This window comes from Chionomys nivalis, chromosome 18 (assembly GCF_950005125.1).
Source record: "Chionomys nivalis chromosome 18, mChiNiv1.1, whole genome shotgun sequence".
Lineage (NCBI taxonomy): Eukaryota > Metazoa > Chordata > Mammalia > Rodentia > Cricetidae > Chionomys > Chionomys nivalis.
Genome location: NC_080103.1, coordinates 8,213,716 through 8,357,894, shown reverse-complemented (window position 1 = coordinate 8,357,894; position 144,179 = coordinate 8,213,716). Strand labels below are relative to the sequence as shown.

Here is a 144,179-nt window from a genome sequence, read left to right as displayed (position 1 = left end):
ACAACAGTATTAAAGCTTGTCTCAGCACATTCATTGTAAATGCTCCACATACCCCATAGTCTACCCGGTAGCAGCATTGGTAGCAGCACTGGCTGCTGCCTCTGGGATACACAGGTAGCTCACAGTTGATAGGGTTCTAGGTTTGCTTCAGGCCTTTGAGGGGAGACTCCAGTAAAGAACATTGAGGAGAAGCAATGGCGCTGTATGCTTCAGCCTCCAAGTAGGGGTATAAATCCACCATTGTCTTCCAACTAGAGGTCTCAGAGACCTCAGAAGCATGAGCTGTAATGAAATCCAGGGCCCAAGTTTTCAATTGCCGTGTGCTATGGAGGTCAGCCAGGAAGAGAGTGTGGGCAGCATTCTCCACAGAGAGGTCCCTGCAGAGGGCCCTCTCACACAGGATCTTCAAACCCTCCAGGCCGTACATGTCAGCAGCTGCCAGCACAGTGTCTGCCATGTTGTGGAGATCTGGTTCCTTCCCGGTGTAAATGAAGTCCATCATTGCCTTGAAGACTTCTGGTTCTAGGTCACGAATTTCAATGCGATTTGTTCTTCTCTCCTCCATGTCATGTTCAAACATGGCTCTGAAAACTGGAGAGCGAGCAGCTAAGATGGCCTTGTGAGCCCGGAATTCCTGGCCAGCTACCACCAGGCAGCAGTCTGTGAAGTGGGAATTCTCCCAGAGATCTCCTAGCTCATCTGCCAGCGTGCACCTTGGAGCCTCGATCTCTGGGTTTGTGCTTTCCTCAGAGATTTTGTGGGAGTCTGGGTACAGGATTCCTCTGCAGAAGAGGGTGAGTTTGTCTTCAGGGAGAAGCCAATACTCATGGTCCAAGAGAAAATCTTTAAGGACGAACATTTTGTAACCCCCTTCATAGCCTGGCAGGAACCTAAAGGATTTTGGACTTGTGATAGTTTCTGTTTTTTCTCCTTTGACATTGATGATCCAGAGCTGAAACTGTGCAATAATGGCACTCTTTGGAGAGCTGAGCAGCTTTAGGTTAACTGACAGGTAATCTGAGCTTTCTTCATCGACCCCGTTCGGGTGAACTCTCAAACACCAGTTGTCATTGTCTCCTGTTGAGAAAATTGGACTTATAATGCTGCCCTGCTCTTCCTCTAAAATAAAATGGAAGTTGTCTATTGTCCACTGGCAGTAGAAATTAGGGACACTGAATACTTTGTAGTTCCAGCTCTGGGCTATGATGTCTTTTGACATTTATCCTGGAGATAGTTTGAAGGCTAAAATGGATACAAATGAAGAATTAGGATTTGTTTTCTCTTCACCATGTGGGAGACAACAATAGACAGTATTTAGATTTTTAGTGTCTGTTTCTCTCCTGTTTACTTTTATATGGGTTGGGACCTTGAGTCTCTGAAGTCATCCAGAGACTACAGTAGCTTCAGTGTAGCTAGTTTAGATTACCAGGGGCTGCTCTGTCAGTTCATTTTTTCTAGATAGAATCTCAAGTCAATAGGTAGCTAATATTTAATTGAAAATTTGGAACATTTCATACACTCATATCAAAAATGTTGTGCTAAAGTTCTCTGGAGTAACAGAACATAGACAAAGACTTTCTCTTTGTCCGAACAAAGGGGATTCATTAGAATGCTTTAGGGCTGCAGTCCTGCAAATCCCACATTGTCTAACTGTGAAGGGAGAGTCCAAGAATCCAGTACTTACTCAGTCCAGGAGGTTAGATGTGCCGATCGGTCCTCAGTCTATGCTGGAATTCTCTAATGTCAGTGAAGGGATGAACTTGCTGCAAGGTGAGGGCAAACAAGCAAAAAGTAATAGCTTCCTTCTTCCACGTTCTTTTATATGCTTCCAGCAGAAGGTGTGGTCCAGTTTATGGAGTGTCTCCACCTTCTAGATTAAAGGTGTATGTCTTCAAGTCTTGGGAAGTAGATTAGATGTTAGTGTCTTTCTGCCTCTGAAATCTGCACTAATAGTTAATCTGCAGGCATGTCCTCATACCAGAAAAAGCCACTGTTCATTGCACGAAAACAAAACTGAGAGAAACACATAGAAAGACATACAGACAAACACACCCAAATGCAAACACTCACACAGAGACTAAAGAGTCAAAGAGCGAGAGAGAGGCAGAGAGACAGAGATGAGAAAGAGAGAAAAATGAGATACAGCTTGAACATGGATCTAAACCAATGGAAACTACATGAGTGTGTTTGGGATTCCAGAACAGCAACTAGACTTTCTCAGAGTGAGCTTTAATGCACAAAAACCAGATTCTGGGTCAACACACTTCAGCTAACAATAACAGTGAGCCAGAACTGGCAGCACAGAATCAATATGTTACTGTGTGCTTTGAGAAATATTTAGAGATATTCCATGAGCTAAGAACTTTGGTGGATTAGGCCTCTGATTTAGTTGTGGTAGGCATTTCTGTTTTTTAGAACAAGTGCTGGGTTTTACACTTTCCACGGTGCTTCCCTTAAAGGGACAGTTGTGCTTATGTATGGTGGTCTGCTAATGTTTGATCTTGTTACACAGGTGGGTGAGTGGGGTTCCCCTCTGTATGCTGTGAATGTCTTTTATTACCATTGGTTAACAAAGAAGCTACTGTGGCCTATGGTAGGGCAGAATATAGGTAGGTGGGAAAACTACACTGAATGCAGGGACAAAGAAGGCAGTCAGATAGATGCTATATAGCTGCTGAAGGAGAAAGACTCCAGAACATTATCGGTAATCCACAGCATCATGGCAATACACAGATTAATATAAATGGGCTAGTTTAAGATATAAGAGCTAGCTAGGGATATGCCTAAGTCATTGACCAAACAGTGTTGTAATTAACATAGTTTTTGTGTGATTATTAGAGTCTGGGCAGCCAGAAAACAAAGTGCAGTCTCTACTACCTGCAGGTGGGCCTGTGCAACATGAGTCTATTGTGCCCTCAGAGGCCAGAAGAGGCTATTGGATCCTCTGGATAACAGGATACCTGGATTTTCCACTGTTGTCAGCTCTCCTATGAACACAGAAAATTAGATTCCAGTCTTCTGGAAAGGCATCCAGCACATTTTACTGCTGAACCATTTCTCGATTCTCTCACAGTTACTTTCTTACAGATGATGAAACAGCTCTGCAAGACTAGTTCATTCTCTAAAGTTTGGCAGTCTGAAATATTTTAGCAGAAATTCAAGAGGAAATCATAATTTTTTCATTCTCTCTCCCTCTTTTCTTTCTTTCATTCCTTATTTCCTTTATTTCTTTCCTTCCTTCTTTCTTTCTTTCTTTCTTTTCTTCTTTTTGATACATTATCTGTAACATGAACGGGCCGGCTTATTTGTGTTTTCTGTCCTCCCACCAGGTCCCCCACAACTGTTTTGCCCCAAATAAAATCACACATAGGTCTCCATAAATTATAAGCTGATTGACCCATTAGCTCTAGCTTCTCACTGGCTAACTCTCACATCTTGATTAACCCATTTTTCTGATCTATGTTAGCCATGTGGCTCAATACCTTTTTTCAGTGAGGTAGATCACATCCTGCTGCTTCTGTGGTCTGGGCAGGAGTGGGAGGAATCAACTTCCTCCTTCCCAGAATTCTCCTGTTCTCATTACATCATTTCTACTTCCTGTCTGGTTTTCCTGCCTATATTTCCTGCCTGGCCAATCAGCGTTTATTTATAACATGATTGACAGATTACAGACCATTCTCCCACACCACTTTCCCCTCTTTTTTTAAAAAAAAAGCCAAAAAACAAACAAACAAACAAAGGAAAATATCCATAGTCCATTTTTTGGTAATGTGGGCATAGTATTTTAGGCTACTTCCTGCTGGTTGGGGGTGCTGATAATCTTATGGGGACCTAAAGAAAGTTTAGAAATATCATCAAGTCCTGACTGAAGTATCCTGTGAGTCTTGATCATCTCAGGCAGCAGTCTTGAATCTGTTCTGGATTAAGAACTCAGACGTCTGGGCCATCTATTCCTGGTGGAGACTTCTCTGGTGGTCTTCCTTGATCAAACTGGATTTTTCTTAACTCTGAATAAATCCACAGCCTCTCATTTTCTGTGGAAACAAAAGCAAAATCTCTTCTTCAAAGTAACATACCTTTTGACTTCAATTTTGAAGCCAAGGCATTTTCAAAATACCTATCTTGGATTAATTCGGCAGCATTTATAAGCAAGCATCTTTTAGTAGCTGTTGCTCCTTCCTCAGCATTTAAACAATTCAAAGAGAGCATAATAACATACAGTATCAAGATTCTCTATGTATTTTCCATCTTTACACGGCTTTATTTTAACCTCTATTTCTTTTATTTTTACTTTTAACTTTTGGCTTTTTGAGACAGGTTCTCTGTATATCTTTGTCCTGAAATTCCCTCTGTAAACCAGGCTATGCTTGAACTCACAAAGATCCGTCTGGTCTGTCTCTGCCTCTCAGGCTACTCTCTTTCTTTCTTTCTTTCTTTCTTTCTTTCTTTCTTTCTTTCTTTCTTTCTTTCTTCTTTTTTTTTTGAGAACTTTAATCTTTAGCCTGTATATATTTTTAACACACTGTAAACCATTTAGAGGTTTTCTTCCTCTTTGAATCTCTTTTTACTGTATATCTCTCTTTTTTTGACCACATGAGTCTTAAATTTGCTAATATTATGGATAAGTTTTTTGCCACAACTCTATGGTGTTTTAAGGTCCTTGACAGGAAGCAAGCTGCTACAGTGTGTAAACAACACTGAAAAGCTCCTACGGCATTTCAAGGTTCTTGCCAGGAAGCAAGCTGCAACATTGTGTCCATAGCTCCATAGTCTGGACTGCCTGCTTGAAAGAGTCAGAGTTTTTACTGGCAGGACAGCCAAGAAAGCCTGCATTTTAAAACAGCTCCTGCTAAGGCTGAAAACTGAAATGCTTTAGTCTACTCTTTTTCAAGCTTTCTCAGGCTTTATGTGGATGCAGTTATCCACGTAGGGTACCATTCTATAACATAAGCGGTCAGGCCTGCTTGTTTGTTGTTGGGGTTTTGCCCAGTACCCCCAGCTGTTTTGCTTCAAATAAAATCACACATAGGTCTCCATAAATTATAAGCTGATTGGCCCATTAGCTCTAGCCGCTCACTGGCTAACTCTCACATCTTGATTAACCCATTTTTCTGATCCATGTTAGTCATGTGGCTCAGTACCTTTTTTCAGTGAGGCAGATCACATCCTGCTGCTTCTGTGGTCTGGGCAGGAGTGGGAGGAATCAACTTCCTCCTTCCCAGAATTCTCCTGTTCTCATTACATCATTTCTACTTCCTGTCTGGTTTTCCTGCCTATAATTGTCTTTCTGCATGTCTGCTCTGCTAGAAGTTGCTCTATGAACCAAGTTAGCCTCAGAGTCAGAGTTGAGTGAGTCAGCCTCTGTCTTCAGGCTACTTTGTTCAAAGCCAGAGACTTCCACATCATGCCTGGTTTATGAATTTCTGTTTAATTACCATTTTAATTAAGAAGTATATCATTTCAGAATGTACATTTTTAACAAAATATCCACTAATTTGATACAGTGCATTCCTTCATCCAACAGTGCTAAGATTCCTGTAGGAAATCTTGCAGCCAGTAGCCTTTAAGTTACCCACCTGTAGTAGAAGGGAGCAACAGGCTGTGTTCCTAGTGCCCAGCTGCTTAATCCCGGAAATAACCACATGGAGATCTGTATTAATTAAATTGCTGCCTGGCCCATTATCTCCAGCCCCTTATTGGCTAACTCTCACATATTGATCTAACCCATTTTTTTTTTCGAGACAGGGTTTCCCTGTGGTTTTGGAGCCTGTCCTGGAACTAGCTCTTGTAGACCAGGCTGGTCTTGAACTCACAGAGATCTGCCTACCTCTGCCCCCCAAGTGCTGGGATTAAAGGCATGCACCACCACTGCCCAGCAATCTAACCCATTTCTAATAATCTGTATTGCCACTTGACTGTGGCTTACCGGCATGAGTCTAACCAGCATCTGTCTCAGAGAGGAGAGCCATGGCATCTGCCACACTGCCTTCTTCCTCCCAGAATTCTGTTCTGTCTACTCCACCCACCTAAGGGCTGGCCTATCAAAAGGCCAAGGCAGCTTCTTTATTTAACCAATGAGAGTAACACATAGACAGAAGACCCTCCTACACCATTTCCCCTTTTTCTGTTTAAATAAAAAAGAAAGGCTTTAACTTTAACATAGTAAAATTACACATAGCAAAACAGTTATAAAGCAGGAATTACAGTTACAATATTTATATCTATTTTATCTTTAATCATAACAATGGAAAACTATAGCTAACAATTCTTCAACTACATCAAAGAAGTAAGAAACTTCCAAAACTCTAGAAATGACAGAGACATCTCACTGCCGGACAGTCACCCAAAGTTCTTTTGTACCTTTGGGGTATCCATCTTCAGCCTATAGGCCCATAGTATCCAGCAGACATTTCCATGAAGCAGGAAATTTCAAAGACAGTTCAGTCACTTTCTTTTGTATCCTGCAGAATGTCTCGCAGACTCTTTCATAAATCAGGAACCCCAAAAGACCATCTCATCTTTAGGCAAGTTCGGCAGTCCTCTCTCTGTGGGTTCTTCATGTCCAGTTTATGCAACAGTCCAGGCAAGAGCAGTTTCTTGCCCAAATGGCTAACCAACTCCATAAGGAGCCTCTTTAATGCCCATCTTCCTCTTGAAGTAGATTGGTGCTGCCAGGAGCAGATGTGTCTCACTGTGATGAAAAGCCCTAAGTTATTAAAACATTTAAAATGTCATATTCTGTAGTCTTTGAAAGATATGAAGAATGTCTTTCTAACTGAAATATATCTCTATATATCTAGAAAATCTAACTAACATCACTACAAGCTTGACTATTATCGATGATTATCCACTAACAACCTATATATCCTAATTATACATTACATTTTAAAAATGAACTACACAATCACAATACCTTAATCAATATCAGAAATACATATACATATAACAAAATTGACCTTAAATTTCTATCAATAAGGCAAAATTTATACCAATGCAAATTATTCATATCTATATCATATCCTCCTTTACATGTAAAAGAACATTTATAAACAATATTTAGGAATATGGGCACAATTTTTTCTCTCCAAACTGCTTCCTGCTGTATGAGGGTACTGTTATTCAGGTCTTTCATGGTGTAACCTGTCTGCTAAGTTCATCTCAGTCGGCAGTTGGGTGAAGTAATTTTCTGAAGGTGTCCATGGTGATCTTTCAGGAGGGTGTGGTCTATCATACTATATTGGGATAGAAGCAATCCACAGGGTCTCATTCTCTGTGAAAACAAAAGAAGAACCTCTTTTCCAAAGCATCATATCCTTAGACCCAAATTCTGAAGTCATAATACCCTTATGATATCCATTCTGGTTTAGCTTGGCAGCCCATATAATGAAATGTCTCTCTGTACTTAGCTCCTTTATAGTAAAAAAAACTTAAAGAAAATACAGTAATACAAAGAATCCAGACTCTCTGTGAATTTTCCATTTTTACATGGCTTATTTTTACTCTATCACTTTACTTTATTCTGTCTCTTTAAAGACTTTACCCGTTTTAAAGCATTAACTTTACTTTATGATTTTTAATATTCTTTTCCTTCTCTCTCCCAAGCCTACATATGTCTATCCAACACTATGACCCATTTAGAGGTCTTTTTTCCCAAGCCAAACTGTATCCAGCTTTATTAAAGACTCTTTTCATAAATAATCATGGTTTTCTAGGCAGAACATGGGCAGACAATCAGTAACAGTATAGCAGAACTTCCAAACTACCTTCTTGTATCAACTACCAAAATCAGAAAGCCACTATAAAACCTGGTGAGTCTTCATTGGATGCTCTGAAAAGGGGGAGGAGTTTAGAGTGAGGGCTGACATTTCACATCGAGGATGTTGTTCCACAACTCTTCACAAGCCAACCCTGACTTTCAGTAAATGAAATGAAAATGACAGAATTATCAATATGCAGATCCACAATCTTCTATCAAGATTTTGGGGCACTCAATGATATCACTGCAAAGTCCAGATTGATGGAGGTGGGTCTTGTATTAATCTGTTGCTTTCATTGGTTAATTAATAAAGAAACTGCCTAGGCTCATTTGATAGGCCAACCCTTAGGTGGGTGGAGTAAACAGAAGAGAATGCTGGGAGAAAGAAGCCGAGTGAGGAGTCGCCATGATTCTCCCACTCCAGACAGACGCAGGTTAAGATCTTTCCTGGTAAGCCAGCTCGTGGTACTAAACAGAATATTAGAAATGGGTTAGATCAATATGTAAGAGCTAGCCAATAAGAGGCCGGAACTAATGGGCCAGGCAGCGATTAAAAGAATACAGTTTCCGTGTAATTATGTTGGGGCATAAGCCAGCCATGTGGGCGGCTGGGTGCCGGGGACGCAGCCCAGCCGCAGATATTACAACACCAGATTGCCCAACAGACTAGAAAAACCAATTTTGGGGATCAGGTTCCAACAGGTCTCTGGTCTTAAGGGAGTTAAGTCTATGTTGATGGTACAGGGGGAGAAGGATATAAAAATGAACTGAGTTTTCCCACACAAGGCATGTTGTGCCATGGTGGCCACATATGTCAACATGTCCCCAGGACGTCTCTCCTGGGAGCCAAGGGGAGTCTTTCAAAATTATCAGGGAAAGATGTTTTCCATCATGAACCATCATCCATCTAGCTTGGGAGACACTGCTAGTGACACATGCTCCTTCCCCTCCAAATGAAGTGTTCTGTGTACTAACAACATAGCTTTTAAAAAAAAGGTAAAACAAAATTCTGCATTTTTATAAAACTTGATAAAAAATAGTATTTCAAACTGCGCAGTCACCAGAAGTACACAGTTATCAAAAACGCACTCATTTCACTTGGCGTCTCCAGCACCTTCAGCTTTTGGTGCCTGGTCTGCTTTGGCGCCTCCATTCTCTGTAGGATTATTGGCATCCTTAACAGCATCAGCCTTCCCCTTCTTCCCCTTGGGTACCTTCTCTCCCTTCTTTACGGGGGCCTTTTAAAGCTTGGGCTCTGGCTTTGGAGGAGCAGGTTTAGTGGACAACCTTGCTGATCTTCTTTGTGGCTCGTCCTTCACCTTGGCTTTATCTCCTTTAGTATCCCCTTCAGCCTTTTGGGCATGGCAGCGGTGGGGAGGGGAATGTCGGTGCTGAATGCAGGGCTGCAGCGGTGCCCAGATTGGGTCCATCCGGAGGTCTTTCTCGCTGCTTCTTCACACTGCTCCATTTAGAGGTCTTTTATGTCTGAATCTGTCCTACTGTGAATCTGTAATTCTTTACTATTCAGGAGCACTTCTTAAAATGCTAAGTACTTCTTAAAAACTTAAGTTGCGCCATGTAGAGGTAATATGGTACCACCTGTTTTCTGCCCAGTCTAAACCTTAACTGTGCTTTTATTATGATAATTATGGTAGTTCCTGCCTGAGATCAGCACAGTTCAGTATGGTGGAGCCACTCCTGCGTCAGAGCCATTTGGTGCCCCTGAGCCACGCACAGTTCCAGGCACACAGCAGTCCACAATGCCATCAAGCAAGCTGTAGCATTTTACTTACAAAACCCCATCCAAATTCTCTGTCTCCTGCAAGAGACAGAGGTCATGCTAGTAGCAGAGACCAGAAGGTCACATTTTAAAACTGCATGGCTTTTATTTCCACCTCCAGGTAGGAGCCACACTCAGCATTTTAACTCTGAGAATGAGCTTTTTATCTGAGTTACATCCAAATCTGCCATGCAGAGTACTGAGCAGCCTGGAAACATCTCTGTGTATGGTGGCAGGAATCTGCCATGCTCTCTTGCCTGCCCAAGCCTGATCCTGCTGTCGGCCCAGGCAGGAAGAACTGAGCCAAGGGCAAGGTCTCAGATACTTTCCTCCTGATCCCAAGCAGACACACAAACACCCAGGCCCACAAATGCACCATAGAACCTGTGCCACTGCGGAGCTTACTGCGCGAGGCGACTTTGAAATTTCCTAAGTGCATGCAAGCCCCTGCCCCCACTACCGCGTTCCCTGGCACAGTTCCTTGCCATGTGATGACTTGTGCAACTGCCAGTTTGTGCTCCCTGCCTGTGAGTTCTGGGTTTCTTGCTCCGTGTATGGAATTAATTTAATTGCTTTTAATTTGTCAAGCAAAGTATATTTTTCAGTATTTAACCAGTACCAAGGCAGGAAACTAAAGTGGCTCAGGACCATTCCTGTTGCCCCCCAGTTGCATCTCTGCTAGTCACGACTTTTCAACCATAATACCTGCTGGACAATAAAGATTATTACACCTAAAACAATTTACTGGATCTCATAACAGGTAATCAATAAATCAATATGGCAAATTACATTAATATTGAAATTTTAGTAACTTTTTTGCTAATACTATGGATTGTGGTCTGCAAGGCTTATATGGTTATGATGATACTTCCATTTATTGGACATTGGGACTCAGTTTCTTTTCTTCATATATTCTATCCTTAAGAAAGAACGTGGAGCCGGGCGGTGGTGGCGCACGCCTTTAATCCCAGCACTTGGGAGGCAGAGGCAGGTGGATCTCTGTGAGTTCGAGACCAGCCTGGTCTACAAAGGGAGTTCCAGGACAGGCTCCAAAGCTACAGAGAAACTCTGTCTCGAAAAACAAAAACAAAAACAAAAAAAAAGAAAAAAAAAGAAAGAAAAAAAAAAGAACGTGGCACTTTTAGGAATAATACTGTCTTTACAGATTAATAATGAACAGCCAGTTGACAGTATTAATACCATTGAAAGTCAAAAGTTACTGGACAAAAATTAATACTATTGAAAAGGGTAACAATTTGGCAGACAAAATTGAATTCATATTTAAGGGTACTGAAAAATTATCTGAAAGAATTACTACTGTTCAATTTTACAGTCATGTGGTCATTAGCAGGACCTTGGTGCTGACTGGCAAGTGGGAAGCCCTCTATGACGAGATCAGCCAGTTTCGAAAGGCCTGCGGGGAGGCTCATCTCAAAACCATCCTAGCCACAGGAGAGCTCGGCTCTCTCACCAACATCTACAAAGCCAGCCTAGTAGCAATGATGCCAGGGTCAGATTTTATTAAGACTTCTACTGGAAAAGAAACGGTAAATGCCACCTTCCCGGTAGCCATCGTAATGTTACGGGCCATTAGAGATTTCTTCTGGAAGACTGGAAAGAAGGTAGGCTTTAAACCTGCAGGAGGCATCCAGACTGCGAAGGAGTCCCTAGCATGGTTCTCTCTTGTAAAGGAAGAGCTGGGGGACGAGTGGCTGACCCCGGACCTCTTCGGGATAGGGGCCAGTTCTCTGCTCTTAGACATTGAGAAGCAGATATACTACTATGTGATTGGACAATATCCAGCTTATTGCGATCTTCCAATGTCTTAGATCAGCAGCTAGCCCAGAAAAGCATCTCGCAACAAGTTAAAAAAGATGTCTTTTGCATAATTGCCAAGGTTATGTAATTTAAGAATACGTAACTGACTTTTCCCCATTAAAATCTTCCCTGAAATTAACTCAAAAATAAGAGAAACAAATCAATTGAATCTGTATGTGGAACTTAGATTAAGTAAGGCTGAATGCTCTTAATTATTAGGAGGTCCACATTTATTAATTTTATGAAGGTTTTCTCTAAAAACCTCTGAATAAAGTGTTCCTAATAGCCAATATTGCCACAATTTCTGAGGATAAAATGAAGTTAAATTTCCCTTGACTTGAGATTCTAGGGCAGGCAAGAGGGCTTGGCACAAAATGTGCTTGCTACAAAACCTGACCACCAGTTCACTTCTGAGTAACTGCTTGGGGGGAGAAGAGGGCAGGCTTCCGGAAGTTGTCTTCTGATGTCCACATATGCCCTGCCCCCTACCACGGACATATAGTAAATAATTCAAATGTAATAAAAATGAAAATGTGTCACTCAGCTTCCCTCTGCTGCCTGGGGAAGAGGGGGGGGCCCTTCTGGATGTCCACCTGAATTTCAGCTCTGGATGGAACTCTTTCATTGATTGTTTTGTAATGAGATCCTGATGTTGTTATAAGAAAATGTGAATACCACTGAATTTTTAAACATACAAAAAAATTAAGTCTGTACAAATAGGAGTAACAGACCCAGATGCTAGATGAGTACTCATTGAATCTCTGGCTTTTGAAAATGCCAGTTTAGAATGCAAAAAGATACTTGGGCCTTTAAAGGTTAGATCACCTATGGATGAATGGATCTTGCATACAATGAACATCGAGACATTTGAATATAGTACTAAATCTAGGGTAAGAGAAGCAATTTCCAAAGGAATTGGGAGACATCAAAATGCCAAATGTTTTAATTATGTTAGAATAAGACATTCAAGAAGGAATTGTAGACAAGGAATTCTTAGGAATAATATCTCCTCTGGGAATGGCAAGAATAGGAGGACTCGGCCTTCAGGTATAAGAGAAGGTGTGGCAAATGCTGACATTGGACCAATGAATGCAGATCAACAAAAGACAGACAAGGCAACCTGATACCATTGGGAAACTCCTTGAGCGGCCTCTCTCAGGCCCCCAAGCCAACAGTGGCCCAGTCATTCCCAGTAACTGTGGAGGACATATCTCACCAGGAAAATTAAAAAATCCAGAGCCTTCTGTAAATGACGATACTGTTCTAGATGATGGCATAAATATGGAGGATAAAAAATTCTGATAGTAAATAGGAAATATATATTCTGGCAGACTTCTATAAATGATCAAAGACCAAAGCAAAGAGTGTGTATAAATGGCACTGTAATTGTTGGTTTGATAGACAGAGTTGTGAATGTGAATATCATTACTCTAGAATCTTGGCATCCAAATTGGCCTCTTCAAGAGGCAGATGTTCAGTTCCTAGGAATTGGAACTATATCTCAAGTTAAACAAAGCAGGAGATGGGTTGACTACATAGGGCTAGAAGGTCAGAGAGAGAAACTGAGGCCATACGTAGCTAATATTGCAGTAAATTTATGGGTTCATGACCTGCTGCAGCCATGGAATACACAGATTAACATTCCTGAAGTCTCACAAACATAATTCTGGACAGGATATTATAAGGTACTATATACAAAGGTCACTGGCCATTCAGGCTGTGCAAGAACACAAAACAACTAACAAACCTTTAGAGGTACCAACAGCCCTACCTTTAAAATGGTTAACTGAGAAACCAATATGGGTGAAACAGTGGCTTCTAGCTGAAGAAAAGCTGCAGGCTTTAGAACAGCTGGTGAAAGAACAACTAGATGCTCGCCATATTGAAGAATCACCCAGCCCTTGGAATTCTCCTGTATTTGTTGTTAAAAAGAAATCTGGTAAATGGAGAATGGTGACAGATCTAAGAGCTGTCATTAAGGTAATTCAATCTATGGGACCTTTACAATATGGAATTCCTCTGCTTTCTCTATTACTAAAAGGAAGACCTCTTATTGTTATTAATTTGAAAGATTGTTTCTTCACTATAACTTTACAAGAAAAAGAATAGAGAAAAATTTGCCTTTACAATGCCTACTTATAATAATTTTCAGCCTACTAGGAGATATCAATGGACTATTCTCCCAGAAGGAATTCTCAAAACCTCCACTCTGTGCCAATACTTTGTAAGTCAGCCATTGGAAATAATACATAAGCAATTTCCTAAGTCTATAATTTACCATTACATGGATGACATTTTGCTATCTGATTCAAATATAGATACTTTAGAAAGAATGTTTGAAGAAGTAAAGAAAGTTTTGCCAAAATGGGGATTACAAATTGCTCCTGAAAAAATACAGAGAGGAGATTCTGTCAATTACCTAGGTCACAAAATAGGTTTACAGAAAATTAGAACACAAAAAGCACAAATTAGGAGAGACTGGTTGTGGACTCTTAATGACTTTCAAAGATTGTTAGGAGACATTTCTTCTACAACCAGTTGTTGGGAGAATACCTGATATAATAATTCATTTAAACAAAACCTTAGATGGTGATAAAGACTTGAATAGTCCCAGGGACTTAACAGCTAAAGCAGAAAAAAATTAACAGTCATTGAAGAAAAATTACAGGCACATGCAAATAGGGTGAATCCAAATCTTAATTGTATTCTAGTCATCTTGCCTTTCAAAATTTCCCCTATAGGAGTTTTAATGCAAAGGGAAGATATTATCTTAGAATGGATCTTTTTACCACATAAACCATGTAAAAAATTAAAAACTTATGAGGAAAAATTCTCTGAATTAATTATAAAAGGAAAATTAAGACTTCATCAATTAACAGGTATAGACCAAACAGAGATTATTGTACCTTCTACTATTGATGAAATAAAAAAGTTATGGGAAGACAATGAACCATGTTAAAGAGCTTGTGATAATTTTTGGGAGAAATTAATAGCAATTATCCCAAAAGCGATAGACTTAACTTTATAAAGAGAACTTCTTGGATTCTTCCCCAAATTGTACATGATGCTTCAATAACTAGAGCCTATACATTTAATACTGATGAAAATAAATCAGGGATGGCAGGTTACAAATCGAAAGAATCAAGTAAGGTGGAACAAAGCCCATATAATTTTGTTCAGAAGGAAGACTTATATGCTCTTCTCATGGTGCTAAGGGATTTTAAAGAACCTCTTAATATAGTTACCGATTCACAATATGCAGAAAGAGTTGTCTTGCATGTTGAAACTACTGAATTTATAGTCAGATGATACTGAATTGACTTTGTCCTATATACATAACACACATCCGTTCCCATACAGGTTTGCCAGGTCCTCTAGCACAAGGTAATGTAGAAATTGATCAATTATTGATTGGAAGCATGTTACAGGCCTCAGAATTTCATAAAAATCATCATGTCAATAGCAAAGGTTTAAAGTGTTTTCTATTACATGGCAACAAATAAAGACAGATAATGGTTCAGCATATTTCTCTAAGAAAATGAAACAGTTTTTTTGTTTATTACAATATTAAGTATATTACAGGTATACCACACAATCCTACAGATCAGGCAGTTATAGAAAAATCAAGTTGAACTACAAAGGATATGTTAAGCAAACAGAAAGGTATGGAAAATACCACCAGAAATAGATTACATAATGCTCTATTGATCTTGAATTTTCTTAATGCTAATGAGAAGGGAACAGCAGCAGGGATACATTGGATAATAGAAATGTCTTCCGAATTAAATCAGCCGGTTTATTTCAAGGATGTGTTGACCTTACAATGGAAGCCAAGAAATGTGCTGTGTTGGGGAAGGGGTTTTGCTCTTGTTTCCACAGGAGAAGAAAAACTATGGATACCATCAAAATGAATAAAGATTCAGTTAAAAAAGAGAAATGACAGCTTGTCCACAATGATGGCAATCACACAGGTGGTAAGAAAAGCATATAGGGTTGGGGCAGAGTTCTCCTCTTATCTTTACAGGAAAATACACATCTTCAAAAATTCAAGAGACCCTGGATGTTTGAATGCTGATAGATGGAAAAATAAGTACCCACTAAGTATCATTAGGAGAAAGGAATACGATTTATGAGATCAGGTAACTGATACACATACATTTAAGTATATATTTAAACATTTACATATATATCTATATATTTATGAATATATAGAGTTGGCTTTGGAGTTGGACAATGGCTCTGTCCTCTAAATTCAAGCATGTCTTTAAAATAAAAATTCAGAGTTTCTGTCTTATGTCAGAAGCCGTGATATGGGACAAAAAGAAAAAAATTAGAAAAAATTACTTTTCTTCATACCTATTTTTGTCTCTATCATACCTTTCATTGAATATATATGTATTTATATGTTTATATAAATAATATTTAAGTTTTTCACAATGAACAATGAATTTTCCTGTAGTAATCTTTGAAGTTTCCAGGAAGAAGATGGGGCCTTACAACAAATCTACCTGGTTGATATGATGTTACGATGCTGATAGCACTACTATAAGACCTGTTTTAGGTATCAGCTGCTGAAGATGGTTCCAACTTGGTTAGCTGAAATGCTGCAATTTTGTTATAACATTCTGGCCAGAACTCCAAATAGGGACCTCAGAAAAACCCTACAGAATACTCAGAGGCTATTTGCAATTTTACCAGACAGTAATCTTGAAACTTAACCATCATTTTACTTTCACAGGATTCCGTAGAAAGAATGTCACCCCCATAACAGCTGGAAGTAATTCTAGAAGATGACATCCCCTCTTCCAACAAAGTTTGTCCTCAGGGTTAGGGACATCATTTAGGTATTGGTTGAAATTGATGTAGGGTTGGGGGTTGGGAGAAGATTGTGTAGGATCAGGGATCTCTTTGAAAAAAAAAAGGGGGGATTTGATGGGATAATAGATTAGTGTGAGCTTACTTACACTAATAATAATAGTGAGTAATAGAGCAAATATTTGTGAACTATTATTTATAGGCAATTTACATTGGTCTAGATTCTTGTATATTGATACGAACTTAAATTATATTTAATATGTTTCTATTTTCTTCTGTAATATTTGTACACCTAGGCAATGTTATTTTGTCATATTGTATGCATGCATGCTTCTATCTCTGCTTAAAACACTTTTCTAGAAGAGGCTCTGCTTCCGTGCTGAGCAGATCCGGAGAGGTAAGTGAGTGGCTGCCTCCAATTACCTAAGCTTTTTTGGCCTTCCAGTGGGGTGTCTTCCTGGCTGCTAGCTTTTTTTTAAAACCACATTTCACCCTGCCCCCACATACTCCTTTTCATCTGCAAGGTCCTTGGATCCCCCAACTCAGCCTGTTCAGGGCTGAGGGGTCCAGGGAGCCAGTGGGGAGTATTTCTGCCATGGGAGTATCCCTGCCTCCCAAGCCCACCTTTTTGTCTGTGAGGTCCTTGGAGCCCTGCCAGAGGCTCTGCTCCCATGCTGAACAGATCCAGAGAGGTGAGTGAGTGGCCCTGCGGCCTGATAGTCCCTGGGAACTGTGTCCAGGACCCCTTCAATTCCCTAAGCTTTTCTGGCTGTCCAGCGGGGTGTGTTCCCAGCTGCTGGCCTTTTTTATCCAATTTCATCCTGCCCCCAAGCACTCCTTTTCATCTACGGGGTCCTTGGATCCCCCGGTACAGCCTGCTTCAGGGTACAGGGGATCTAAGAACCTGCTCCAGTGCTGAGGGGACCTAAGAGAGGGCAGACCAAGAAAAAACTCCCAAGTACACAGTCAGCCACAACAAAGATTGGACCAAGACGCCAAGACTCTGATGGCCTCATTTGAAGGAAGACATGGGCAGGTGCCAATGCAAGGATTCCTTCAACATCCTGGGAAGCAACATGATAACACCAGAATCCAGCGAACATGCAACAAGAAGACTTGAACATCCTAACCCAGAAGAAGTAGAAGAATTTGACTTTAAACATAACCTTATGAAAATTATGGAGACCCTTAAACAAGAAATGAAAAACTCCTTTAAAGAAATGGAAGAGAAGACAAAACAAAAAGTTTGAAGAAATTAATAAATCCCTCAAATATACCCAAGAAAACCAAGAAAAAGCAATCAAACAGGTAAAGGAAACAGTTGAAGACTTGAAGACCCAAGAGGTAATAAAGAAAACACAAACCGAGGGATGGCTGGATATGGAAAATCTGGGAACAGGAACTACAGAGACAAGTATAACCAACAGAATACAAGAGATAGAAGAAAGAATATAAGATTCTGAAGATACTATAGAGGAAATAGACTCATTAATAAAAGAAAACAGCAAATCTAACAAATTTTTTAACACAAAACATCTAGGAAATCTAGGATACCATGAAAAGACCAAACCTAAGAATAATAAGGGTAGAAGAAGAAGAATTCCAGCTCAAAGGTCCAGAAAATATATTAAACAAAATTATAGAATAAAACTTTCCCAACCTAAAGAAGGATATTCCTATGAAGGTACAAGAAGTTTACAGAATACCAAATATACTAGATAAAAAATTCCCCTCGCCATATAATAATCAAAACATAAAATATACAGAATAAATAAAGAATATTAAGAGCTGCAAAGGAAAATGGTCAAGTAACATATAAAGGTAAACCTGTCAGAATTACACATGACTTCTCAATGGAAGCCATGAAAGCCAGAAGGTCTTAGATAAATGTGCTGCATACACTAATAGACCATGGATGTAAGCCCAGACTACTATACCCAGCAAAGCTTTCTTTCACAATCGATGGAGAAAACAAGATATTCCATGACAAAAACAGATTTAAAGAATCAGTATCCACAAACCCAGCCTTACAGAAAGTGCTAGAAGGAAAACTTCAACCCAAGGAAGCCAACAACACCCACAATAGCACAGACATCTGACAAACCTCCACCAACACAACTCAAAGAAGGGAAACACACAAACACTATAACCAAAAAAAAAATAATCAGAGTTAACAACCATTGGTCATTAATATTGCTTAATATCAATGGACTCAATTCACCTATAAGAAGGCACAGGCTAAGAGAATCGATACAAAAACAAGATCCAACATTCTGCTATTTACAATAAATACATCTTAACCTCAAAGACAGACACTATTGGCGCACACCGGTAGGATTTGCTGAAGGAGGCAGAAGCAGGAGGATCACAAGTAAGTTCAAGGCCAGCCCCACAACAGAATGGCCCCCAACGTGTGGACAACTGAGTCCACAGAAAGCCTGAGAAAGCTTGGGAAAGAATAAAGCATGTTTTCTTGATAGCAGCAATTTCTTGGGTCTGCTCTGCTTGCTTGAGGAAAACAAGCGCTCTCATCTAAGAGAGGCTTCCTCGCTCAGCTTTAACTGCAAAACCCTGCAGCTCATTAAGAGGTCCTGCCACGAAACACTTAAATGGTATTGATAAAAGCTGGCTGCATGCTTGTTTGTTTTCAGCTGTAGCAGGAAAAAAGTTGTGCTGTTTTAAAAATGCCAGCTTTGTGGGCCATCCTGCCAGGGCAAACTCTGACTCTGAGGTAGGAGGTCACCTACAGAGAGAGCATTTGAGTGTTGTAGCTTGTTTGCTGGCAAGGACCTTGAAACGCCAGAGTTGTGGTGATAAACATGGCTACAGCCAGTACCTCAGCCATGAGGCTGGAAAGCTAAGGAATGGGTTGGATCCAGCCATCAAAGCCACAGCTTTAATCTTACCCATATTCCTCAGTAATTTAAAGGCTTGTGTGGTCAGAAAAAGAGAGATATACAGTAAAAAGAGATTCAAAGACAAAGAAAACCTTTAAATGATTTACAGTGCGTTTAAAAATATATGCAGGCTAAAAGTTAAAGTTTTTAAAAGTAAGAAAAAGGAAGAAAGAGAGTAGTTGGGTGTGGTAGGACACACCTTTAATCCCAACACTTGGGAGGCAGAGGGAGATTGACCTCTGTGACTTCAAGGTGTGGTAGCATATGCCTTTAATCCCAGTGCCTAAAAGGCAGAGACAAACAGACCTCTGTGAGTTCAAGGTGTAGTAGCATACACCTTTAATCCCAATGCCTGGGAGGCAGAGACAGGTGGATCTCTGAGAGGTCAAAGACAGCCTGGTCTACAGAGTTATTCCAGGTCAAAGATACAGAGAACCTGTCTTAAAAAGCAAAAAATAAAAGTAAAAATAAACAAAATAGAGGTTAAAATAAAGCACACCAAGATGGAAAATACACAGAGAATTTTGATACTGTATGCTATTATGCTCTGTTTGAATTGTTTGAATGCTGAGAAAGGAGCAACAGCTGCTAAAAGATATTTGTTTATAAATGCTGCTGAACTAATCCAACATAGATATTTTGAAAATACCTTGACTTCAGAATTTGGATCTAAGGATATGATACTTTGGAAAAGAGTTTCTTCTTTTGTTTTAACAGAGAATGAGACTCTATGGATTGCTTCTTCGATCCCAATATGGTATGATAGACCACGCCCTCCTGAAGGGTTGCTGTGAACATCCTTAAAAATTGCTTCGCTCAACTGCCAACTGAGATGAAACTAGCAGACAGGTTATACCATGAAAGACCTGATTAACAGTGCCCCCATTCAGCAGGAAGCAGTTTGGAGAGAAAAAACTGTGCCCATGTTCCCAAATATTGTTTATAAACGTTCTTTTACATTTAAAGGGGGAGATGATATAAATGTGAATAATTTGCATTGATATGAATCTTGGCTTACTGATATTAATTTAAGGTCAATTTTATTATATGTATATGTATTTCTGATATTGGTTAAGGTTTTGTGATTGTGTAGTTCACTTAAAAATGTAATGTATATAGGTTGTTAATGGATAATTATCAATAATAGTCAAGCTTGCAGTCATGTTAGTTAGATTTTCTAGATGTGCATAGATATATTTTAAATAGACATTCTTCATATCTTTCAAAGACTACAGAATAAGACATTTAATGTTTTAATAACTTAGGGTTTTTCATGACAATGAGACACTCTGCTCCTGGCAGCACCAATCTACTTCAAGCAGAAGATGGGCATTGAAGAGGCACCTTATGGAGTTTGATACCCATTTGGGCAAGAAACTGCTCTTGCCTGGACTATTGCATAAACTGGACACAAAGAACCCACAGAGAGAGGACTACTAAACTTGCCTAAAGGTGAGATGATCTTTCGGGGTTCCTGATTCATGAAAGAGTCTGCGAAACATTCTGCAGGATACAGCAGATAATGACTGAACTGCCTTTGAAATTTCCTGCTTCATGGAAATGTCTCTGGATACCACGGGCCTTTAGGCCGAAGATGGATGCCCCGACGGTATAGAGGAACTTTGGGTGACTGTCCAGGCAGCAAGATGTCTCTGTGATTTCTAGAGTTTTGTAAGTTGCTTACGTCTCATTTACTTAGGTAATATTATATCCTTCTGGAGTCTTTGATGGAGTTGAAGAATAGATAGATAGTTATAGCTGTTTTCCTTAGTTATGATAAAGATAAAATAGATGTAAATATTGTAATTCTTACTTGATAACTGTTTTGCTATATGTAATTTTGCTATGTTAAAGTTAAAGCCTTCCTTTTTTGTTTAAACAGAAAAAGGGGAAATGATGGAGGAAGGTCATTGGTTAAATAATAAAGAAACTGCTTGGCCCTCATAGGTTAGAACATAGGTGGGTGGAGTAAACAGAACAGAATGCGGGGAGGAAGAGGAAGTGAGCTCAGATGCCATTTCCTCTCTTCTCTGGGGCAGATGCGATGCCACTCTTCTCCAGAGCAGACACGATGAAGCAAGTCGCCAGGTCAGACATGCTGAATCTTTCCCAGTAAGACTGGTGCTACACAGATTATTAGAGATGGGTTGATTGGGATATGAGAATTAGCCAGTAAGGGCTAGAGCTAATGGGCCAAGCAGTGTTTAAAAGAATACAGTTTGTGTGTTGTTATTTTGGGGCATAAGCTAGCCAGGTGGCCCAGGAGCTGGGGCGGCAGGAATGCAGCCCGCAGCTCCCTACAACACACTATTTCAGAGTAAAGGGTTGGGAAAAGATTTTCCAAGCAAACGGACCCAAGAAATAAGTGGGTGTGGCTATACTAATATCTAACAAAATTGATTCCAAATTAAAATCAGTAAGAAGAGATGGAGAAGGACACTTTATAGTCATAACAGGAACAATTCATACGATGAAGTCTCAATCCTGAATATATATGCCCCTAATGTAAAAACACCCACATAGGTAAAAGAAACATTACTAGAACTCAAATCACACATCAAACCCCACACACTAATAGTAGGAGATTTCAACACACCTCTCTCACTAATGGGCAGCTCAACCAAACAGAAACATAACAGAGAAAAAGAGAACTAACAGAGGTAATGAATCAAATGGACTTAACAGACATATATAGAACATTCCACCCAAACAGGAAAGAACATACCGTCTTCTCAGCATCTCATGGAACCTTCTCAAAAACTGATCACATACCCAGTAACAAAGCAAACATCCACATATACAAAAAATTGGCGTAACCACCTATGTCTTATTGGATCACCATGGAGTAAAGTTAGAATTTAACAACAACTGCACCCCCAGATAGCCTACAAGCTCATAAAAACTGAATAGTCAATTACTGAACTACCCCTGGGTCAATTAAGAAATAAAGAAAGAAATTAAAGTCTTCCTTGAATTCAGGAAAATGAAGACACAACATGCAAACCTATGGGACACAATGAAAGCAGTGCTAAGAGGAAAGTTCATAGCATTAAGTGCCCACATTAAAAAAAACAGAGAAAGCTCACATTAGAGACTTAACAGCACACCTGAAAGCTCTAGAAAAAAAAGAAGCAGACTCATGCAGGAGGAGTAGAAGGCTGGAAATAATCAAACCGAGTGCTGAAATCAACTAAATAGAAACACAGAAAACAATCCAAAGAATCAATGAAACAAAGAGCTGGTTCCTTAAGAAAATCAACAAAATTGACAAACCCCTATCCAAACTAATCAAAAGACAGAGAGAGAACCCTCAAATTAACAAGATCAGAAATGAAAAGAGGGATATAACAACAGACACTGAGGAAATTCAGAGAATCATTAGGTCTTACTACAAAAGAATGTCTTCCACAAGATTGGAAAATGTAAAAGAAATAGACTTTTTTTGTAGATAAATATCATATACCAAAATTAAATCAAGACCAGGTGAACAATTTAAATAGACCTATAAGTCACAAGGAAATAGAAGCTGTTGTCAAAAACCTCCCAACCAAAAAAACCCAGGACCAGATGGTTTTAGTGCAGAATTCTACCAGAACTTCCAAGAAGAGCTACTACCTATACTCCTTAATGTGTTTCACATAATAGAAACACAAGAGTCATTGCCAAACTCTTTTTATGATGCTACAGTTACCCTGATACCAAAACCACACAAAGATTCAATGAGGAAAGAGAATTACAGACCAATCTTACTCACGAACATCAATACAAAAATTCTCAATAAAATACTGGCAAACCGAATCCAAGAACACATAAAAGAAATCATCCATTTGAACTTTTGGCCATTGAGCATTGCATATCACCATAGAACCTTCATCTAGCGATGGATGGAGATAGAGACAGAGACCCACACTGGAGCACCGGACTGAACTCCCAAGGTCCTAATGAGGAGCAGAAGGAGGGAAAACATGAACAAGGAAGTCAGGACCCTGAGGGGTGCACCCACCCACTGAGACAGTGGGGCCAATCTATTGGGAGCTCACCAAGGCCAGCTGGACTGTGACTGAAAAAGCATGGGATAAAACCGGACTCTCTGAACATGGCGGAGAATGAGAACTGACGAGAGGCCAAGGACAATGGCAAGGGGTTTTGATCCTAATTCATTTTCTGGCTTTGTGGGAGCCTAGACAGTTTGGATGTTCACCTTCCTAGACCTGGATGGAGGGGGGAGGACCTTGGATTTTCCACAGGGCAGGGAACCCTGACTGCTCTTGGGACTGGAGAGGAGGAGAAGAGGAGTAGGGGGAGGGGGAGAGGGACAGGAGGAGGGGGAGGGAAATGGGAGGCGGGGAGGAAGAGGAAATTTTTTTTTCAATAAAATAATGTTAAAAAAACAAAAAAACCCAAACAAACAAAACAAAACAAAACAAAAAAAAGAAATCATCCATTATGATCAAGTAGGTTTCAGACCAGAGATGCAGGACTGGTCCAACATACAAAAATTCTATCAATGTAATCTATCATATAAAGAAACTGAAAGAAATAAACCATATGGTTATTTCATTAGATAATGAAAAAGCATTTGACAAAATTCACCACCCCTTTATGATAAAGGTCTTGGAGAAATTAGGGATACAAGAATCATATCAAAGTAGAATAAAAGCAAAATACAGAAAGCCGAAGCCAACATCAAATTAAGTGGAGAGAAACTCAAAGCCATTCCACTAAAATCAGGAACAAGACAAGGTTGTCCACTCTCTCCATATCTCTTCAATATAGTGCTTGAGTTCTAGCAATAACAATAGCAATAAGACAACATAAGAAGATCAAGGGATTCGAATTGGAAAGGAAAAAGTCAAACTTTCGTTATTTGCAGACACTATGATAGTGTACATAAGTGACCTCATAAACTCCACCAGAGAACTCCTACAGCTGATAAATACCTTCAGTAATGTGGCAGGATACAAGATCAACTAAAAAAAATGGTAGCCCTCCTATACACAAAGGATAAAGAAGCAGAGATGGAAATCAGAGAAACATCACCCTTCACAATAGCCACAAATAGCATAAAGTATCTTGGGGTAACACTAACCAAGGAAGTGAAAGATCTATTTGACAAGAACTTTAAGTCTTTGAAGAAAGAAATTGAAGAAGATACCAGAAAATGGAAGTATCTCCCATGCTCTTGGATTTGTAGGATCAACATAGGAAAAATTGCAATTCTACCAAAGGCAATCTATAGGTTCAATGCAATCCCCATCAAAATCCCATAAAAATTCTTCACAGACCTTGAGAGAACAATAATCAAGTTCATATGGAAAAACAAAACAAAACAAAAAACCCAGGATAGCAAAAACAGTCCTATACAATAAACAAACTTCCAGAAGCATTCCCATCTCTGACATCAAACTCTATTACAGAGCCACAGTAATGAAAACAGCTTGGTACTGGCATAAAAACAGAGATGTTGACCAATGGAATCGAATAGAAGACCCAGATACTAATCCACAAACCCATGAACACCTGATTTTTGACAAAGAAGCTAAAATTATACAATGGAAAAAAGAAAGCATCTTTAACAAGTGGTGCTGGAATAACCAAATGTCAACCTGTAGAAGAATGAAAATCGATCCATGTCTATCACCATGCACAAAAATCAAGTTCAAGTGGATTAAAGACTCAATATAAATCCTACCACACTGAACCTGATAGAAGAGAAAGTGAGAAGTAGCCTGCAATACATGGGCACAGGTGACAACTTCCTATGTATAACCCCAGTAGCACAGACAATAAGAGCAACAATAAATAAATGGGACCTCCTGAAACTGAGACGCATCTGTAAAGCAAAGGATACTGTCATTAAGACAAAAAGATAACCTACTGAATGGGAGAATATCTTAACCAACCCAATATCAGGCAAAGGTTTGATCTCCAAAATATAAAAAGAACTCACGAAACTAGACATTAAAATTCTAAATAATCTAATTAAAAGATGGGGTACTGAACTGAACAGAGAATTCTCAGCAGAAGAATTTCAAATGCCCAAAAGATACTTAAGAACATGTTCACTTCCTTAGTTATCAGGGAAATGCAAATCAAAACAACTTTGAGATACCATCTTACACTGGTCAGAATGGCTAATATCAAAAACACCAATGATAACCTATGCTGGAGAGGATGTGGAGTAAGGGGAACACTCATCCATTGCTGGTGGGAATGCAAACTTGTGCAACCACTTTGGAAATCAGTGTGGCAGTTTCTCAGAAAATTGGGAGTCAACCTACCTCAGGATACAGCAATACCACTCTTGGGAATATACCCAAGAGATGCCCAATCATACTACAAAAGCATTTGTTAAACTATGTTCATAGCAGCATTATTTGTAATAGCCAGAAACTGAAAACAACCTTGATGCCCCTCAATGGAAGAATGGATAAAGAAAGTGTGGCACATCTACACATTAGAGTACTACTCAGCGGTAAAAACCAATGATATCTTTAATTTCTCATTAAAATGGATGGAAATAGAAAACACTATCCTGAGTGAGATAACTCAGACCCAAAAAGATGAATATGGTATCTACTTAGTCTTTAATAAATTCTATCTATAAATAAAGGACATTGAGCCTATAGTTCATGATCTTAGAGAAGCTAAGTAATAAAGTGAACTCATAGAAAAACATATATAGATCCTCCTGGAAATTGGAAGCAGACACGATTGCCAGGCAAAAGTTGGGAGCATGGGGGTTAGGGTGGGGGTAGGGTGGGGGGAAGGGGAGAGTGGGAGAGAGAAGGGAGAAGGGGAGGGTTGGGAAGAGCTTGGGGGAGTGGGATGATTGAGATGAAGGAAGGATGGATATGGGAGCAGGAAAGAAGATACATTAATTAAGGGAGCCATTTTGGGGTTGGCAAGAGGCTTCACTCTATAGGGGTTCCCAGGTGTCCACGGGGATGTCCCCAGCTAGGACCCTGGGCAGTAGAGGAGAGGGTGCCTGAATTGGCCTTGTCCCATAGTCACACTGATGACTATCTTGAATATCACCATAGAACCTTTGTCCAGCAACAGATGGAGATAGATACAGAGACCCAGAGAAGCACTGGACTGAGATCCCAAGGTCCAGTTGAAGAGCAGAAGAAGGGAGAATATGAGCATGAAAGTCAGGACCATGAGGGGTTGATCTACCCATTGAGACAGTGTGCCTGATCTAATGGGAGCTCACCAAAGCCAGCTTGACTGGGACTGAATGAGCATGGGAACAAACTGACAATTGCGGCAGACTGAGAAGTCAGTGATAATGGCACTGGGATTTGTCTCTACTGCATGTACTGTCTTTTCAGGATCCTATTCTATTTGGATGCATACCTTCCTAAGCCTGGATGGAGGGTGGAGGTCCTTGAACTTCCCACAGGGCAGGGTACCCTGCCCTCTCTTAGGACTGGAGGGTGAATGGGGAGGGTGAGTGGGGGAGCAGGAGGGAAGTGGGAGGAAGGGTGAAAGTGAAAATTTTGAATGGTATTATTTATAAAGTAATAAAATAAATAAATAAAAACACTTTTCTATATTGATACAATTTTAGGATATATTTATCATATTGCAATGTACATTTCTACCTGTCATCAAGATACTTAAATATTCTTTACATTTTGAGGTCATTGTCCTCATTTGTTGCACAGTTGTTTATTGTATAATCTTTTAATGAACTCTTAGTCTTTAAGTTATATAGGTATTAAAAATTACAGATCAATAGTCATCTATGTTTGTCATAGTTAGACCAATCATGTTTTTTGGATACATAGAGCTTGCATTCTGCATAGATAGGTAATCTTCAACCACTTCAAAGAATTGTAGAATGTGGCATTTAAATAACTTAGGGTTCTGTTGAAATGAGACATGATTGCTCCTTGCAGCACCGATCTATTCCTGAGAGAATGTTGAGCACCAAAAATGCTCCACTTGGAGCTTGTTTTCTTCTTGGCAAAAATGGCCTTTGGTCAAGGAACTGCCCATGCCTCAACCACTGACAAGGTACATGGTATCCAGGGATGGATAATAAGGACACAAGGAAAAAGACTGTTAAATCTTGCCCAGACAGGATAAGACAGTTTTGAAAAATCTCCTACCTCTGAAAATGGTCTGTCAGTTACTCTAGGTCTTAGCCAAAGTTGTTTGCTTCAACATTGTAAATGAGACTTTGGGGTGATCGCCCAGGTAGCCAGTTGTTTCTATTATTTGTTGTACATTTTTGGAAGTTGCTTGATTGTACTTACTGATTACTCAAGTAATATTATTTCCCTTCTTGGATCTTTGATGGGGTTGAAGACTAGATAGTTGTAGTTACTTTCCTCTCATGACTAGGTCAAGTTATTTATTATACAAGACTTTAGGATAGCATAATTATTGAATATATTTGTTTTTATTGTATATAATTTTGTATTAGGCTTAGAACTCTCTTATTTTAAAAAAAGGAGGAGGTGCTATAGGAAATTCTACAGCCAGTAGCCTTTAAGTTACCCATCCACTTGGGCGTGGCCTCTTATACTATTTATGCCAACGTAAAGCACACATCTGGCCTCTTTTCTGGCTGTGGGAGTTGGTTGCTGTTCCCCATTCCAGCAGAGGATGTTGATCTGTGAGTCTACCCCTAAATAAATAACCCTCTATTATTTTCAATTCTGAGCTAGTGTGGGATTTCTTTTAAGGGTCCTTCTTCACTGAGACTGCCTTAGTGCTGAAGTTCTTCAACTTGGACTTGCACCAAGATCCTTGAGGGCTCACTAGGTAAAACACATACTGTAAACTTGATCTCTTGGATTAAGTGTGTCTGGATAAGTCTAGTAAGTAACTTGTATTTTTCCTTCCTTTTTTATTACTTAATTGAAATTTTACACACCAATCACTCCTTTCCTTCCTCCTGCTCCATCTGCCTTCCACCCACCATACCCCCATCCACTCTTCAGAGAGGGTAAGGCTTCCCATGGGGAGTCAACAAAGTCTAGCACATTGCTTTGAGGCGGGACCAAGGCCCTCCCCCCTATATCTAGGCTGAGCAAGGTATCCCTCCAATGAAAATGGGCTCCAAAAAGACAGTTCAAGCAGTAGGAATAAAGTCTGACTCCACCACCAGTCCTACAACTGTCATGCATATTCAGAGGGCTTAGATTGGTTCTTTTCAGGATACCTCACTGTTGTCAGTCCTCAGTCTGGAGTCAGTGAGCTCCAGTTAGCTCGGGTAAGCTGTTTCAGTGGGTATTTCCATCATGGTCTTGACCCATTATCACTCCACACTCTCTTCAACTGGACTTTGGGAGCTCAGTCCAGTGCTTTGCTGTGGATCTCTGCAGTTGCTCCCATCATTTGCTGACATTTGATGACATTTGATGACAGCTAAGTTAGTCATCATGCTGACTACAGGGCAAGGTCAGTTCAGGCACCTTCTCCTGTATTACTTAGGGTTTTAGCTGGGGTCATTATTGTGAATTCCTGGGAATTTTCATAGTGCCAGGTTTCTTAGTAGCCCTGTAGTGACTCCCTTGATCAAGATACCTCTTTCCCTGCTCTCCCTCTATGTCCTTCCCCCATCTCAGCCATGCCATTCCTTCATACTCTCTTCTACCCTCTCCTTCTCCCTTCCTCCTTCATTTCAGCCCTGCCTTTTACCTCCACTCCCAATTTTCTCAGGAGATCTTGTCTATTTCCCTTTCCCAGGGTATCTGTGTATGTTTCTGCCAGGGTCCTTCTTGATACCTAGCTTCTCTGGGGTCATAGACTATATATAGGCTGGCTATCCTTTACTTTACATGTAATATCTACTTATGAGTTAGTACATACTTTGTCTTTTCAGGTCTGGGTTACCTCACTCAGCATGTTTTTTTCTTGTTCCATCTATTTGCATGCAAATTTCAAGATGTCATTGTTTTTTACCCTAAGTAGTACTCCATTATGTACTACATAATGTACCACATTTCTTTATCCATTCTTCAGCTGAGGGTTATCTAGGCTGTTTCCAGGTTCTGGTTATTACAAATAATGCTGCTATGATGATAGTTGAGCAAATGTCCTTGTGGTATGAGTGAGCATCTTTTAAGTATAGGCCCAAGAGTGGTATTGTTGGATCATTGGTCTTGATTCCTAATTTTTTTTGAGAAACCATCATACTGATTTCCAAAGTGGCTCTACAAATTTGCACTCCCCTTGAGCAATGGAGGAGTGTTCCCCTTACTTTGCAGCCACTCCAACATTAGCTATCATTGATGCTTTTGATCTTAGCCATCATGACTGGTGTAAAATGGTATCTCAGAATCATTTTGATTTGCATTTCCCTGATGGCTAAGGATGTTGAGCTGTTTATTAAGTGTCTCTCAGCAATTTGAGATTTCTCTGTTTAGATCTATACTCCATTTTTAAATTGGAATATTTGGTATTTTGATGTCTAGTTTCTTGAATTCTTTATTGTTTTGGAGATTAGTCCTTTGTCTGATGTCAGGTTGTTGAAGATCTTTTCCCATTACATAGGTTGCCCTTTGTTTTGTTGACTATGTCCTTTGCCTTGCAGAAGTTTTCAGTTTCAGGAAGTCCCATTCCATTATTGTTGCTCTCAGTGTTTGTGCTACTGATGTTATATTAAGAAAGTGGTCTCCTGTCCCCATGTGTTGAAGGCTACTTCCCACTTTCTCTTTTATGAGGATCAGTGTTGCTGCATTTATGTTGAGGTCTTTAATCCATTTGGATTTGAGATTTGTGCAAATATGTATAGATAAGAATCTCTTTCCATTCTTCTACATGTTGATATCCAGTTATGCCAGCACCATTTGTTGGAGATGCTTTTTTTTCTGTTGAATAATTTTGGCTTCTGTGTAAAAAATCAGATGTTCAAAGATATGTGAATTAATATCAGAGTCTTATTTGATTTGATTCCATGGGTCCTTGTGTCTATTTTTATGTCAATTCCAAGCTATTTTCATTACTGTAACTCTATGATAGAGCTTGATGTCATGGATGGTGATTCCTTCAGATGTACAATAAAGCAATCTTTATTGTATCAGATTGCTTTTGCTGTCTTGGAGTTTTTATTTTTCCATATGAACTTGAGCATTATTATTTTGAGTCTTGTGAAAAATTATGTTGGGATTTTGATGGGAGATTGCACTGAATCTGTAAATTGCTTTTTGTAGGATTACTATTTTTATTATGTTGATTCCACCTGTCCAGGAGAATGACAGATATTCCCATTTTCTGATATCTTCCTCAATTTCTTTCTTCAAAGACGTAAAGTTCTTGTCATACAGGTCTTTCACTTCTTTGGTTAGAGTTGTCCCAAGATATTTTTTTTTATTTGTGACTATTGTAAATTGTGATGTTTCTCTTTTTTATTAGCTCCTTTATTATTTGTATATAATAGGAGGGCTACTGATTTTTTTGAGTAGATTTTATATTCTCTATGTTTTGTGTTTTGATTACTATAAGGCAAGGGTTTTTTTTTTGGTCCAGTCTATTTAGTGTTCTGTAAGCTTCTTGTACCTTCATAGGGATATCCTCCTTTAGGTTGGAAAGTTTTCTTATATGATTTTGTTGAATATATTTTCTGTGCCTTTGAGCTGGAATTCTTCTCTTTCTTCTATCCCTATTATTCTAAGTTTTGGTCTTTTCATGGTATCCCAGATTTCTTGAATGTTTTGTGTTAAGAATTGTTGAATTTAATGTTTTCTTTGACCAATGAATCTATTTTCTCTATAATATCTTCAGCCTCTGAGATTCTTTCTTCCATATCTTATATTTTGTTGGTTATTCTTGCCTCTGTAGTTCCAATTTGTTTACCCCAATTTTTTATATCCAAAATTCCCTCCATTTGTGTTTTCCTTATTGTCTCTCTTTTAGGCTTCAAGACTTGAACTGTTTGCTTCACCTGTTTGATTGTTTTTTTCTTGTTTTTTGACTTCTTTGAGAGATCTATCAATTTCTTCCAAGTTTTTATTTGTCTTTTCCTCCATTTCTTTAAGGGAATTTTTCATTTCCTCTTTAAAGGTGTCCATCATCTTCATAAAGTTACGTTCATAATCGTTTTCTTCTGGGTTATGATAATCAAGTCTTCCTGTTGTACGACCACGGGGTTCTGGTGTTACCATGTTGCTTTTTAGGCTGTTGGATGAGTTCTTGCACTGGTGCCTACCCATCTCTTCTTTCAATTGATGCCGACAGTGTCTTTGCATCTTGTTCCAATTCTTACAGTGGCTGTCTGTGTCTGAGGAATTGTTCTTGGTCTTCTCTGTACTGTCACTGTCTGTGTCTCAGGGGTTTTGGAGCAGCCTAACTTCAGGAAACTCTCATGCTAACTTGCTTGAGAAGCCGGGGCAGGTGGGGAGAGTCCCAGGGCCTTGTCCCAGTATGGAGTGCCTAGAGATTGGGGTGTCCCATTGGGTGGCTGGCCATTCACCTTTTGGTCCTCATTGTGCAGTAGCAGCCTGTGTTTCAAAGGTCTATTGAGGTTGCAAGGGGATAGGAGAGTTTGAGGGCAGGGTGGGACTTGTAGCTTGCACGGTCTCATGGCTGGGATGGGGGTAATGGAGCAGCCTACCTCTCAGTCCTCTCTGTGTAGTATCATCCTGTGTTTCCATCTTTACACTACCCATTTTGGCTCTCTATTTGGAGTTGTGATATGTATCTTCATTTCTGGTGTGTCTGTACCTTTTGTCCTCTGTCTGGAGTAAGGTGTGGCAGTCTCCCATCATCTTTAGTCATTGGACAGTGTGGCACCAAGATAGCTCTATAAGATTTCCTACCCAACAACCATAATCTTTCTTTCCTTTATTGTGGAGACTCAATCCAAATTTCTGATGGTTATCTTGATCAATCACCCCTCCTAACCCTGTTATTTCCTTCTTAGCCTATTGTATTAAGAATATCAGAAGCTCAAAATTGAAGGGTCCAATAATAAGAATATAAAAATATAGATTCCAAAAATAAGAATGGAAAATAAAGAAATATAAAGTTGTAAGCCTAGGAGAATGAGAACAGACTGTTAACAGCTTTCTCAGCAGCTTGAGAAACTATTAACAGTGGGTTATTCCGCTTTACAACCCATAGCTCCATTTACAAGGCTGAAGCATCTCTCTGCAAACTGAGAGCCTAACACCCCCAGCCATCCTTGATTAACACAGATGCGAGATGAGTTAACTTTTACACATTTTCCCTGCTATGTGAAACTGGCAGTATCTAAGGAGGGAGCGCAGGACTTCAGTAAACACTACCTGGAAGTACCAAGAAGGATAATAGATTTAGTACAAACACTAGTTTAATTAAAAAAACTCTGTTAATGGAGATTGTAAAGTAAGGCAATCTGCATCTGAGTTTTACCTCGAGATTATAAAAATTCCTTTATTCAGTCTGGATGCTTGTTGCCTCTACTATAAAAACGTTAGTGAGTTCAGAAACTGGCCTTTGCCACAGCCTTCCAAAATCCATCTCTGGCTGTGGTCTCAGCTAGCTGATAAGGTTTTTGTGCCCCATGGAGAATTTTTTAATTTATTTTTATTTTTTCCTGGATTCTGGTTTCTGGAATGAAGTTTGCTTCTGGTTTATTAGACTTTGGTGGTTTGTCCCATTTTCACGTGACCACCCCAGGACCCAACAAACATGGCTTGGGAGAAGTTTGAGCTTCCATTCAATAGAATGTTGTGGCTCCAGACAGGAGCAGGGCCCCACAAAATGGAACCCTGGAACCAAAATGTCCCGACAAGAAGAACCCAAGGTCATGGGAATAGTAAGCAAAGTTTTCCCCAGGAGTCACTAGGGGTGATAGTGAGAGGAGCTATTAACTTTTCTACCTCTTAATGCCTGGACCAATGGACATGGGTTAAGGAGAAAGCTGCCTCCTGCAGAATCCTGACCCAGTACTAGAGACTGATGGTACTTCTTTAATCTTTCCTTTTGTCTTGAAATGTCCAGTCCATCTTTCTGTCCTGACAGCTGCTTCAGGAAGTTGGTGAACACGGGAATATCAACTGAACACATCATAATGAGATGCAATAAGCATAGGCACAAACTCTCATATCAAGGCTGGGGGAGTCAACCAGAAGGAAGAAAAGGTTCCCAAGATCAGATAAACAGGTCAGAGACTCCCCACACTCCCATTGTTAGGAGTCCCACAAGAACCCCAGAACTAAACAACCACAGTATACAGAGGACATACTGCTGACCCATGCATCTGTGTGATTGCCTCTTCAGTCCCTGTGAGCCCCTATGATCTCCATTTATCTGACTCTGTGAACACTTTACTACCATCAGCTGCTGGAGAAAGCCTAACTGATGACAGCTGGGCTGGGCACCAGTCTCTGAGTACAGCAATTTCATTAGGTCTCATTTCATTAACATTTGTGTGTGTGTGTGACTGTGAGGACCCTGCACAAACTTCCGAAGCTGAGCAGGGCTGGGCTTCTTCTAACAGAAACCCCACAAAGTGATTCTACAATTTTTATTCCTTTTATATTTTAGTGTATTGGGGTAAAATTTTGTCTACATAACTGAAGAAGGGTGCTCTGCAAGAGGAACAATTGCTTTTGCCCACTGAGTCATCCCTCCTTTTTCCAAAAACTGAGTTTGGAGGGAAAATGTCTTAATTTTCTACTTCTTCTCTTGTAAGAAAATATTCACATTTGTTTTCTCCTTTGCTCTGAGCCCTTGATCATATGTTCTGCAAAGTCTAATCCAGACAGGTTTCTTTGAAGAAACCCTGTTGGGATGTGCTGGGGCCATAAGCTAAACTGAATCCCAGTTTCCAAATCACTGGATGAAAATCAAACCAATACAGCAACAGGGAAGAGGTTGCATAGAGTCCATCAGAGTTCATCACTGTTCCTCTCCCACGCTGCCATTCTGTAGCACCAAAAATAAAAACCTAGAGATAGATATTGGGGTTCAAACTGACAACCAGAAAAGCAAAGCAGCCAAGCCACTAGAGATGTCTTTCCTGTATCAAGGCTGGGTGACTGTAGAATAAACAAACTAAGCTTCTCTCTTTCTCCTCCCATTTTACATTACCTCAATTGCTGGGATTCCCTAGGACTGGGATTTAAGGTGTGAACCACCACCACCTGGATTTATTACTGCACTGATCTTGTTTAGACCAGGGTGTCCTTAAACTCACAGAGATCCATGTGACACTGTCAAAAAAAATCCTAGGATTAAAGGTGTGTGTCACCATTGTCTGACCTCTAGTGGCTTGAGCTTTGTCTCTGATCTTCAGGCAAGATTTATTTATCAAAATACAAATAATAAACCACTACAATATTCAACTCATTAAGAGATGTATTAAATAAAGCCTGACTAACCATGATGTCTTTACCCAGAGTTGCTGTAAATGCTCCACATACCCCATTGTCTACCTAGGAGTCATTGGTAGCAGCACTGGCCACTGTTTCTGGGTATATACTATAATTATATTATCATCAACATTATCATCATCATCATTATTATCAATTTGTGACATAATCTCACTAGGTTGTTTTGGCCCTCCTGGAATTCCTGATGTAGACCAGGTTGTTCCTTGGTCTTACACTCTGGGGGTGCTGAGATTGGAGATCTGACCTCCACTCCCTGATACAACAAAGCATGAGTCATCCACCTCAGAGTCACAGTGAGAAGTGCTCTGTGTCCTGATGGACCCAATTCTTTGTGGGACAGCCTGAGGAGCCTAAAGAAAGGAAGACATGAGGGAGGACAGCCTGAGGAGACTAAAGAAAGGAAGAAATAAGGGGAGGCCAGAGAAGGATAAGAGAGTGAAAATGTAGCTTAGTAGTAGGTAACTTGCCTAACAAGTTAGAGAGTGCTGATTCTCTCTCTTGCAACACACACAGATGCAGCTGCCCACAGATGACTGCATGCATATGGGCAATACCACAGAGAGAAGAATGCTGCCTGGAGATCAAGCAGAGGATGTCAGAGGCTATCGAAGGAATGGCGGGCTGCTTTCCTGCCGCCAGGCTCCCAGCTGCCTGGCTAGCTTATGCCCCGAAATAACAACACACAAATGGTATTCGTTTAAACACTGCCTGGCCCATTAGTTCTAGCCTCTTACTGGCTAATTCTCACATCTTGGTTAACCCATTCCACTTAATGTGTGTAGCACCATGAGGTGGAGGCTTATCAGGAAAGATTCAGCATGTCTGACCTGGCGGCTGCTTCCATGGCGTCTGCCTCACTGTATTCTTCCTCCCGGCATTCTGTTCTGTCTTTCCCACCTAACTATGTTCTGACCTATCAGGCCAAGCAGTTTTCTTTATTAATTAACCAATGAAACAACAGATAGAAGACCCACCTACATAATTTCCCCTTTTTCTGTTTTTAAAAAAGAAAGGCTTTGTCTTTAACATAGTAAAATTACATATAACAAAACACTTATCAAACAAGAATTACAGTTACAATATTTATATCTACTTTATCTTTTATCATAACTTAAGGAAAACAATAACTATCTATATATTATTCAACTCCATCAAAGACTCCAGAAGGATATAATATTACCTAAGTAAACAAGAAATAAGCAACTTCCAAAACTCTAGAAATGACAGAGACATCTCACTGCCTGGACAGTCACCCAAAGTTCTTTTGTACCATTGGGGCATCCATCTTCACCCTACAGGCCCATAGTATCTAGCAGACATTTCCATGAAGCAGGAAAATTGAAAGACAGTTCAGTCACTTTCTGCTGTGTCCTGCAGAATGTCTTGCAGAATCTTTCATGAATCAGAAACCCCGAAATACCATCTCACCTTTAGGCAAGTTCAGCAGTCCTCTCTCTGCAGGTTCTTTGTGTCCAGTTTATGCATCAGTACAGGCAAGATCAGTTTCTTGCCCAAATGGCTATCAAACTCCATACGTAGCCTCTTCCATGCCCATCTTCCTCTTGAAGTAAATTGGTGCTGCTAGGAGCAGACGTGTCCCATTATCATGAAAAGCCCTAAGTTATTAAAACATTTAAAATGCCATATTCTGTGGTCTTTGAAAGATATGAAGAATGCCTATCTGAAATATATTGATGCACATCTAGAAAATCTAACTAACCACTACAAGCTTGACTATTATCAATGATTATCCATTAACAACCTATATTTCCTAATTATACATTACATTTTTGAAATGAATTGTACAATCACGATACCTTAATCAATATCAAAAATACATATACATATAACAAAATTGACCGTAAAATCCATACCAATGCAAATTATTCATATCTATATCATATCCCCCTTTAAATGTAAAAGAACATTTATAAACAATATTTGGGAATATGGACGTAGTTATTTTTCTCCCAACTTTTTCCTGCTATATAGGGGCGCTGTTAATTAGGTCTTTCATGGTATAACCTGTGTGCCAGGTTTATCTCAGTCCGCAGTTGAGTGAAGTAATTTTTTGAGGGTGTTTACAGCAACCTTTCAGGAGGGTGTGGTCTATCATACCATATTGGGATAGAAGCAATCCACAGGGTCTCATCCTCTGAGAAAACAAAAGACAGATTTTTCCAAAGCATCATAATCTTAGATCCAAATTTTAAAATCATTGTATTTTCAAAATATATATCTTGGATTAGTTCAGCAGCATTTATAAACAAATATCTTTTAGCATCTGTTGCTCCTTCCTCAGCATTCAAACAATTCAAAGAGAGCATAATAGCATACAGTATCAAGATTCTCTGTGTATATTCCATCTTTGTATGGCTTTATTTTACCTCTATTTTGTTTATTTTTACTTTTATTTTTTTGAGACCAGTTCTCTGTTTATCTTTGTCCTGGAATAACTCTGTAGACCAGGCTGTCCTTGAACTCACAGAGGTCTGTCTGTCTCTGCCTCCTCAGTGTTGAGATTAAAGGTGTATGCTACCACACCTTGAACTTACAGAGATATGTCTGTCTCTGCCTCCCAGTCACTGGGATTAAAGGCATGTGCTACCACACTTTGAAGTCACAGAGGTCAATCTATCTCTTCCCCTTGAAGTCTCAGAGGTCAATCTACCTCTGCCTCCCAAGTGTTGTGATTAAAGGTGTATACTACCACACCCAACTACTCTTTTTCTTTCTTTACTTTAAAAACTTTAACGTTTTTCTTTCAAGCCTGCATATATTTTTAAACACACTGTAAACCATTTAGAGGTTTCTCACAAGTGTGGTAGTTATTCTTGATTCCCAATTTAGCTAAACTTGGAATTAACAAAAATCTAATATGGACATCACACTTGTGAGAAATTTTTTTCTTAAGTTGAGTAGGTACATCCCCTTCCAATATGATTTTGAAGGTTGAAAAATAGAAGGAATTTTTAATCTGGAATTGATGCTAGAAGACACACACCTCACCTTAAATCCAGATCGCAAGGCGGGAAGATACACCCTACACTGCGCCACACCCTCTGCTGTTAGCATAAAAGGAGAGGGAAGAAGGAAACTGCTGCTCTTTGCTGTTTGCCCCTGCCTTTCAGCAAGTCCTTTTCTTCACTGCCAGTAGAGAATCATCTTTGGAATTCCAGCATAGACTGAGGAATAGCTAACACATCAGACCTCTGGGACTGAGTAAGTACTAGGTTTTTGTACTTTCCCTTCACAGGTAGCCTTTGTGGGATTAGCAGGACTGCAGCTCTAAGTCATTCTAATGAATCACTCTCCTTCATACAGAGAGATCCATTCTATGTGTTCTGTTCCTTTAGAGAACCCTAGTACAACACTTTTTGTTATAAGAGTATATATAATGTTCCAAATTATCAAAAGTTGTGTATAATTGTCAAAACTAATCACATTCTTACTTAATATTCAATCTAGAAAAAAATGGAGTGATATAAGAAAGAGTGCCTAGTACTCTAGACTGTTTTCTTTGAATCTCATAGTGCAATCTGGATAGAATTTCAGACAGACTCAAGTTTCTTGCCTCATAGAAGAGGGAACAGATGGGAAAACAGAAACTAAAAAAATCTAAAAAATACTTGTAATTGTGACACCCAGGTTGAAGAAAAAAAAAACAATCATATTCTTCTTTGGCTCCAGGTAAACCTTCACACTCCCAGCAGCAGACATGTCAGGGGACCTGGCAGCTGAGAGCAGTGGCAACACACAGATCAGAGTCAAGAAATTCTCCTACAGATGGACCATTAGCAACTTCTCTTTATGCTTGGAGGGAAACTTGGGGAAAGGTATTAAAAGTCCCACTTTCTCACCAGGAGGCAATGACAAGCAGAAATGGTATATGAATGTACACCTAAATGGGATGGATGAGGAAAGCAGAGGTTACCTGTCAGTTTTCCTAGGGTTGCTCAGCTCTCCAAAGAGCCCCGTGTGGGCAAAGGTCCAGTTTGGGATCATAAATGCCAAAGGAGAGGAATCTCAAATCATGAACAGTCAAAGAGTCGTCAGATTCGACCAAAACCAACACTGGGGCTTCAAAAAGTTCTTCCTTCGAGACTTCCTTTTTTCCACTCCATGTTTGCTTCTCCCAGATGACAAACTCACACTCTGCTGTGAGGTGAGCATGGTTCAGGACTGCATCAGCATCTCTGAGCAGAACACGCAACCAGGAATTGAGATTCCAAGGTGCACACTGGTAGACGATCTAGGAGACCTGTGGGAAAATTCCCGCTTCACAGACTGCTGCCTGGTGGTAGCAGGCCAGGAATTCCAGGCTCACAAGGCCATCTTAGCTGCTCGCTCTCCAGTTTTCAGAGCCATGTTTGAACATGACATGGAAGAGAGCAGAAAGAATCGCATTGAGATTCATGACCTAGAACCTGAAGTTTTTAAGGCAATGATGGACTTCATTTACACCGGGAAGGAACCAGTCCTCCACAGCATGGCAGACGCTGTGCTTGCAGCTGCTGACAAGTATGGCCTGGAGCGTTTGAAAGTGATGTGCGAGAGTGCCCTCTGCAGCGACCTCTCTGTGGAGAATGCTGCACACATTCTCTTCCTGGCTGATCTCCACAGCTCAGTGCAATTGAAAACTCGGGCAATGGATTTCATTACAGCTCATGCTTCCGAGGTTTTTGAGACCTTGAGCTGGAAGACAGTGGTCGACTCCTATCCCCACTTGGTGGCTGAAGTATGTGTCTCCCTGGTTTCTGCACATGGTCTTTTCCTGGAGCCCTCCACTCAAACACCTGAAGCGATCTGAGGACCCTGTGGGATGTGACCTACGTGTGTCTTCCAGAAGAAGCAGTCAGTATTGTTACTAATGACACCTGTTTAGACTGTGGGCTCTGAGGCACATTTACAATGAATTTGGGGAAACACACCTGCCGGGCCTGGCTTCAACACATCTGTAAATGAGTGAAGGGCAGGTAGGGGGAGGAGCAGCACTGGACTCTGGTATGCTCTATGCAACTTCTATCCTGTTTTTAGACTGCTTTGATTTTTTTTCTCATCAGATGGAAACTGGGATTCAAGGTTCTGCTGATCCCAATCTCATTCCAGTAAGGTTTCTTTGCAGAAAACTGTCTGCATTGGATGAGCAGACCATATGATCAAGGGCTCAGAATAAAGTGAAAAATAAACTTGAATGTTTATTTACAAGAAAAAGCAAGAGAAAGAAGACATTTTTCCTCCAAACTTAGCATGTGTAAACTGGAGAGATGATGACTCAGTTGACAAAAGCAATAATTATTTCTGCAGGGGACCCTTGATCACTTCCCAGCACACATGGGGGGGCTTTTCAACCATCTCTAACTGGGGCTACAGAAGATCTGAGTTCCTACTCCATGGGCACAGCTGTCTCTGTAGACAAAACCCTACCCAAATAAAATATAAAATGAGTAAAATATTTAAAATCAGTTTGTGCGTTCTTGTAGTGTTCCTGTTTGGTGAAGCCCATTTTAGTCCCTCCAACTCTGCTGAGCTGTGGAGGCTTGGCCCAGTCCTCATTGCCACATAGGACCACAAGCCCTCAGTCCTCTTTCTTGGCACTGACAGTGGCTGAGTTGATAACAACCCATCATGCTCTTGTAAAAAGTGAGACATGGAAACCTAAGGGGAAAAAGAAAACTGCGCTCAGCATTGTGTTGATTGACTCGGCTTTGAAAACCAACATTTATTGGTTCTGAAAACGGAGAAGGGGATTGATTCATTAAGAATTCAAACTTTCTCTTCCTGACCTGTGGTTCTGTCATTAGATATTGGGAATATGATTCTTTATTCTCCTCTGATTTCTCTCACCTTCTATAGTGGTATATTATTTGTATTTTTTTTTTTTTTTGGTTTTTCGAGACAGGGTTTCTCTGTGGTTTTGGAGCCTGTCCTGGAACTAGCTCTTGTAGACCAGGCTGGTCTTGAACTCACAGAGATCCGCCTGCCTCTGCCTCCCAAGTGCTGGGATTAAAGGCGTGCGCCACCACCGCCCGGCTATTATTTGTATTTTAATAAAGAAAGTTTACCTGAAGTTCAGAGGGCAAAGCAACCATACTATTCCGTTATACAATCCAGGGAGTGGTGGCACACACCTTTAATCCTAGCACTCGAGAGACAGAGCCAGACAGATCTTTGTGAGTTTAAAGTCATCCTGGGCTACTTGAGATTGAATCTGTCTTAAAGGAGAAACAAAGCTCAGACAAAGGTGATCCTGAAAGACTCTTAATGCATTCCTAAGCCCCCTCAATCCTAAGACATTTTTCCAAAACCTTACACTCACTCTCTCTTGGAAATGAGACAGTTGCCCACCCCCACCTGCTGGACTGTTTATCTTCCTGTATCATTGTGAATAATCTTCAAACATAACTCCATTCTGAAAATTGAGGCAAGGACATCCCCCAGATGTTGACTCAGTTCCTGATGTATTGATTTAGTCCCTAGAACAAGGTCAGGATGGACCACAGATGCTCTCCCTTATCACCTGACCACGCAGATATTCTCCTGCCCTGGAATAGACCAATCACTGCTAGTAACCCTTTGAATAAGCCAATCCAATAAGTTGGAAAACAACCTACAGTTTCCCCCCTTGTGTCTGTGGCTTTTTGCTTTAAAAGATGGACTGTAACAGCTATCGGATGTCCTTCATATCCCAAACCTGAAGGGCCCTGTCACGACAGTATAAAAATTCTCTTGCTTTTGCATCAATTGAGGCTGTGTGAGTGGTGTCTGGAGCAGCTCCTCCCTGATGTTCGGGCATCTATCTAGTCCAACATTTTGGTGCATGGGCCGGGAAATGATTTGCTTCTAGACCCATTCCTGGCCCTGTTGGAAGTAAGACCGAGCACTCTTATCATCTTTGTCTGTCTGTCTGCTTTGTTTCTGTGATTATTGTAGTTCGTGTTCATTGGTATTCTGAGAAATTGTACCTATGTAGAGCTGGTATCTGTAGGACACTCTAGTAATCTGAAATCTGGAAGACACTCCAGTGTCTGAAAGGGACTAGGATTTACCAGGTCACTCCTGTAGTTCCCAGGAGGCACAGCTATTTGTCGCTCACCTCCATCTGTAGTGCTGCACAGCTTCTGATTTTGAGTTTGGTTTTGGCTTTTCGTGTCTTTGGTTTTATGTTGTGATTTTTATGTTTTTTGTATATCTTTTTTGTACTCGAGTCTAAATCTGGTACCATGGGGCAGTAAGTAACCTCCTCTCTGACTAACTCTAACTTTAGAGAAAAGCTGCAGACTGAGCTGTGGAAATCTGAAAGAAATGCTGGCAAGCGGTCTGCTTCCTGGAATGGCCCACCTTTGAAGTGGGCTGGCCACAGGGTGGGACATTCAATCTAGATACTATTTTGCAGGTTAAAGAAAGTCTTCCAGCCTGAGCCTTAATGCCACCTGGACCAGGTTCCTTATATTGTCACCTGGGAGAGCTTGTCCAGATTAATGGAGATGAGGTAATTTAGGATATAAGATCAAGCTAGAAATATTCTTAAGCTATATAGTTTCAGAGTGATTATTTCAGCTCTAAGCAGCCAGGAACAAATGAGAGCCTCCCTTAGATTGACGTGCAAATATAGAGCTGACTACATCTACAGAAAGTCTGGGAAAGCTTGGAAAGGAACCCTAGACACAAAAGAACAGAGTTAAGCATGGCTTTTTGGTAGCAGTATTTTCTCCAGGGGCTCTGTTTGGTAGAAGCAAGCAGAGGCATTATTTCTTTTTTTAATTTTTTTTTATTGATTTTCATTTAGCTCTACATTTTTCTCTGCTCCCCTCTGTGCCTCTCTCCTTCCCCCTTCAGACCTCCACCAAGGTCCCCATACTCCCAAACTGTCTCCAGGAGAAATGTTGCAGGACATCATAGACCAGACCTGGAACTATAAACTGGGACTATAAACATGCAGCATTTCTCTTGCAGGTGAACCATCCACAACTTCCCTTTTATTCTGGAGGAAACGAGGGACAGTATTAGAAGCCCAACTTTCTCAACAGGAGACGATAACAAATGGTGTTTGAGAGTTCACCCTAAGGTGGTTGATGAAGAAAGCTCAGATTACCTGTCAGTTAACATAGAGTTGCTCAGCTGTCCAAAGAGTCCCATTATCGCACAGTTCAAGTTTTGGGTCATAAATGCCAAAGGAGAAAAAAAGAACATAAGACTAGCCTGAAATACTTTAGTTTCGTACCAGGCTACCAAAGGGGTTACAAACTGTTCATCCTTCGAGATTTCCTCTTGGACCATTCTAATGGATTTCTCCCTGAAGACCAGTTCACTCTCCACTGCACAGGGATCTTGATCCCGTACTCCTACAGTAATCCTGATGACAGCACAGAACCGAGAATCCAGGTTCCCAAAGGCCCATTAGGAGATGATCTAGGAGAGCTGTGGAAGAATTCGAGCTTCACAGACTGCTGCCTGGTGGTAGCTGGCCAGCAATTCCGGGCTCACAAGGCCATCTTAGCTGCTCGCTCTCCAGTTTTCAGAGCCATGTTTGAACTTGACATGGAGGAGACCAGAACAAATCACTTTGAGATTCCTGACCTGAAACCTGAAGTCTTCAAGGCAATGATGGACTTCATTTACACCGGGAAGGAACCAGTCCTCTACAACATTGCAGATGCTGTGCTGGCAGCTGCTGACAAGTATGGCCTGGAGCGTTTGAAGGTCATGTGTGAGTGCCCTCTGCAGGGACCTCTCTGTGGAGAATACTGCCCACATTCTCTTCCTGGCTGACCATCACAGCACAAGGCAGCTGACAACACAGGTGCTGAATTTTATTACAGCTCATGCTTCTGAGTTCTGTCAGACCGCTAGCTAGAAGTTAATGGTGGATTCGCGCCCCCACTTGGTGGCTGAAGTATACAGCTCCCTGGCTTCTGCTCAATGCAATCTACTGGAGACCCCCTCAAACATCTGAATCAATCCCAGGAACCTGTCACCTGTACCCTACATGTGTATCCCAGAAGCAGAGGTCAGTATTGATACCGATGACTCTTGGGTAGACTATGGGGTACATGGAGCAATTACCGCAACTCTGGGGAAAAACATCACGGTTAGTAGTGCTTTAATACATTGATTAACGACTTGAATATTGTAGTGGTGTATTATTTGTATTTTGATAAATAAATCTTGCCTGAAGACGAGAAGTAAAGCTAAAGCCACTGTAACAGGTCAAGCAATGGTGACACACACCTTTAATCCCAGGATTTGTTAGACAGAGTAACATGGATCTCTATGAGTTTAAAGGCACCTTAATCTAAACAAGATCAATGCAGTAACAAGTCCAGGTGGTGATGGCTCACACCTTTCATCCTAGCCTAGGGAATCCGAGCATTAGAAGTAATATAAAATGGGATGAGAGAGGCTTAATAATCTGCTTCTTCTACAGTCACCCAACCTTAATAAAGGAAAGACGTCTCTAGTGGCTTGGCTGCTTTGCTTTTCTGGTTGTCGGTTTGAACCCCAATATCTATCTCTAGGTTTTTATTTTTGGTGCTACAGAATGGCAGGGTTGGGAAGAACCGGGATGAACTCTGATGGACTCTATGCAACCTCTCCTCTGTTGCTGTACTGGTTTGATTTTTGTCCAGTGTTTTGGAAACTGGGATTCAGTTTAGTTAAAGCCCCCAGCACATCCCAACATGGTTTCTTTGGAGAAACCTGTGTGGATAGGACTGTGCAGAACATATGATCAAGGGCTCAGAAGAAAGGAGAAAACAAATGTGAATGTTTTCTTATGAGAGAAGGGGAAAAGAATGAAGACATTTTTCCTCCAAACTCAGTTTGTGGAGACTGGAGAGATGACTCAGTAGGCAAAAGCAATTGTTCCTCTTGCAGAGGACCCTTGTTCAGTTATGTAGACAAAATTTTACCCAAATTCTATACAATATCAAAGGAATAAAATTTGTAGAATCACTTTGTGGATTCCAATGGTGTTTCTGTTAGAAGAAGCCCAGTCCTGCTCAGCATCGGAAGTTTGTGCAGGGTCCTCACAGTCACACACACAAATGTTAGTGAATTGATACCTAAGAAATTGCTGTACTCAGAGACTGGTTCCTAGCCCAGCTGTCATCAGTTAGGTATTCTCCAGCAGCTGATGGCAGTAAAGGGTTCACAGAATCAGGTAAACAGGCATTATAGGGGCTCACAGGCACTGGAGAGGGAATCACACAGTCTGCATGGGTCAACACTATGTCCTCTGTATGCATACTGTGGTTGCTTAGTTCGGAGTTTTTTTTTTTTGTTTTGTTTTTGTTTTTTTTTTTTTTGTTTTTTTCCTTTTTATTTATTTTTTATTCTTTTTTAATTAAAATTTCCACCTGCTCCCCGTTTCCCATTTCCCTCCCCTCCTCCCAAATATTGCCCCCTCCCCCCACTCCCCTCCCCCTATCCCCACTCCTCTTCTCCTCCCCCCACACCATTCCCCCTCCCTCTCGATACTGAAGAGCAGTCCAAATTCTCTGCCCTGCGGGAAGACGAAGGTCTTCTATCTACGTCCAGGAAGGTGAGCGTCTAAACAGGCTAAGCTCCCACAAAGCCAGTTCATGTATTAGGATCGAAGCCTAGTGCCATTGTCCTTGGCTTCTCATCTGCCTTCATTGTCCGCCATGCTCAGAGAGTCCAGAATCAACCCATGCTTATTCAGTCCCAGACCAGCTGGCCTTGGTGGGCTCCCAATAGATCAGTTCCACTGTCACAGTGGGTGGGTGCAACCCTCGTGGTCCTGATTTCCTTGCTCATCTTCTCCCTCCTTCTGCTCCTCATTTGGACCTTAAGGCTCAGACCGTTGCTCCAAATTGAGACTCTGTCTCTACCTCGATCCATCGCCAGATGAAGGTTCTAAGGTGATATGCAAGATATTCATCAGTATATGATAGGGTCATTTCAGGTTCCCTCTCCTTAGTTGCCCAAGGTACCAGCTGGGAACATATTCCTGGACACCTGCGAACCCCTCAAGAGTCAAGTCTCTTGCCAACCCTAAGATGGCTCCCTTAGATAGGATATATACTTCGCTGCTCCCGTATCCTCCCTTCCTATATCCCAACCATCCCAGTCCCCCGAGCTCCTCCCATCCTCCCCTTCTCATGTTTCTCATCCTATTTCCCCTTTGCCCCATGCCATCTCACCCGCAAGTTCCCAGTTTTTGCCCTGCAATCTTGTCTACTTCCCCTCTCCATGCGGATGACTATATGATTTTCTTTGGGTTCACTTTCTTATTTAACTTCTCTAGGATCACAAATTATATGCTTAATGTCTTTTATTTATGGCTAGAAACCGATTATGAGTGAGTACATCCCATGTTCCTCTTTTTGGGTCTGGGATACCTCACTCAGGATAGTGTTTTCTATTTCCATCAATTTGCACGCAAAATTCGAGAAGTCATTGTTTTTTACTGCTGAGTAGTACTCTAATATGTATATATTCCACATTTTCTTCATCCATTCCTCCATTGAAGGGCATCTAGGTTGTTTCCAGGTTTTGGCTATTACAAACAATGCTGCTATGAACATAGTTGAACAGATACTTTTGTCATTTGATGGGGTATCTCTTGGGTATATTCCCAATAGTGGTATTACTGGATCATGGGGTAGGTTGATCCCAAATTTCCTGAGAAATCGCCACACTGATTTCCAAAGTGGTTGCACAAGTTTGCATTCCCACCAGCAATGAATGAGTGTGCCCCTTTCTCCACAACCTCTCCAGCAAAGGCTATCATTGGTGTTTTTGATTTTAGCCATTCTGACAGGTGTAAGATGGTATCTCAAAGTTGTTTTAATTTGCATTTCCCTTATCGCTAAGGAGGTTGAGCATGACCTTAAGTGTCTTTTGGCCATTTGAATTTCTTCTGTTGAGAATTCTCTGTTCAGATCAGTGCCCCATTTTTTTATTGGGTTCATTAGCATTTTAAAGTCTAGTTTCTTGAGTTCTTTATATATTTTGGAGATCAGACCTTTGTCTGTTGCAGGGTTGGTGAAGATCTTCTCCCAGTCAGTGGGTTGCCTTTTTGTCTTAGTGACAGTGTCCTTTGCTTTACAGAAGCTACTCAGTTTCAGGAGGTCCCATTTATTCAATGTTGTCCTTAATGTCTGTGCTGCTGGGGATAAACGTAGGAAGTGATCTCCTGTACCCATATGTTGTAGAGTACTTCCCACTTTTTCTTCTATCAGGTTCAGTGTGTGCAGACTAATATTGAGGTCTTTAATCCATTTGGACTTGAGTTTTGTGCATGGTGATAGATATGGATCTATTTTCATTCTTCTACACGTTGACAACCAGTTCTGCCAGCACCATTTGTTGAAGATGCTCTCTTTTTTCCATTGAATACTTTTAGCTCCTTTATCAAAAATTAGGTGTTCATAAGTTTGTGGGTTAAAATCAGGGTCTTCTACTCGGTTCCATTGATCGACTTCTCTGTTTTTATGCCAATACCAAGCTGTTTTCAATACTGAGGCTCTGTAATAGAGTTTGAGGTCAGGGATGGTAATGCCTCCAGACGATCCTTTATTATATAAGATTGTTTTGGCTATCCTGGGTTTTTTGTTTCTCCATATAAAGTTGATTATTGTCCTCTCAAGATCTGTGAAGAATTTTGATGGGATTTTAATGGGGATTGCATTGAATCTATAAATTGCCCTTGGTAGAATTGCCATTTTTGCTATGTTGATCCTCCCAATCCAAGAGCAAGGGAGATCCTTCCATTTTCTGGTATCCTCCTCAATTTCTTTCTTCATTGACTTAAAGTTCTTGTCAAACAGATCCTTTACTTCCTTGGTTAGAGTTACCCAAAGATATTTTATGCTATTTGTGGCTATCGTGAATGGTGATGCTTCTCTGATTTCCATCTCTGCTTCCTTATCCTTTGTGTATAGGAGGGCAACTGATTTTTTGGAATTGATCTTGTATCCTGCAACGCTACTAAAGGTGTTTATCAGCTGAAGGAGTTCTTTGCTGGAGTTTTTGGGGTCGCTTATGTACACTATCATATCGTCTGCAAATAATGAAAGTTTAACTTCTTCCTTTCCAATTTGAATCCCTTTGATCCCCTTATGTTGTCTTATTGCTACTGCTAGAATTTCAAGCACTATATTAAAGAGGTATGGAGAGAGTGGACAACCTTGTCGTGTTCCTGATTTTAGTGGAATAGCTTTGAGTTTCTCTCCATTTAATTTGATGTTAGCTGACGGCTTGCTATAAATAGCTTTTATTATATTTAGGAACGACCCTTGTATTCCTAATCTCTCTAAGACCTTTATCATAAAGGGATGTTGAATTTTGTCAAATGCTTTTTCCGCATCTAATGAAATAATCATATGGTTTTTTTCTTTCAGATTATTTATATGATGGATTACATTGATAGATTTTTGTATGTTGAACCAGCCCTGCATCTCTGGGATGAAGCCTACTTGATCATAATGGATAATTTTTCTAATGTGTTCTTGGATTCGGTTTGCCAGTATTTTATTGAGTATTTTTGCGTCGATGTTCATGAGTGAGATTGGCCTGTAGTTCTCTTTCTTGGTTGTGTCTTTGTGTGGTTTTGGTATCAGAGTAACTTCAGCTTCATAAAAGGAATTTGGCAATGACTTCTCTGTTTCAATATTGTGAAATACATTAAGGAGTATAGGTATTAGGTCTTCTTGGAAGTTCTGGTAGAATTCTGCATTAAAGCCGTCTGGACCTGGGCTTTTTTTGGTGGGGAGGTTTTTTATAACAACTTCTAATTCTTCGCGACTAACAGGTCTATTTAGATTGTTCACCTGGTCCTGGTTTAACTTTGGTATATGGTACTTATCTAAAAAAGTGTCCATTTCTTTTACATTTTCCAATTTTGTGGCATACAGGTTTTTGTAGTAAGATCTAATGATTCTCTGAATTTCCTCTGTGTCTGTGGTTATGTCTCCCTTTTCGTTTCTGATTTTGTTAATTTGCGTATTCTCTCTCCGCCGTTTGATTAGTTTGGATAGGGGTTTATCAATCTTATTGATTTTCTCCAAGAACCAGCTTTTTGTTTCATTGATTCTTTGGATTGTTTTCTGTGTTTCTATTTTGTTGATTTCAGCCCTCAATTTGATTATTTCCAGTCTTCTACTTCTCCTAGGTGAGTCTGCTTCTTTTCTTTCTAAAGCTTTAAGGTGGGCTATTAAGTCTCCGATGTGTGCTTTCTTCGTTTTCTTTAAGTGGGCACTTAATGCTATGAACTTTCCTCTTAGCACTGCCCATAGGTTTGAGTATGTTGAGTCTTCGTTTTCATTGAATTCAAGAAAGACTTTAATTTCTTTCTTTATTTCTTCCTTGATCCAGGTGTGGTTCAGTAGTTGACTGTCCAGTTTCCATGAGTTCATAGGCTTTCTGGGGATAGCATTGTTGTTGAATTCTAACTTTAATCCATGGTGATCTGATAAGACACAGGTGGTTACCGATATTTTTTTGTAGCTGTGTAAGTTTGCTTTGTTACCGAGTATGTGGTCTATTTTCAAGAAGGTTCCATGAGCTGCAGAGAAGAAGGTATATTCTTTCTTATTTGAGTGGAATGTTCTATAGATGTCTGTTAAGTCCGTTTTATTCATTACCTCCCTTAATCCTCTTATTTCTCTGTTAGGTTTCTGTCTGATTGACCTGTCCATTGGTGAGAGAGGAGTGTTGAAATCTCCTACTATTAGTGTGTGTGGTTTGATGACTGCCTTGAGTTTTAGTAACGTTTCTTTTACGTAAGTGGGTGCTTTTATATTAGGGGCATATATATTCAGGATTGAGACTTCATCCTGGTGAATTGTTCCTGTTATGAGTAAAAAATGTCCATCTCCATCTCTTTTGAGTGATTTTAGTTTGAAGTCAACTTTCTTAGAAATTAGTATGGCCACACCTGCTTGTTTCTTAGGTCCGTTTGCTTGATAAACCTTTTCCCAGCCCTTTACTCTGAGTAGATGTCTGTCTTTGTGGTTGAGGTGTGTTTCTTGTAAGCAGCAGAATGTTGGATCCTGTTTTCGTATCCAATCTCTTAGCCTGTGCCTCTTTATAGGTGAGTTGAGTCCATTGATATTAAGTGATATTAATGACCAGTGGTTGTTTACTCCGGTCATTTTTCCTTTCTTTTTTTCTTTCTTTTGGTAGTAGGGTTTGTGTGCTTCCCTTCTTCAAGTTGTGCTGGTGAAGGATCATTAGATGTCTGAGTTATTGTGGGCATTGTTGGACTCCTTGGTTTGTGATTTTCCTTCAATTACTTTCTGAAGGGCTGGATTTGTGGCTACGTATTGTTTAAAGTTGTTTTTATCCTGGAAAATTTTGTTTTCTCCATTTATAGTGAACGAAAGCGTGGCTGGGTATAGTAGTCTGGGCTTGCATCCATGGTCTCGTAGTTTCTGCAGTATATCTATCCAGGACCTTCTGGCTTTCATGGTTTCCATAGAGAAATCAGGTGTAAGTCTGATAGGTTTACCTTTATAGGTAACTTGACCTTTTTCCTTTGCAGCTCTTAATATTCTTTCTTTATTCTGTATGTTTTGTGTTTTGATTATTATATGACGAGGAGATGTTTTTTTTTGATCCAGTCGATTTGGTGTTCTGTATGCTTCTTGGACCTTCAAAGGAATATCTTTCTTAAGGTTGGGAAAGTTTTCTTCTATAATTTTATTAAATATATTTTCTGGACCATTGAGCTGTAGTTCTTCTCCTTCTTCTATCCCTATTATTCTTAGGTTTGGTCTTTTTATTGTGTCCCAGATTTCCTGAATGTTTTGTGATGAGAATTTGTTGGTTATGCTGTTTTCTTTGATGAGAGTGTTTATTTTCTCTATGGTATCTTCAGTGTCTGAGATTCTTTCTTCTATCTCTTGTAATCTGTTGGTGGTACTTGTCTCTGTAGTTCCTGTTCGTTTATTCAAATTTTCCATCTCCATCCTTCCCTCGGTTTGTGTTTTCTTTATTACTTCCACTTCATTCTTCAAGTCTTGAACCGTTTCCCTTACCTGTTTGATTACTTTTTCTTGTTTCTCTTGGTTTTCTTGGATATCTTTGAGAGATTTATTCATTTCCTCTACCTTTTTGTTTGTAATCTCTAATTGGTTGTGGCAGTTTTTCACCTCCTGTTTAAGGTCCTCTATTATTTTCATAAAATTCACTTTTGAGTCGAATTCTTCTAATTCTTCTGGATTAGGGTGTACACTTCTCATTTCGGGATTCCTGGCTCCTGGTGATGTCACGTTGCCTTTCAAGTTGTTGGGGGAATTCTTGCATTGGCGCCTGCCCATCTTTTCCCGTCCCGATGAAACTTCTCGGCACCTACACAGGAACTCCTGGATGCCCCAATGAGCCAGGCACTAAGGGAAGTAGGGCGCAGGCAGAGCAGGTCCAGGAGATCACAGCAGAGACTGCAGCCCCAGCAGCGGGGGCCCCGCTTTCCCTGGTGGGGACCTTGAGGCCTGCCCTCTAGTCAGGCCCTCACTACTCTGGGTTGGTAGCCTTAGTGAAAGGGCAGGAAACTGTTCCACAGTAAAGGACCTTGCAGACAAGGCAGGCTTGGGGGTGGGGGTGGGGGGCGGGTGTGTAGGAAAGAAAGCCTTGCAGCAGGAGCTGGGGGGGGGGCGTTTGTGCTCTCTACTGGGACAGTCCGCCCCAGGATAGCACACACTCACCCATCCAGATGGGACTTCTCAGCACCTATTCAGGGATTCCTGGTAGCCCCAATGAGCCAGGGACCAAGGGAAATAGGGGGCAGGGAGAGCAGGTCCAGGAGATCACAAGCAGAGACTGCAACCCCAGCAGCAGGGGCCTGCTTCCCCTGGTGGGGACCTTGAGGCCTGCCCTCTAGTCAGGCACTCACTGGTCTGGGTTGGTAGCCTTAGTGAAAGGGCAGGAAACTGTTCCACAGCTAAGGACCTTGCAGACAAGGTAGGTAGGCTTGGGGGTGGGGGTGGGGGCGCGTGTGTAGGAAAGAAAACCCTGCAGCAGGAGCTGGGGGAGGGGCGTTTGTGCTCTCTACCGGGACAGTCCGCCCCAGGATAGCACACACTCACCCGTCCCGATGAAACTTCTCGGCACCTACACAGGAACTCCTGGATGCCCCAATGAGCCAGGGACTAAGGGAAGTAGGGCGCAGGCAGAGCAGGTCCAGGAGATCACAGCAGAGACTGCAGCCCCAGCAGCGGGGGGGCCCCCGCTTTCCCTGGCGGGGACCTTGAGGCCTGCCCTCTAGTCAGGCCCTCACTACTCTGGGTTGGTAGCCTTAGTGAAAGGGCAGGAAACTGTTCCACAGTAAAGGACCTTGCAGACAAGGCAGGCTTGGGGGTGGGGGTGGGGGCGGGTGTGTAGGAAAGAAAGCCTTGCAGCAGGAGCTGGGGGGGGCGTTTGTGCTCTCTACTGGGACAGTCCGCCCCAGGATAGCACACACTCACCCATCCAGATGGGACTTCTCAGCACCTATGCAGGGATTCCTGGTAGCCCCAATGAGCCAGGGACCAAGGGAAATAGGGGGCAGGGAGAGCAGGTCCAGAAGATCACAAGCAGAGACTGCAACCCCAGCAGCAGGGGCCTGCTTCCCCTGGTGGGGACCTTGAGGCCTGCCCTCTAGTCAGGCACTCACTGGTCTGGGTTGGTAGCCTTAGTGAAAGGGCAGGAAACTCTAGTTCGGAGTTTTTTGTGGAACTTCTAAAGAGTGGGACTGTGGGGAGTCTCTTATCTGTTTGTCTGATCTTGGGAACCTTTTCTTCCTTCTGGTCGACTCCCCCAGCCTTGATATGAGAGTTTGTTCCTATGCTTATTGCATCTCATTATGATGTGTTCAGTTGATATTCCCGTGTTCACCAACTTCCTGAAACAGCTGTCAGGACAGAAAGTTGGACTGGACATTTCAAGACATAAGGACAGATTAAAGAAGTACCATCAGCCTCTAGTGATGGCTCAGGATTCTGCAGGAGTCAGCTTTCTCCTGAGTCCATGTCCAATGGTGCAGGCATTAAGAGGTAGAAAAGGGAAAATCTCCTCTCACTATCACCCCTACCGCCTCCTGGGGAAGAACTTTGCTTCCCATTCCCATGACCTTAGGCCCTTCTGATCTGGAAGTTTTGGTTCCAGGGTGAATGTTGGTGTGGGGGCCTTGCCTCTGTCTGGAGTCACAACAAATATTCCATGCAATGGAAGCTCAGACTTCTCTGAAGCCATTTTGAACTTCTGATATCCTTAAAACAACATGCTGAGAAGGAAATAACAGTGTTAGGAGGGCTGATTGATCAAGATCACCATCAGAAGTTTGAATTGAGTTTCCACAATAAAGGCAAGAAAGATTATGGTTGTTGGGCAGGAAATCCTATAGGGTATCTTGGTGCTGCATTGTCCAAAGATCAAAGATGATTGGAGACTGCAACGGCCTTCTCCAGGCAGATAACAAAAAATGTAGATGTACCAGGAATGAAAACACATTCCACAACTCTAAGTGAAGAACCAAGACCGGTTGTGTATTTGCACTGAAGGAGAATAAAGGCAACCATCCACATATGGTCAATTAGATTTTTTGAATTTTGTACATTGAACCATCCCTACATATATGGGACAAAGCATAGTTCATCATGGAAAAATCACAGAATATTATGGCTTTATGAGTATTTTTGCATCAGTGTTCACAATATTTTGGTCTGTGATTTAGCAATCATTGTAATTTTGGACTAATAAAATAAATTTGTTAATGATCCTTTGTTTCTACTTTTTGGAATAATTGGAGGAGTGTGTGCTTTTACTTTTCTTTGAATAGCAGGTAGGTCAATATGCCACAAGTGTCTGGTCCTGGGCTTTTTGGTGGGAAGACTTTTAGTGATTATGCTATTTTGCTAGGGTTTTTCTGTCTATTTAAAATACATGTCTTATCTTGGTTTCCTTTTACTATGAGAAACCCATTGTTTCCTATTTTGTTCATCTTTAATCCCTTTTGCTTTGATGGTATGTAGCGTCTTTACTTACTTCTTCGGATTAGGTTATAGTTGACGTCTATTTTGTTATCTATGAAAGCGAGTACAGCAGCTAACTTCCTAGGTCCTTTTGCTTGGAATGTCTATTTCCAAGGCTTTACTGTGAAGCAACCACTGCCCATTTTGTTAAGGTGGGTTTCTGGCTGCAGCTGAAGGATGAAACCTGCTTTATTATGTACTCTTATTAGTCTGTGACTTCTCCCTGGGGAATCAAGACCACTGATAATGAGAGATATCGCCACTTTTGTTTTCTGTTAATGAACAGTGGCTTTCTCAGGTAGGAGGACATCCCCCTCCTGGATAAAGACATGTGTGAATCACTTTTGGTTGTGACAGGTCACCCGGTGACGTCCCCACCAATGGGAAAAAAGAAAGCTCCCCCTGTGCCTTGCCATTAATGTGAAACTTCATGCATAAAGCCTAAGCCTGCTTCCCAGGGGCCCTCAGTTCCTCTGTGAGAAGTCACACCTGCCCTCCAGGAGCATTCCCATCGGAGCACAGGACTCACAGTTTAGAGTACCTTTCATGGAAACAAGGGGTGTTGAAGGGATCACTTACAAACCCTTCAAATGATAGATGAGAGTTAGGGGGTACCTACTACCCTGATCCTGAACACACCTGGTAAACAGTCACCCATGCTACTAGTTAGCCATATGCACAAAATCTACCAGAGGTATAAAAAAACCAAGGGATGAAAATTAAATGATTGAGTTATCCTATTTTGGCAGATAAGTAGTTTTGGACTCAGATTTACACAAACACCAGACTGGGAATGGCTGAGCTGATCAAATCAATGTACATATTTCTGTGTCCTCTAGGCTTAGAGAGTCTCTCCACAACAGGACTAACTAGAGAAAGATGACATGTAGGTAGAACATCACTCATCACACTACAGAGGGGGATCTATCCCCAACTCCTCCCACTCTGGTTCTGTGGAGTGTATTTTGCATCCCATGGAAATGAGAATAATCTCTCACTCTGAAGGACCAGTAAAATAAGCCTGCCACTTCCAAGGATTAATGCACAGAACCCACCAGTGGAGGATGTAGTATGTGGGCTATTGAGAAGGTGAATCTGGTCAATCAAAGTGATAGACTTGGAAAGGACTTAGGATATTTAGATGGATCTAGAAGACTGTGTCCAGGTAGGATTATCTGAAGGACAGGGGAAAGACCACCATTAAAGTTTGCTGGATTCATCCTGAGACTGTGGGTCTCAATGAAATCAAGGGAAATAAAGACAAAACACACTTGTGATGGCTATTCTTGGCTGTCAACCTGACTATATCTGGAATTAATTAAACCCCAAAATGGGGAACAAACCTGTACAAACTCATTGCTTAAGTCGCAGTAGTAGGTAGATCCACTTTAAATGAGGAATTTGAAGAATAAAATCTGGATAATGGGGATGGGTGATACAATTAAGATCAGGCCACTTCCTGCTATTAACAACTATGTCTTATTCATTAAATACATATTCTCATTAATGACAATGTCTCTGCTCAACCGTTGTTTTAAAAATTATGCTCATATGATGCTTTGTTTTCTTTCTTTCACTTAAGTTTTGTTTGTTTGGCTTTTAGAGATTAAGCAATTTAAGACAATCCGTCTCAACTCAAATGAAATAGTTTCCCAGGGTCCGCTTAAAATCCCTGTGTATTCCAGGCTGCCACTGCAGAATGCCTGTGCCTCCTGAATATAACTTTCAGGAGGACACCCCTGTTTCCAGCCTCAGAATATATCCTTTGTGGAAGGGGTAATATTTAATGGAGCGACCTTGGATCTGGGCCGTTATTGAGTTTGATTTAGTTTAGGGGACAAGATGTCATTTGGTATGCATGGACACACCAATCAAACTTCCAGCATTTCTGCTGCTTAAGTTTTCCAATGCAGGCCCATGTCAGGGAGGGCCATTTAGAATACCACATTTATTACATATAGAGAAAACATAGTTGTTGTGACATATTCCTAGATGGAACATTGAACTATTGTTTACAATGAACTTTCAGAATATAAACAATCCCCCTAAGCCAGTCTCAAGAATATCTTTAGTTGTAGGGTTAAACACCAGACATAAAATAAAAAACAACTTGAGGCACGCACCGGGTGGAGACAGACCGGTGGGCCGACGCACGCGGCGGAGACCGGCGCGCAGACACGGCAGAGACTGGCCGATGTGGGATAGTCCAAGCATGAAACAGTGAAGCCCACACTGAGAGCAGATCGTCCCACTACAATTAAATCAGGTAGGTTTCTTGGGGCCTAGCCTGCAGATTGGGAGGCCTTTTATTGGCGAGATCCACTGGCCTGTCCCTGAAGACTCTCCTGGGTGGGGAGAGTGTTCTTGGCCCACGACGGGCCACAGGAAACGGAGCAGCCGCATTCCCAGACCTCCTTGACCCCTCGGTTAGTCTGTGAGGGCTGGTCCCCTCTGCTGGTGCTGCTCCTCCTCTGCTGCGACCTCTCTCTTTCTGGCCCATCCCAGCTTGCGCCCAGGGGGCCCCCTTCACTCTCCCTCCCTTACACGGGGCCACGGGATCATCCAGTTTAGCCTGTTTGGGCTCTGGGTCAGGAGCTCGGGACAGAGGGCAGCGGGAGTTTCTCTGTTTTGGTGGCTGGCCCACAGAGTGGTAGGCCTTTTTTTGGCGGGATCCCTGGCGAACGGGGAGCCTGGCCCTGTTCCTGGAGACCCTTCTGAGTGGTGAGAAGGATCTTGGCCCACGGTGGGAGACAGGAAACGGAGTGAGGGCATCTTGTAAGCGAGGCCCCTGGCCCAGCAGGGAAACCTGATCCTGCTTTAAAAGACCCATTAGATAGCATCGATAGGAGGAGATGGGCAGGCGACAAGGCAAGAATTCACCTAACAATCTGAAAAACAACATGAAAACACCAGAACCCAATGATCTTACATCAGAAGGACTTGAACACCCTAACACAGAAGAAGTGGAAAAAATTGACTTTATGAAAGAAATAGAGTCCCTTAAACAACATGTAAAAAACGCCCTCATAGAAATGGATGAGAAAGGAGGGAGGCAGAAGAAAGAGAAAACTGGAGATATCATAGACAAGAAAGAAATTTGACTAGAAAAAAAAAAAAAAAGACCAGACTCAGACGGATAAGCAGCCTAGGTAACAGAAGATCAAAGACAAATGAAGACGGAGAGTGGCACCCCTTGGACAAAGGCCAATGTGCTTATGGCAAGAAAAAGGACATTAGATACCTCTATAGATTTTATAAGGGACACATGAACTGAGTACTCTGTGATAAAACAACCATTAAAAAAATTAAAGAATACAAACTGGACACCTTACTAAGTATAAATTTGGAAAAAGAACAAATAAATGATTCATTCCTCCCTGGTCACCCCTGAATGTATGATCAAAGCCTTTTGTTGACCAAACGAAGGACTTTGTTTTCCCTGCTGTTCTCAGTTCTGCAGGAGACGCAGGCTGCTTGTCTGCCTCTGCCTCTGCCATGCCCTCCTCACCAGAATGACCACCTCCCCCTGCCATCACCACTGGACAAATACTCATCTCCTAGCAACTGTCTTGGTGCTGTACTTGCCCTAAAGCTTGCATGAGCCCTGGCTGCTCACCCTGCAGTCTTGCTCCTCTCACCCATGTCAGATTGCGATAGAGCACTTTCAATGCTACCGCAGGTACCCTCCTGCACTGGGATGCTGCTCCTGTGCCCTGGTCACATTGATGGACTATGGATCCTACCAGCATCTGCAGAAAGGACAGGTGGCTGGCAGAACAGCAGGCTGAGCTGTGCCATGCAGAGCTAGAAATGATGGCGAAGCTTGCCTGGGGCACAAGACTGGGGGTCCGAGCTGAGCAGGTATACAAGACTGAAGGTAAGCAGAAGCCAGGGGCAGCATTGGTGGACAGGAAGCAAATGATCTGGGCCTATAGCCTCCCTGAAGGGATGTCGGCCCACCCAGAAAGCTGAACTTATGGCTTTGATACAAGCTCTATGGATGGAAGAGAAAACGTCTACACTGACAGCAGGTATGCTTTTGCCACCACTTATATACACAAAGCAATATACAGACAAAGAGGACAATTGATATCTGCGGAAATTTTGAGCCTCCAGGAGGCCACACATTTGCCAAAGAAGATAGCCATAATACATTGACCAGGACTGAGACATGTAATGGCTAAAAAGATCATAAAAGAAATCTTCCCAAGGTTTGGAATGCCCAAGGTAATCATGTCCAATAATAGACCTGCCTTTGTTGCCCAGGTAAGTCAGGGCGTGGCCAAGACACTGGGGATCAATTAAAGATTAAATTGTGCTTACCAACCCCAAAGATAAGGTCAGATAGATAGGATAAATAAAATTCTAAAAAAAAAAAATTCTGGCAAAATTGTCCCTAGAGACTGGCAAAAATGACTGGACAGACCTCCCTCCCTCTGTCCTGTTCTGGGTTTAAAACACCCCGGTTCGATTTAAACTCACTCCTTATGAGGTCCTATGTGAGCGCTGCCACCATTCACTAAGGCGGATTGTAGAAGACGCTGTGGGCCTGTTTTCCTCCCACCCAGCTCCCAGCTGCCTGGCTAGCTAATGCCCCAAAATAACAACACACAAATTGTATTCATTTAAACACTGCTTGGCCCATTATATCTAGCCTCTTCTTAGCTAACTCTCACACCTCGACTAACCCATTTCTAATAATCTGTGTAGCTCCAAGAGGCAGTAGCTTACCAGGAAGATTCTAGCCTATGTCTATCTTCGGTCGGAGATTCATCGCGTCTGACCCAGAGAGGAGAGGAATGGCATCTAGCTCACTTACCTTCTTCCCAGCATTCTGTTCTGTTTACTCTGCCTACCTAATTTTCTGACCTATAAGGCCAAGCTGTTTTCTTTATTAATTAACCAATGAAACAACAGATTGACAAATGACCTTCCCACATCAGTGGATGAGGTATATAATCCTGATGCTGTTCTTCTCAGACTGTTATCTGCCCACCTAAAGGCCCTCCCGATCATCCTAAGCCCAGGTGTGGAAGCCCCTGGCTGCTGCCTACCAGCCCGGACACACAGAAATTTCACATCTGTTGGTATTCAGAATACGTCCAGAGACATCAGTCCCAGAGCCTTAAACCTTCCTGGAAGGGAACCTACACCATGCTCCTAATGACAACCACCGCTCTCAAAGTAGGCGACATTGCAACGTGGATCCACACAACTCATATGAAGCCGGCACCTTCATAGAATGACTCAGGACCCTCCAGGTGAAAGCTTCAACACACTCAAAGCTAAACAAAGGACTCTTATAAAAATACCAAATGAACTCTCCGGGACTCTTATCCTGCATGTAGACATTGTGACTGACATATTTGTCTTGGGGGTGTGTGTAAGCAAACTTGACAAGGTTGGGGGCTGAAGTAGCCCCCTCCCTGCAGGGGTCCTAGGCAGCATACCAAGCCCTAAGGTACCACCATTTCCCATCTCCCTCCCTAAAAACCCCAACTAGATTCTTCCCAGTCCCAGGACTGCAGAAAATACGAACTCCTGACGTTCATTTGTGAATGACTCTGTATTACTCAAGTTTTAGTACTGACCCACCAATATCAGGCTCTCAAGAGAGACCTCAGAAAATCCCAAGATTGGGATTTGACAAAACAAGAGGAGGGAATGAAATACTCTAAATGCATTTGTAAGCCCCCTCAACCCTAAGACATTTTTCTAAAACCTTACACTCACTCTCTCTTGGAAACAGGACAGTTGCCCACACACACATATGCTGGACTGTTTATCCTCCTGTGTCTTTGTGAATAATCTTCAAACATAACTCCATTCTAGGAATTGAGGCAAAGACATCCCACAGATGTTGACTCAATTCCTGATGTATTGATTTAGTTACTAGAACAAGGTCAGGATGTACCACAGATGCTCTCCCTTTATCACCTGACCACACAGCTATTCTCCTGCCCTGGAATAGATCAATCACTGCTAGAAACCCTTTGAATAAGTCAATCCAATAAGTTGGAAAACAACCTACAGGTTTCCCCCTTGTGTCTGTGACTTTTTGCTTTAAAAGATGGACTGTAACAGCTATCGGATGTCCTTCATATCCCGAACCTGAAGGGCCCTGTCATGACAGAATAAAAATCCTCTTGCTTTTACATCAACTGAGGCTGTGTGAGTGGTGTCTGGAGCAACTCCTCCCTGATGTTCAGACATTTAGTCCAACAATCCCAATGCCTGGGAATCTTATATTTTGTCAGACTTCTATATATGATCAAAGACCAAAGCTAAGAGTGCATATAAATAGCATTTTAATTAAGGGATTGTTAGACATGGGTGCAGACATGAGTATCATTATTCCAGAATCATGGCATTCAGCTTGGCCTCTTCAAGAGGCAGATGCTAAATTTCTAGGAATTGAAACCCTTTCTTAAGTGAACCAAAGCATGGCATGGGTTGAATGTATAGGACCAGAGGTATGGAAAGAAGGGTGAGTCCATGTGTAGCTAATATTGCAGTGAATTTATGGGGTTATGACCTATTGCAGCAATGGAACACCCAGGTAACCATTCTTGCAGTTTCCAAAACTAATGTTTTTGGGAAGAATATTATAAACAAAGGTCACCAGCCTTCCCCAACATTGCACATCTCCTCATTTTCATTGTGAGGTCAACACATCCTTGAAATACACTGGCTGGTTTAATTCAGAAGTTTTTTTTCTATTATCCAAAATCTCTCTAATGCTGTTGTTCCTTTCCCATTAGCGTTAAGAATATTCAATGTTAATAAAGATTATGAAATCAGTTTCTGGGGGTAGTTTCCATTCTGGAAATTGGAAAAGAACAGGATGACTGCCAGGGTTGGGAGCATTGTAATGTGGGGAGAGGGGAGGGTAAGAGAAGAAGAGGAGGGAGGAGGGGGAGGGGAGAGGAAAATTTGAGGGAATGGGATAGTTGATATGGAGGAAAGACAGAGATGAGAGCAAGGAGAGAGATATCTTGATTAAGGGAGCCATTATAGGATTAGCTGAAACCTGGCTCTAGAGAAATTCCCAGGAATCCAAATCCCAGCCCTGCCTGTATTTTAAGGATGTATTGAACTCAAAATGAAAATGAGGAGATGTGCAATTTTGGGGAAGGGGTTTTGTTCTTGTTTCCACAGGAGGAGAAATGCATGGATACTGTCAAAACTAATAAAGAGTCAGTTTGGAAAAGGAAACCTTCTTGAGAAAGAGAAATGACAGCTCATTCATAGAGCTGACAATCACACAGGTGATAAGAAAATCTCATAAAGGTGGGGGCAGATTTTTCTCCTGTAAGTGTTCCTCCAACACTAATCATCAGTGTATATGGTTTAAATTAATCAATTGTTTTTAATCATTTGATTTTTGATTTATCTGGTAGGTAGACTTTGTGCAGATTGGTAGTTAGTAGCATGGGTAACTAACTATTCAAGGTATGTTCAGGGTCAGGGTGGTAGGTAACCCTTCCTCAAATATGTCCTTTGAATGATTTTAGGCAATGATTTCAATACCTATTGTTTCCAAGAAAGGTGCTCTAGATTGTGAGTGCAGTGCTCTGATGGGCATGCACCTGGAGGACAGGTGTGACTTGTCATGGAGGAACTGAGAAACCCTGGGAAGCAAGCTTAGGCTTTACTCATGAAGTTTCGCATTAATGGAGAGGCACGGGGGGGGGGTGAGGGGGAGGTTTTCTTTATTCCCATAGGTGGGGGCTTCACAGGGTGACCTGACAGACCAAAAAGAAGTTAGATCCCCATCAGGAAGTGGCATTGGTCTTAAACCTGGAGGTGGGTGTACTCCTACTTGGGGAAGCCACTATTCATTAAAGGAAAACAATGAAACACAGAGGCACAGTGAAACACAAAAGCACACACACTAAAGAACACAGGACTGTCTAGCACATATTCAAACAGCTGAACAGATGGGGGTCCAATGAAGTCTTGCACAAATTTAAACCATGGATAGTAGCCCAATGGCACACCTCTTTTATGTGTCCATACAGAAAGGGCCTTAAACAAGACTTTCCTCTAGAACCTAGAGAAGAAATGACTTTCTAGTCTGTTACCTTTTTGTTGTGAAGATTCAGATTCCTCGGACATTTAATACAGCAATTTGTCAATGGAGTTTTGCATGCCTAGAACTCAGGATGAACATACACTATGATCTCCTTGTACTCCATACCCATCTACATACCAAGGGTCTCTGAGTCCCCACTCTATCCATTACTGATCTCTGGAATCTCAGTGGAATCTTCAGAAATGTAGGTTTTAGGCCCCAGAGAAGACTGCTGGGACATGCATTTAAGAAAATAGAAAGTCTATATTGATGATTACATTGGGTGTTAGGGAATGCAGTGTACCATGGGGCCTTTCCAGGTTGAGTTTAAGCACAGATAACAAATTCTGGTTGTCACAATTCTCTTAACAAGAAGAGTGAGCCAGAATCAGAAATATTGAGGCCACACAGTATGGGGTAGAGCATTTAGAGTTTCCCCATCATTATGGACGTTCATGGTTTAGGACCTTGTTTTAGTGTTCTCATGTAGTGCTGTGTAGGTGATGAATTTTACAGCCTGAGTGGTAATTCCACCATGGAATCTGATAATATGCCACACACATTCTGGAAACTGAAGCGACTGGGCATGGCCAACTTCTCTTATGTGTCTAAACAGTACAAGTCAATCACATTCCAAATGCAGACACGATAGACTAGATGCAGGTGTCTGATTCCTCCAGAGCATTAGGCAGAGTCTGAATAGAGGGTGTTTGGTGACCAGGAATGCAGGCCATGCCGTTCCTAGAGTTCATTGACTACCACAGGCTTTTTCTCCATTTGCTCTGACAGCCCTGGTATCTCAAGGTCTGGCTTTTGGAATCTCAGTGGAAACTGTAAAACTGTCATGGAGAAGCCTGAGAATCTCAGGGAGTAAAGACATTTTAAAGCGAAAAGAGCCTACACAAATGTGCAGCAGATGAGACCACAAATGCAGACCCTCACTAGTATACCCAATCAAAATTTCAATTGTTAGAGACTTAAATATTAAAGCATTTCAAGAAAAAGCCAAATATAAGCAATATGTATGTACAAATCCAGTCTGACAGAAAGGTCTTGCAGAAAAACTTCAACCTAAGGATATTCATTAAATATTGAATAATAAAGGGAACAAATAATCTCAGAACAGTAGTAAAAGACACACACACACACACACACACACACACACACACACACACACACACACCGCCACCACCAAAACAATGACAACAAAATATTAGAAGTCTATCCCTATTGGTCATTGATAGCTCTCTTTAGTAGTGGTCTTGATTCCTCATGGAAAATCACATACTAACTAACAGATTGGATGTGAAAATAGATTCCATCCTTCTGCTGCAGGCAGAAATTGAACCTATCAAAATGGGTAGAGATTACATCACAGTAAAGCATTGGAAAAAGAAATCCCATGGAAAAGGACCTTGTAGGGTTGGCCCTGCCCATTTGGGGGCGTGTTCGCCTAGGGCTAATGTTTGCGTATAAATATGGCGAGCCCCGCTGCTCTCCTTTTTGTATTTCCTGCTCATCGCTGGATCTCTGGAGTTGTAAGCTATCCCTTCATTAAAATTTGCAGTTTCATATTAAGCTAGTCTGGTTATTACCTCGATACAGATTGGCGCCCAAGCAGTTTGGAGAGAAAAAACTGTGCCCATGTTCCCAAATATTCATTTTTTAAAAAAATATTTATTTATTTATTTATTTATTTATTTATTATGTATATAGTGTTTATTCTGTCTGCATGTATGCTTGCAGGCCAGAAGAGGGTATCAGGCCTCATTACAGATGGTTGTGAGCCACCATGTGGTTGCTGGGAATTAAGAGCAGGCAATGCTCTTAATCACTGAGCCATCTCTCCAGCCCCCCAAACATTCTTTATAAATGTTCTTTTACATTTAAAGGGGGATATGATATAGATATGAATAATTTGCATTGATATAGATTTAAAGGTCAATTTTGTTATATGTTTATGTATTTCTGATCTTGATTATGGTATTGTGACTGTGAAGTTCATTTTTAAAATGTAATGTATAATTAGGAAATATAGGTTGTTAGTAGATAATCATGGATAATAGTCAAGCTTGTAGTCATGTTAGTTAGATTTTCTAGATATATAGAGATATATTTCAATTAGATAGACATTCTTCATATCTTTCAAAGACTACAGAACATGGCATTTAATGTTTTAATAACTTAGGGCTTTTCATTACAATGAGACACATCTGCTCCTGGCAGCACCAATCTACTTTGAGAGGAAGATGGGCATTGAAGAGGATCCTTATGGAGTTGGTTAGCCATTTAGGCACGAAACTGCTTTTGCTTGGACTGATGCATGAACTGGACACAAAGAACCCGCAGAAAGAGGACTGCTAAACTTGCCTAAAGGTGAGATGATCTTTCGGGGTTCCTGACTCATGAAAGAGTCTGCGAGACATTCTGCAGGACACAGCAGAAAGTGACTGAACTGTCTTTGGAATTTTCCTGCTTCATGGAAATGTCTGCTGGAAACTATGGACCTGTAGGCCAAAGATGGATGCCCCAACAGTACAGAGGAACTTTGGGTGACTGTTCAGGCAGCTAGATGTCTCTGTCATTTCTAGAGTTTTGGACTTCTTGTTTGCTTAGGTAAGATTATATCCTTCTGGAGTCTTTGATGGAGTTGAAGAACAGTTAGTTATAGTTATAGTTTTTCTTAGTTATGATAAAAGATAAAGTAGATATAAATATTGCAACTGTAATTCTTGCTTGATAACTGTTTTGTTATATGTAATCTTACTATGTTAAAGTGAAAGCCTTTCTTTTTTGTTTAAACAGAAAAAGGGCAAATGATGGGCGAGAGTCTTCTGTTTTGTGTTAATTTCATTGGTTAAATAAAGAGACTGCTTTGGCCCTTTAATAGGACAAAAAATTAGGTAGGCGGAGTAGACAGAATAGAATGCTGGGAGAAAGAAGCCGAGTCAGGCAGTTGCCATGATTCTCCCACTCCAGACAGAGGCAGGTTAAGATCTTTCCTGGTAAGCCAGCTCGTGGTGCTACACAGAATATTAGAAATAGGTCAGATCAATATGTAAGAGCTAGCCAATAAGAGGCTAGAACTAATGGGCCAAGCAGTGTTTAAAAACAATACAATTTGTGTGTTGTTATTTCGGGTAAAGCTAGCCGTGCGGGAGCTGAACTTTTATGCCTAAGAAAATAGACTTCAACAAAAAGCTAATCAAAAGAAACAAATAAAAACACTATATACTCAACAAAGGTCAAGGGCACCAAGAAAAACCAAATCAGGAACAATAGGATCCACTTAGAAAAATGAAATCAAGATCAGATATGTATGTCGACAAGTTGATAAACCCTAGGAAAATAGCATTCTCTAAAAGTCTCCCAACAAACAAACAAAAAACGAAACAACAAAAAAACTTTGAGCAAGATAGTTTTGGCACAGAACTCTATCTGCTATTCAGGCAAGAGTTAATGCCCACCATCATCAAATTATTCCAGACATAGAAACAAAGAATTATTTCCTAATTTATTTTATGAGTACTAAATTACACTGGTACCTAAATCACTAAGCAATTCCCTTAAAAACCCTGATGCAGAAATTCTCATTAAACAATTGCAAACTGAATCTCAGAATATTCCAAGATAATTTACCATGTTGAAGTAGCCTTTTGTCCCAGATATGTAGGGATGGTTAAATACACAAAATCAAAAAATATAATTAAATATATAAATTCCTAAATGACAAAATCACAGAAAGACATGAACCACATAATGATATTATTAAATACATGAAGAACATTTTTCAAAATTCAATACCCCCTGATGATAAAAGCCAGTATGCACACAAGTAGAATACCTAAATAGAATAATGGCAGTAATATCAACTGAAATAGAGAGAAACTGTGTTTCCCCAAATTCATTGTAAATGTGCCTCAGAGCCCACAGTCTAAACAGTTGTCATTAGTAACAATAACGACCGTATCTTCTGGAAGACACACCTAGGTCACAGCCCACAGGGTCCTAAGATCGCTTCAGGCATTTGAGGGGGCGCTCCAGGAAAAGACCATGTGCAGGAAACAGAGAGGCAAATACTTCAGCCACCAAGTGGGGATAGGAGTCGACCACTGTCTTCCAGCTCGAGGTCTGAAAAACCTCGGAAGCATGAGCTGTAATGAAATTTATTGCCCGAGTTTTCAACTGCACTGAGCTGTGGAGATCAGCCAGGAAGAGAGTGTGGGCAGCATTCTCCACAGAGAGTTCCCTGCAGAGGGCGCTCTCACACATGACCTTCAAACGCTCCAGGCCATACTTGTCAGCAGCTGCCAGCACAGCATCTGCCATGCTGTGCAGATCTGGTTCTTTCCCGGTGTAAATGAAGTCCATCATTGCCTTGAAGACTTCAGGTTTCAGGTCATGAATCTCAATGCGATTCTTTCTGCTCTCCTCTGTGTCATGTTCAAACATGGCTCTGAAAACTGGAGAGCGAGCAGCTAAGATGGCCTTGTGAGCCTGGAATTCCTGGCCTGCTACCACCAGGCAGCAGTCTGTGAAGCGGGAATTCTCCCATAGGTCTCCTAGATCATCTACCAGTGTGCACCTTGGAACGTCAATTCCTGGCTGCATGTTCTGTTCAGAGATGCTGATGCAGTCCTGAACCACACTCACCTCACAGCAGAGTGTGAGTTTGTCATCTGGGAGAAGCAAACATCGAGTGCAAAAAAGGAAATCTCGAAGAATAAACTTTGTGACACCCCAGCCTTCGTTTTGGTCGAAACTGAAAACTCTTTGATTGTTCATGATTCGAAATTCTTCTCCTTTGGCATTTATGATCCCAAACTGGAACTTTGCCCACACGGGGCTCTTTGGAGAGCTGTGCAACACTAGGAAAACTGACAGGTAACCTCTGCTTTGCTCATTGTTCCCATTCAGGTATAATTTCATAAGCCATTTCTGTTTGTCATTGGCTCCTGACGAGAAAGTGGGGCTTGCAATGTGATTGCCCAAGTTTCCTTCCAAGCAAAAGGAGAAGTTGCTGATGGTCCATCTGTACGAGAATTTGTTGACTCTGATCTGTGTGTAGCCTCTGCTCTCAACTGCCAGGTCTCCCGACATATCTGCTGCTGGGAGTGTGAAGATTTACCTGGAGCCAAAAAAGAACAGGATTGTTTTCTTCTTCAACCTGGGGGTCACAATTACAGATTTATTTTAGATTTTTAGTTTCTGTTTTTTCATCTGTTCCCTCTTCTATGAGGTTAGAAACTTTGGCCTTTCTGAAATTCTATACATATTGCCCTATGAGATTCAATGAAGACAGTCTAGCGTACTAGGGATTCTTTCTTACATCACTCCATCTTTTCTAGATTAAATATTAAGTAAGAAGGTAATTAGTTTTGACAATTACACACTACTTTTGATAATTTGGAACATTGTATACACTCTTATATTGAAAAGTGTACTGTTATTCTCTAAAGGAACAGAACACATAGAATGGCTCTCTCTGTATGAAGGAGAGTGATTCAATTAGAATGACTTAGGGCTGCAGTCCTACTAATCCCACAAATGGTACCTGTGACAGAAAAGTAAAGAACCCAGTACTTACTCAGTCCCAGAGGTCTGACAGTCTATGCTGGAATTCCAAAGATGATTCTCTACTGCCAGGGAAGGAAAGGACTTGCTGCAAGGCAAGGGCAAGCAGCAAAGGGCAGCAGCTGCCTCCTTGCCTCTCCTTTTATGCTAACAGCAGAGGGTGTGGCACAGTTTAGGGTGTGTCTTCCTGCCTTGAGATCTGGATTAAAGGTGTGTGTCTTCTGGCACTAATTCCAGATTAAAAGTTTCACCCACACACTGAGGCAATGGGGATGTTCTATTGGGAACTCACCAAGGCCAGCTGGCCGGGGTCTGAAAAAGCATGGGACAAAACCGGTCTTGCTGAACATAATGGACAATGAGGACTACTGAGAACTGAAGAACAATGGCAATGGGTTCTTGATCCTACTGCACGTACTGGCTTTGTGGGAGCCCAGGTAGTTTGGATGCTCACCTTAATAGACCTGGATGGAGGTGGGTGGTCCTTGGACCTCCCACAGGGCAGAGAAACCTGCTTGCTCTTTGGGCTGAGGAGGAAGGAAGACAGATTGGGGGAGGGGGAGGGAATGGGAGGTGGTGGCGGGGAAGAGGCAGAAATCTTTAATAACTAAATAAATTAATTAATAAAAAAAAAGCTTGTATTTTTCAAAAGTGGGCCTGAGGAAGCAAGGTCTAAGGGAGCAGAAACCAGGAGGCAATCCAGTCCCTGGAGCCAGTCCAGTCCCAGGACACTGGCAGACCAGCATGGAGCCAGCAACCTGATAACCTGATTCTCTCTCTCTGTCTCTTTGTCTCTCTCTCTCTCTCTCTCTCTCTCTCTCTCTCTCTCTCTCTCTCTCTCTCTCTCTCTCTCTCTCAGAATGTGTGTTTGTATTTGTGTCTGTTTATATGCCTTTCTATTTGTTTCAGTCAGTTTGTTTTGCTCTAACGACCAAGACTTTCTCTGGAATGTGGACAATCCTGTTGATTAAGGCCCATGCCTCTTCCTGAATCCTTTTGGCTATGCCAGGTCCTCCAGAGAACCATCTACCTGAAATAAAAACCCCACCTGCCTCATTCTCAGAGTGATACTGTATGTGAACAAATACTCTACTTGAGCCCCAGTGGGGTCTAAGTTCCCTCATTGGAAGCTGCTCTCCTCTTCAGGAGCATACTCAGGAGAGCAATGAAATAGCAATGCAAAGCTTATGTTTTGCAAATGAGGAGTCCAGCAATGACTGTCTACCTTTGTTTCAAATGACACATTGGAGGAAAAGGGTACCTGCCTCCCTGTCCCTAAACCCATATACAGAAGGGTCACTGATGCTACTAAATAGCCACCTGGAAAAGGTTCCTATATAAAAAACCCAAAAATTCAGAGATCAAAACCAATTGATTGAATTATCCTGTCTTGAGGGATGAGCAGCATTGGAGGCTGATTTTCAGGAGAGCTGGACTGGCGATTACTGAGTGGATTGAATCACTGAAGATATGTTCATGTACTTGAGGCTTAGTGTGTCCATTCAGACATGTTAATCTGGAGAGAGATGATAGATGTAAGGAGCATTTTACAGTTCACAGTCTAAGGGGAACTGTCTCCAAACCCCTTCTTCAGTAACTGTTGAATATATTCTGCATCCTTTGGAAACCAGAATACTCTCTCATGTCTAAGGCCCAGCATAGTAAGCATGGAAGTTCAAAGTTTAAAGACAACAGCACACACCAGTGAGGATGAAAATTCGGAGGTATTGAGAAGCTGAGTCTTGGCATCTGCATGACGGAAAGGAGAAGTATTTAGTATTTTGTCAGAGCACACCCCTAAGTGGATCAGGAAGACTGTATAGGGAGGATTAACTGAGGAGGAGAGGAAAACCACCAATGAGATTTGGCAGAGCCATCCTGGGTCTGTGAGTCTGGATGGAATAAAAGGAAGGAAAGAAGACAGCCACACTCAGCGTCCTGTCTATATCTGCTTCCTGCCACCATATATAAATTCTTCCACCTGAACCTTCATGTTGTGAACACTGAGGCCACTGACAGAGCAAAAAACCCACCTCTACCTTAAGCATGTTTCTTGTTTTGGAAGAAATTCTTTTGCGTGTGTGTTTGAGGGGAGAGACATGGTTTCTAAGTAGCTATGTAGCCAGTCTTAGAACTCACTCTTTAGACAAGGCTGACCTCAAACTTACAGAGATCCACCATCCTCTGCCTCCCAGGTGATGGCATTAAAGGTATGTGCTACCCCTGCCTGGCTTATGAAAAATATTCTTACAACAATATAGTAAGAGTAATAACAGCTGTGTGGGAATGGGCATCATTCCTTTATTTATGGAAGATTGACCCCAGTAAGCAAAATGCACTTGTGATGGATACTCATGGTTTCCTACTTGACCAGAGCTGGAATTAACTAAAATCCTACAACGGAGGGCACAACTATGAATAATGTTATGCTTAAGTTGAGGTAAGTAGATCACTTCAAATGCAGACTTTGGAGGTAGAAAGACACAAACTTTTAACCTGGACCCCAAGAATGTAAAACACACACCTTTAATTCATATCTTGAGGCTAGTGCACACACCTTAAATTGGGGCACACCTTTTACCTCCTGGAATCCTGTGAAAGTACATGGAAGATAGAAGCTGTTGCTTTTTGTCTGCTTGCCCTCATCATGCAGCAAGTCCATTCCTTCACTGGCATTAGAGAATTCTTCATAATTCCAACATAGACTAAAGATTAACCTGCAGGTCTAACCTGCTGAACTGAATATGTACTGAATTCTTTGACTTCCACTTCACAGATAGCCATTGATATACTGTAGACAGAAGGTTCTGTCCCACCCATCCCCACAGTCTTTCAGTCCCAAAGAAGCACACAAAGACTTATAGTAATGATAAACACTGGGGCCTATTCCTTATGCATTTGACTAACGAACCCTTACAACTAAATTTAATTCATAAATCGTATCTATGTTTAGCCATGTGACTTGGTACCTTTTCCATGTAAGGTATTTTCATCTTCCTTCCTCTGAGTCGGATTACAACTGTGTTTCTGACTTTCTTCTTCCCAGAATTCTCCTAGTCTAATAGTCCCAACTATACTTCCTGCCTGGTTACTGGACACTCAGGTTTTTATTCAAGCAATAAGAACAGCAAATCTTTAAAGTGGGCAAGAGCATTATTCCACATCATTTCCCCCTTTTTTCTTTTCAAAGCAAGAACCCTGAATCTAATTTCCTTTGTTTAGTGTTTTCCTGACTATTATCCATAACAACTTGTAAACAACATGCTAAACAAAAGAAATATTCATAATCCATTTTTGGAAGATATGGGTTATTTTTCTAGTCTACTTCCTTCTGTTTTGCGGTGTTGGTAATCTTATTAAGACCCAAAGCTAAATTTAGGGAAATGATCAAATCCTGACTGGAGTATTCTGTGAAGCTGTATTCAGCCAGCAGTCTTGAAGCTGTTCTGGATGTGGAACTCAGAGGAAACTGCAAGGTAGTTGCCATGAAATGTTGGATCATCTGGGCACTTCACGTCTGTCCAAGATTTTTCAGAGGGGTCTTGCTTGATAAAACATGATTTTCTTAACCCATAATGAATCCACAACTTCTCATTTGCTGTGGAAAGAAAAGCAGAACCTCTTTCCAAATGAACACAACTTATGACTTAAATTTTGAGGTTGAGATATTTTTGAAATATATAGTTTAGATTAATCCATCAGCACTTATTCTCAAATGCCTTTTTGCAGCTTTTGCTCCTTCCTCAGCAAACAACCAATTCAAAGGCAAGACAATAACATAAAGTAACCCAATTCTCTGTGTATTTTACATCTTTACATGGCTTTTTAAAAATTCTATTTCTTTAATTATATTTTTAATTTTTGGCTTTTTGAGACAGGTTATCTCTGTGTATCATTGGCTGTCCTACATCTCACTCTGCTGTAGACCTGACTGGGCTTGATCTCACAGACCACCTCCCTCTACCTCCCAAGTGCTGAGATTAATGGTGTGTTGCCACCATACTGGACTACTCTATTTTTTGAAAGGTTCTCGCTATCCTTTTTTTTCTTTCCCAAGTCTACATATATTTTAAAACACATTGTAAGCCACTTTGAGGGTTTTTTGTCTTAAGTCTGTCTTGAGTGTATATCTTGATCTTTTTCTGAGTACACACATCTTTAATCTGCTAAGTGATATGCCTAACTTAGAGCTGCAACTTTGGTAGCTGGCTCTACCCCATTCCTTAGCTATTTGAGAGTCTAACTTCATGGTGGAGATAATGGCAGGAACCAGATTTATTACCACAACTCTGTGAAGTTTCAGGTCCATGCCACCACCAAGAAACCTGATGGTGGCTGCCCATAAACACCATTTCAGTGTTTGGTGGAAGAGCCTCTTAAAAGAGCTGTTAAGGTCTTTGAACAACACTGAGTCAGGCAACCTCTCTATGGAGCCATACCTCTGCATACCACCAGCAAACAAAGCTTACTGGAGTAATGATGGTTGCCTACAAGCTGTGCTTGATGCTGTTCCTGTCTGTCTAGAATCATTTTTTCATCCAACCAGAAGCCATAACTTTATTAGTGATAGAAAGAGCACAAATTTCAAACCAAGCCTTAGTTCCACCTTTGAAACACCAAAAAAGGGGGAGTGGAACAGAGTGTCCTCGCTGTCAAATAATTGCATTGTTAATTCCATAATAACATTTACAATATCATTACTGTTGTTTTTCAGGGCTCACTGCCTTTGCTCTGGACACATTCGCCTGTGACATGACCAATTCTATGTCCTTAACTTCCACACCTGATTCATCAACCTCCTCCTCCTCACTCTCCTGTGGTACTGCCCTAGCCTGAGTATATTCTTGAATATTTGAAACAGCTTCACCTTAAACTTTGAACTTCTCAGCAGCTGCTAACTGTGCTTGCTGAGACAAATCTTCAATCTTGGCTTCCCCAAATACGAGGTCGGTGTCTGAAGCTGGGCTCTTGTAGACATCTGGTTTGGTAATGACTAAGAGGATATTTTTTGATGTCTGGGTAGTCACTCTAGTAACCCTTGTAACCTGCTGAAGACCCAGTTTGGACATAGCCCTCCGTGCTTTCTTTTCACTCTGGCTCTGCTCTGCTTTACTGACTGGTTTTTCATGGATTTCAGCTGCTGTTGCCAGCTGGGCTTATTGTGTGGCTGTCTGTGTGGAGTCTTGTTTCTGAGATCTGGTACTGATTCATAGCTGTCAGATTCTGTTTTCGACCCTGTCTCAGCCGGGGGCTGTGGCAGCTCCTTCTCTGTGGCAGGGACGGTTTTTGTTGCTTCATCAGGCATTTTGTGTAGAGGATGTGGAACTAAGATGGCGGTGGAAAGAGAGCAAACCAGAGCGTCTAGAATCATTTTTGTTTTAAAGCTTTCTCAGGCTTTATGTGAAAATTCTTGGCAATTGTTTGAGTGCCATTTGTAGACAGACATTTCTGTCCTTCCTGGTTCTGCAGTCATTCAGTCCCAAAGAAACAATCAGAGGCTTATGCTAATTATAAACTGTTTGGCCTACTGCTCTGGCTTATTATTATCTTTTACAACTTAAACTAACCCATAATTTTAATCTATGTTTAGCCATGTGGATTGGTACCTTTCCTCAATAAGGCATTCTCATCTTGCTTCCTCTGTGTCTGGCTGGTGACTCCATCTCTGCTTTTTCTCTTCCCAGAATTATCCTAGTCTGATTGCCCTGCCTAAACTTCCTGTATTTCTGGCTATTGGCCAATCAGCGTTTTATTAAACTAAAACATGTGACAAATCTATGGAGTGTACAAGAGCATTCTCCCATAGCATGGGATTAGCAGAACTACAGCCCTAACTCTTTTTAATGAATCCCGTTGTTCATACAAAGAGAGAGTCCTTCTGTATTCAGTTACTTGGAGAATCTTCGTACAGCATTTTTGATATGAGTGGATAAAATGTTCCAAATAATCAAAAGTTGTATATGGTTGTTAAAATAAGCTACCTATTGACCTAAAGGTCAATTTCAAAAACAATGAAGTGATATAACAGCCCCGAGAATCCTAGACTACCTACTATGAAACTAGCATTGTAATTGGGATAATTTTAGAGACTCAAATTTCCAGCCTCATAGAAGAGGGAACAGAGGAGAAACCGAAACTCAAAACATGTAGTGTGCCTATTATTGTGTCCCACAGAGAGAAAAGAGAAGAAATTCTCGTTCTTCATTTGAATTCATTTTATCCTTCAAACTGCCTCCGGAGAAATGTCACAGGATGCCACACCCCAGAGCTGAGACTACAAAATGTTTAACATCCAGAATTTCATTTGCAGGTGGACCATCACAACTTCTGTTTTATTCTGGAGCAAATGAAGTAGAGCATTAGAAGCCCAACTTTCTCAAGAGGAACAATGACAACTGGTGTTTGAGAGTTTACCCAAAGGTTTTCGATGAAGAAAGCTCAGATTACCTGTCAGTTAACCTAGAGTTGCTCAGCTCTTCAAAGAGTCCCATTATGACATAATTTGAGTTTTGGATCATCAACTCTGAAGGAAAAAGTAGTGAAATTGTGCCAAGTCTAAAATCTTTCAGGTTCCTTCCAGGTTACGAAAGGGGTTACAAAATGTTCATCCTTCAAGATCTTCTATTCACCATGGATGTTGGCTTCTCCCTGAAGCTGAGCTCACTCTCCCCTGCATAGGGATTCTGATCCCGGACTCCTACTGAATCTTTGAGGAGAGCACACAGTCAGAGATCAAGGTTCCAAGGTGCACATTGTCCAATGAGCTAGGAGAGCTGTGGGAGAATTTCCACTTCACAGACTGCTGCCTGGTGGTAGCTGGCCAGGAATTCCAGGCTCACACGGTCATCTTAACAGCTTGCTCTCCAGTTTTCAGAACCATGTTTTAATATGACAGAAAGAACCGTGTTGAGACCATTGACCTGAGCCACAAGTCTTCAAGGCAATGATGGGCTTCATTTATAATCAGAAGGAACCAGACCTCCACAGCATGGCAGATGCTGTGCTGGCAGCTGCTGCCAAGTATGGTCTGGAGAATATAAAGGTCATGTATGAGAGGGCTCTCTACAGAGTTCTGTGGAGAATGCTGCCCACACCCTCTTCCTTGCTGAACTCTACAGTAATCTAGAGCAGCTGTAAGTCCAGGTACTGGATTTCATTATAGCTCATGCTTCAGAGGTTTCTGAGACCTCAAGCTGGAAGACAATGGTAGATTCATACCCCTACCTGGTGGCTGAAGCATACAGTGCCCTGGCTTCTCCTTACTGCTCTGCACTGGAGCCTGTTCTCAAAGCATGAAGAAATTCTAGTACCCTGTCAGCTGTGACCTTCACATGTATCCCAGAATCAGCAGTCAACATTGTTACCAATGATGCCTGGGTAGACTATGGGGTATGTGGAGGATTTACAGTGAATGTGGGGAAAGATAACCTGGTGGAACAGCTTTTAAGACAACTGTAAATTTATTGACTGTCAGTCTGGGGGAGGGGCAGTACTGGACTCTGGTATTATTAAAGTAATCTCGACCCTGTTCTGTAGTGGTTTGATTTTGTCCAATACTTAGCTACTGAGATTCAGTTTATTTAAGGCCTCATGCACATCCCAATAAAGTTTCTTTAGAAAAACTTGTCTGGATTGTACTGAATAGAACATATGATCAAGGGCTCAAAGCAAAAAAAAATCTGACATCAATAAAATATTAAATAGATAAAATAATAAAATCTGCTTTGTGAATTCTCGTGGTGTTTCTGTTCAAAGGTGTCCATTACCTGACCAGCTCTTCTCAGCTGTTGAAGTTTGTGCAGGGTCCTCATGGTCTCATACATACAAAGGTTCAATGAAATGATACCTATTGAAATTGCTATCCCTGTCCAATCATCATCAGTTAGGTTTTCTTCATCAGCTGATGGGAGCAGACACTGAGATCCACAGTCAAACATTAGGCAGAACTCAGGGGACCTCAAGGAAGAGGGGAAGGCAGGATTGTCTGAGGTATCAATGATAGCAGGAGAACAGGGCCCACAGAATCAACTAAGTGGGGTCATAGGGACCCACAGAGAATGAAGAGCCTGCAAATGTCTGTACTAAGTCCTCTATATACATGCTGTTGTTTTTCTCTGGGGGCTTTTGTGGGACTCCTAACAACAGGAATGTGGGAAAACCGTGACCTTTTTGTCTCATCCTAGGAACATTTTCTTTCTTCTGGGTTGTCTGCTTCAGCCTTGATATGAGGGTTTGTGCCTACTCGTATTGCATCTCATTATGATGTGTTCTGTTGAGATCCCCAGGAGGCCTGTGCTTTTCTGAAGGGAAACAGAGAAGCTGTACATCTGGGTGGAGTGGAGGGAGGGAAGACTATGGTCAGGATGTACTGTATGAGTGAAAGATAAGAAACAGAAAAAGGGAAAAAACTGGAAAGCCATTTGAGAAATAAGTATTTGGACAGATCTGCTAAGGAAAAAAGGAACGTAAAGATCCTTATGTCTCCTGTTAATGTCCATCACAAGGTGCCTTCAGCGGTGGAGGAGTTCAATAATCAAGGAGATAGGATGACCCATTCCATGCACAGTCAGATTCTTTACCAAGCCATCTCAATGATTGCTAGATGTGCCCAGGATCAAAGCAGCCAAAGTAACTGAGATGTGGGATGTCCATGAGATCAATACCATGGATATGTACTTCTCAAGCCTGACCTTTTTACCGCTGTTGCTGAATAGAATTTCTGCCAATAGCAGAGACAGCACAGAAATTCAGATATGTCACTGCTTCCCTGGCTTGACCAGCCAACAGCTTGGCAACAGAATGACTAGATTGAACCACTTTCTCTCTAGAAAGCACAACACTTTGTCCTTATTGGAGTAAATACTTAATCTAGTTATGAATTTGCATTTCCTGGATGTAATAATTTTTACCAAAACTACCTGGTCTTCCATCATGGTATCCACACAATATGGCTTCTGACCTTGGAACTAAATTCACAGCAGAGGGCTGCAGCAGGGCCCCAAATCATGGAATCAACTGGTCTTACCATGTTCATCAACTTCTTAAATCAGTTGTCATGATAGAAAAATGGAATGACCCTTTTGAAGACACAGTTATGGAGCCAATAAAGGGGCATCAGCCTAGAATAGTAGGACAGGATTCTCCAGGTAGCAGTATATGCTTTGAATCAGAGTCCAAAATATGATATGATTCTCTATATCTCAGATTCAAGGATCCAGGAATTAAGTGGTAGGAAAGGAAATAGTTCCACTTACTATCAACCCCAGTGATTGCCTAGGGGAAATTGCTTCCTGTTCACATATTCTTAATTTCTGATGGCCTGGAAATTTTGGTTCTTTTTTGATGGTGTGGAGGCAATCAGTGCTCCTGACTGGAGACATAACAAACATTTTGTTAAGCTGGAAGCTCAGACTTCTCCCAGGTCACTTTGGGCTTCAGGTGTCCTTAAGCCAACAGGCTAAGAAAAAATTAACAGTGTTAGGAGAGGTAATTTATCAATAGAAAATTGGATTGCTTCTCCAAATAGAGGTAAGAAAGATTATGGATGTTGGTCAGGAAATCCTTTAGGGATACACATGGTCCCACATACTCCAGTAACTAAAGACGATGGGAAACTGCAGCAGCCTAAAGCAGGCAGAGGACAAAAGGTACAGACACACCAGTGGTGTGGGACCATGGTCTGTATTCTGTCAATCACATTTTAAATAAATGCTGATTGGCCAGTAGCCAGGCAGGAAGTATAGGCAGGACAACCAGACAGGAAGTAAAGGTGGCTCAAGGAGAACAGGAAAATTCTGGGAAGAGGACACAGTTCTGGCTCAGACACAGAAGAAGTGAGATGTGACTGCCTCTCTGAAAAAGATACTGAGCCATGTGGCTAACATATACTAGAATAATGGGCTAATGTAAGTAATAAGAGTTAATAAGAAGTCTGAGCTAATTTGTAGTTAATGTAGACCTCTGTGTGATTTCCTTGGGACTAACAATTGTGGGAAGTGGGCAGGACTAAAAACTGCAGACAGAAGCATTTGTTCAACTATGTTCATAGTAGCATTATTTGTAGTATCCCAAACCTGGAAACAACCTAGATGCCCCTCAATGGAAGAATGGATAAAGTGTGGAACATATACAGATTAAAATACTACTCAGCAGTAAAAACAATGACATCTTGAATTTTCATGCAAGTGGATGGAAACAAAAACACCATCCCGAGTGAGATAACCGTGACCCAAAAAGATGAATCTGGTATGTACTCACTCATTATTGTACTCTAACCAAAAACGAAGGCCATTGAGCCTGTAGTTCATGCTCCTACAGAAGCTAAATAATAAGGTGAATCCAAAGAAAAACATATATAGATTCTCTTAGAAATTGGAAGCAGACAAGATCACCAGGTAAAAGTTTGGATCGTGGGAGTTAGGGTAGGGATGGTGTGGGTTGGAGGGGAGAGGGGGAGGAGAAGGGAGACGGGAAGGATTGGGGAGAACTTGGGGGATTGGAATGGTCTAGATGGTGGGAGGGCGGATATGGGAGCAGAGAAAAAGATATCTTAATTAAGGGTGCCATTTTAAGTGTGGCAATAGACTTAGATGTAGAGGGGTTTCAAGGTACCCATGGGAATGTCCTCAGATAGGTCTTTGGGCAGTAGAGGAGAGGGTACCTAAACTGGCCTTGTCCCATAATCATACTAAAGACTATCTTAAATATCACCATAGAACCTTCGTTTGGCAATGGATAGAGATAGAAACAGAGACCTACATCAGAGCACTGGACTGAGCTCCCAAGGTTTAGTTGAAGAGCAGAAGGATGGAGAAGATGAGCAAGGAAGTCAGGACCACCACGGGTTGGTCCACCACTGAGACGGTGGGGCTGATCTAATGGGAGCTCACCAAAGTCAGCTGGACTGGGACTGAATGAGCATGGGCTCAAACCAGAGTCTCTGAATGTGTCTGACAATGAGGACTGACTGAGAAGCCAAGGACAATGGCACTGGGATTTGTTTCTACTGCATGTACTGGCTTTTTGGAATCCCAGTCGGTTTAGATGCACACCTTTCTAGGCCTGAATGGAGTGGGGAGGGCTTTGGACTTCCCACAGGGCAGGGTACCCTGCCCTCTCTTAGGACTGGAGGGGGAATAGAAGGGGGTGTGGGGGTGGGAGGGAAATGAGAGGAGGGGAGGAAGTGGAAATTTTGAATGGTATTATTTATAAAGCAATAAAAATTAAAAAAACCTCAAACAACATACCAGGAATGAAAATACACATCACAACTGCAAATAAAGAGCCAAATTGGGTAGAGTTATTACTACCAGCCTGAATAATGTGAGTCAAATTATGTAAATGTTATTTTCTGCCAAAATGGCTTTCCTCCCTAGTCTCAGTTTGGAGAGAATATCCAGGACTGTTGTGAGCTCACAAGTATTATACAGTAAATGAACAGTGGACAGAGCTAATGGACTGCCCATGCGAAGGGGATGTGTACACTCTACCTGGAGAACCCTTTTTTGCAGAGCTATGGGGTATTTGGCAATGGCAAACAGAAATACTGTTCAAATATGGCTGACCAGGTTAATGAAGAAAGCACAGATTACCTGTCAGTTTACTTAGTGTTGCTCACTGTCCAATATGTCATGTTTGGCCAAAGATCCCGGCTTTAGTACTGCCATGCACCCAGACAAAGGCCTCAGCAACAGTTAGAGCCCAGACTGCACCATGGAACCAGGTGATGGCTTACTGTTTGAGACTGGCGTGGTTCCTATATATAGATTTATGTCTGAGTCTTCCATTCAATCCTGCCAATACCATGCTCTTTTATTACTTTTGTTATACTTTTGAAGTACAATTTGAAATCAGGAATGATGAGACCTAAAGGGGCTCTTTTCTTGTTTAGAAATGTTTTAGTTATCCATGGCTCTTGTAGAATATTACTTTAATGTGTGTTACATTTGTTTATGCTGTATTTTTTTAACTCAGTAAAGCTGTGTTACTGTGCATATCTAAAACACCTGATTGTCTAATAAAGAAATGAACAGAAATATTGAGGCATGAGGGAAATAGGCAGAGGTGGTGGGCAGAGAGGATAAATAGAAGGATAAATACAGGAGAGGGTAGGAGCAAGGGAATAAAAAAATGGAAAATTTCATGCCTTGAAATCATCAGTGAGGACATTAGAACGGAACACTAAACAAGAGATTAAGACTTTATTAAAGGCAGTGGTAGAGAGATTTGAAAAGATTGAAGTAATTACAGAAACTGATGATCAGGGATCAAAAGTAAAACGACAGGAAATAGTATAAAGTAGGCAGTAAATATACATGGCTACCTATAGGCATGATTGATCTAAAAGAAATTAACCAAGCAATAGTATCTTATGGCCTAAATTCACCATTTGTTGGGGAAATTATGAACTGGTGGGCTTCAAGCAATAAGGCTATCCCACACAATTGGCTTCAATTAACCTCACTGGTCCTAAGAAATGGACTCCCCACTGCTATGGAAATGCTATTGGAGAGAAGAGCCTAAAATTTTAGAACAAAAGGGAAATGCAAAAGGATTTGAGGCTTCCCAATATAAAATCATGGCAAGGACCACTACACTGATCCTGAGGACCAGGCTCTCTGTGATAAACATACCTTGTCCCTATGTAACTCATTAAATTTAAATTCTTGGCACAAGATTCATGAACTAGGAAAGATAACTGAATCATACATCAGAGTTAAACAGGGCCAGAGAGAAACTTTAATGACTTTTTACAAAGACAACTAAGGCTGTACAAGTAGGAGTAAGAGACCCAAAAGCTAGATATGTACTTATTGTATCTCTGGCTTATGAAAATGCCAGCTTAGAATGTAAAAAGATATTTGAAGCTTTAAAGGTTAGATCAACACCAATGGAAGAACGGACCCTGAATACAATGAATATTTAGACATTTGACTACCACACTGAGACTTGGGTAGTAGAAGCAATTTCCAAAGGTATGAGGAAACCTTCAAATGTCAAATGTTTTTAATGTAGTAGAATAAGACATCAGAAAAGGGATTGTAGAGGGAATTCCCTGGAATAATATCTCCTCTGGGAATGATAAGAATAGGTGGTCTCAGCCTTCTGGAATGGATAGAAGGTGTGACAAAGGCAGGCATTGGATCAATGATTTAGATTGACAAAAGACAGACAAGTCAATCTGATACCACTAGGAAATTTTGGAAGGGACTTCTCGTAGGCCCCTATGTCAAACATGGTCAGGTCATTCCAAGTCACTTTAGAGAACTGGTCTCACCAGGAAAATTAAAATGTCCAGTGACTAGTGTAAAAAACCATAGTGTTCTCAATGATGGAATAGAATGAAAAATAAATCAAAAATTCCAGTAGGAAAAAGGAAATGTATATTTTGGCAGATATCTACAAATGATCAAAGACCAAAGCTAAATGTGCATACAAATAACATTGTAATTGAGGGATTATTAGACACTAGTACAGACATGAGTATCATTACTCCAGAATCTTGGCATGCAAACTGGCCTCTTTAAGATTCAGATGCTCAATTCCTAGGAACTGGACCCCTATCTCAAGTGAAACAAAGCACAAAGTGAGTTGAATGCACAGGGTCAGAAGGACAGAAAGGAAGGCTGAGGCAATATGTAGATAATATTGCAGTGAATTTAAGGGGTTGTGACCTGTTTCAGCAATGGAATACCCAAATTAACATTCCTGCAGTCCAAAACACTTATATTTCTGGGAAGGATATTATAAGGTGTTTTAAACAAAGGTCACCAAAAATTCAGGCTGTACAAAAATACAAAGAAACCTCCAAACCTTCAGGGATACTGATGGATCTGTCTCTAAAATGGTTAGCTGAGAAACCAATATGGGTTAAACAATGACAACTAACAGAAGACAAACTGCAGGCTTTAGAATAGTTGGTATAGGATCAACTATATGCTCAAAACACTGAAGAATTAACCAGGCCTTTGAAATCTGTATTTGTTGTTAGAAAAAAATCTGTAAAATCAAGAAAGGTGACAGATCTAATGGTTGTCAAGAATGTAATTTAAGCTATGGATCTTCTACAATCTGGAATTCCTCTGCTTCCTCCATTATCAAAAGGATGGTCTCTTATAGCTATTGATTTAAAACATGTTTTCTTCACTATACCCTTACAAGAAAAGGATAGAGAAAAATTTGCCTTTACAGTACATACTTATAATAATTCTCAGACTATTAAGAGATATTAATCCTGACACAGGAAATGCTTGATAACCCCACCCTGTGCCAATACTCTGTAACTCAGTCAATGGAAATAATTTGTAAAATATTTCCTAAATCTATAATTTACCATTTTGTTATTTGATTCTAATGCAGATGCTTTAGAAAGAATGCTTGAAGAAGTAAAGAAAATTTTGCCTAAATTGAGATTAAAAATTGCTCCTGAAAAAATACAGGGAGGACATTCATTCAATTACTCAGATTATAAAATAGGTTTACCAAAAATAAGAAGACAAAGGGTACAAATTAAAAAAGACACCAATCGCGGGCTCTTAATGACTTTGTAAGATTGTTAGCAGATATTTCCATTATACCTTCAGGTGTTTGGATAATGCCTGATCTAATAATTCATTGAACCAAAACCATAGATAGTGAAAAAATCTTCACTAGTCCAAGGGAATTAACAACTGAAGCTAAGAAAGAATTAATTTTCATTGGAGAGAAATTACAGGAGGCACATATGGATGGGGTAAATCCAAGTCTTAATAGTATCCTAGTCATAATTGCATTTTATAATTTCTTCTACAGAAATTTTAATGCAGATGGAAGATATTATTTTATAATAAACTTTTTACCACATAAATTAAGTAAAAATTAAAAATTTATATGAATAAGGTCTCTAAATTAATTGTAAAAGGAAAGTTAATGCTTCTCAACTGCACGAATAGACCCAGTACAGATTATAGTGCCATTTCCTACTGATGAAAATAAAAAATTATAGGAAGACAATGAATCCCAAGAGCTTGTAATAATTTTTTATGCGAGATTAATAGCAATTATCCCAAAAGTGATAGACTTATCCATACAAAGAGAAGTACTGGGATTCTTCATTGAATTGTACATGACACACCAATAACTAAAGCCTGTACATTTTATAATGATGCAAACAAATCAGGAAAGGCAGGTTACAAATCAGAAGATTTAAGTAAGTTGGAACAAAGTCCTTATAATTCTGTTGAAAAGGAAGAGATATAAGCTATTTTCTAGGTACCTAAGGTTTTTTTTTTTATTCTTTTTTAATTAAAATTTCCACCTGCTCCCCGTTTCCCATTTCCCTCCCCTCCTCCCAAATATTGCCCCCTCCCCCCAGTCCCCTCCCCCTATCCCCACTCCTCTTCTCCTCCCCCCACACCATTCCCCCTCCCTCTCGATACTGGAGAGCAGTCCAAATTCTCTGCCCTGCGGGAAGACGAAGGTCTTCTATCTATGTCCAGGAAGGTGAGCGTCTAAACAGGCTAAGCACCCACAAAGCCAGTTCATGTATTAGGATCGAAACCTAGTGCCATTGTCCTTGGCTTCTCATCAGCCTTCATTGTCCGCCATGCTCAGAGAGTCCAGTTTCAACCCATGCTTATTCAGTCCCAGACCAGCTGGCCTTGGTGGGCTCACAATAAATCAGTTCCACTGTCACAGTGGGTGGGTGCATCCCTCGTGGTCCTGATTTCCTTGCTCATGTTCTCCCTCCTTCTGCTCCTCATTTGGACCTTAAGAGCTCAGACCGTTGCTCCAAATTGAGTCTCTGTCTCTACCTCGATCCATCGCCAGATGAAGGTTCTAAGGTGATATGTAAGATATTTATCAGTCTAGGATAGGGTCATTTCAGGTTCCCTCTCCTCAGTTGCCCAAGGTACCAGCTGGGGACATCTCCCTGGACACCTGTGAACCCCTCTAGAGTCAAGTTTCTTGCCAACACTAAGATGGCTCCCTTGGTTAGGATATATATTTCGCTGCTCCCGTATCTTCCCTTCCTATATCCCAACCATCCCAATCCCCCAGCTCCTCCCATCCTCCCCTTCTCATGTTTCTCATCCCATTTCCCCTTTGCCCCTTGCCACCTCACCCGCAAGTTCCCAGTTATTGCCCTGCAATCTTGTCTACTTCCCCTCTCCAGGCGGATGACTATATGATTTTCTTTGGGTTCACTTTCTTATTTAGCTTCTCTAGGATCACAAATTATAAGCTCAATGTCCTTTATTTATGGCTAGAAACCGATTATGAGTGAGTACATCCCATGTTCCTCTTTTTGGGTCTGGGATACCTCACTCAGGATAGTGTTTTCTATTTCCATCCATTTGCAAGCAAAATTCGAGAAGTCATTGTTTTTTACCGCTGAGTAGTACTCTAATGTGTATATATTCCACACTTTCTTCATCCATTCCTCCATTGAAGGGCATCTAGGTTGCCTCCAGGTTCTGGCTATTACAAACAATGCTGCTATGAACATAGTTGAACAGATACTTTTGTCATTTGATGGGGCATCTCTTGGGTATATTCCCAATAGTGGTATTACTGGATCTCGGGGTAGGTTGATCCCAAATTTCCTGAGAAATCGCCACACTGATTTCCAAAGTGGTTGCACAAGTTTGCATTCCCACCAGCAATGAATGAGTGTGCCCCTTTCTCCACAACCTCTCCAGCAAAGGCTATCATTGGTGTTTTTGATTTTAGCCATTCTGACAGGTGTAAGATGGTATCTCAAAGTTGTTTTAATTTGCATTTCCCTTATCGCTAAGGAGGTTGAGCATGACCTTAAGTGTCTTTTGGCCATTTGAATTTCTTCTGTTGAGAATTCTCTGTTCAGTTCAGTGCCCCATTTTTTTATTGGGTTCATTAGCATTTTAAAGTCTAGTTTCTTGAGTTCTTTATATATTTTGGAGATCAGACCTTTGTCTGTTGCAGGGTTGGCGAAGATCTTCTCCCAGTCAGTGGGTTGCCTGATGGAGGAAGGTCATTGGTTAAATAATAAAGAAACTGTCTAGGCCCATTTATAGGCCAGCCCTTAGGTCGGTGGAGTAAACAGAACAAAATGCTGGGAGAAAAAAGCCGAGTAAGGAGTCGCCATGATTCTCCCACTCCAGACAGACGCAGGTTAAGATCTTTCCTGGTAAGCCAGCTCGTGGTACTACACAGAATATTAGAAATGGGTTAGATCAATATGTAAGAGCTAGCCAATAAGAGGCCGGAACTAATGGGCCAGGCAGTGATTAAAAGAATACAGTTTCCGTGTAATTATTTCGGGGCATAAGCTAGCCATGCGGGCGGCTGGGTGCCGGGGATGCAGCCCGCCGCTCTTATTACAACAGTTGCCTTTTTGTCTTAGTGACAGTGTCCTTTGCTTTACAGAAGCTACTCAGTTTCAGGAGGTCCCATTTATTCAATGTTGTCCTTAATGTCTGTGCTGCTGGGGACAAACGTAGGAAGTGATCTCCTGTACCCATATGTTGTAGAGTACTTCCCACTTTTTCTTCTATCAGGTTCAGTGTGTTCAGACTAATATTGAGGTCTTTAATCCATTTGGACTTGAGTTTTGTGCATGGTGATAGATATGGATCTATTTTCATTCTTCTACACGTTGACAACCAGTTCTGCCAGCACCATTTGTTGAAGATGCTCTCTTTTTTCCATTGAATACTTTTAGCTCCTTTATCAAAAATTAGGTGTTCATATGTTTGTGGGTTAAAATCAGGGTCTTCTACTCGGTTCCATTGATCGACTTCTCTGTTTTTATGCCAATACCAAGCTGTTTTCAATACTGAGGCTCTGTAATAGAGTTTGAGATCAGGGATGGTAATGCCTCCAGACGATCCTTTATTATATAAGATTTTTTTGGCTATCCTGGGTTTTTTGTTTCTCCATATAAAGTTGATTATTGTCCTCTCAAGATCTGTGAAGAATTTTGATGGGATTTTAATGGGGATTGCATTGAATCTATAAATTGCCCTTGGTAGAATTGCCATTTTTACTATGTTGATCCTCCCAATCCAAGAGCAAGGGAGATCCTTCCATTTTCTGGTATCCTCCTCAATTTCTTTCTTCATAGACTTAAAGTTCTTGTCAAATAGATCTTTTACTTCCTTGGTTAGAGTTACCCAAAGATATTTTATGCTATTTGTGGCTATCGTGAATGGTGATGCTTCTCTGATTTCCATCTCTGCTTCCTTATCCTTTGTGTATAGGAGGGCAACTGATATTTTGGAATTGATCTTGTATCCTGCAACGCTACTAAAGGTGTTTATCAGCTGAAGGAGTTCTTTGCTGGAGTTTTTGGGGTCGCTTATGTACACTATCATATCGTCTGCAAATAATGAAAGTTTAACTTCTTCCTTTCCAATTTGAATCCCTTTGATCCCCTTATGTTGTCTTATTGCTATTGCTAGAATTTCAAGCACTATATTAAAGAGGTATGGAGAGAGTGGACAACCTTGTCATGTTCCTGATTTTAGTGGAATAGCTTTGAGTTTCTCTCCATTTAATTTGATGTTAGCTGACGGCTTGCTATAAATAGCTTTTATTATACTTAGGAACGACCCTTGTATTCCTAATCTCTCTAAGACCTTTATCATAAAGGGATGTTGAATTTTGTCAAATGCTTTTTCCGCATCTAATGAAATGATCATATGGTTTTTTTCTTTCAGATTATTTATATGATGGATTACATTGATAGATTTTTGTATGTTGAACCAGCCCTGCATCTCTGGGATGAAGCCTACTTGATCATAATGGATAATTTTTCTAATGTGTTCTTGGATTCGGTTTGCCAGTATTTTATTGAGTATTTTTGCGTCGATGTTCATGAGTGAGATTGGCCTGTAGTTCTCTTTCTTGGTTGTGTCTTTGTGTGGTTTTGGTATCAGAGTAACTTCAGCTTCATAAAAAGAATTTGGCAATGACTTCTCTGTTTCAATATTGTGAAATACATTAAGGAGTATAGGTATTAGGTCTTCTTGGAAGTTCTGGTAGAATTCTGCATTGAAGCCGTCTGGACCTGGGCTTTTTTTGGTGGGGAGGTTTTTTATAACAACTTCTAATTCTTCGTGACTAACAGGTCTATTTAGATTGTTCACCTGGTCCTGGTTTAACTTTGTTATATGGTACTTATCTTAAAAAGTGTCCATTTCTTTTACATTTTCCAATTTTGTGGCATACAGGTTTTTGTAGTAAGATCTAATGATTCTCTGAATTTCCTCTGTGTCTGTGGTTATGTCTCCCTTTTCGTTTCTGATTTTGTTAATTTGCGTATTCTCTCTCCGCCGTTTGATTAGTTTGGATTAGGGGTTTATCAATCTTACTGATTTTCTCCAAGAACCAGCTTTTTGTTTCATTGATTCTTTGGATTGTTTTCTGTGTTTCTATTTTGTTGATGTCAGCCCTCAATTTGATTATTTCCAGTCTTCTACTTCTCCTAGGTGAGTCTGCTTCTTTTTTTTCTAAAGCTTTCAGGTGGGCTATTAAGTCTCCAATGTGTGCTTTCTTCGTTTTCTTTAAGTGGGCACTTAATGCTATGAACTTTCCTCTTAGCACTGCTTTCATAGTGTCCCATAGGTTTGAGTATGTTGAGTCTTCGTTTTCATTGAATTCAAGAAAGACTTTAATTTCTTTCTTTATTTCTTCCTTGATCCAGGTGTGGTTCAGTAGTTGACTGTCCAGTTTCCATGAGATCATAGGCTTTCTGGGGATAGCATTGTTGTTGAATTCTAACTTTAATCCATGGTGATCTGATAAGACACAGGTGGTTACCGATATTTTTTTTGTAGCTGTGTAAGTTTGCTTTGTTACCGAGTATGTGGTCTATTTTCAAGAAGGTTCCATGAGCTGCAGAGAAGAAGGTATATTCTTTCCTATTTGGGAAATTCTGGATTGACACACTTCGGTTAAAGAGAAGAGGTACCCAGAAATGGCAGTACAGAAGCTGAAGTGTTAGTATATTTTGAGCAAGGATTTTACATTTAGAGATATTCCCCAAATTATGTATTTTGGTAGATTAAGTCTTTGTTTTCATTATGGCAGGCATGTTTTTTTTTTTCACAATTGCTTGATTTTTTTCACCTTGAAAGGTAAGTTCACAAGGGATACAGTTTTGCTTATGTGTGGTATTCTGCTAATGTCTGGGTCCTGCTACACCGGTTGGCCTGTGCACTATTGTCATAAGAGGAGCAGGCTGCTTGTCATCCCGTCCAGCTAGCTTAACTCCAGAAATAATTGCACAGAAATTGTATTAATTAAATCACTGCCTGGACCATTAGCTCTAGCCTCTTATTGGCTAACTCTCACATCTTGATTAACCCATTTCTACCAAGCTGTGTTTCACCACATGATGGTGGCTTACTAGCAAGATTCTACCTACATCCCTCTCAGGCAAGAGATTCATGGCATCTGCCTGTCTCTCCTTCTTCCCAGCATTCAGTTCAGTCTATTCCACCTATCTAAGTTCTGCCCTATCCAAAGGCCGAGGCAGTTTCTTTATTCAACCAATGAAAGCAACTCAAAAACAGAAGAACCTTCTACACTACACCATGAGCCTATGATGCCCTCACAGGCCAGAAGGGGCTGGATATCTTGATAACTGGAGTTACCAGAGTTGTCAGCTGCCCTGTGAATGCAGTGAATTGGGTGCCAGTCTTCTGGAAAAGCATCCAGCACTTTTTACTTCTGACCATTTCTCCATCCCATTAGATGGATAGTACTTTCTTAAAGGATCAGCTGTGAAAGACTAGTTCATTCTCCAAAGCTTTGGCAGTCTCAAATATTTTAGCAGGAATTCAAGAGGTAATCATTATTTGTTTCATGCATTTTTTTGACAACTTGTCACTCTGCAAGTCTGGCTTTGGTAGAAGATGCACTATGGACCAAGTTAGCTCCAGACTCTCAGAGTTGAGTCAGCATCTGCCTTCAGACTACTCTGATCAAAGCCATAGACTACTGCATCATACCCGGTTCATGAATTACATTAACCACACCCTAATCTTACAAATCATATTGAAAGGTTGTCTTTATCAAAATTTATAAACCAGAAAGCCTTTATTATTATTAGTAGTAGCACTATAATATATCATTAATATAATTGTTATTATTAATTTGTGATATGATCTCACTAGGTAGATTTGGCCATCCTGGAATTCCTGATGTAGGCCAGGTTGTTCCCCAAGTCCTACACACTGGGGGTGCTGAGATTGGAGACCTGTCCTCCCTGCCTTCATACAACAAAGCGTGAGTAACATCCACTTCAGAATCACAATGAATAGTGCTCTGTGTCCTGCTGGACCCAGTTCTATGTTGGACAGCCTGAGGAGACCTAAAGAAAGGAAGACATGAGGGAAGGCAGAAGAAGGATAAGACTGTGAAAATGTAGCTCAGTAGTAGGGAACTTGCCTAGCATGTTGGAAATCCCTGATTCTGTGCCCTGCAAGACACACAGATGCAGCTGCCCACAGATGACTTCATGCATATGAGCAATACCACAGAGAGAAGAATGCTGCCTGGAGATCAAGCAGAGAATGTCAGAGGCCCAGTGAATAGTTGGATTTATTCATTTATCACAATATGTTTTATGGATCAAAGTCAGGATTAGTGGTGCTTCTCACCTGGGAGGATGAGCTGAAAGGTATGTAGGTTCAAGGCTAACCAGGTCATGCAGCGAGGTCATACAACAAAAACTGACCAATAAAGCAAATACATATACATATAGAAGACACAGAGACCATTAGAAAGATCTTTCTCCATTTTGTGCAGATGTTAGGAAAAAAATCAAGCAAAATTCCAGGGTGGAGATAAATGTCTTGAAGTTTCCCTGTTTTCTTCCATCTCTTCCTACTTTGGTGCAAATTCAGGGTACAGCCTAGGCCAGAGGACTCCTGATTCCAACCCTTCACGCTATGAAGTGCTAAGGTCCATGAGGTGTACCAAATACATTCCATTTATTTAAAAATATTTTTCAGTATCTCTTCTTCCTGTCCTTGCCAACCACTCTTATTATTGCCTCTCGCATGATTTAAAAAGTGAAGTATTTAATCCCAGTACTCAGAGAAAAGAAGGAGACATATCTCTATGTTTATAAGTCAGACTGCTCTATAGTGTGAGTTGCAAGCCTGTGTAAAAACACACCCTTTCAGAAACAGAGAGCATGAACTCAGATCAAGCTTAAAGTTGTTTTTATGTCTTGTGTTTAACCATACAACTAAAGATATTCTTGAGACTGGCTTAGGAGGATTGCTTATATACCGGAAGGTCATTGTAAACAATAGTTCAATGTTCCATCTAGGGATATGTCACAACAACTATGTTTTCTCTATATGTAATAAATGTGCTATTCTAAATGGCCCTCCTTGACTTGGGCCTGCATCGGAAAACTAAGCAGCATAAATGCTTGAAGTTTGATTTGTATGTCCATGCATACCAAATGACATCTTGTCTCCTAAACAACAACAACAACAACAAAAAAACCCAAAAACTCAATAATGGCCCAGGTCCAAAGTCGCTCCTTTAAATACACCCCCCACACATACAAGAGCACAAGACTGTCCAGCATGTTTTCATGTACAGGAACGGACAGGGGAATCCTGTGAAGTCCTGTACAAATTCAACTATGGATAGAGGTCCCACGACTTCAATGTGTCTTCACAGAAATGGCTAATTAAGACTTTCCTCCAGACTTGAGAGACCAAAGAACTTCTGTAAGGTTTGCTTTCTGTGTGAAATTGCCAGATTCCTAAGGTCTAATGCAGCAATTGATCTGTGAGTATCTTGTCTACTTCCCCTCTCCAGGCGGATGACTATACGATTTTCTTTGGGTTCACTTTCTTATTTAGCTTCTCTAGGATCACAAATTATATGCTCAATGTCCTTTATTTATGGCTAGAAACCAATTATGAGTGAGTACTTCCCATGTTCCTCTTTTTGGGTATGATAAAGGTCTTATAGAGATTAGGGATACAAGGGTCGTACCTAACTATAATAAAAGCTATTTATAGCAAGCCGACAGCTAACATCAAATTAAATGGAGAGAAACTCAAAGCTATTCCACTAAAATCAGGAACACGACAAGGCTGTCCACTCTCTCCATACCTCTTTAATGTAATGCTTGAAATTCTAGCAATAGCAATAAGAAAACATAAGGGGATCAAAGGGATTCAAATTGGAAAGGAAGAAGTTAAACTTTCATTATTTGCAGACGATATGATAGTGTACATAAGCGACCTATAAGGTTCTTTTGAAATGAATTATTAGATCACGTATTAGCCCAAAAGCTGGTTGTAGACTGGAAATGTCCCCTAACAATCTTTTATAGTCATTAAGAGTCCACAATTTCCTAATTTGTACTTTTGTGTTCTAATTTTCTGTATCTCTATTTTGTAACCTAGGTAATTGATAGTATCTCCTCTTTGTATTTTTAGGAGTAATTTTTAATCCCCATTTAGGAAATACTTTCTTCTTCAAACATTCTTTCTAAAGTATCTGTTTGAATCAGATAGCAAAATGCCATCCATGTAATAATAAATTATAGACTTAGAAAATTGCTTGTGTATTATTTCCAATGGTTGACTTACAAAGTATTGGCACAGGGTGGGGTTGTTGACCATTCTCTGTGTAAGGATGGTACACTTGTATCTCCTACTAGGCTGATAATTATTATAAGTAGGCACTGTGAAGGCAAATTTTTCTCTATCCTTTTCTTGTAATGGTGTAGTGTTGAAATGATCCTTTAAATAAATAAATACAAGGAATCATCCTTTTAGTGATACAGAAGGTAGAGGAATTCTAGATTGTAGAGGGCCCATAGGTTAAATTACCTTCCTGAAAGCTCTTATATCTGTCACCTTTCTCCATTTCCAGATTTCTTTTTAGCAAAAATAGAGGAGTATTCCAAGAGTTGGGTGATTCTTCAATATGGTGAGCATCTAGTTGCTTCTTTTATTTTTTAATTAAAATTTCCACCTGTTCCCCATTTCCCATTTCCCTCCCCTCCTCCCAAATATTGCCCTCTCCCCCCAGTCCCCTCCCCATCCTCACTTCTCTTCTCCTCCCCCCACACCATTCCCCCTCCCTCTCGATACTGAAGAGCTGTCCAAATTCTCTGCCCTGTGGGAAGACAAAGGTCTTCTATCTACGTCCAGGAAGGTGAGCGTCTAAACAGGCTAAGCTCCCACAAAGCCAGTTCATGTATTAGGATCGAAACCTAGTGCCATTGTCCTTGGCTTCTCATCAGCCTTCATTGTCCACCATGCTCAGAGAGTCTAGTTTCAACCCATGCTTATTCAGTCCCAGACCAGCTGGCCTTGGTGGGCTCACAATAAATCAGTTCCACTGTCACAGTGGGTGGGTGCATCCCTCGTGGTCCTGATTTCCTTGCTCATGTTCTCCCTCCTTCTGCTCCTCATTTGGACCTTAAGAGCTCAGATCTTATATTTTCCCTTTAGACACCTCAGATTGACTTCAAGTCCCCACGCAGCCTATCGTTTGTCTCCCCACATGGATTTAAACTCCACAGGCCCATGTAGTCTCTGCCTGTGTGGTTTGCTCTTTTCTGAGTCGCTTTTAAATCTCCCTTGCAAGTGCGGTGCTTGAGTGGTGGTAACCAGAGCACCTGGTTGCCGGTTGCAGAAAGCTGCAACCCCTCGGGGCGACTCTGTTATGTGGAGGCATACATAGCCTCCGGGTTACTCTTCTCTATCCCTGGATTCTGTGTTTATGGTTCCGTGTACGGAATTGATTTAATTACATTTACTTTGTTGAGCAACTTGTATTTCCCAGTTTTTAACAAATACTAGGCAGACACTGAAAGAGGACCCCATTTTGGTCACAACTTGGCAACAACAGCGCCACCTGCTGGATAATAGGTAATATGGCAGTTTTCGTTTCCAACACGAATTTTACTGTTTTGATTACCAATACAATGGGTTATATCATACAAGGTTTATATGACTATGGGGATAACTTAATTTACTGGTTACTAGGTTTCAGTATTCTTTTGAATATTCTATCATTTAGGAAGAATATGGCACTCCTTAGAACCATACAATCTTTACTAGAAACTCATGCAGGTCAAGAGATTCAGGATTCAAAAGCTTTGGAATCACAGGTACAGAGTGGGGACCAAAAAATTGATACCTCAGTGAAATCACTAGAAACACATGCAGGTCAGGAGATTCAGGATTTAAGAGAGACAATAACAAAAAGACTTGAAATGATTGAAGAAATTATTGGAGCTGGTGAACGGAGTAAGAAGGCACAAGGACAGGATACAATGCCACCACCAGCTATGAGAACTGGCTTACCCAGGGTTTTAGCGACATACCCTATACTTAATTCTGACAAAGCGTCAACTTCTAAAGGCTCAAAGGGAGTTAAGAAGCTAGATGGACACCAATAGCAATGAATGATCTGAAAGAAATTAAGCAAGCTATTGTTAATTTTGGCTTGCACTCTGCATATGTAAAGGAAATGATAAGGACTTGGGCTTCTAATGCTAAAGCTACCCCCATAATTTCCATCAGTTAGTGTCTGCAGTTTTAGATAATGGACCTACCTTGATGTTTGGAATTTATTTCAGAGAAGAATCCAAACATATGGAACAGCAAGGAAGAGCAAAAGGTGTGGAGGTTTCCCAAGATCAAATTCTTGGTGCAGGAGAATATGCTGATCCACAGGTCCAAGTTCTTTATGATGATGAAGTACTGTGTCTATGTCACCAAGCAGCTTTAAATGCTTGGAATAGGCTACAAGATCCAGCAAAAAGGGTTGAATCATATACCATTATTAGGAAGGGACAGAGAGAACCCTTTATTGACTTTTTGCAAAGATTAATTAAGGTTCTGGACATAGGGGTAACAGACCCAGAAGCTAGACGACTACTTCTTGAATCTCTAGCTTTTGAGAATACAAACATAGAATGCAAAAAGATAATTGGGCCTTTAAAGTTTAGATAAGTACCTATGGATGAATGGATTCACCATACAATGAATGTTGAGACGTTTAGCTATAATGATGAATCTTGGGTAGGAGAAGCGATTTCCAAAGCAATGAGGAGACATCAAAATGCCAGGTGTTTTAATTGTGGTAAATTAGGAAATCTGAAAAGGGATTGCAGGCCAAGAATTTCTAGGACTAATATCTCTTCTGGGAATGACAAAAATAGGAGACCTCAGCCTTCAGGTATATGTATTAGATGTGGTAAAGGCCGGCATTGGTCCAATGAATACAAGTCAACAACAGACAGACAGGGCAACCCGATATCATTGGGAAACTCCTTGAGGGGCCTCTTGTAGGCTCCCAAGCCAACAGTGGCCCAGTCATTCCCAGTCACAGTGGAGAACGTGCCTCACCAAGAAAATTAAAAGCTCCAATTTCTGCTGTAAAAAGTAATACTGGTCTGAATGATGAATTATGCGTGGAGGATGAGTCAAAAAACCCAGTAGGACAGAGTAAACGTATATTTTGGCAGACTTCTATTAATGATCAAAGACCAAATCTAAGAGTCTGTATAAATGGCACTTTTATTAAAGGCTTATTAGACACAGGTGCGGATGTAAGTATCATTACTCCAGAATCTTGGCATCCGAATTGGCCTCTTCAAGAGGTAGATGTTCAGTTCCTGGGAATTGGAACCCTATCTCGTGTAAAACAAAACACAAGATGGGTTGAATGCATAGGGCCCAAAGGGCAAATAGGAAGACTAAGGCCATATATAGCCAATATTGCAATAAATTTATGGGGCCGTGACCTGCTACAGCAATGGAATACCCAGATTAACATTCCTGTAGTTCCAGGAACTCATAATTCTGGGAAGGATTTGATGAGGTATTATGGAAAAAGGTCACTAGCCATTCAGGCTGTTCAAGAACATACAGCAAATACCAAACCTTTAGAGGTACCAACAGCCCTACCTTTAAAATGGCTATCTAAGAAGCCAATATGGATCAAACTGTGGCCTCTAGCTGAAGATAAATTACAGGCATTGGAACAGCTGGTGCAAGAGCAACTAGATGCTCACCATATTGAAGAATCAACCAGCCCTTGGAATTCTCCTGTGTTTGTTGTAAAAAAGAAATCCGGTAAATGGAGAATGGTGACAGATTTAAGAGCTGTCAACAAGGTAACTCACCCGATGGGCCCACTACAATCTGGAATTCCTTTGCCTTCTCTATTACCAAAGGATGGCCTCTTATAGTTATTGATTTGAAAGATTGTTTTTTTCATTATACCATTACAAGAAAAGGATAGAGAAAAATTTGCCTTCACAGTGCCTACTTATAATAATTCTCAGCCTAATAGGAGATATCAATGGACTGTCCTCCCACAGGGTATGTTCAATAGTCCTAAATTGTGCCAATATTTTGTAAGTAAGCCAATGGAAATAATTCGTAAACAATTCCCCATGTTCATAATTTATCATTACTTGGATGACATCTTGTTATCTGATTCAAATAAAGATACTTTAGAAAGGATGTTTGAAGAAGTAAAAAAGGCTTGCCTATTTGTGGGAGCCCAGGTAGATTGGATGCTCACCTTAATAGACCTGGATAGAGGTGGGTGGTCCTTGGACCTCCCACAGGGCAGAGAAACCTGCTTGCTCTTTGGGCTGAGGAGGGAGGAAGACTTGATTGGGGGAGAGGGAGGGAATGGGAGGTGGTGGCGGGGAAGAGGCAGAAATCTTTAATAATTAAATAAATTAATTAATATAAAATAAAAAAAAAGGCTTGCCTAGGTGGGGATTGCAAATTGCCCCTGAAAAGATTCAAAGAGGAAATTCTATTAATAACCTAGGTTACAAAATAGGGTTAGAGAAAATTAAAACACAAAAGGCACAAATCAGGAGAGACTGGTTAAAGACTCTTAATGACTTCCAAAGATTGTTAGGAGACATTTCCAGCCTATGACCAGCTGTTGGGATAACACCTGATCTAATAGTTCATTTAAACAAAATCTTAGATGGTGATAAAGATTTGAATAGTCCAAGAAAACTGACAGATGAAGCAGAAAAGGAACTGACAATGATTGAGGAAAAATTACAGGAGGCACATGTGGATAGGGTGAACCCAAATCTTAGCTGCATCCTAGTCATATTGCCTTCCAGAATTTCTCCTACAGGGATTCTAATGCAGAGGGAAGATATTATTTTAGAGTGGATATTTATACCTAATAAACCAAGTAAAAAATTAAAAACTTATGTGGAAAAAGTCTCTGAATTAATTATAAAAGGTAAGCTGAGACTTCATCAACTAGCAGGTATAGACCCAGCAGAAATTATAGTGCCTTTTACTACTGAAGAAATAAAAAAGTTATGGGAAGACAATGAACCATGGCAAAGAGCTTGTGCTAATTTTTTGGGAGAAATTAATAGCAACTATCCCAAAAGTGGTAGACTTAACCTCATAAAGAGAACTTCTTGGATTCTTCATAGAATTGTATGTGATGCTCCAATAACTGGAGCCCATATGTTCTATACTGATGCAAATAAATCAGGGAAAGCAGGTTACAAGTCAGATGAATTGAGTAAGGTGGAACAAAGCCCTTATAATTCTGTCCAGAAGGCAGAATTATATGCCATTCTTATGGTGCTAAGGGATTTTAAAGAACCTCTTAATATAGTTACAGATTCACAATATGCAGAAAGAGTTATCTTGCATATTGAAACTGCTGAATTTATACCAGATGACACAGAGTTGACTTCATTTTTATCCAAGTACAAGACATAATGAGGAACAGGCTTTGTCCGATGTACATAACACACATCCGGTCCCACACAGGTCTGCATGGTCCTCTAGCATAAGGCAACGCTGAAATTGATCAATTATTGATTGCAAGCATGTTGCAGGCCTCAGAATTTCATAAGAAGCATCATGTCAATAGTAAAGGCCTAAAGAAAGAATTTTCCATTACATGGCAACAAGCTAAGGACATTATAAAGAGATGTCCTACTTGTTCTTTCTATAATCAAACACCGTTGCCTGCAGGGAGTAACCCAAAGGGTACTAAAAGAAATGAAACCTGGCAGATGGATGTGTTTCACTTTATGGAATTTGGTAAATTAAAATATGTACACCACACCATAGACACATATTCAGGTTTTCAGTGGGCTACTGCCCTGAGCTCAGAAAAGGCTGATTCAGTAATCACACATTTATTGGAAGTTATGGCCATCATGGGAATACCTGCACAAATAAAGACAGATAATGGTCCAGCATATGTATCTAAGCAAATGAAATGCATTTTTGATTATTATAATATAAAACATATTACAGGTATACCAAATAATCCTACAGGTCAGGCAGTTATAGAAAGATCAAATCGTACTATAAAGGACATGCTGAACAAACAGAAAGGGATGGAAAATACCCCCAGAAATAGATTACATAATGCTTTATTAACCTTGAATTTTCTTAACGCTAATGAGAAAGGAACGACAGCAGCAGAAAGACATTGGATAATGAAAAAGTCTGCTGAACTAAATCAACCGATTTATTTCAAAGATGTGCTGACATCTCAATGGAAGCCAGGAGATGTGCTACGTTGGGGAAGGGGTTTTGCTCCTGTTTCCACAGGAGAAGAAAAATTGTGGATACCATCAAAATTAACAAAGGTTCGATTTGAAGAGGAGAAACCTCTTGGAAAGGAGAAATGACAACTCATCCACAATGATGATATTCATACAGGTGGTAAGAAAAACATATGGAATGGGGGCAGGGCTCTGTTCTTATCTCCACAGGAAAACACTCATCTTTGAAAAATTCAAGGGACCCTGGATGTTTGGATACTGACTGATGGAAAAATACCTGCCCAATAGGAACTATCAAGAAAACTGAATAGGTTGTGTAAGTAAAATATATTAAACCATATTTCTAAATTTATAGAGCTGGTTTTGAAGTTGGACTCTGGCTCAGTCCCTCTCCAATTCCAAGCCTGTTGGTAAGAGAAAAACCTAGAGTTTCTGGAGTTTCTGTCTCATGTCAAGAGCCATGATATGGGACAGAAAGAAATATGAGTTTAGAAAACATCTTTGCTTTTCTTCATATCTATCATACTTTTCCTTAAATAAGTCTATCATGCCTTTCATTGAATATATATATATATATGTGTGTGTGTGTGTGTGTGTGTGTCTATATATGTCTATATGATTAATGTTTAAGTTTTTCACAATGAACAATGAGTTTTTCCTGAAGTGACATTTGAAGTTTCCAGGAAGAAGATGGGGCCCCACAACAACCACTCCACCTGGTTTATATGATGTCATGATACTGATAGCGCTACTACAAGACCTGTTTTGGGTACCAGCTGCACAAGACAGTTCCAACTTGGTTAGCTGAAACGGTGCACATCTTATACAACATTCTGGCCAGACCTGCACAAAATACTCAGAGACTATTTGCAATTTTAAAAGACATTGATCTTGAAATTCAACCATCATTTTACTTTCACAGGATACCCCAGAAAGAACGTCGGCCCCCATGACAGCTGGAAGTAACTCTAGAGGATGACGTCCCCTCTCCCAGTAATGTTTGCCCTTGGATTTAGGGACATCATTTAGGGGTTGATTATAATTGGTATATGGTGGAGGGTTGGGGAAGGAATTTTATAAGCTCAGGGATCATTTGAAAAAAAAAGAAAAAAAAGAGAGGGATAACGGGATGATGGGATAATAGATTGGTACTTGTTGGTACTTGCGAGTTACTGTTTTGAGACAAATATATTGGTATCGATTCTTATATATTGATACAAAGTGAAATTATATTGACTATTGTATGCATGTATGTTCCTACCTGTTTAAAACATTTTTTATGTATTGACAAATATTGTATTGATATATATATATATTGTATATATTTACCATATTGCAGTGTACATTCCTACCTCTGATTAAGATACTTATATATTGTTTGTGTATTGATACATATATTTACCATACTGCAATGTATATTTGTACATTGTTTATATTTGGAGGTCATTATCCTCATTTGTTTCACAGTCGTTTATTGTCTTAGTCTTTAAGTTAGATAGGTATTGAGAATTATATAGATCAATAGTATTCTAAGTTTGTCATTTATAATTAGACTAATCAGGTTCTTTAGATACATAGAGATTATACTCAGTATAGATAGATAATCTTCAACCTCTTCAAAGAGCTGTAGAAAATGGCCTTTAATCTAACTCAGAGTTTTGTGGTAGTGAGACACGATTGCTCCTGGCAACACCGCTCTATTCCTGAGAGAATGTTGAGCACCAAAGACACTCCACCTGGAACCTTTCTTCTTGGCTGAACTGGCCTTTGGGCAAAGAAATGCCCATACCTCAACCACTGACAGAAATACAGAATATTCGTGAATGGAAAAAACAGGACTGTTATATCCTGCCAAGACAGGGTAAGATAGTTTTGACAAGTTTCTTGCCTTTGAAAATGGTATGTCAGTTATGTTAGGCCTTAGCCAAAGTTGGTTGCTTCAACGCTGCAAAAGTGACCTTGGGTGATTGTCCAGGTAGCTAGTTGTCTCTGTGATTTGTTGCATGTTTTGGAAGTTGTTTGATTGCACTTCCTAATTACTCAGGTAACATTATTTCCCTTCTCAGATCTTTGATGGGCTTGAAGACTATATAAATGTAGTTACTTTCCACTCATGACTTGGCCAAACTATTTTTTATACAAGACTTAAGCTAGTTAGAATAGGATATTTGTACTTATTGTATATAATTTCATAGTAGGTTTAGAACTCTCTTACTTAAACAAAAGGGGGAGGTGTTGCGGGAGGTCCTTCTGCTCCTCCAGCCAATAGCTGCTGAGATACCAGCCCATTGGGGCGTGGTCTCTCTCCCTTTAAAAAAGCGGCCACTTCCCTCCTCGCTCTCTCTTCCAGCTCTGCTTCTGGCGACTAGACTCCCTTCCTGATTGCGCAGAGGGCTGTTGTCTGTGATGGTGATCTGTAAATTTTTTCCCTGTTAAATATATAACCATTTTATTAATCATAATTCCAAACTGGTGTTTGTGACTTACGCCTTCGCCTTCACATGTCTAGCAATCCCTCAATTAAAATACTATTTATATGCACTCTTAACTTTGGTCTTTGATCATATACAGAAGTCTGAGATAATATATGTTTCCTATTCCATCATTTAGAACACTATGATTTTTTACAGTAGGCACTGGATTTTTTAAATTTTCCTGGTGAGACATGTTCTCCACAATGACTGAGAATGGCGTGACCATGTTTGAAATGTGAAAGTGTTGGACCCTGCAGTCCAACTACCAGGAGGAGTCGCCCCAAGAGACCATCTCTTATACCACAGTTGATGTAAAAGCATGAGGAGTTTATTAATTCTGTCATGATAGGGTCTTTCAGCATTCGAGAAGCCAGAAAAACCCCGAATAGCTGGTACAGACTACTTTTAAACAAAAAGCCACAAAAGAAAGGGGGTTTCTGGGGTTTGTTTTTTTAACTATTATGATTGGCTTATTCAAAGGGCTATTACTGATAATTGGCTAGAGAGTTGTTATCAGATCAGGTGTGGTAAGAGGGAACATCTGAGAGTCACATTGCCCCTTTCATAGGGACTGAGTCAAAACACCAGGAACTGATTCAACTCATAAGGGTTATCTTGCCCCTATTCAATAACTGAGTTCTATTTGGAGAATATTTACAAGGACTCAGAAAGATGATGGAAGGTTCCCAACATTTTGGTATTAGTACGTGGATGTGTAGTTGTTAACTCCTTGAATCCCAGTGGGGGCACTGCTGCTGAGAGGCCTCAAAATTGGCCTCAGAATTGACAGAAAGGCTTTAGAGTATTTTGAGTTCTACAAAAGCAATTCCTTTCGACAAAAGCTTGTGATTTGACACTAACATGGCTACTAACATAAATATGAACATGCTGTTTTCAATCATTCATGACTAAATCAACAGGGAGCTTGACTGGAATTAAAGTGTAAATCTACTACTCCACACTAATCTGGAAAGAGCTGTAGAAGAAAAACAAGGAGAATCAGACAAAGGAGTGGGGGAGAGGAATACCCAGGCATTGACCCTGTTTCTAAGAGAGTATGAATTTCTGACAATTGCACAGAAGGAAGATTTAGCACAATTAATGAAAACTCAGAGACAGATATTGTGGTTCAACCTGAATAACAGAAAAGAAAAGCAGTCAGCCACTGTATCTTACCTCTAACTCAGAATGAAAATGGATGAGATTCTCTCTCCATGAATGCTGAAGTCTCCACACTCCACTGAGTTCTTTTCTTTCCCTTTATATGCCTATCTCCACGCAATCATATAACTGCTGCCTCACCCTACGTAGTGCTGGAATTAAAGGCGTGTGATCCCAGAGATTGGGATCACCTTTGTGTGAGCTTTGTTTCTTTTTTTAAGATAGATTCAATCTCAAGTAGCCCAGGATGACTTTGAACTCACAGATATCTCTCTGGCTCTGTCTACCGAGCCCTAGGATTAAAGGTGTTTGCCACCAGTCCCTGGCCTGTATAACGGAATAGTATGGCTGCTTTGCCCTCTGATATTCAGGCAAACTTTATTTACTAAAAGCCAAATTATATACCACTATAGAAGGTGAGAGAAATCAGAGGAGAATAAAGAATCATATTTTCAATATGTAATGACAGAACCACTGGTCAGAAAGAGAAAGTTTGAATTCTTAATGAATCAATCCCCTTATCTTTTTTCAGAAAAATTAAATATCATTTTTCAAAGCCGAGTCAATCAACACACTGCCAGGTGCAGTTGTCTTTTTCCCTTAGGCCTCCATGTCTCACTTTTCACAAGAGCATGATGGGCCGTTGTTCATACTGCCACTGTCAGTGCCAAGAAAGAGAACTGAGGGCTTGTGGTCCTCTGTGGCAGTGAGGATTGCGCCAAATCTCCCCAGCTCAGCAGAGTTGGAGGGACTAAAATGGGCTTCACCAAACATTAACACTATTAGAACCCACAAACTGATTTTAATATTTTACTCAATTTATATTTTATTTGGGTAAGGTTTTGTCTAATGAGGTGGTTGTTCCCATGAAATAGGAACTCAGAACCTCTGTAGCCCAAGTTAGAGATGGTTGTAAAGTCCCCCATGTTTGCTGGGAAATGATCAAGGTTTCCCTGCAGAAATAACTATTGCTTTTGTCAACTGAGTCATCTCTCTCCAGCTCGCACATGCTGAGTTTGGAGGGAAAATGTCTTTTTTTTCTTGCCCTTCTCTTGTAAATAAACATTCATGTTTCTTCTGTCCTTTGTTCTGAGCCCTTGATCATATTGTCTGCTCATCCAATGGAGACAGTTTTCTGCAAAGAAACCTTACTGGGATGAGCTTGGGATCAGCAAAACCCTGAATCCCAGTGTCCATCTGATTGGAAAAAAATCAAAGCAGTCTAACAACAGAACAGAAGTTGCATAGAGTATACCAGAGTCCAGTTCTGCTCCTCCCCCTACCTGCCCTTCACTCATTTATAGAGGTGTTGAAGCCAGGCCTAGCAGCTGTGTTTCCCCAAATTCATTGTAAATGTGCCTCAGAGCCCACAGTCTTAACAGGTGTCATTAATAATAACAATGGCTGTTTCTTCTGGAAGACACACGTAGGTCCTAAGATTGCTTCAGGCGTTTGAGGGGGGGTTCCGGGAAAAGACCATGTGCAGGAACCAGAGAGGCACATACTTCAGCCACCAAGTGGGGATAAGAGTCGACCACTGTCTTCCAGCTCGAGGTCTGAAAAACCTCAGAAGCATGAGCTGTAATGAAATCCATTGCCCGAGATTTCAACTGCACTGAGCTGTGGAGATCAGCTAGGAAGAGAGTGTGGGCAGCATTCTCCACAGAGAGTTCCCTGCAGAGGGCGCTCTCACACATAACCTTCAAACGCTCCAGGCCATACTTGTCAGCAGCTGCAAGCACAGCATCTGCCATGCTGTGCAGATCTGGTTCTTTCCCGGTATAAATGAAGTCCATCATTGCCTTGAAGACTACTGGTTCTAGGTCATGAATTTCAATGCGATTCGTTCTGCTCTCTTCCATGTCATGTTCAAACATGGCTCTGAAAACTGGAGAGCGAGCAGCTAAGATGGCCTTGTGAGCATGGAATTCCTGGCCAGCTACCACCAGGCAGCAGTCTGTGAAGCGGGAATTCTCCCACAGCTCTCCTAGATCATCTACCAGTGTGCACTTTGGAACATCGATCCCTGGCTGCATGTTCTGTTCAGAGATGCTGATGCAGTCCTGAACCACACTCACCTCACAGCAGAGTGTGAGTTTGTCATCTGGGTGAAGCAAACATCGAGTGCAAAAAAGGAAATCTCGAAGAATGAACTTTGCGATACCCCAGCCTTCGTTTTGGTCAAACCTGAGAACTCTTTGATTGTTCATGATTCGAAATTCCTCTCCTTTGGCATTTATGATCCCAAATTGGAACTTTGCCCACACGGGGCTCTTTGGAGAGCTGTGCAACACTAGGAAAACTGACAGGTAACCTCTGCTTTGCTCATTGTTCCCATTTATGTATAGTTTCATAAGCCATTTCTGTTTGTCATTGGCTCCTGGTGAGAAAGTGGGGCTTGCAATGTGATTGCCCAAGTTTCCCTCCAAGCAAAAGGAGAAGTTGCTGATGGTCCATCTGTACGAGAATTTGTTGACTCTGATCTGTGTGTAGCCTCTGCTCTCAGCTGCCAGGTCTCCTGACATATCTGCTGCTGGGGGTCTGAAGGTTTACCTGGAGCCAAAGAAGAACGGGATTGTTCTCTTCTTCAACCTGGGGGTCACAATTACAGATTTATTTTAGATTTTTAGTTTCTGTTTTTCCACTTGTTTCCTCTTCTTGAGGTTACAAACTCTGTTCTTTCTGAATTTCTATATATATATTGCCCTATGAGATTCAATGAAGACAGTCTAGCGTACTAGGGATTCTTTCTTACATCACTCCATATTTTCTAGATAAATATTAAGTAAGAAAGTGATTAGTTTTGACAATTATACACTACTTTTCACAATATGGAACATTTTATACACTCTTATATTGAAAAGTGTACTATGATTCTCTAAAGAAACAGAACACATAGAATGGCTCTCTCTGTATGAAGGAGAGTGATTCATTAGAATGACTTAGGGCTGCAGTCCTACTAATCCCCAAAGGCTACCTGTGACGAAAAAGTGCAAGACCCAATACTTACTCAGTCCCGCCATCTGACACGTTGGCTATTCCTCAGTCTATGCTGAAATTCCAAAGATGATTCTCTACTGCCAGGGAAGGAAAGGACTTGCTGCAAGGCAAGGACAAGCAGCAAATGGCAGCAGCTTCCTCCCTGCCTCTCCTTTATGCTATTAGCAGAGGGTGTGGCACAGTTTAGGGTGTGCCTTCCTGCCATGAGATCTGGATTAAAGGCGTGTGACTTCTGGCATTAATTCCAGATTAAAAGTTTGTATTTTTCAAAAGTGAAACAGCGGAAGCAAGGTCTAAGGGAGCAGAAGCCAGGAGGAAATCCAGTCCCTGGAGCCAATCCAGTCTTGATGTACTAGCAGACCAGGATTGAGCCCTCTCTCTCTCTCTCTCTCTCTCTCTCTCTCTCTCTCTCTCTCTCTCTCTCTCGTTTCTCTCTTTCTGAATGTGTGTTTGTATTTGTATCTGTTTATATGCCTTTCTATTTGTTTCAGTCAGTTTGTTTTGCTGTAATGACCAAGACTTTCTCTGGTATGTGGACAATCCTGTTGATTAAGGCCCATGCCTCTTCCTGATGGTGACCTGAATCCTTTTGGCTGTTCCAGGTCCTCCAGAGAATCATTTATCTGAAATAAAAGCCCCACCAGCCCCATTCCTGGTGTGATACTGTACATGAGCAAATACTCTACTTGAGGCGCAGTCAGGTCTAAGTTCCCCCATAGGAAGCTGCTCTCCTCTTCAGGAGCACACTCAGGAGAGCAATGAAATAGTAATGCAAAGCTTATGTTTTGCACATGAGGAGTCCAGCATTGACTGTCTACCTTTGTTTCAAATGACACATTGGAGGGAAAGGGTACCTGCCTCCCTGTCCCTAAACCCATATACAGAAGAGTCCCTGATGCTACTAACTAGCCACCTAGAAAATGTTCCTATGTGAAAAACTCAAAAATTTAGAGGTCAAAACCAATTGATTGATTTATATTGTCTTGAGGGATGAGCAGCATTGGAGGCTGATTTTCAGGAGAGCTGGACTGGCGATTACTGAGTGGATTGAATTACTGAAGAAATGTTCACGTACTTGAGGCTTAGCGTGTCCATTCAGACATGTTAATCTGGAGAGAGATGATAGATATAAGGAGCAGTTCACAGCTCACAATCTAAGGGGAACTGTATCCAAACCCCTTCTTCAGTAACTGTTGAATATATTCTGCATCCTTTGGAAACCAGAATACTCTCTCATGTCTAAGGCCCAGCATAGTAAGCATGGAAGTTCAAAGTTTAAAGACAACAGCACACACCAGTGAGGATGAAAATTAGGACGTACTGAGAAGCTGTGTTGTGGCGTCTACATGAGGGAAAGGAGAAGTATTTAGTATTTTGTCAGAGCACACCCCTAAGTGGATCAGGAAGACTGTATAGGGAGGATTAATTGAGGAGAAGAGGAAAACCACCAATGAGATTTGGTAGAGCCATCCTGGGTCTGTGAGTCTGGATGGAATAAAAGGAAGGAAAGAAGACAGCCACACTCAGCGTCCTGCCTATCTCTGCTTCCTCCACCATATATAAACTCTTCCACCTGAACATTCATGTTGTGAACACTGAGGCCCATGACAGAGCGAAAAACCACCTCTTCCTTAATCACATGTTTCTTGTTTTGGAAGGAATTCTTTAGTGTGTGTGTTTGTGTTTGGGGGGAGGGTCAGGGTTTCTGAGTAGCTATGTAGCCAGTCCTAGAACTCACTCTTTAGGCCAGACTGACCACAAACTCACAGAGATCCACCATTCTCTGCCTCCCAGGTGCTGGCATTAAAGGCATGTGCTACCCTGCCTGGCTTATGGGAAAAACTCTTACAATATAAGAAGTGTAGTAACAGCTGTGTGGGAATGGGCATCATTCCTTTATTTATGGAAGACTGACCCCAGTAAGCAAAATGCACTTGTGATGGATACTCATATTTTCCTACTTGACTAGACCTGGAATTAACTAAAATCCTACAATGGAGGGCACAACTATGAGTAATGTTATGCTTAAGGTGAAGTAAGTAGATCACTTCAAATGCAGAGGGAGAAAGACACAAACATTTAAACTGGACCTCAAGGCTAGAGCACACACCTTAAATCGGGACACACCTCTTGTCTTCTGGAAGCCTGTGAAAGTATATGGAAGATAGAAGCTGTTGCTCTTTGTCTGCTTGCCCTCATCTTGCAGCAAGTCCATTCTATCACTGGCATTAGAGAATTCTTCATAATTCCAACATAGACTAAAGAATAACCTGCAGATCTAACCTGCTGAGCTGAATATGTACTGAATTCTTGGACTTGACTTCCCAGGTAGCCATTGAGACATTGTAGACAGAAGGTTCTGTCCCACAGAGCCCCACCGTCCTTCCTTTCCAAAGAAGCTCACAATGACTTATATTAATGATAAGTACTTGGGCCTATTCCTTAGGCTTGTTGCTAACTATCTCTTACAACTAAAATTCATTCATAAATCATATCTATATTTAGCCATGTGACTTGTTACCTTTTCCGTGTAAGGCATTTTTATCTTCCTTCTTCTGAGTCTGATTACAACTGTGTTTCTGACTTTCCTCTTCCCAGAATTCTTCTAGTCTGATAGTCCCAACTATACTTCCTGCTTGGCTACTGGACATTCTGTTATTCATCCAATAAGAGCAGCAAATCTTTAAAGTGGACAAGATAATTTTTCCACATCATTTCCCCCTTTTTTCATTTCAAAGCGAGAACCCTGAATCTAATTTCCTTTTTTTAGTTTTTTTCCTGAATATTATCCCTAACAACTTGTAACCAACATGCTAAACATAAACAAATATTCATAATCCATTTTTGGAAGATGTGGGCTTAGTTTTCATGCTGTTTGGGGGTGTTGGTAATCTTATTAGTATCCAAAGCAATAATTTAGGGTACTGATCACATCCTGACTGGAGTATTCTGTGAAGCTGTATTCAGCCAGCAGTCTTGAAGCTGTTCTGGATGTGGGACTCAGAGGAAACTGCAAGGTAGTTGCCATGAAATGTTGCATCATCTGGGCACTTCACGTCTGTCCAAGATTTTTCAGAGGGGTCTTGCTTGATCAAACATGGATTTTCTTAACCCGGAATGAATCCACAACTTCTCATTTGCTGTGGAAAGAAAAGCAAAACCTCTTTCCAAAGAACATATATTTTGACTCAAATTTTGAAGTTGAGATATTTTTGAAATCTATAGGTTGGATTAATCCATCAGCACTTATACTCAAATGCATTTTACCAGCTTTTGCTCCTTCCTCTGCAATCAAACAATTCAAAGACCAGACAATAACATAGAGTAACCCAATTCTCTGTGTATTTTACATCTTTATGTGGCTTTTTAAACATTCTATTTCTTTTAATTGTATTTTAATTTTTGTTTTTTTGAGACAGGGTTTCTCTGTGTATCATTGGCTGTCCTACATCTCACTCTGCTGTAGACCTCACTGGGCTTGAACTCACAGACCACCTCCCTCTACCTCCCAAGTGCTGAGATTAAAGGTGTGTGCCACCACACTGGACTACTCTCTTTTTGAAAGTTATTCTCTATCCTTTTTTCTTCTCTCCCAAGTGTACATATATTTTTAAACACACTGTAGTCACTTAGAGGGTTTTTGTCTTAAGTCTGTCTTGTCTGTATATCCTGATCTTTTTCTGCATACACACGTCTTTAATCTGCTAAGTGATATGCCTACCGTAGAGCTGCAACTTTGGTAGCTGGCTCCACCCCATTCCTTAGCCATTTGAGAGTCTAACTTCATGGTGGAGGTACTGGCAGGAACCAGTTTTATTGCCACAACTCTGTGAAGTTTCAGGTCCATTCCACCACCAAGAAACCTGTTGATGGCTGCATGGGCCACTTCAGTGTTTGGTGGAGGAGCCTCTTAAAAGAGCTGTGAGGCTCTGTGAATACCACTGAGTCAGGCAGCCTCTCCTAAAGGGGCATACTTCTGCATACCACCAGCAAAAAGAGCCTGCTGGAGTAGTGATGGTTGCCTACAAGCTGTGCTTGATCCTGTTCCTGTCTGTCTAGATTCATTTTCTTTCATCCAACCAGAAGCCATAATTTTATTAGTGATAGAAACAGTTCAAATTTGAAACCAAGCTGTAGTTCCACCTTTGAAACACCAAAAAAGGGGAAGAGGGTAGGGGGTGACCTCGCTGTCAAATAGTTGCATTGTTAATTTCATAATAGCATTCACGATATCATTACTGTTGTTTCTCAGGTGTCACTGCCTTTGCTCTGGGCACATTTGCCCGTGACATGACCAATTCTATGTCCTTAACTTCCACACCTGCTTCGTCAACCTCCTCGACCTCCTCCTCCTCACTCTCCTCTTGTACTGTCTGAGTCTGAGTATTTGCTTGAATGTTTGAAACAGCTTCACCTTGAACTTTTGAACTTCTCAGCAGCTGCTAACTATGCTTGCTGAGACAAATCTTCAATCTTGGCTTCCCCAAATACGAGGTCGGTGTCTGAAGCTGGGCTCTTGTAGACATCTGGTTTGGTAATGACTAAGAGGATAGTTTTAGATTCCTGGATAGTGACTCTAGTAACCCCTGAAACCTGTCAAAGACCCAGTTTGGCATAGCCCTCTGTGCTTTTTTTCACTCTGGCCCTGCTTTGCTTTACTGACTGCTTCTTCATTGATTTCAGCTGCCGCCGCCAGCTGGGCTTGTCTGTGTGGAGTCTTGCTCCTGAGCTCTGGTACTGATTCATAGCTGTCAGATTCTGTTCCCGACCCTGTCTCAGCCTGGGACTGTGGCAGCTCCTGTTCTGTGGCAGGGACGGTTTCTGTGGCTTCATCAGGCATTTTGCGTAGAGGATGTGGAACTAAGATGGCGGTGGAAAGAGAGCAAACCAGAGCGTCTAGAATCATCTTTGTTTTAATGCTTTCTCAAGCTTTATGTGGAAATTCTTGGCAAATGTTTGAGTGCCATTTGTAGACAGACATTTCTGTCTTTCCTGGTTCTGCAGTCATTCAGTCTCAAAGAAACAATCAGAGGCTTATGTTAATTATAAATTGTTTTGCCTATTGCTCTGGCTTATTACTATCTCTTACAAGTTAAATTAACCCGTAATTTTTATCCATGTTTAGCCATGTGGCTTGGTACCTTACCTCAATAAGGCATTCTCATCTTGCTTCCTCTGTGTCTGGCTGGTGACTCCATCTCTGCATTTTCTCTTCCCAGAATTATCCTAGTCTGATTGCCCTGCCTAGACTTCCTGCCTGGCTATTGGTTAATCAGCGTTTTATTAAACTAAAACATGTGACAAATCCATAGAGTGTACAAGAGCATTCTCCCATAGCATGGGATTAGCAGAACTACAGCCCTAACTCTTTTTAATAAATCCCATTGTTCATACAAAAAGAGAGTTATTCGGTATTCAGGTACTTGGGGAATGTTCATACAGCATTTTTGATATGAGTGGATGAAATTTCCCAAATTATCAAAAGTAGTATATGGTTATCCAAATATGCTACCAATTGACCTAAGAGCCAGTTTTGAAAACAATGAAGTGATATAACAGCCCCTAGTATTCTAGACTACCTACTCTGAAAGTAGCATTGTAATTTGGATAATTTCAGAGACTCAAAGTTTTAGCCTTATGGAAGAGAGAACCCAGAAGAAACAGAAACTAAAAATATGTATTGTGGCTATTATTGTTGACCACAGAGAGACAAAAGAACAAATTCTAGTTCTTCATTTGAATTCATTTTATCCTTCAAACTGCCTCCGGAGAAATGTCACAGGATGCCACACCCCAGAGCTGAGACTACAAAATGTTCAACATCCAGAATTTCATTTGCAGGTGGACCATTCACAACTTCTGTTTTATTATGGAGGAAATTTAGGAGAGCATTAGAAGCCCAACTTTCTCAACAGGAGGTAATGAAAAATGGTGTTTGAGAGTTTACCCAAAAGGTTTCGATGAAGAAAGCTCAGATTACCTGTCAGTTAACCTAGAGTTGCTCAGCTCTCCAAAAGTTCCATTATGACATAATTCGAGTTTTGGATCATCAACTCTGAAGGAGAAATTAGTGAAATTGTGCCAAGGCTAAAATCTTTCAGGTTCCTTCCAGGTTACGAAAGGGGTTACAAAATGTTGATCCTTCAAGATTTTCTGTTCACCATGCATATTGGCTTCTCTCTGAAGGTGAGCTCACTCTCCTCTGCATAGGGATTCTGATCCGAGACTCCTACAGAATCTTTGAGGGAAGCACACAGTCAGAGATCAAGGTTCCAAGGTGCACACTGTCCAATGAGCTAGGAGAGCTGTGGGAGAATTCCCAGTTCACAGACTACAGCCTAGTGGTAGCTGACCAGGAATTCCAGACTCACATGGTCATCTTAACAGCTTGCTCTCCAGTTTTCAAAACCGTGTTTTAATATGACATGGAGGAGAACAGAAAGAACCGTGTTTAGACCATTGACCTGAGCCACAAGTCTTCAAGGCAATGATGGGCTTCATTTATAATCAGAAGGAACCAGACTTCCACAGCATGGCAGATGCTGTGCTGTCAGCTGCTGCCAAGTATGGTCTGGAGAGTTTGAAGGTCGTGTGTGAGAGGGCTCTCTACATAGTACTTTCTGTGTAGAATGCTGCCCACACTCTCTTACTGGCTGATCTCTAAAGTGATCCAGATCAACTGTAAATCCAGGTACTGGGTTTCATTATAGCTCATGCTTCAGAGGTTTCTGAGACCTCAAGCTGGAAGATAATGGTAGATTCATACCCCTACCTGGTGGCTGAAACATACAGTGCCCTGGCTTCTCCTTCCTGCTCTGCTCTGGAGCCTGTTCTCAAAGCCTGAAGAAATTCTAGTACCCTGTCAGCTGTGACCTTCACATGTATCCCAGAATCAGTAGTCAACATTGTTCCCAATGACGCATGGGTAGACTATGGGATATGTAGAGTATTTACAGTGAATCTGGGAAAAGACATCCTGATGGAACAGCCTTTAAGACAGCTATAAATTTATTGACTGTCAGGCTGGGGGAGGGGCAGTACTGGATCTGGTATTATCAGAGCAACCTGGACCCTGTTGCTGTAGTGGTTCGACTTTTGTCCAATACTTAGCTACTGAGATTCAGTTTATTTAAGGCCTCAAGCACATCCAAATAAAGTTTCTTTTGATAGACTTGTCTGGATTGAACTGAAGAAAATATATGATCAAGGGCTCAGAGCAAAAATAAAATCTGACATCAATAAAATATTAAATAGATAAAATAATAAAATCTGCTTTGTGAATTCTCGTGGTGTTTCTGTTCAAAGGCGTCCATTACCCTACCAGCTCGTCTCAGCTGTTGAAGTTTGTGCAGGGTCCTCATGGTCTCATACATACAAAGGTTCAATGAAATGATACCTATTGAAATTGCTATCCCTGTCCAATCATCATCAGTTAGGTTTTCTTCATCAGCTGATGGGAGCAGACACTGAGTTCCACAGTCAAATATTAGGCAGAGCTCAGGGAACCTTAAGGAAGAGGGGAAGGCAGGATTGTATGAGGGATCAATGATAGCAGGAGAACAGGGCCCACAGAATCAACTAAGTGGGGTCATAGGGACCCACAGAGACTGAAGAGCCTGCTATACACGCTGTTGTTTTTTGCTGAGGGGATTTTGTGGGACTGCTAACAGAAGGAGTGTAGGAAAACTCTAACTTGTTTGTCTCATCCAAGGAATATTTGCTTTCTTCTGGGTTATCTGCTTCAGCCTTGATACGAGGGTTTGTGCCTACTCCTATTGCATCTCATTATGATGTGTTCTGTTGAGATCCCCAGGAGGCCTGTGCTTTCCGAAGGGAAATAGAGAAGCTGTACATCTGGATGGAGTGGAGGGAGGGGAGACTATGGTCAGGATGTATTGTATGAGTGAAAGATAAGAAAAAGAAAAAGGAAAAAAAAAAGAAAAAGGGAAAAAATCTGAAAGGCATTTGAGAAAGAAGTATATGGACAGATATGCTAAGGAACAAAGAACGTGAAGATCCTTGTGTCTCCTGTTAATGTCCATCACAAGGTGCCTTCAGCAGTGGAGGAGTCCAATAATCAAGGAGATAGGATGACCCATTCCGTGCACAGTGAGATTCTTTAACAATTCATCTCGATGATTGCTCGATGTGCCCAGGATCAAAGCAGCCAAAGTAACTGAGATGTGGGGTGTCCATGAGATCAAAACCATGGATATGTACTTCTCAAGCCTGACCTTTTACCGCTGTTGCTGAATGGCATTTCAGCCAATAGCCCAGACAACACAGAAATTCAGATATGTCACTGTTTCCTTGGCCTGACCAGCCAACAGTTTGGCAACAGAATGACTAGATTGAACCATTTTCTCTTTAGAAGGCACAACACTTTGTCCTTATTGGAGTAAATGTTTAATCTAGTTACGGATTTGCCTTTCCTGAATGTAATAATTTTATCAAAACTACCCGGTCTTCCATCATGGTATTCCAGACAATATGACTTCTGACCTTGGAACTAAATTCACAGCAGAGGTGTATAGCAGGGACCCACAATCACGGAATCCACTGGTCTTACCATGTTCATCAACTTCTTAAATCATTTGTCATGACAGAAAAATGGAATGACCCTTTTGAAGACACAGTTATGGAGCCAATAAAGGGGCATCAGCCTAGAATACTGGGACAGGATTCTCCAGCAAGCAGTATATGCTTTGAATCAGAGTCCAAAATATGATATGATTCTCTATATCTCAGATTCAAGGGTCCAGGAATTAAGTGGTGGGAAAGAAATGTTTCCACTTACTATCAACCCCAGTGATTGCCTAGGGGAAATTGCTTGCTGTTCCCATGTTCTTAATTTTTGATGGCCTGGAAATGTTGATTCCTTTTTGATGGTGTGGAGGCAATCAGTGCTCCTGACTGGAGCCATAACAAATATTCTGTTAATCTGGAACTCAGACTTCTCCCAGGTCACTTTAGGCTTCAGGTGTCCTTAAGCCAACAGGCTAAGAAAAAATTGACAGTGTTAGGAGAGGTAATTTACCAAGAAGAAATTGGATTGCTTCTCCAAATAGAGGTAAGAAAGATGATGGGTGTTGGTCAGGATATCCTTTAGGGATATACATGGTCCCACATAGTACAGTATCTAAAGATGATGGGAGACAGCAGCAGCCTAATGCAGGCAGAGGACAAAAGGTACAGACACACCAGTGGTGTGGGAACATGGTCTGTACTCTGTCAGTTACATTTTAAATAAACGCTGATTCGACAGTTGCCAGGCAAGAAGTATAGACAGGACAACCAGACAGGAAGTAGAGAGGAGTCAAGGAGAACAGGAGAATTCTGAGAAGAGGACTCAGTTCTGGCTCAGACACAGAAGAAGCAAGATGTGACTACCTCGCTGAAAGAGGTACCGAACTATGTGGCTAACATATACTAGAATAATGGACTAATGTAAGTAATAAGAGTTAATAAGAAGTCTGAGCTAATTTATAATTAATGTAGACCTGTGTGTGATTTCCTTGGGACTTAACAATTGTGGGAACCGGGCAGGACTAAAAACCTCAGACAAAAGCATTTGTTCAACTATGTTCATAGCAGCATTATTTGTAATAGCCAGAACCTGGAAACAACCTAGATGCCCCTCAATGGAAGAATAGATAAAGAAAGTGTGGAACATATACGCATTAGAATACTACTCAGCAGTAAAAACAATGATATCTTGAATTTTGCATGCAAATGGATGGAAACAGGAAACACCATCCTGAATGAGATAACCCCGACCCAAAAAGATGAATATGGTATGTACTCACTCATTAGTGGACTCTAGCCATAAACCAAGGACATTGTTTAGTTTGCCATCCTACAGGAGCTAAATAATAAGGTGAACCCAAAGAAAAACATATATAGATCCTCTTAGAAATTGGAAGCAGACAAGATTGCCAGGTAAAAGTTGGGAGCATGGGAATTGGGGTAGAAATATGGTTGGGGGAGGGCAGAGGGAGATAGAGAAGCAGAAAGGGAAGGATTGGGGAGAGCTTGGAGGAGTGGGATGGTTGAGATGGAGGAAGGGCGGTTATGGGAGCAGGGAAGAAGATATCTTAATAAGGTAGCCATTTTAAGTTTGACAAGAGACTTGGCTCTAGAGGGGTTCCCAGGTGTCCATGGGGATGTCTCCAGCTAGGTCCTTGGGCAGTAGAGGAGAGGTTGCCTGAACTGGCCTTGTCCCATAGTCACACTGAAGACTATCTTGAATATCACCATAGAACCTTGTCTGGCAATGGATGGAGATAGAGACAGAGACCTACAAATGGGAGGCGGGGAGGAGGTGGAAAATTTTTTTTTCAATAAAAAAAAAATAAAATTAAATTAAAAAAAAAAAGAATTGCTTCAGGTATTTGAGAAAGGATTCCAGAAAAGAATCCTGTGCAGAAGCTGGCGAGCTGTATGCTTCAGCCCCCAAGTGGGGCATGAGTTCATCATTGTCCTCCAACTCAAGGTCTCAGACACCTTGGAAGCATGGGGTGTAATGAAATTCATTGTCTGAGTTTTCAGCTGGCCATGCTGTGATTGTAAGCCAGGAGGAGTGTGGGCAGCATTCTCCAAGAGAGGTCCTTGCAGAGGGCACTCTCACACATTACCTTCAAACGCTCCAAGCCATGCTTGTCAGCAGATGCCAGCACAGCGTCTGTCACACTGTGGAGATCTGGTTCCTTCCCAGTGTAAATGAAGTCCATCATTGCCTTGAAGAATTGCTACTCAGTGTCAAGGATGTCAATGAAGTTCTTTTTGCTCTCCTCCATGTATTGTTCAAACATAGTTGTGAAATTGAAGAACAAGCTGTTAAGATGTCCTTGAGAGTCCAGAATTCCTATCCAGGTGCCTTCAAGCAGCAGTCTGTGAAGCAGAAATTCTCTCACAACTCCCCTAGCTCAGCTGCCAATGTGGACCTGGCAACCTGGAACGTTTGCTTCATTTTCTGGTTAGAGATCTTGAATGAATCTTTGACAATGCTCACCTTACAGAGGAGGGTGAACTCATCTGCAGGGAGAATCTGATATGCATGGGACAAGATGAAATCTTGAGGAATGAACCTTTTGAACCGCAGGTTGTAATCTGACAGGAAACTGAATACTCTTGGGCTCCTCACACTTTGTGTTTTCTTCTTAAGTGCTTGCAATCCAGAACTGGAACTTTGCCCAAATGTGATTCTTTGAACAGCTGAGCAATACTAGGTAAACTGACAGGTAATCTGTGCTTTCCTCCTTGACCCTGTTGGAGTGTACTCTTAGACACCATTTGTCATTGCCTCTGTTGAGAAAGTCAGGCTCCTAATGCTGTCCCACATTTCCTCCAGAAATAAAAAGGAAGTTGCTAGTGGTCCACCTGTAGGATAAATTCTGGACAGTATTAATGTGTAGTCCCAGCTCTGGGCTGTCCTGCCCTCTGACATTTCTCCTGGAGGTGGTTTAAAGGTTAAACTGGATCCCAAATGAAGAACTAGGATTTGTTTTCTCTTCACCCCATGAAATACAATAAGAAACAGGGTATAGATTTTTAGTTTATGTTTCTTATCTGTTACCTCTTCTATGTAGCAGCAACTGTATTTCTTGAAATTTTCACTCCAGATTTTAGTATTAGTTTTATAGAAGACAGTCAAGGCTACTACGCGGGATTATTAAATCATTCAATTGGTTTTTTTTTTTTGATTGAATCATAGGTAACTAGTTTTGAGAATAGTCAACTAGTTTTGGCAATTATACATTACTTTTAAATGTTTGGAACATTTTATACACTCTTACCTAAAAATATTGCTCTAGGGTTCTCTATAGTAATAGAACATATGCAGTGAATCTCTCTTTGTTTGAATAAAGGGGATTTATTGGAATTATTTAGTGTTGCAGTCCTGACAGTAAGACATCCACCAATGACTAGCTGTGAAGTCAAGTCCAACAATCCAGTACACACTTAGTCTAGGAGGTTAGACATGTTGCCTGGTCTTCAATAAAGACAGATATTCCAAAGGAGAATTTTCTAATAACAGTGAAGGAATGGACTTGATGCAAGATGAGGGTAAGCAGCAGAGATCAAGAGCTTCCTTCTTCCATGTCCTTTCTAGGCTTCCGGCGGAAGGTGTGGCCCAATTTTCAGTGTCTCTACCAGGCTCAAGATCTGGATGAAAGGTGCATGACTTTAGGCCTGAAAATCTGGATCAAATGTTTGTGTCTTTCTATCTCCAAAGTCTATATTTGAAGTGACTCTACCTACTTCAACTTAAGTAAAACATCTGTCACAGTTCTGGCTTCCAGTATAGAATTTTAGTTAATCTGGTGTGATCTAGTTGGGAACCAAAAAAGCCGTTATAATTGGAGTTGGCTCACTGGAGTTCATCTTCCATAAAGAAAGAGATCATGTGTTATAGGAGGCTGCTTGTTTGTTCCTAGCTACTCAGCCCCAAAATAACCACGCAGAAACTATATTTATTAAATAACAGCTTGGCCTATTAGCTCTAGCTTCTTATGGGCTAACTCCTACATCTTAATTTAACCCATTTCTAGTAATCTGTATTGCTACATGGCTGTGGCTTACCAGGTAAATTTCCCAGCATCTTTCTCAATCAGGGCTACATGGCTTCTCCCTGACTCTGCCTCCTTTCTCCCAGCATTCAGTTTAGTTTTCCTCACCTATCTAAGTTCTGCCCTTTCAACAGGCCAAAGGAGTTTCTTTATTCACAAATGGTATTCACAGCATAAAGAGGGGGATTCCATATTATCTTCCCTTTTCTGTTTAAATAAAAAAGAAGGTTTCAACTTTGAAAAGTAAAACTTCATATAATAAAAAAAAGGTATCAAGCAGTAATTACAGTTACAATATTTATCTTTTCTCATAACTAAGGAAAACCATATTATTACTATCTATTCTTCAATTCCACCAAAGACTCCAGAAGGATGTAATATTATCCAAGTAAACAAGAAGTGCATTGTAAGCAGCTTCCAAAACTCTAGGATTGACAGAGACATCGTGCTGCCTGGACAGTCTCCCAAAGACCATCTGTACTATTAGAGCATCCATTTTCGGTCTGCAGGATCAACGTATCTAACAGATTTTTCCATGTAGTAGGAAATTTCAAAGACAGTTCTACCTATATTGGCAAATTGTCTCTCACGTATTTCTGTGTCCTGCAGAAGTCTAGCAGACCCTTTCATGAAGGAGAAACCCATAAGGACAATCTCACCTTTAGGCAAGTCATTTTTCTTTGGGTTCTTCATGTCCAAATAATCAAGAAGTCTAGGCAAGAGAAGGACTTTTAAACAAACTGTGTCTCATCTAGAGGTCTTTTTCATCTGAATTTGTCTTTATTGTGTATTTCTAATTATTTTCTGACCAGAAATGCTGCTTAAAATGCTAAGCCCTTCTCATGAACTTAAGTGGTACCATTGTTAGGGAAAATACAGAACTGCCTGCTTGCCCCAGCTCGTCTAGCATGGCGGAGCTGTTTGCTGCCTCTGAGAGCCATGCTCACAGCTTCACTTTTAGGCACACAGCCAGTCTATGTTGCCATTAAGCAAGTTGTAGCACTCTGTTAACAAACCCCGTTTAAATGTTCAGCCTCCTGAAAGAGTCAGTGTTCTGCTGGCAGCATGGCCTAGAAAGCCGGCATTCAAAGCCACGCTTTTATCTTCTACTGCTGAGTCAGGAAAACCTCTCTTAAAGGAACTGCTTCATGATGCCAGCAAGCAAAGCCATTCAGGAAAAAAAAAGTGGCTAAACTTTGTTTTGTAGTGTCTAGAATTCCTTTTCAAGCCCTCTTGGGTTTTAAGTGGACTTTAGTTGTCCAGGTGGGTGCCAACTTGTTGCAGCAGGCTGCTTGTTGGTTCCTGGCTGCTCAGCCCTGAAATAATCACACAGAAATTATATTAATTCAATCACTCCTCGGTCATTAGCTATAGCTTCTTATTGGCTAACTCTTACATCTTAATTTAACCCATTTCTAGTAATCTGTGCATCACCACGTGGCTGTGGCTTACTAGGTAAAGATACCAGTATCTGTCCCTATCAGGGCTACATGGCTTCTCCCTGACTCTGCCTCCTTTCTCCCAGCATTCAGTTTAGTTTTCCTCACCTATCTAAGTTCTGCCCTATCAACAGGCTCTGGCAGTTTCTTTATTCACCAGTGGTACTCATGGCATACAGAGGGGAATCCCATATCATTGAAGTAAAAACTGAAATCAGAAATGGTAATATCTATAGTGTTGGTGGAACCTGCTTGTATGTTCCTGGTTGCTCAGACCCAAAATAATCACACAGAAAAAAAATATATTATTTGCAATACGGTTTGCCCAATAGCTTAAGTGTATTTCTAGCTAGCTTCTATATCCTAAACTAACCCATCTCCATTAATATGTGTATCACTGTGAGGTCATGGCCTACCGGTAAAGTTTTGGTGGGCTCTGGTAGAGGCATCTGCCTCATGTAGCAGCTATATCAGTTCTCTCTGACTCTGCCTCCTCTCTCTCTACATCTCTGTTTGAATTTCCTGCCTGGTGTTACAGTGCTAAAACATTGGCTGAAAGCGGCTTTGTTCGTTAACCAATAAAAGCAACACGTATACAGAAGGACTTCCCATACCACTACAAATGTTCTTTTAGTGTTCAGGAATGCTTTAGACATACAATGCCTTTTGTATTTCCATATGAAGATGTGAATGGACTTTAAGAAATATGTGAAGAATTGTGTCGAACATTGAAGCAAAGTGCATTGAATCTGTAGATTGCTCTTATAGAATGCACATTTTTAGATCTTAATCCCACTTATCCATGAGCATGGGAGATCTTTCCATTTTCTGATGTCTTCTTCAATTTCTTCCTCAAACAAATGAAATTTTTATCATACAAACTTTTCATTTGCTTTATTAGTTACTCCCAAGATTGTTTAAATTATTAGCAGCTATTCTGAAATTTTTTCTCTGATTTCTTTCCCAGTCTGTCTCTCATTTGTATATTGGAGGACTGCTAGATTTTTACTGTTATTTTCTTACTGAAAATGGATTCTTCAGTAAGATATTTGTTACTTATAAAGATTGCGGGCGTGCTCCCAGCCGCCCCTTCTTCTGCTTTCCTGTTCTCTGCTGGAACTTTGGTTCTGTGAGTCTTTCCCTAATTAAAGCTGAATATTTTATTATAATTTCCATCTGCCTTTCGTTTACGCCGGTACACTTGGCGCCCCACATCGGGCTTTTGTGCCGCACCCCGAGCAGCTTGGGACGTAGTCTTGAACTTTAGTTTGAGAGAGCTACACGCCCCAATCTCGTAGCCCTCTGCCTGGGTTCTAAAATCACAGCAAGTCCCCGGCCTGCTGCCAGTCGCCCCGTTGTTTGCCCCCCCCGCTGTTTTTTAGTTTGTGACTCGGGCCCCAGTGCCAAGTCAGACGGGGCTCATTCTGCCCCAGACCTACTCACCGGAGCACATTCGCCCCTCCCTTTCTGAATTAATGGAAGCTCAGGGGCCTGCGCTTTTTTGCAGCGTTAGGGCGGTTCCTTGTTTGCAAGCCTAAGCCCCCAGCAGCAGATTTGGTCTGATACAAAGGGACCGCTTCTGCGACCACTCTAACTCCTCAGGCAGAACAATAACTTTCAGCTGTGAGTGAATTGTTTCAGACTGGCTCTGACTTCGGCCACGTCGACTCAGGTGCATTTCTTTCACCACCATTGGCAGGAACCGGTCATTACAGGTAAAAAAAAATTTCTTTAAATACTGATTTGATTGAAAATGTCTGAAAACGTTACCATTCAAGATTTTAACAGCCTTTTAGATTGTACCATGTGGGAGATTTTACAAGAGGTGTCTGTCACCCAACATTATGGATTTTTCTGGGATTCGTAGTCTTCCTTGGTACTACATGGTTTGATAATAGAAATATGATAAAATCTTTATGAGACGAATCCAGGCTTCTTAAGGCAGAGGTTGAATGCTTAAAAACAATTGAGAATGACAACAATCTTCTTAAGAATCAGTTTGAAGTTCTCCAGGAAGAGAACAGATCTTTGTTTAACATGACTCGATCAACTGAGCAAAATTTAGCAAAGGTACAGGCTGATATTATGGAGAAATTCATTACTATGGAAGAGGGAACAGCTGGTTTGGATCGTAAGCTTCGGTCACTTTCTGTAGGAACTGAAACATTAACGGTTGACATTAAGGAGAAATTCATTACTATGGAAGAGGGAAGAGCTGATTTGAATCGTAAGCTTCAGTCCCTTTCTGTAGGAACTGAAACATTAACTGAGACAATCAAAACTACTGAATGTGACAATCGGATTTTGTCTAAAGCCTGTGACAGATTGGCGGAAAGATTGTCAATTCAAGAAGGCACGGTTTATGCCATGAAAATTCTGTCCAAAGATGAGATGTTATGTCTAATGGACAAACTTCATACTTTAGAATCCTCAATGAAGGCTTTGGAACATAATTCTGGACAGGAGATTCAGACATTGCAGAAGGCAATGGTGAATAGAACTGAAAAGATTGAAGAATTTCTAAATTCTGATGAAGAGGAGCTAGGGGTAGAAAGGCAAATTTTAACTCCATCTGTGGGTAAATCTCTCCGGGACAATTCCCACAAAGCTCAACCTACAGCTCTACCTGCCTTTCCAGTAATAACAACAGAGAAAGTGATTGGTTCCAGAAACCCTAGGGTCATCAAGGAAGATACATGGGAGCCTGTCCGTATGAATGATCTCAAAGAAATTAAACAGGCTGTGATGACTTTTGGGATGCACACCTCCTTTGTTACAGAGATGTTGAAATCTTGGGCCACAACAAACAAAGTCACGCCCTCTGACTGGCTTCAGTTAGCTTCTGCGGTACTTGAGAGTGGACCACAATTGAAATGGAAATGCTTATTCAGGCAAGAGGCTAGACTTTTAGAACAGCAGGAAAGAGCAAAGGGAATTGAGATTTCTCTAGATCAAATTCTATGTGAGGGGCTCGTTTCTGACCCTCAGGAACAAGCTAATTTGGATGAAAACACTCTCCATATGTACTACAGCAGCCTTAAGGGCTTGGGACAGGGTACAAGACCCAGGACAGAAATTGGAATCAATTGTCAAGAGTTAAACAGGGTCAGAGAGAACCCTTTAGTGACTTTTTACAAAGACTAACTAAAGCTGTACAAATAGGGATATCTGACCCAGAAGCAAGACATATAACGATTGAGTCTTTGGCTTATGAAAATGCAAATGTGGAATGCAAAAGGATCTTGGGTCCTTTAAAGCTCAGATAAGCGCCCTTGGAAGAATGGGTCTTGCATACAATGAATGTTGATACATTTGACTATGGCCATGAAGCATGGGTAGAAGAAGCAATTTCCAATGGTAAAAGGAGACACCAGAATACCAAATGTTTTAATTGTGGCAAAATGGGTCATATGAAAAGGAATGGTAGACAATGGATTTTTAGAAATAATAATGATGCATCTTCTAGAAATAACAGGAATAGGAGGACTCAGCCTTCAGATTTATGTAGAAGATGTGAGAAAGGCAGACACTGGAAAATGAATGCAGGTCTACAAGAGATAGACAAGGCAACCTGATACAGATGGGAAATGTGAGAGGGGGGGCCTCACAGGCCCCCATGGCAAACATGGTTCAGTCATTTCCAGTTACTGCAGAGAACATGCCTCGTCAGGACAATTAGGAAGCCCTATGCCTACTGTTACAAACAATAATGATCAGAAAGATGAGTTCCATGTGTTTTAGCAAACTTCTATAAATGATCAAAGACCAAAGCGGAGAGAGTGTGTAAATGGCATTTTTATTACTGGCCTGCTGGACACTGGTGTGGATGTAAGTATCATTACCCCAGAATCTTGGCATCTGTATTGGCCTCTTCAGAATGTAAATGTTCAGCTCCTGGGAATTGGAACCCTATCTCGAGTAAGGCAGAGCACGAGATGTGTTGAATGTATAGGGCCAGAGGGACAAATAGGAAAATTAAGGCCATATGTAGCCAATATTGCAATGAATTTATGGGGTCGTGACCTATTACAACAATGGAATACCCAAATTAACATTCCTGCTACTTCTAGAGCCTATATTTCTGAGAATAATATTAAAAGATATTACAAATGGAGAAAACCAGCCATTCGGGCTGTACAAGAGCAAGCAATTGATGTCACTTCAGAGATACCAACAGCCTTGCCTCTAAAATGGTTGACTGAGAAACCAATATGGACAAAGCAATGGCCTTTAGCTGAGGAAAAGTTACAGGCTTTAGAACAGCTGGTAACAGAGCAATTAGATGCTGGACATATAGAAGAATCTACCAGCCCTTGGAATTCTCCTGTATTTGTGGTTAAGAAAAAATCAGGTAAATGGAGAATGGTGACAGATCTCAGGGCTATCAACAAGGTTATTCAACCTATGGGCCCTCTGCAATCTGGAATTCCTTTGCCCTCTTTATTACCAAAAGGATGGCCTCTCATAGTTATTGATTTAAAGGATTGTTTTTTTTTTTACTATACCTTTACAAAAAGAAGATAGAGAAAAATTTGCCTTCACAGTGCCTACTTATAACAATTCTCAACCTTCGAGGAGGTACCACTGGGCCTTCCTCCCCCAGGGTATGTTAAATAGCCCCTCCTTGTGCCAATATTTTGTGAATCAACCATTGCAAATAATACGCAAGAAATTTCCCAAATCGATAGTATATCATTACATGGACAACACTTTGTTATGCGATTCAAACATGGATACCTTGAACAGACTGTTTGAAGAACTAAAGATACTTTTACCTAAATGGGGATGGTAAATTGCTCCTGAAAAGATTCAGAAGGGAGATTCTGTTAATTATTTAGGTTATAAAATAGGTTTGCAAAAAATTAAGACACAAAAGGCACAAATTAGGAGAGATCGCCTATGGACTCTTAATGACTTTCAAAGACTGTGAGGAGACATTTCTAGTCTATGACCAGCTATTGGGATAACACCTGATCTAATAATTCATTTGAACAAAACCATGGATGGTGATAAAGATTTGAACAGTCCCAGAGAATTAACAGCTGAAGCAGAAAAGGAACTGACAATGATTGAGGAAAAATTATAACAGGCACATGTGAACAGGGTGAATCCAGGGCTCGATTGTATTCTCGTCATAATACCATCAAAAATTTCTCCTACAGGAATTTTAATGCAGAGAGATGATATTTTCTTGGAATGGATCTTTTTACCACATCAACCAAGTAAGAAACTGAAAACTTATGTGGAAAAAGTCTCTGAGTTAATTATAAAAGGCAAGTTGAGACTTCGTCAATTAGCAGGCATAGACCCAGCAGAAATTATAGTGCCTTTCACTGCTGATGAACTAAAGAAATTATGGGAAGATAATGAACCATGGCAAAGAGCTTGTGCTAATTTTTTGGGAGACATTAATAACAACTATCCAAAAAGCAAGAGGCTTAACTTCATAAAGAGAACTTCTTGGATCCTTCCTCGAATCATCTGTGATGCTCCACTAACTGGAGCCCTTACATTTTATACTGATGCCAATAAATCAGGGAAGGCAGGTTACAAATCAGAAGACTTGGGTAAGGTGGAACAAAGTCCTTATGATTCTGTCCAGAAGGCAGAATTATATACCATTCTTATGGTGCTAAGGGATTTTAAAGAACCTATTAATATATTTACTGATTCACAATATGCAGAAAGAGTTATTTTACATATTGAAACTGCTGAATTTATACCTGATGATACAGAACTAGCCTCATTGTTTATCCAAGTACAAGATTTGATCAGGAACAGGCTTTGCCCTATGTATATAACGCACATTCGATCCCATACGGGTTTGTCATGTCCTCTAGCACAAGGTAATGCAGAAATTGATCAATTATTGATTGGTAGTGTGCTACAAGTTTCTGAATTTCATAAAAAACATCATGTTAATAGCAAAGGTTTGAAGAAAGAGTTTTCTATTACATGGCAACAAGCTAAGGAGATTGTAAAGAACTGCCCTATTGTTCTTTCTATAACCAAATGCCACTGCCTGCAGGGGCTAATCCTAAAGGCACTCAAAGGAATGACATTTGGCAGATGGATGTGTTCCACTTTGCAGAATTTGGCAAATTAAAATATGTTCATCACACCATTGACACTAATTCAGGCTTTCAGTGGGCAACTGCTTTAAATTCAGAAAAAAGCTGATTCAGTAATCACTCATTTATTAACAGTCATGGCTATCATGGTTATACCTACACAAATAAAGACGGATAATGGTCCTGCTCATGTCTCTAGGAAAATGAAACGGTTTTTTGATTATTACAATATCAAGCATGTTACAGGTATACCTTACAATCCTACAGGTCAAGCAGTCATAGAAAGATCAAATCGAACTATAAAGGATATGTTGAACAAACAGAAAGGGGTGGAAAACACCCCCAGAAATAGGTTACATAATGCTTTGCTAACCTTGAATTTTCTCAACGCTAATGAGAAGGGAACAATGGCTGCAGAAAGACATTGGATAATGGAAAAGTCTACTGAACTAAATCAACCAGTTTATTTCAAGGATGTGCTGACCTCACAATGGAAGCCAGGAGATGTGCTGCGTTGGGGAAGGGGTTTTGCAGCCTCTTGGAAAAGATAAATAACAATTCATTCACAAGGATGGCGATCATACTGATGGTAAGAAATACAGATAGGTTGGGGGCAGGGTTCTTTTTCATCTCCACAGGAAAATACCCATCTTCAAAGAATTTAAGGGACCCTTAATATTTAATTACTGATGGATGGAAACTAGTTATGACCCACTGAGGATCTACAATAAAAATATACATGTTCTGTAAGTATTAATTTTTTTATATGTCTTATTAAACATTTCTTTATAAATATGTAGAGCTGGTTTTGGAGTTGGAATATGGCTCAGTCCCTCTTCAATTCCAAGCTTGTTGATAAGAGATATCTCAGAGTTTCTGTCTCAGGTCAGGAGCCATGAAATTGGACAGAATAAGAATTATTATGTACTTGATAAACTTTCTTTGCCTTTCCTCATATCTGTGTCTTTCTTTATATGTCAGTATATGTCCTTGTTGTTAATGTTTAAATTTCCCATAACAAGCAACAAATATTCCTCCAGTAATCTTTGAAGTTTCCAGGATGAAGATGGGGCCCCACGACATCAACTCAATCTGGTTATTATGACGTCACGATTTTTTTTAAGTGCTAAAATTAGACCTGTTTTTTGGTACCAACTGCACGAGACAATTTCGAATGGTGCACATTTTTGACAACACTCTGGCTGGACCTTCTCAAAACACTCAGAGACTAGTTACAATTTTCTTAGGTCAAAGGTTAATTTGGGAATTTTACCATCATTTGCTTTCACAGGAGCCCCTAAGGATAACGTCTCCCCCATGTCAGCTAGAAGCAATCTTAGAGGACGATGTCCCCTCTCCCAACAGAGTTTGCCCTCAGGGTTAGGGACATCTTTTAGTGGTTGGTTTAGGGTTGAGGGGATGGGGAGATATTTTATGGAATTAGGGGTATTTTCAAAAAAAGGGGGGATTGACTGGTTTGATGGGATGATTGGTATTTGTGAATTGCTGTTTTTAGACAATTGTATTGGTACTGTTTCTTGTATATTGATATATTGAATGTTGAATGTCAGTGTTCCTACCTCTATTTTTGTATGAGAGTATGCTTATAACTTTGTTTATATTGTATTAATACATCTACCATATTACAATGTACATTTCTACCTCTGATACTATTTATATAATAACACTGTTTACATTTGATATGTAATGACATTGTTTACAGTTGAAGATCATTGTCTTCATATATAGCACAGTTGTTTATTCTCTTAGTCTTCAAGTTAGATTGGTATTGAGAATTATATTTTTGTCATATTTATTTTTAGGTTAATCAGGCTTTTTAAATATTTAGAGATTATATTTAGTATAGATAGTATGATCTTCAGCCTCTTAGAAGAACTGTAGAAAAATGGCCTTTAATCTAACCTAGAATTCTGTGCCAACAAGACAGTTACTCCTGGCAACACCACTCTACTTCCGATAGAACGTTGAGTACCAGAGACACTCCACTGGAAGCTTGTCTTCTTGGCAGAACTGGCCTTTGGGTTAAGAAAAGCCCATACCTCAACTACTGACTAAGAAACAGGATTGTCTTATCTTGCCAAGACAGGGTAGGATAGTTCTAAGAAAGTTCCTTGCCTTTAATAATGGTATGTCAGTTATGTTAGGCCTTAGCCAAAGTTGGTTGACTCAACATTGCAAACGAGACTTTGAGTGATTGCCCAGGTAGTCAGTTATCTCTGTCAATTGTTGCACATTTTGGATATCTCTTGTTTGTTAGGTAATACTAATTTCCCTTCTCAGATCTTTGACGGAGGTGAAGATTAGATAATTGTAGTTACTCTCTACATTATTTAGATTCTTTGAAATAGAACGTTTCATATATTTATTATTTGTTCCTATTGTATATAGTTGTATTTGGTTTGGCTCTATCCTATTTAGACAAAAAAGGGGGATTTAAGGGAGACCCAGCCAATCACCTTGCTGTCAGGGGGCGAGTCCCCCGATGATATATTTTACTCATAAAGATTGCGGGCATGCTCCCAGCCGCCCCTTCTTCTGCTTTCCTGTTCTCCGCTGGAACTTCGGTTCTGTGAGTCTTTCCCTAATTAAAGCTGAATATTTTATTATAATTTCCGTCTGCCTTTCATTTACGCCAGTACACAGAGGATCCTGGCTGCCTCTTTTCCCAGCCGCCATACATGATCTACCACCCTAACCTCCATATTGTGAACACTGAGGCTCCTGACAGGATAAAAAAAAAAGCACCTCTTCCAAGATCGTATTATAAGGGACTTCTAATAACCACATGGCAAAAGTAATAACAGCTGTGGAGGAATGGACACCATTCCTTTACTTATGGAAGATTAACCCCCATAAGCAAAATGCGCCTGTGATGGATATTCTTGCTTCCCACCTTACCACACCTGGAATTAACTAAAATCCTAAAATAGAGGGCACAACTGTGAGAAAGGCTTTCATTAAGTATAAGTGGGTAGATCACTTCAAATACATATGTTAGAAAAACACAAACATTTAATCCGGATCTCCAGGCCTGAAGACATGTACCTTTAATTCATATCTTGAGTCTTGAGGTTGCTAGCCACATCTTTAATTGGGCAGTACCTTCTGCCTTCTGGAAGTCTATAAAAGGACATGGAAGAATGAAGATATTACTCTTTGCCTGCTTGCCCTCACTTTGAAGCAAGTCTACTACTTCACTGCTATTAGAAAATTCTACAGAACTCCAGCATATACTGAAGATGAGCCAACATGTCTAACCTCCTAGACTAAGTAAGAATTGGATTTTTGTACTTTCCCTTCACAGGTAGCCATTGTAGGGTTAGCAGGACTGCAGCCCTAAGTCATTCTAATGACTCTCCTTTGTTCATACAGAGAGAGAGTCACTGGATATGTTCTGTTAATGGAGAACCCAGGTAAAACATTTTTGACATAAGTGTATAAAATGTCTCCTATGATCAAAAGGTGTGCATAACTGGCAAAGTTAGGTATCTACTGATCTAAGACTCAATCTTAAAAAAAATGAAGTGATAGAAAAGCCCGTGGTAGCCTAGACTATCTACACTGAAAACACTTTGGAATCTGAATAGATAATTCAGAGATCTGATGTGGGAGGTGATGTATGCTGTGAATAAGTTTTATTGCCATTGGTTAATAAAGAAGCTGCTTTCAACCAATGGCTTAACAGAGTAAAGCCAGGTAGTAAGACAGACAGACAGAGAGAGAGAGAGAGAGAGAGAGAGAGAGAGAGAGAGAGAGAGAGAGAGAGAAGGCAGAATAGGTGAGAAGCCATATAGCCCTGCCAGAGACAGATGCTAGATGGAACTTTACCCAGTAAGCCACAGCCATGTGGATATATACAGATTAATGAAGATGAGCTAATTTAGGATATTAGATCAAGCTAGAAATATTCTTAAGCTATATAGTTTCAGAGTGATTATTTCAGCTCTAAGCAGCCAGGAACAAATGAGAGCCTCCCTTAGATTGTCGTGCAAATATAGAGCTGACTACATCTACAGAAAGTCTGTGAATGCTTGGAAAGGAATCCTAGACACAAAAAAACAGAGTTAAGCATGGCTTTTTGGTAGTAGTATTTTCTCCAGGGGCTCTGTTTGGTAGAAGCAAACAGATGCATTATTTCTTTTTTATTTTTTATTGATTTTTATTTAGCTCTACATTTTTCTCTGCTCCCCTCCCTGCCTCTCTCCTTCCCCCTTCAGACCTCCACCAAGGTCCCCATACTCCCAATCTACTCAGGAGATCTTGTCTTTTCTACTTTCTACTTCCCATATAGATTAGATTTATGTAAATCTCTCTTAGTGTCCTCATTGTTATCTAAGTTCTCTGAGATTGTGGTTTGTAGGCTGGTTGTCTTTGCTTTACATTTAAAAGCCACCTATAAGTGAGTACAAATGATAATAGTCTTCTGTGTCTGGGTTACCTAACTCAAAATAATGTTTTCTAGCTCCATCCATTTTCCTGCAAAATTCAAGATGTAATTATTTTTTTCTGCTGTGTAGTACTGCACTGTGTAAATGTACCACAGTTTTCTTATACTTCTTTTGGTTGATGGGCATTTAGGTTGTATCCAGGTTCTGGCCATGACAGACAAAGCTGCTATGAACATAGTTGAGCACATGGCCTTGTGGCACGATTGAGCATCCTTTGGATATATACCCCAAAGTGGTATTATTGGGTTTTGAGGAAGTTTATTTCCTAATTTCCTGAGAAATCGCCACACTGACATGCAAAGGGGTTGTACCAGCTTGCATTCCTACCAGCAATGCAGAAGTGTTCCCTTTTTGGCACAAGTTGTCATCAGTGTTTTTGATCTTGGCTATTCTTACAGGTGTAAGATAGAATCTCAGAGTTGGTTTGATTTGCCTTTTTCTGATGACTAAGGATGTTGAACATGTCCTTAAGTGTCTTTCAGCCATTTTAGATTCCTCTCTTGAGAATTCTCTGTTTAGGTCTGTAGTCCATTTTTTATTGGATTATGTGATCTTTTGGTGTCTAGTTTCATGAGTTCTTTGTATATTTTGGAGATCAGACTGATGTGGGGTTAGTGAAGATCTTTTCCCATTCTGTAGGCTGTCATTTTGTCTTGTTGACCATGTCCTTTGCTTTACAGAAGCTTTTCAGTGTCAGGAGGTCCCATTTATTAGTTGTTTCTCTCAGTGTCTGCACTGCTGGGGTTATATTTAGGAAATGGTTCCTTGTGTCAATGTATTCAAGTGTACTTCCCACTTTCGCTTCTATAAGGTTTAGTGTGACTGGCTTTATGTTGTGGTCTTTGATCCATTTGGACTTGAGTTTTTTGCATGGTGCAAGATATGGGTCTATTTTCATTCTTCTACTTGTTGATATCCAGTTATGCCAGCACCACTTGTTAAATATGCTTTCTTTTTCCATTTGAAAGTTTTTGTTTCTTTGTCAAAAATCAGGTGTTCAAATATGTGTGAATTGATATCCGGGTCTTCTACTTGGTTCTATTGATCCTCCTGTCTGTTCTTATGCCAATACCAGGCTGTTTTCAGTACTGTAGCTCTGTATTAGAGTTAGAGAATAATTCTCTATAAGAACAAATCCTGTATTTGAACCAAAGGGAACTCTAGCTTCCCCATGAAAATCTGCTCTACTCTCCAGGAGCATGCTCCTGGGAAACCCAGGCTGGCAATGTAAAGAATTTCTTTTACAAATGGGGATCCTGCATTGACGGCCTACCATCATTCAAATGACACATTGGAGGGACGTGTTACCTGCCACCCTGACCTAAACCCACATAGAAGAGAGTCACTGATGTTATTAGTTACCCACCTGTAATAGATTCCTAACTGAGGAACTCAAATTAGGAGATCAAAACCAATTGATTGATTTCTCCTGACTTGAGGAATAAGCATTGGAGCCAAACTTTCAGGAGAGCGAGGCTGGGAATTGTTGAGAGGATTGAATCACTGAAGTTATTTTTCTCTCCTCTAGGCTTTGTGTGTCCCTACAGACATGACGTGCTCGAGAAGATGATAGATGTGGGGAGCATTTTACAGATCACAATCTAAAAGGATGAGGAAGCATCTCAAAGTCCCTTCTTCAGTAACTGTTGAAAATATTCTGCACCCTTTAGAATCCAGAATACTCTCTCCCATTTAAGGTCCAGCAAGGTAAGCGTGGAAGTTCAAAGTTAAAGAACAGAACTCACCACTGAGGAGGAAAATTATGAGGTAATGAGACCCTGAATCTCCGCAGTCTGATAGATGGAAATGAGAAGTAATTAGAATTTTCTCATAGCACACTCTTAGGTGGATCAGGAAGTTAGTATAAGGAGGATTAACTGAGGAGGACCAGAAAGACCACCAATAAATTTAGTGGAGCCATCCCAGGGACTGTGTGTCTGAATGGACGAAAAAGCAGGAAGAAAGACAGCCACTTTCAGAGAATCCTGACTGCCCCTACTCATGCCTCCTTATAAGAATTCTTCCACTCTGACCTTCATGCTGTGAACACTGACAGAGTAAGAAAAGCATCTCTTCCCAGATCGTGTGTATGGGAGGAGTTCTTATAACAACATGAGAAGATTATTAACAGCTACGTAGGAATGGACACCATTCCCTTATTTATGGAAGATTGACCCCAGCAAGCAAATTCTCTAGGTATTGTGGTTCTTGGTTCCCGACTTGACTATATCTGGAATTAACTAAAATCCTAAAACAGAGGGCACGACTGTGAGAAATGTTTTTGCTTAAGTAGAAGTAGGTACAGCACTTCACAGACACACTTTGGAGGCAGAAAAACACAAACATTTATCTAGAGACCTGAAGAACACACCTTTAATCCATATTTAGAGTCTGAAGGACACACCTCTAGCTGGGCCACGCCTTCTGCCTCCTAGGAGCCTATAAAAAACATGGAGGAAGCTGTTGCTCATTGCCTGCTTGCCCTCACCTTGCAGCAAGATCATTCCCTTACTGGCATTAGAGAATTCTTCATCCCAATTCCAGCATAGATTGAAGACCAGTTGGCACATCTAATCTCCTGGACTGAGTATGTACTGGATTCCTGGACTCTCCCTTCACAGGTGGCCTTTGTGGGATTAGCAGGACTGCAACCCTAAGTCATTCTAATGAATCTTTTTGTTCATACAGGGAGAGTCCTTGGGTATGTTCTGTTACACTAGAGAACGACTGTGCAAAATTTTGGATGAGTATATAAAATGTTGTAAATTATCAAAATTGTGTATGATTCTCAAAATTAGAAATCCAATGACCTAAGATTCAATCTAGAAAGAAAGAAGTGCTAGAACAGTCCCTTGTAGCCTAGTCTACCCACACTGAAACTAGAATTGAAATCTGGATAATTATAGAGAATCGAGTTTCCAACCTCATAGAAGAGGGAACAGAGGAGAAACAGAAGCTAAAAATGTATATCATGCCTATTATTGTATCCTACAGGGCAAGAGAAGACAAATCCTAGTTTTTCATTTTGTATCCAGTTTAACCATCAAACTACCTCCAGGAGAAATGTCATGGGACGCCATAGACAAGAACTGGGGCTATAAACAGTTCAACATCCAGAATTTCTCCTGCAGGTGGACCATCCGCAACTTCCGTTTTATTCTGGAGGAAATGAGGGACAGTATTAGAAGCCCAACTTTCTCAATAGGAGGCAATGACAAATGGTGTTTGAGAGTTCACCCTAAGGGCGTCGATGAAGAAAGCTCAGATTACCTGTCAGTTCACCTAGAGTTGCTGAGCTCTCCAAAGAGTCCCCTTACTATACGGTTCAAGTTTTGGATCATAAATGCCAAAGGAGAAAAAAACGAACCTGTGACTAGCCCGAAAGACTTTAATTTCTTGCCAGGCTACCAACGGGGTTACAAAATGTTCATCCTTCGAGATTTCCTCTTGGACCATTCTCATGGGCTGCTCCCTGAAGACCACTTCACCCTCCTTTGCATGGGGATCCTGGTCCCGTATTCCTACAGTATCCCTCATGACAGCATGGAGAAGAGAATCCAGGGTCCCAAAGGCCCATTAGGAGATGATCTAGGAGAGCTGTGGAAGAATTCGAGCTTCACAGACTGCTGCCTGGTGGTAGCTGGCCAGGAATTCCGGGCTCACAAGGCCATCTTAGCTGCTCGCTCTCCAGTTTTCAGAGCCATGTTTGAACAAGACACGGAGGAGAGCAGAAAAAATCGCATTGAGATTCATGACCTGAAAACTGAAGTCTTCAAGGCAATGATGGACTTCATTTACACCGGGAAGGAACCAGTCCTCTACAACATTGCTGATGCTGTGCTGGCAGCTGCTGACAAGTATAGCCTGGAGCGTTTGAAGGTCATGTGTGAGAGTGCCCTCTGCAGGGACCTCTCTGTGAAGAATGCTGCCTACACTCTCGTCCTGGCTGACCTCCACAGCACAAGGCAGCTGAAAACACAGGTGCTGAATTTTATTACAGCTCATGCTTCCGAGGTCTCTCAGACTGCAAGCTGGAAGTTAAGGGTGGATTCACGCCCCCACTTGGTGGCTGAAGCATACAGCTCTCTGGCTTCTTCTCGATGCAATCTACTGGAGCCCCCTCTCAAACGTCTGAAGCAATCCCAGGAACCTGTCACAGGTACCCTACATGTCTATCCCTGAAGCAGTGGTCAGTGTTGATACCGAGGACTCCTGGGTAGACTTTGGGCTACACAGAGCATTTACAGCAACTCTGGAGAAAGACATCACGGTTAGTAGTGTTTTAATACATTCATTAATGCTTTGAATATTGTAGTGGTGTAATTTTTGTAATTTTTTTTTTTTTGTTTTTTGACACAGGGTTTCTCTGTGATTTTGGAGCCTGTCCGGGAACTAGCTCTTGAAGACCAGGCTGGTTTCGAAGTCACAGAAATCCGCCTGCCTCTGCCTCCCGAGTGCTGGGATTAAAGGCGTGCGCCACCACCGCCCAGCTATTATTTGTATTTTGATAAATAAATCTTGCCTGAAGACCAGAAGTAAAGCTAAAGTCACTGGAGGTCAGGCAATGGTGACAGACACCTTTAATCCCAGGATTTGTTAGACAGAGTAACATGCATCTCTGTAAGTTTAAAGGCACCTTAATCTAAAGATCAATGCAGTAACAAGTCCAGGTGGTGGTGGCTCACACCTTCCAGCCTAGCCTAAGGAATCCCAGCACTAGACTTAATATAAAATGGGATGAGAGAGGCTTAATAATCTGCTTCTTCTACAGTCACCCAGTCTTAATACAGGAAAGACGTTTGTAATGGCTTGGCTGCTTTGTTTTTCTGGTTGTCGGTTTGAACCCCAATATCTATCTCTAGGTTTTTATTTTTGGTGCTACAGAATGGCAGGGTTGGGAAGAACCGGGATGAACTCTGATGGACTCTATGCAACCTCTCCTCTGTTGCTGTACTGGTTTGATTTTTGTCCAGTGATTTGGAAACTGGGATTCAGTTTAGCTAAAGCCCCCAGCACATCCCAACAGGGTTTCTTGGGAGAAACCTGTGTGGATAGGACTGTGCAGAACATATGATCAAGGGCTCAGAGCAAAGGAGAAAACAAATGTGAATGTTTTCTTACAAAAGAAAAGGTAGAGAATGAAGACATTTTCTCTCTAAACTCGGTTCGTGGGGACTGGAGATATGACTCAGTGGGCAAAAGCAATTGTTTCTCTTGCAGAGGACACCTGTTCAGTTATATAGACAAAATTTTACCCCAATACAATACAATATCAAAGGAATAAAATTGTAGAATCACATTGTGGACACCAGTGGTGTTTCTGTTAGAAGCTCTGTCCTGCTCAGCCGCAGAAGTTTGTGCAGGGTCCTCACAGTCACCCACAAATGTTAATGAAACGATACCTAATGAAATCGCTGTACTCAGAGACTGGTGCCTCGCCCAGCTGTCATCAGTTAGGCTTTCTCCAGCAGCTGATGGCAGTAAAGGGTTCACAGAATCAGATAAATGAGGATCATTGGGGCTCACAGGGACTAAAGAGGCAATCACATCCTATTCTCTTTGGATGTATACCTTGCTCAGCCTAGATATAGGAGAGAGGGCCTTGGACCTTCCAAAAAACAATGTGCCTTACCCTCTCTGAGGATTAGATGGGGGTGGGGTGGGAGTGTTGAGGGAACAGGAAAAAGAAAAAAGAAAAAAAAAAGAAGATAATTGAAGGTTAATAATGCATTATGCGATCTGTTCCTGGGGTAGTTTCCATCACTTTCTGTTTGTTTAGCATATCCTTTATTGTCCAATTTGATCTTTCTATAACTGCTTGACCTGTAGGAATGTTTGATATACCTGTAATATGCTTTATATTATAATAAGCAAAAAACTGTTTTATTTTCTTAGACACATATGCTGGACAATTGACTGTCACTATTTGTGCAGGTATAACCATAATGGCCATAACTTCTAATAAATGCATTATTACTGAATCAGCCTTTTTTGAGCTCAAGGCAGTTGCCCATTGAAAACCTGAATAAGTGTCAATGGTGTGGTTACATATTTTAACTTTCCAAATTCTGTAAAGTGGAACACATCCATCAGCCAAATTTCTTTCCTTTGAGTATCCTTTGGGTTGCTCCCTTCAGATAATGGTATTTGGTTATAAAAAAGAGCATGTAGGACATTGCTCTGTTGCTATGCAATAGAAAACTCTTTCTTTAAACCTTTGCTATTGACATGATGTTTCTTATGAAATTCTGAGTCTTTTAGCACACTTCTGATCACTAATTGATCAATTTCTACATTACGTTGTGATAGAGGACCTGGAAGAGCCACATGGGATCAGAAGTGTGCTAAATATATGGAACAAAGACTATTCTTGATTATACCTTGAAACTATATAAATAACGAAGTCAATTCTGAATCATCTGGTATAAATTCAGCATTTTAAATATGCAAGGCCAATCTTTTTGCACATTGCAAATCAAGGCTGGGTGGTGCTGACTTGATTCAATAACTATATTGAAAGGTTCTTTAAAATCCCTTTGTACTATGAGAATAGCATATAATTCTGCCTTGGGAACAGAATTATAAGGGCCTTGTTTCACCTTACTTGAATCTTTGGATTTGTAACCTGCCTTTTCTGACTAATTTGCATCAGTATAAAATGTATAGTCTTCAGTTATTTGTGTGTCGCATACAATTCAGGGAAGAATCCAAATAGTTCTCTTTATAAGGTTAATTCTATCCTTTTTGGGATAATTTATCTTAATTTCACAAAAAAAATAGCACAAGCTCATTGTCATGGTTCATTGTCTTCCCATATTCTTTTAATTTCCTCAGTAAAAGGCACTATAATCTCTACTGGGTCTATATCTGTGAGTTAAAGAAGTCTCAATTTTCCTTCCATAATTAATTTAGAGACATTTTACATAAGTTTTATTTTTTACTTGATTTATGTGGTAAAAAGATCCATCCTAAGATAATATCTTCCCTCAGCATTAAAATTCCTACAGGGGAAATTCTGGAAGGCAATATGACTAGAATACAACTAAGATTTGGATTCGCCCTATCCAGATGTACCTCCTGTAATTTTTTTCAATGACTGTTAATTTTTTTTCTGCTCTAGTTATTAATTTCCTGGGATTATTTAAGTCTTTGTCACCCTCTAAGGTTTTGTTGAAATGAATTATTAGATCACGTATTAGCCCAAAAGCTAATGTCCCCTAATAATCTTTTATAGTCATTTAGAGTCTGCAATTTCCTAATTTGTACCTTTTGTCTTCTAATTTTCTGTATCTCTATTTTGTAACCTAGGTTATTGACAGTATCTCCTTTTTGTATTTTTAGGAGTAATTTTTAATCCCCATTTAGGAAATAGTTTCTTCTTCAAACATTCTAAAGTATCTGTTTGAATCAGATAGCAAAATGCCATCCATGTAATGATAAATTATAGACTTAGAAAATTGCTTGTGTATTATTTCCAATGGTTGACTTACAAAGTATTGGCACAGGGTGGGGTTGTTGACCATTCCCTGTAAGGATGGTACACTTGTATCTCCTACTAGGCTGATAATTATTATAAGTAGGCACTGTGAAGGCAAATTTTTCTCTATCCTTTTCTTGTAATGGTGTAGTGTTGAAATGATCCTTTAAATAAATAAATACAAGGGATCATCGTTTTAGTAATACAGAAGGCAGAGGAATTCTAGATTGTAGAGGGCCCATAGGTTAAATTACCTTCCTGAAAGCTCTTATATCTGTCACCTTTCTCCATTTCCAGATTTCTTTTTAGCAAAAATAGAGGAGTATTCCAAGGGTTGGGTGATTCTTCAATATGGTGAGCATCTAGTTGCTTCTATACTAGCTGTTCTAATGCCTGCAGTTTGTCTTCTGTTAAAGGTTATTGCTTAACCTATATTGGTTTCTCAGTAATCCATTTTAAAGACAGGGTTGTCTGTATCTCTGGAGGTTTGCTACTGACTTTGTGCTCTTGTACACCCTGAATGGCTGGTGACCTTTGTTTATAATATCTATCCCCAAAACATGACTTTTGGACACTGCAAGGATGGTAACCTTGGTATCCCATTGCTGCAATGGGTCTTGACCCTATAAATTCACTGAAACATTAGCTACATATGGACTCCACCTTCCTTTGTATCCCTCTGGCTCTGTGCACTCAACCCACACCGTGCTTTGTTTCACTTAACATAGGGTTTCAATTCCTAGAAATTGAGCATCTTACTATTGAAGAAGCCAATCTGAATGCCATGATTCTGGAGTAATAATACTCATGTCCGCACCCCTGTCTAGCAATCCCACAATTAAAATGCTATTTATATGCACTCTTAACTTTGGTCTTTGATCACACATAGAAGTCTGAGATAATATATGTTTCCTATTCCATCATTTAGAACACTATGCTTATTTACAGTAGGCACTGGATTTTTTAAATTTTCCTGGTAAGACATGTTCTCCACAATGACTGAGAATGGCGCGACCATGTTTGAAATGTGAAAGTGTTGGACCCTGCAGTCCAACTACCAGGAGGAGTCGCCCCAAGAGACCATCTCTTATACCACAGTTGATGTAAAAGCACGAGGAGTTTATTAATTCTGTCATGATAGGGTCTTTCAGCATTCGAGAAGCCAGAAAAACCCCGAATAGCTGGTACAGACTACTTTTAAAGCAAAAAGCCACAAAAGTAAGGGGGTTTCTGGGGTTTGGTTTTTAACTATTATGATTGGCTTACTCAAAGGACTATTACTGATAATTGGCTAGAGAATGGTTGTCAGATCAGGTGAGGTAAGAGGGAACATCTGAGGGTCACGTTGTCCCTTTCCCAGGGACTGACTCAAAACACCAGGAACTGACTCAACACCTAAGGGTTATCTTGCCCCTATTCAATAACTGAGTTCTATTTGGAGAATATTTACAGGGACTCAGAAACATGATGGAAGGTTCCCAACATTTTGGTATTATTACATGCATGTGTAGCTGTTAACTCCTTGAATCCCAGTGGGGGCAGTGCTGCTGAGAGGCCTCAAAATTGGCCTCAGAATTGACAGAAAGGCTTTAGAGTATTTTGAGTTCTACAAAAGCAATTCCTTTCGACAAAAGCTTGTAATTTGACACTAACATGGCTACTAACATAAATATGAACATGCTGTTTTCAATTATTCATGACTAAATCAACAGGGAGCTTGACTGAAATTAAAGTGTAAATCTACTACTCCACACTAATCTGGAAAGAGCTGTAGAAGAAAAACAAGGAGAATCAGACAAAGGAGTGGGGGAGAGGAATACCCAGGCATTGACCCTGTTTCTAAGAGAGTATGAATTTCTGACAATTGCACAGAAGGAAGATTTAGCACAATTAATGAAAACTCAGAGACAGATATTGTGGTTCAACCTGAATAACAGAAAAGAAAAGCAGTCAGCCACTGTATCTTACCTCTAACTCAGAATGAAAATGGATGAGATTCTGTCTCCATGAATGCTGAAGTCTCCACACTCCACTGAGTTCTTTTCTTTCCCTTTATATGCCTATCTCCACGCAATCATATAACTGCTGCCTCAACCTACGTAGTGCTGGAATTAAAGGCGTGTGATCCCAGAGATTGGGATCACCTTTGTGTGAGCTTTGTTTCTTTTTTTAAGATAGATTCAATCTCAAGTAGCCCAGGATGACTTTGAACTCACAGATATCTCTCTGGCCTTGTCTACCGAGCCCTAGGATTAAAGGTGTTTGCCACCAGTCCCTGGCCTGTATAACGGAATAGTATGGCTGCTTTGCCCACTGATATTCAGGCAAACTTTATTTACTAAAAGCCAAATTATATACCACTATAGAAGGTGAGAGAAATCAGAGGAGAATAAAGAATCATATTTTCAATATGTAATGCAGAACCACTGGTCAGAAAGAGAAAGTTTGAATTCTTAATGAATCAATCCCCTTATCTTTTTTCAGAAAAATTAAATATCATTTTTCAAAGCCGAGTCAATCAACACACTGCCAGGTGCAGTTGTCTTTTCCCCTTAGGCCTCCATGTCTCACTTTTCACAAGAGCATGATGGGCCATTGTTCATACTGCCACTGTCAGTGCCAAGAAAGAGAACTGAGGGCTTGTGGTCCTCTGTGGCAGTGAGGACTGGGCCAAATCTCCCCAGCTCAGCAGAGTTGGAGGGACTAAAATGGGCTTCACCAAACATTAACACTATTAGAACCCACAAACTGATTTTAATATTTTACTCAATTTATATTTTATTTGGGTAATTTTTGTATAATGAGGTGGTTGTTCCCATGAAATAGGAACTCAGAACCTCTGTAGCCCAAGTTAGAGATGGTTGTAAAGTCCCCCATGTTTGCTGGGAAATGATCAAGGTTTCCCTGCAGAAATAACTATTGCTTTTGTCAACTGAGTCATCTCTCTCCAGCTCGCACATGCTGAGTTTGGAGGGAAAATGTCTTTTTTTTTTCTTGCCCTTCTCTTGTAAATAAACGTTCATGTTTATTCTGCCCTTGATCATATGGTCTGCTCATCCAATGCAGACAGTTTTCTGCAAAGAAACCTTACTGGGATGAGCTTGGGATCAGCAAAACCCTGAATCCCAGTGTCCATCTGATTGAACAAAAATCAAAGCAGTCTAACAACAGAACAGAAGTTGCATAGAGTATACCAGAGTCCAGTTCTGCTCCTCCCCCTACCTGCCCTTCACTCATTTATAGAGGTGTTGAAGCCAGGCCTAGCAGCTGTGTTTCCCCAAATTCATTGTAAATGTGCCTCAGAGTGCACAGTCTTAACAGGTGTCATTAACAATAACAATGGCTGTTTCTTCTGGAAGACACACGTAGGTCCTAAGATTGCTTCAGGCGTTTGAGGGGGGGTTCCGGGAAAAGACCATGTGCAGGAACCAGAGAGACACATACTTCAGCCACCAAGTGGGGATAGGAGTCGACCACTGTCTTCCAGCTCGAGGTCTGAAAAACCTCAGAAGCATGAGCTGTAATGAAATCCATTGCCCGAGATTTCAACTGCACTGAGCTGTGGAGATCAGCTAGGAAGAGAGTGTGGGCAGCATTCTCCACAGAGAGTTCCCTGCAGAGGGCGCTCTCACACATGCCCTTCAAACGCTCCAGGCCATACTTGTCAGCAGCTGCCAGCACAGCATCTGCCATGCTGTGGAGATCTGGTTCTTTCCCGGTGTAAATGAAGTCCATCATTGCCTTGAAGACTTCGGGTTTCAGGTCATGAATCTCAATGCGATTCTTTCTGCTCTCCTCTGTGTCATGTTCAAACATGGCTCTGAAAACTGGAGAGCGAGCAGCTAAGATGGCCTTGTGAGCCTGGAATTCCTGGCCTGCTACCACCACACAACAGTCTGTGAAGCGGGAATTCTCCCACAGCTTTCCTAGATCATCTACCAGTGTGCACTATGGAACGTCAATCCCTGGCTGCATGTTCTGTTCAGAGATGCTGATGCAGTCCTGAACCACACTCACCTCACAGCAGAGTGTGAGTTTGTCATCTGGGAGAAGCAAACATGGAGTGGAAAAAAGGAAATCTCGAAGAATGAACTTTGTGATACCCCAGCCTTCGTTTTGGTCAAACCTGAGAACTCTTTGATTGTTCATGATTCGAAATTCCTCTCCGTTGGCATTTATGATACCAAATTGGAACTTTGCCCATATGGGGCTCTTTGGAGAGCTGTGCAACACTAGGAAAACTGACAGGTAACCTCTGCTTTGCTCATTGTTCCCATTTATGTATAGTTTCATAAGCCATTTCTGTTTGTCATTGGCTCCTGGCGAGAAAGTGGGGCTTGCAATGTGATTGCCCAAGTTTCCCTCCAAGCAAAAGGAGAAGTTGCTGATGGTCCATCTGTACGAGAATTTGTTGACTCTGATCTGTGTGTAGCCTCTGCTCTCAGCTGCCAGGTCTCCTGACATATCTGCTGCTGGGAATGTGAAGGTTTACCTGGAGCCAAAGAAGAACGGGATTGTTCTCTTCTTCAACCTGGGGGTCACAATTACAGATTTATTTTAGATTTTTAGTTTCTGTTTTTCCACTTGTTCCCTCTTCTATGAGGTTACAAACTCTGTTCTTTCTGAATTTCTAGACATATTGCCCTATGAGATTCAATGAAGACAGTCTAGCGTACTAGGGATTCTTTCTTACATCACTCCACATTTTCTAGATAAATATTAAGTAAGAAAGTGATTAGTTTTGACAATTATACACTACTTTTCACAATATGGAACATTTTATACACTCTTATATTGAAAAGTGTACTATGATTCTCTAAAGAAACAGAACACATAGAATGGCTCTCTCTGTATGAAGGAGAGTGATTCATTAGAATGGCTTAGGGCTGCAGTCCTACTAATCCCCAAAGGCTACCTGTGACGAAAAAGTGCAAGACCCAATACTTACTCAGTCCTGCTGTCTGACACGTTGGCTATTCCTCAGTCTATGCTGAAATTCCAAAGATGATTCTCTACTTCCAGGGAAGGAAAGGACTTGCTGATGGCAAGGACAAGCAGCAAATGGCAGCAGCTTCCTCCTTGCCTCTCCTTTTATGCTATTAGCAGAGGGTGTGGCACAGTTTAGGGTGTGCCTTCCTGCATTGAGATCTGGATTAAAGGCGTGTGACTTCTGGCATTAATTCCAGATTAAAAGTTTGTATTTTTCAAAAGTGAACCTGCAGAAGCAAGGTCTAAGGGAGCAGAAGCCAGGAGGAAATCCAGTCCTTGGAGCCAATCTAGTCTTGATGTACTAGCAGACCAGGATTGAGCCAACAACCTGATAACCTGCTTCTTTCTCTCTCTCTCTCTCTCTTTCTCTCTCTCTCTCTCTGTCTCTCTCTCTCTCTCTCTCTCTCTCTCTCTCATTGCTCTCTCTCTGAATGTGTGTTTGTATTTGTGTCTGTTTATATGCCTTTCTATTTGTTTCAGTCAGTTTGTTTTGCTGTAATGACCAAGACTTTCTCTGGTATGTGGACAATCCTGTTGATTAAGGCCCATGCCTCTTCCTGATGGTGACCTGAATCCTTTTGGCTGTTCCAGGTCCTCCAGAGAATCATTTATCTGAAATAAAAGCCCCACCAGCCCCATTCCTGGTGTGATACTGTACATGAGCAAATACTCTACTTGAGCCGCAGTCAGGTCTAAGTTCCCCCATAGGAAGCTGCTCTCCTCTTCAGGAGCACACTCAGGAGAGCAATGAAATAGTAATGTGAAGCTTATGTTTTGCACACGAGGAGTCCAGCATTGACTGTCTACCTTTGTTTCAAATGACACATTGGAGGGAAAGGGTACCTGCCTCCCTGTCCCTAAACCCATATACAGAAGAGTCACTGATGCTACTAACTAGCCACCTAGAAAAAGTTCCTATGTGAAAAACTAAAAAATTCAGAGGTCAAAACCAATTGATTGATTTATCCTGTCTTGAGGGATGAGCAGCATTGGAGGCTGATTTTCAGGAGAGCTGGACTGGCGATTACTGAGTGGATTGAAACACCGAAGAAATGTTCACGTACTTGAGGCTTAGCGTGTCCATTCAGACATGTTAATCTGGAGAGAGATGATAGATGTAAGGAGCAGTTTACAGCTCACAATCTAAGGGGAACTGTCTCCAAACCCCTTCTTCAGTAACTGTTGAATCTATTCTGCATCCTTTGGAAACCAGAATACTCTCTCATGTCTAAGGCCCAGCATAGTAAGCATGGAAGTTCAAAGTTTAAAGACAACAGCACACACCAGTGAGGGTGAAAATTAGGAGGTACTGAGAAGCTGCGTCGTGGCGTCTACATGATGGAAAGGAGAAGTATTTAGTATTTTGTCAGAGCACACCCCTAAGTGGATCAGAAGACTGTATAGGGAGGATTAATTGAGGAGGAGAGGAAAACCACCAATGAGATTTGGCAGAGCCATCCGGGGTCTGTGAGTCTGGATGGAATAAAAGGAAGGAAAGAAGACAGCCACACTCAGAGTCCTGCCTATCTCTGCTTCCTGCCACCATATATAAACTCTTCCACCTGAACCTTCATGTTGTGAACAGTGAGGCCCATGACAGAGGGAAAAACCACCTCTTCCTTAATCACATGTTTCTTGTTTTGGAAGGAATTCTTTAGTGTGTGTGTTTGTGTTTGGGGGGAGGGACAGGGTTTCTGAGTAGCTATGTAGCCAGTCCTAGAACTCTTTAAGCCAGACTGACCACAAACTCACAGAGTTCCACCATCCTCTGCCTCCCAGGTGCTGGCATTAAAGGCATGTGCTACCCTGCCTGGCTTATGGGAAAAATTCTTACAACAATATAAGAAGCATAATAACAGCTGTGTGGGAATGGGCATCATTCCTTTATTTATGGAAGACTGACCCCAGTAAGCAAAATGCACTTGTGATGGATAGTCATGGTTTCCTACTTGACTAGACCTGGAATTAACTAAAATCCTACAATGGAGGGCACAACTATGAGTAATGTTATGCTTAAGGTGAAGTAAGTAGATCACTTCAAATGCAGAGGGAGAAAGACACAAACATTTAAACTGGACCTCAAGGCTAGTGCACACACCTTAAATTGGGACACACCTCTTGTCTTCTGGAAGCCTGTGAAAGTATATGGAAGATAGAAGCTGTTGCTCTTTGTCTGCTTGCCCTCATCTTGCAGCAAGTCCATTCTATCACTGGCATTAGAGAATTCTTCATAATTCCAACATAGACTAAAGAATAACCTGCAGGTCTAACCTGCTGAGCTGAATATGTACTGAATTCTTGGACTTGACTTCCCAGGTAGCCATTGAGACATTGTAGACAGAAGGTTCTGTCCCACAGAGCCCCACCGTCCTTCCTTTCCAACGAAGCACACAATGACTTATATTAATGATAAGTACTTGGGCCTATTCCTTAGGCTTGTTGCTAACTATCTCTTACAACTAAAATTCATTCATAAATCATATCTATATTTAGCCATGTGACTTGTTACCTTTTCCGTGTAAGGCATTTTTATCTTCCTTCTTCTGAGTCTGATTACAACTGTGTTTCTGACTTTCCTCTTCCCAGAATTCTTCTAGTCTGATAGTCCCAACTATACTTCCTGCTTGGCTACTGGACACTCTGTTATTCATCCAATAAGAGCAGCAAATCTTTAAAGTGGACAAGATAATTTTTCCACATCATTTCCCCCTTTTTTCATTTCAAAGCGAGAACCCTGAATCTAATTTCCTTTGTTTAGTTTTTTTCCTGAATATTATCCCTAACAACTTGTAACCAACATGCTAAACATAAACAAATATTCATAATCCATTTTTTGGAAGATGTGGGCTTAGTTTTCATGCTGTTTGGGGGTGTTGGTAATCTTATTAGTATCCAAAGAAATAATTTAGGGTACTGATCACATCCTGACTGGAGTATTCTGTGAAGCTGTATTCAGCCAGCAGTCTTGAAGCTGTTCTGGATGTGGGACTCAGAGGAAACTACAAGGTAGTTGCCATGAAATGTTGGAACATCTGGGCACTTCACGTCTGTCCAAGATTTTTCAGAGGGGTCTTGCTTGATCAAACATGGAATTTCTTAACCCCGAATGAATCCACAACTTCTCATTTGCTGTGGAAAGAAAAGCAAAACCTCTTTCCAAAGAACATATATTTTGACTCAAATTTTGAAGTTGAGATATTTTTGAAATCTATAGGTTGGATTAATCCATCAGCACTTATACTCAAATGCCTCTTACCAGCTTTTGCTCCTTCCTCTGCAATCAAACAATTCAAAGACCAGACAATAACATAAAGTAACCCAATTCTCTGTGTCTTTTACATCTTTATGTGGCTTTTTAAACATTCTATTTCTTTTAATTGTATTTTAATTTTTGTTTTTTTTGAGACAGGGTTTCTCTGTGTATCATTGGCTGTCCTACATCTCACTCTGCTGTAGACCTCACTGGGCTTGAACTCACAGACCACCTCCCTCTACCTCCCAAGTGCTGAGATTAAAGGTGTGTGCCACCACACTGGACTACTCTATTTTTGAAAGTTATTCTCTATCCATTTTTTTCTCTCCCAAGTGTACATATATTTTTAAACACACTGTAGTCACTTAGAGGGTTTTTGTCTTAGGTCTGTCTTGTCTGTATATCCTGATCTTTTTCTGCATACACATGTCTTTAATCTGCTAAGTGATATGCCTACCGTAGAGCTGCAACTTTGGTAGCTGGCTCCACCCCATTCCTTAGCCATTTGAGAGTCTAACTTCATGGTGGAGGTACTGGCAGGAACCAGTTTTATTGCCACAACTCTGTGAAGTTTCAGGTCCATTCCACCACCAAGAAACCTGATGATGGCTGCCCATAAACACCACTTCAGTGTTTGGTGGAGGAGCCTCTTAAAAGAGCTGTGAGGGTCTGTGAATACCACTGAGTCAGGCAGCCTCTTTTAAAGGGGGCATACTTCTGCATA

General features: G+C 40.8%; 5 protein-coding genes and 8 pseudogenes across 5 annotated transcripts; 6 read left to right on the top strand and 7 right to left on the bottom strand.

The window, feature by feature from the left end:
- Positions 1-136: 136 nt before the first annotated feature.
- LOC130889956 (speckle-type POZ protein-like) lies at positions 137-1,219 on the bottom strand. The gene has a single exon (XM_057793863.1). It carries the CDS (start codon positions 1,217-1,219, stop codon positions 137-139), a length of 1,083 nt encoding a protein of 360 aa, XP_057649846.1.
- Positions 1,220-8,850: 7,631 nt separating this feature from the next.
- On the bottom strand, positions 8,851-9,186 carry LOC130889955 (non-histone chromosomal protein HMG-17-like; annotated as a pseudogene).
- A 1,522-nt stretch (positions 9,187-10,708) lies between these two features.
- LOC130889954 (deoxyribose-phosphate aldolase-like) lies at positions 10,709-11,365 on the top strand. Its single transcript, XM_057793862.1, has one exon. The coding sequence runs from the start codon at positions 10,709-10,711 to the stop codon at positions 11,363-11,365; it is 657 nt and encodes a 218-aa protein (XP_057649845.1).
- Positions 11,366-38,116: 26,751 nt separating this feature from the next.
- Positions 38,117-39,269, top strand: LOC130889953 (speckle-type POZ protein-like; annotated as a pseudogene).
- Positions 39,270-42,358: 3,089 nt separating this feature from the next.
- LOC130889951 (speckle-type POZ protein-like) lies at positions 42,359-43,354 on the top strand (annotated as a pseudogene).
- Positions 43,355-65,454: 22,100 nt separating this feature from the next.
- Positions 65,455-66,546, bottom strand: LOC130889950 (speckle-type POZ protein-like). The gene has a single exon (XM_057793861.1). It carries the CDS (start codon positions 66,544-66,546, stop codon positions 65,455-65,457), a length of 1,092 nt encoding a protein of 363 aa, XP_057649844.1.
- Positions 66,547-71,554: 5,008 nt separating this feature from the next.
- Positions 71,555-72,325, bottom strand: LOC130889949 (nascent polypeptide-associated complex subunit alpha-like; annotated as a pseudogene).
- A 287-nt stretch (positions 72,326-72,612) lies between these two features.
- Positions 72,613-74,316, top strand: LOC130889948 (speckle-type POZ protein-like; annotated as a pseudogene).
- A 27,305-nt stretch (positions 74,317-101,621) lies between these two features.
- Positions 101,622-102,713, bottom strand: LOC130889947 (speckle-type POZ protein-like). Its single transcript, XM_057793860.1, has one exon. It carries the CDS (start codon positions 102,711-102,713, stop codon positions 101,622-101,624), a length of 1,092 nt encoding a protein of 363 aa, XP_057649843.1.
- A 4,589-nt stretch (positions 102,714-107,302) lies between these two features.
- Positions 107,303-108,028, bottom strand: LOC130889946 (nascent polypeptide-associated complex subunit alpha-like; annotated as a pseudogene).
- A 1,120-nt stretch (positions 108,029-109,148) lies between these two features.
- LOC130889945 (speckle-type POZ protein-like) lies at positions 109,149-110,032 on the top strand (annotated as a pseudogene).
- A 20,767-nt stretch (positions 110,033-130,799) lies between these two features.
- On the top strand, positions 130,800-131,918 carry LOC130889943 (speckle-type POZ protein-like). The gene has a single exon (XM_057793859.1). The coding sequence runs from the start codon at positions 130,800-130,802 to the stop codon at positions 131,916-131,918; it is 1,119 nt and encodes a 372-aa protein (XP_057649842.1).
- Positions 131,919-138,585: 6,667 nt separating this feature from the next.
- LOC130889942 (speckle-type POZ protein-like) lies at positions 138,586-139,677 on the bottom strand (annotated as a pseudogene).
- Between the last annotated feature and the right edge of the window lie 4,502 nt (positions 139,678-144,179).

Bases quoted from the DNA above. Each gene is read 5' to 3' on its own strand.
- LOC130889950 (XM_057793861.1), bottom strand. From the start codon at position 66,546: ATGTCGGGAGACCTGGCAGTTGAGAGCAGAGGCTACACACAGATCAGA.
- LOC130889947 (XM_057793860.1), bottom strand. From the start codon at position 102,713: ATGTCAGGAGACCTGGCAGCTGAGAGCAGAGGCTACACACAGATCAGA.
- LOC130889954 (XM_057793862.1), top strand. From the start codon at position 10,709: ATGAACAGCCAGTTGACAGTATTAATACCATTGAAAGTCAAAAGTTAC.
- LOC130889956 (XM_057793863.1), bottom strand. From the start codon at position 1,219: ATGTCAAAAGACATCATAGCCCAGAGCTGGAACTACAAAGTATTCAGT.
- LOC130889943 (XM_057793859.1), top strand. From the start codon at position 130,800: ATGTCATGGGACGCCATAGACAAGAACTGGGGCTATAAACAGTTCAAC.